The 144,179-nt window shown below is 45.4% G+C and overlaps 1 protein-coding gene across 1 annotated transcript; it reads left to right on the forward strand.

Moving 5' to 3' along the window:
• Positions 1-19,173: 19,173 nt before the first annotated feature.
• On the forward strand, positions 19,174-87,469 carry SLC6A1 (solute carrier family 6 member 1). Its single transcript, XM_050979214.1, has 15 exons — positions 19,174-19,268; positions 64,911-65,324; positions 68,093-68,224; positions 69,656-69,756; positions 71,146-71,255; positions 71,367-71,499; positions 73,044-73,178; positions 73,299-73,402; positions 73,742-73,866; positions 75,944-76,056; positions 78,391-78,522; positions 79,501-79,603; positions 81,004-81,104; positions 82,534-82,701; positions 85,015-87,469. The coding sequence occupies exons 2-15, from the start codon at positions 65,090-65,092 to the stop codon at positions 85,117-85,119; spliced, it is 1,797 nt and encodes a 598-aa protein (XP_050835171.1). The 5' UTR covers positions 19,174-19,268; positions 64,911-65,089; the 3' UTR covers positions 85,120-87,469.
• The last annotated feature ends 56,710 nt before the right edge of the window (positions 87,470-144,179 follow it).

Genomic DNA, 144,179 nt, shown 5'->3' on the forward strand with positions numbered 1-144,179 from the left:
ATCTAGCCTTTTAAGATAGCTCTGAAAAATTCCAATTTGGATTTCAGCATTTGTTTTGTTGCAGTAGAAAATGATTTCACGTTTCTCCCCAAACCTAAACCGGGGTATCTTCACCAGTTCTGGAAGAAGGCAGCATTACAAATTCTATTTCTTGAGCCTGTTTTTTGTTCTCTAATGTCACTGCTCTGCGTTTTCCCAGGGGATGCTGACTGGGAATGAACAAGAATCATCACTCCCAAAACTCAGAGCAATCAGAACATCATCCTCCCAAATATCTGAGTGCTCCTGGGCACTTCTCCTGAGCTCCAGGGATGCTGTCAGGGTGCCAGGGCAGCTTCCAGAGCACCTGTGGAGATGTGAGGCACGAGGCACCACGAGCACCACGTGGCCATTTGTTCTGGTTTGAGAGCAAAGCCAGCGAGACACTCCAAGTCAGAAACACAATTTATTAGGAAAAGGGAAAAGAAAACCAAAACACATGCTGCAGCCCCACGTTTCTCTCCACAGAGAATACCAAGGCACAATTCCTCCCAAGAATATTCTTACCATTGGCTGTGCCTGTGTCTGTGCCAAAGCAGAATGCAATGTGGGGATTGTTTACCCACAGGGATGGGGTTTTGTTCCTTGGCCCATCAGGGCCAGGTGTTTGTGTGTGTGTCAGGACTGAGGATTACAATCACGAGATTCTGGGCAGTGTGTGCAGGGCTGAGTGCTTGGCAGATTCAGTTTAGATGTAATATATTTGTATCTATAATTATTATAATATAATTATACCTATAAGTATATTAATATATTTAATATAGAATAATACAGTATAATAAAGTAATTAATTAGCCCTCTGATAAGATGGAGTCAGATGCATCATTTTCTCTCCCCTCGTTGGGGGTGCCCTGCGAATTCTATATACCTGCAATAATAGAAAAGAAAACCCACTGACAATGTCAGAACACAACCTGACACCTTGGGTGGGGGTGACACCCTTGGTCAGGGGGTTGCCAGCAGTCCAGTGGGATTGGTGGCTGCAGCCCTCCTGGAGTGGCAGATGTGGTTTTGGTGGAGCAGGGATCCTGCAGAAAGGGTGGAGTCTTCCTCTGAAGATCCAGTGGGAAAGACAGTGGAAAATTCCTCTGGGAACCCAGTGGAGTGATCTGTCCCAACCCCCAGACTATATCCAGGTGGGGATGCTTAGCTCCTCCCTCCTGGGTGGAGCATCCCACCATGGCTGATATGGTTCTGTGAGTCCCTGAAACAGAGATGGCTGCTGGAGGGAGTTATCTCTGAGTCATGGCAAAGGCATTGCTGGGCCCACTAACAGCAGATAAGGAATAACAATGCCCCTCCTGGTTTCAGCAGCTCTTGAGGGTGGGAATAGGGCACATTTTTATATGGTAAACTAGGACACCTTTCCGTCATCAGAACATCTCCATTGTGAAGCTGATGATTGCTGCTGTCCCCAGGGCCTGGCAGGACCCCAGAATTGCTCTTTGTTGTTAACTCTTGTGATTGTGCCTCTCCTTGTCCACATGGATTTTCTGACTGCAGTGATGCTGAATGTAAGCATTGCTGTGGTTTTGCTCACAGCCCCCAGATTAGCATTTCTTGGGTGTTTTCCCTTGTACTGTCCTTGCAGTCTGCTTTTCCAGCCATTTACTCGGTATAAAACAAACCTCACCTCATTTGTGCCACACTTCCAAGTGCTGAGATATCTGGAGAGGAACTCACAAACTCCTGACCTCCAGGAAAAAAACAAAAAAGGCAAAAAAAAAACCCTCTCAACCTTGACAATATATTTTTTTAAACTACCACGTTCTCACATTTGTTTTTCCACCACACGTGCACGTGTGAGTGCATTTGTGTGTGCAGCTGCTGAGGCCACCAAAGGGGAAACTGAAATATTTTTAACAGCTGAATATCTCCAGTTCCAAATCCCTTGACTGAAGGAAAACCAGTCCCAAGGATGGCAAAAGAGGTGAAGAAGAGCACCAGCATTGCAGGTGACACTGGTTTATGGTGTTATTTCTTAGCACACTCAGAGCTCTTGGATGGACCCAACCCCAGGACAATTTTCCTTAAGGGAAGAGCATTCAGCAGCTTTTGCTGCTAAAACTGGGTTATTTCTTTGATCAAATCAAAGTTCCATTATTGAAACTTGGAGATTCATCTTAATCTGGGGCGAGGCCAGGATACTTCCTACAAAACAATTATGGATGGAAATGAATTTTGAAAGCGCTTTGATTTTTGCTGTCCCGGATCCTGTTGGACACTGGGAGTAGTGCAGCACACAAAACCAGGAATGTTTGGCAGTCCTTGGTAGCCAGCCACCAGCAGGAATGTGGGCTGGCTACCAAGGACTGCTGGTATTTGCCAGCTGCACCTCACACTCACCTCCAGAGCTCACAGTTCCTGATACAAACATCACCAAAATCAAAGAGCTCCTCGCTGGCACCGCTCACAAATAAGATGATGATTTGCTGCCACTTCCTTATTCCCACCTCCTAAAAATGCTCCTCAGTGTGTGATGGATGATGTCTACCATCCATCACACACTGAGGAGCTGCCACCACCTCTGTCCTGGCTGAGATTTTCCACAGAAGGTGCTGGCAGGTAGGGAAGGGTTTCCTACTGCACAAACCCTCGTGTTCTCCTAATGACACCGTGGTAGGGCCAGGCCCAGGAGGAAAAAGGAGGCAGCTGCTGGTTCCCTCTGCCAAAAGCAGCAAACTCAGCCCAGGACTGGGAGCTTGGTCTCTGAGCTTTCCCAGCAGAGCTCCAGGGCAGCAGCACTGCAGCCACTCGCACTTGGGGTGACATTCCCTGGCTGATGTGCCACCTCTGAGGCCAGGGGACACTGAAATGAGCTGGGAAAAATCCTTGTCCAGGGCAGCACTGCCACAGAACCCTCCTGATCCTGCTTCCCACAGAAATCAGGCTCCCAGTCAGCCTCAGGAAAAGGGGAGGCTGGGTAACTTATCTCATTTTAGGGGAGGGTGAATGATATTTATTGTGTTCTGGGATGAGATTTCTGCACAGCTGGTGGTAGACCTCATCCATCACACACCGAGGAGCATTTTTAGGAGGTGGGAATAAACTGCTGCAGGCATTAACCAAGAGGAGCAGGTGCTTGACAACATTTAACCTTCTCAGAAGGCTCGTGCATTTGCCAGCCCATGTTTTATGGCTGCTGAAGGCAGAGACAAGCAGGAGAACGGGGGAAAGTCAGCAGAGGATTAAAATATCATCAAAAGAAGGTTTGAGAGGAGCCAAAATCATTCTGAGCTCCAAACATCACCGGACAGTAGGAGCCACAGTTGATATAAATTATATAAATATCATTTGTGCTCACTTTGAATCTTTTTTATGAAGCAAGAAGACATTTGCAGAAACAGCTGTGCTGCCTCCATTCCCTTCCCTCTCCTCCCAAGGAAATCATAAATCTTTTGAAGTTACAGCTTTGGGTTTCCGAGACTTTCGTGTGTTCCTGCCCACTGGTAAGGGTACAAATAATTACAGTGTGAGACAGAGCATGTTTATCTCTCTGAGGGATAGGATCAATCCCAAACTCCTTGACTTTCAAACCCAGAATCACATTGTTCATTTTTATCTCAGTCATCAGTCTTCAGACAATCCAGTCTCATGAGGATTTTATGCCAGCTCATAAAAAGTTGAAAACAGTTTGGAATCTCAAACACATTTTTGTGTTCGAGTTCTGTGTCCTTTCTCTTTACATGAACAGCTAATTAATGTTATCAGCTTTGGGTTTTTTCAACTTATCTCTTACCTACGGGACTTTTAGTTTAAGTGTTCTTATCAGAGCAAGGCAGAAATTATCTTCACACTGGCAATCTGTGGAGTGTGGTGAAAACATTTCTCTTTTCCTGCTAAAAACAAATTTTAATAAGGTGTGCTCTGATTTCCTCAAATAATTCCTACCAACCCCTTTGCATCTGAACTTTTGGGAGGTCCTTATTCAAACAGACATAAAACAAAGACTGCAAGCCCTTTTGGCTCTTTCTAAAAGGACATGGGATCCCTTTCCAAAAGATCCTGGTAATTTGGGTGCTCATTTTGAGAGACTCTCCAGGTTTCCAGAGCACTGCAGCTCAGCATTTCCCAGAGGGAAATCCTTTTCCCAGTTACTGAGGACAGGCACCTGAAATCACAAATTTCAGCAGCTTTGGCTTTTCTATCTCACCAACAAATTCAGTTTGCATTACAGCTACTGCCCCACTGATTCTTCTCTGCCAGGCATTGGAATAAATGCCTGTTAGGGATTGAAATTGGTTTATGGAATGGAGTAAGGAAAGAGTTTTAGGGGGAGCTCCATCGAGTGGGATTGAGCAAGTGGAGAGGCTGCTGAGTACATGGAGCATCCCCATCCTGTCCATGCCATGGAATTGCCAGGAGCTGGAGAAATCAGCTGCCAGGGCATTCCCTGGATGGCTTGGGAGCAGCCAGAGGGGCAGTGCATGGCTGAGAGTGCTGGAAATGAGACTCTGGAAACTGCTGGAACTCCCACCCCCAGGGCTCTGAAATCCCTGCTGAGTGACCCAAACCATCCCCACCATCCCTGCTGGATCCCCACAGGGCCAGCAACAACCTGCAGGGTGCAGCCCACCAACCTTCAGCATTGCAGGAACACGGTTTGGTGACTTCTAAATGACTTTAAAATTGTCAATGACAGCAGAGGAGGGGTCACAGCTGTGAGCAGGAGCTGCTGTGTGGGAAGGGAAAAAGGTGAAACAGGCCTGGGAAGAGCTGGCTGCTTTTATGTGTTTGTGGTGAAATTCAGGGCATTTTTTCATGGCTTCTCTGGTCTTTAGGACATTTCTTTCCCCACACACTCAGCTGCTGGGATTCCCCCATCAAATCTGTATTTTAAGTGTCTGATCAACTCTGGCTGTGGTGGGTTGTGGGAATGGGAAAACCAGAAACTTCCACAGACACTGAAGGGTTTGATCTGCAGCCTTGGGAGAAGCTTGGATTGATGTGAAAACACACTGCACAGATATTAAGCAGGGAAACCATAAACTTATGTTTCTATGTTTGTAAGAAAATGCCTTAAGTAAGTGAGCAGCTGTCCTGATGAGATAGTGAAGGGTTTGTAGTGTAGGGTGGGGCTGTATGGGTGAGCTGAGGGTTCAGAAGTTATAACAGAAGCATTTGTGTGCATGTGAGACAGAAGCCATTGGACAAAAGTATCCACAGTGCAGCAGAAGTGAGTGAAGGTGATGGGTTAGAAAGGCAAAATAAACCCTGAGGCAGCTGTGCATTGGGTTAGAAAGTTCTGCATTGCCTTGTAACAAAGAACCTGGGACTGCTCCTGAGCTGTGGCTGAATGCCTGCTCCTCTGAACTCTCACAGCCCCTGGGACTGATGTTTGTGTGAGCTATAAATTGTTTTTAGCTTGACAAACATCCCATCCCTTCGTTGTGGGCAGCAGCAGTGATAGTGGGTGAGGCTAAGGGAGCTGTTGGGGAGTTTTGTATATTGTGTTTTTACATCAATCCAAAATCACCCATAAAGCCCCACCCTACACTACAAACCCTTCACCATCTCATCAGGACAGCTGCTCACTTACTTAAGGCATTTTCTTACAACCATAGAAACATAAGTTTATGGTTTTTCTGCTTAATATCTGTGCATTGTGTTTTTACATCAATCCAAGCTTCTTCCAAGGCTGCAGACCAAACCCTTCAGTGTCTGTGGAAGTTTCTGGTTTTCCCATTCCCACAACCCACCACAGCCAGAGTTGGAGTTCAGACACTTAAAATACAGATTTGATGGGGGAATCCCAGCAGCTGAGTGTGTGGGGAAAGAAATGTCCTAAAGACCAGAGAAGCCATGAAAAAATGCCCTGAATTTCACCACAAACACATAAAAGCAGCCAGCTCTTCCCAGGCCTGTTTCACCTTTCTCCCTTCCCACACAGCAGCTCCTGCTCACAGCTGTGACCCCTCCTCTGCTGTCATTGACAATTTTAAAGTCATTTAGAAGTCACCAAACCGTGTTCCTGCAATGCTGAAGGTTGGTGGGCTGCACCCTGCAGGTTGTTGCTGGCCCTGTGGGGATCCAGCAGGGACAGCAAAGGGCAGAGAAAATGCTCCAAAACTTCTGGGTGGGTTTGGGAGAGTTTGGAGAGTGCTCAATCAGGTTTTCAGGTTTACAGCCTTTAGCAGGGCTTGCCCCTAGTAGTGCCCAGCCAGTTTGTGCTGTCACTCTGCTCATGCCCCATGGAGTCTGCCCAGGCACAGACACAGACATTTCTGTCTGCAGATTCCACCCAGGGGTGCTGCTGCCCCGGGACAGCTCCTGGTGTCACTCTGGGACAGTTCCTGACACATCTGTGCCACACTTGCTCCTTCCACACCTCCAGCTTCCCCTGTTAGCATGGGCAGTGATCAGATGGTGCTGGGGAATAAAAAAAATTCCTTTTCCAAACTGTTCCTGCTGTTTTTCCATCTCTGCCACGGGGCTGGAGCGTGTGGAGAGCAGGAAATTACAGGCTAAGGACCGGAGAGACTTTTAAAAATTGATTTTTATTTTTTTTTTCCCATCCATAGAAAAGCAGTGCTGGCTGTCAGTGTGTTTTTATCAGTAACTCCTGCTGGGTTATGTATTCCTGAGTGTGTGCACATGGGGTGCTTGTTTGGGGGTTTTGCAACACACAAAATTATTTTTTAATAACTTCATACAGACAGCAGAATGTGTGACTCTGTGCTAATGGGAGCATACAATCACTACCATCAGCAGAACACAACTCAGCAGAGAAATACAGAATAGTTGTTGATTCTCCCAGTGAAAATCAATTCTCTTGTAGCTGTTTAATTGCTTCTCCCCTCTCCCTCCTGTTCTTCCAGCTGAAATTGATTTCAGAGCTGCTTTTTCAAGGGGGCTCCCCTTTATCAGACACCCATGGCCAGCAGAAAAGAGATCATTAGAATGGTCATGAAATGTCCACAGAAATCCCATTTGTGGTTAGAGTTAGGTCCCAAAATAAGCTGGAACTGCAAACCCATTGTGGAGGTCTTTGCAAGGATACAGCTTGGAAAACTTCAGAGGAGGACAAAAACCACTGAGCCACATTTCTGCAAAAGCAGAGCGAGCGTCTCACCCTCTCCCCAGGAAATTAATCAGAGTGCAATCAAAATGTATTTCCAGCTGCTGGAGTTCACTTCCTCCCCTGGCAATGCTGCTCACATGAACCTCAAACTCAAAGTGGTGGTGGCTGAGCAGCCACTCTCAGAAGCTGCAGGAAGTGGCAGTGCCTGCTTTTATCCAGCCTTGTGTGCTCCTGCTTGCTGGGACTGCCTCAATCACACAGAAATCACACAGAAATCACACAGAAATCACAGAAAAATCACACGTGTGGGAGGGGAAAAAACACAGCACAAATCCCCCTTGGAGCTGATATTTACTCCAAATCAAGCAGCCACTTCCAGAGTGTCAGTGGGAATGATGCCTTAGCATTTTAAATTGTGTATTCTCCATCTCTTTGCACTCCTGCAGCTCTTTGGTGTGTAACTCCAAACCCCCCAGCCAGGGTCAGCTGCAGCTTTCCCATTCTGGGCAGACACAGCAATTCCTCTCCAGGCCTGGCAATCAAGGACACCTCACTGCCCCAGGGCCCAGAGATGGGAACAAAAGGGACTTGGGGGGAGCAAACCTGGGGTCAGTGACTTCATTCCCTGGAGCTGGAATTGGCAGATCAACCCCCAGTGTGCAAATGGACCAAACTTGTAAAAGTATAAAAACCTGGGAAACATTTTCCATTTTGGGTTTCACCTGCCCTAAATGCACCTGCAGGCCCTCCAATAAACAGAACTGCTTTTATTCCCTTAATTCTGCCTGGCCTCTGGTTTTAGGTAGCCCAAAAAGACATCAGGATCCACACAGTCCACACCTGGAATTGTGGCTTTGCTGTGGCTCTCCCACCCTGCAGGCTGGGATCAGGGCAGCAAGGTGAGGACCAGGTGGAGATGAAGATGGTTCTGGAGGTGAAACAGCAGCTGAGTGCCCAGAAAAGCAGGACAAGGAGCTCATCCCCTGCATCCCAGGTGTTTGGCCATTCCCAGGAAAGCTGAACTCCATCTTGCACATTTCTATTGGGAAGAGAAATCCCACAGCTCTGAACATTTCCCCCTCCACCTTTCCTTTTCTCTGGCTTTTATTGCTGAGCACGGTGCCCTAGGCCATGGAATATCCCCCTGGATCACTGGGATCAGCTGTCCTGGCTCTGCCCCCTCCCAGTTTCTCCTGCAGCCCCAGTTCCCTTCCTGCTGGGCTCAGAGGCAGAGCAGGCCCTGCTGTGCAGATATAAAAGTGCTGTTCACTGCTGATTGGAACATCCCTACGTGGTCAAACTTTGGCCACAAGCCCCAGAATGAGCCTCAGAGCAGGAACTGTGGAGAAAATGAAATCTGTGTCAGCCCAGAGCAGGACATGGGCAGCAATCACAGCTGCAGGGGGGACCCAGGGCAGGCAGAGTGGGGTGCAATGAGGCCAGAACATCGGGGCTTAATGCCCTTCCTCTGCTGAAAGGAAGAACAAAAATCACTTTTACTGTGTGTGAGAGACAACTGCTCACTCTGAAAATTGAAAGAGGTTTATTAAACCTTAACAAAAATACATCAAAGGACTGCATAAGGAAAAAGCTGCAGTGCTGGGAGCTGCCCCTCGTGGATTCCTCATGGCCAGTTCATCTCCAAGGTGGATGCTCAGGCTCTTGTAGCCCTGGGTTCATCAGGCAGCCCTGGCCCTCCCAGAGTCTGTCAGGCAGCTCCTCTGTGCCATTTATCAGTGCAGGCTGCTTTGTCACTGGACTGGAGCTCAGGTGTTGCCATGCCCAGCCCCTGAGCACCCCCTGAGCTTTTCCATCCCCACTGCCCCATGCAAGGGACACCTGAGCAGCTTCTTTGGACCTGTCCTGGACAGCCCAGGCTGTGTGATGGCAGCAATGCAGGGGGAAGGGAACTATGGGGGAACAGAGGGCATCTAAAGCACAATAACATAACTGTACATCACTAAAGCTTCTCCCAATATTCACACAGTGTTATGTTTTAATTGTGAGAGCAAATCATCTCATTATCCATCTGTAACACCCAGCACCAGGATCTGTTTGGCTTTCTCTGAAGCACAGCCCCTCCCAGGGCACTGCCCCCAGCATTCCAGTACCCCAGGGAACAGATCCCTGGTGCTTTCTGGTGTTTATTGCCTTGGGGAGAAAAGCCAAATCAATTCAGACACCAAGCCCACAGCACAGAGGGGATTTTAAAGGACTTGCTTCCTGTGAAAAATGCCCATCACTTGTTTTTTAACAGTTTAATAGTAATAAAATGGTTATAAAACTAGCAATATAATTAGAGTAATAAACATTTGGACAATAAGGATTTAGGACAATATGAGACAACAGAAACAAAGAGTTATGGATGGTCCTGGTACCTCTTTCTGGGCAGCACAAGCCCGAAGAAGGCCCCAGGTTAACAGAGGATTTACCCTCCCAAACAATAACCTGTTGCACATTCACACATCTCACACACGGTGCATAAATTCCATTCAAACACTGGATTCTGTCTGGGCAGTGCCAGCTTCTTCCTCTGAATCCTGACAGCACCTTCGAGGCAGGAAGAAGTTCCTTTCTTCTGATAATGGGGCAATAAATTCTCTTTCTCTGAAAGGTTTAGGTGTCCTGTGGCTGCTGTCTCACTGCCAGTCCTTCCTTTAAAAGAAGTATCTTACACAGCACAGTTTCTATTTTAACATTATTTATAACCTAAAACTGTATTTAACACGCTGCTTAAGAGAATTAATACAGCCCAAGTTTCTAACAGAACACATATAATATTCATTTGAATATTTGCAAAAAGCCACTCATAAAATACCCATTCTTCACACTGCCAAACTTTAGAGCACAGCACCATTGGAACAGGGGGCTGCTGGCAATCCAGAGCCTGCAGGTGACTTTAAAAGTTGTGGGTACATTCTGCTGGAGGAAAAACCACCCTAGAGAAGGAATAATAAAGAGAAACATCAAAATATTGGAAATATTGCACTGCTGAGCTAGAACTAATGAATTTGCCTGACTGTCCTGAGCAGACATTGCAAGCACAGCACTGAGTGCAGTCACAGTGCCAGCAGAAAACACAAAATGCTGGCAGGCTCCTAAAATGGCAATAAGTCCATTAAATGGCTCTGCACACAGAATCATTGTCAATATTTTAATCTTTGTGCTTTCAAACTGACTCAAAGGCTGACACGTGGGTGAGGGGATCCAGTTTCCAGAGGTGATGGCAGAACTTCCACTGGGGAAGGGTTTGTCCTGGGAATTCCAGCACAGAGCCTGAATTAAATCTCTGCTGGCTTTAATCTCTTTCCAACCAGATATGCTGGTGGGTTGGGTTGATAACTGAGGGTATTTTTAGCCCTTTTAGCATTCCTCTGGGTGTCTAGCATTGCTTTGAGTGTTGCTCAGCTCTGCACATCAACAAGTTCACACAGCACAGCTCCTGTGGGTTCTGGGCAAGAAGAGACTGGCACAGATTTGAGGACTCCCTTTCCCAAGGGCTGTCAAAGATTTGTGATGGGAGTGATCATTTTAAGTGGGGAGCTCATTAGGAGATAAGGGGGGATGACATTTCCTCAGTTCTTTGTAGAGAAGGATCCAAGTTTTGTTGGGCTGAACACCACAGACCTTCCTGAGAGTCCATTTATTGTCCTGGGTTCAGTTATCTGGCACTTTCCAGAGGTCTCCTCTGACCTGGTGGCAGAAATGTTCCTTCTCATTCCTCCTACGGACACAGCTGCCCCAAGCAGTGCCTCAGTCCCTCACATTTAACCCCTTGTCTCAGAAAAAACAGTCCCTGTGCTCAAATATGGACTTGGAGCTATGGCTTCTCTTCCAGCCAGCTGGTTTGAAACAGAAACTCTTCCATTTAAACTTTATAACCCTTTGCATCACCTGCCTTTCTCTATTAAAAAAAACCCAAAATGCACTGATGCTTTGAGAGAAGAACTCAGTTTGGTTTTGGTTTTGATTTTGGGGTGATCTCCAGCCCCCTGAGGTGTGAAATCTGGGGGCAGATTGGTCAGCCATGCTTTGGGCAAACATCACCTCCCCCTCCAAGGTGCACCACAAACTTGGACCCACAGAAGTGTTACAGGAGACAGGGGAACTTGGCTTTCAAGCTCCTGGACAGAGGGAATAAAATGTTGCTTTTTGCATCCTTAAACCTGTTCAAGAGCTGGTGGAGGGTGGATCTGGTGCTTCTGCAGGTCCTCCCAGGATTTTAATGCTTTACTTCCCATCTGGATGGGCAAGAAAGCAAAATTCATTCAGACCAGGAAAACAAACCTCATTCACTCCAAGAAATAGATATATATTTAAATATATTGTAATATATATGTATATATTATTTTTATATCTTTTATATATTTGATATATTTGATATATTTATATATTTTATATATTTTATATATTTTATATATTTTATATTTTTATATTTATATATTTATATATTTATATATTTATATATTTATATATTTATATATTTATATATTTCTAATTCTAGTTCTATTTATTTATATTTACATTTATAGTTATATTTCTATTTCTTATTTATCTGTAATTTTTCCTATAATTTATATTTCTATCCACAAAGTTGAGGTTTCTCCTCAGCAAATCACACTGCCTGAACACAGCTTGCTATCAGCTGCACAGCCAGGAGGAAATGCTGATGAGGTTCAATTAAGTGGCACAAAAGAACTCTCTGCATGGACTCGGAGCATTCCTGAGCCCATTTCCCAGGGATGAGATCCAATAAACCCTCAGAGGGCAATAATCAATGAATTGAGTACAAAGCCCTCTGGGTTCCTCCAGTTTGCAGGGTCTCAAACAGTTGGTTCAAAAAGATTTTGGGGAAATAATCTGCACAAGCCCAAGTCCTGGCACAAGCACCCTGCAATCAGTGAAATGTATATTTCAAATGATGTTTAAAAAATTATATTTTGTCTCTGTGGTCTCACTGATCCCTTTGTGCTGTTCCCTGATAACCTAAGAAGGAATTTAAAGGTAAAAAAAAAATCAGCCCTATGTGGAACTGTTCTCTTTTCCCATGGCTGTGAGGAGAGAGTTCTCCCTGTGCTGTGTCCATGAAGATTTTCTATTTTCCTGCTGTGAACAAATTTTATAGATTTTTTTTTTTAAGATTTTCTGCCCAGAATTCATGTGGCACTGGGGCCGTGGGACATGTGGCTGTGGCCACCTCTGTGGGACATCTTCCTAGACAGCAAGGTCCCCTGGCTTCCAAAAAGTGCCCAACACACTGCTCCAGCAGGAGGGGGGGAAAAAAGCCCCAAACACAGCTTGTCCCAAATGAATCTGCCATGGTTTGCAGGATGGAAATGATGTTAGCTGCACTTGGAGAATAATCTCCTGCCTACATCCACAAACTGCAGCTCCAGCCTGAATGCAAGGGGCTGCTTTGGAGCAGAGTGTGTTGGAGGAGGAAACGTTGAAAAGTTTTTTGGCCAACAGGAAAGGCTGGCCCTGGCAGCTGCTTTCCCAGGCATTGTCCCTGCTGGAGCTGGCTTTTGCCACTTCCTCAGCCACACAAGGCCCCTTTATCCCTTCTCTCCCTTGGCTCAGCTCTGTGAGGAGAGGTTCAAGTCTTTTGTGCCTGCTATACTTAGTGCCTCTCCTTGTGTGCAAGTTTTAGATCCCTTCCAGATGTTGTCCAAGTCCAACGACTGCTCTGGGCAGCCAAGGCAGATGTCAGCTATTCTTTAAAACACAACCCGAGCCAACTTTCTTCCTTTGAGATGTAAAAATACAACAAAGCCTCATGAATGCCTTTTAATGCTTTAGAAAAGCAGAAAGAAGTGCTGTAATAACCACTGGATTATTTCTCATCATCTGTCAAGGCCCAATCACAGCTCCAACACAGCCACCGTGGCTGGGCTCCAGCGCAGTCATCTCCAGGGAGCTGCTCCAAAAACCACAGTCAAAGTCAACCAGAAACTTTCTCCCTCTGAGTTTGGGGTGATTTTGGATCAGGCTTCAACCTGCCCAAGCTTGCAGAGGCTGCCTTTGTTCCTCCCAAAGCCAAAATAAACACAGAGGGTGCTGCTGGTGGAGGTGTTAGCTGCAGAGAGAGATCTCCACAGCTCTGCTGGGGAGCTTGGGCAACCAGCTCTAGAAACAGCTCAGCTCTTCCCTAAACTTTTCAGCTCTTTCTTTCTTTTCTTCCAGTTGTCTCCTCTGGCTGAGTCCCTTTCTGCATCCCCACCTCAACAGGTCCAGTCCTTGCTGTATCCCAGCCCTAACAGGTCAGGTGATGGCAAAAACCTTCACAGGAGGGATGAGGAGCACCCAGCCAAGTGTAACAGCTGAAATACTGAAATATTGAATTACTACTGAAATATTGAAATACTACTGAAATTATACTGAAATATTGAAATAATACTGAAATATTGAAACATTGAAGCACTGAAATAATATTGAAATATTGAAATACTGAAATATTGAAATAATGAAATACTGAAATAATACTGAAATACTGAATACTGAAATTATACTGAAATACTGAAATAATACTGAAATACTACTGAAATAATACTCAACTGCTGAAATACTGAAATAATACTGAAATAATACTGAAATAGTGAAATATTGGAATACTGAAATAATACTGAAATACTGAAATTATTCTGAAATATTGAAATACTGAAATACTACTGAAAAAGTACTGAAATAATACTGAAATACAAAATATTGAAATACTGAAATAATACTGAAATACTGTAATACTGAAATATTGAAATGCTGAAATAATACTCAAATACTGAAATATTGAAATACTGAAATAATACTGAAATACTGAAATAATAATAGTGAAATACTGAAATATTGGAATACTGAAATAATACTCAACTACTGAAATATTGAAATACTGAAATATTGAAATACTGAAATAATAATGAAATACTGAAATATTGGACTGAAATATTACTCAACTACTGAAATATTGAAATACTGAAGTACTGAAATAATACTGAAATATTGGAATACTGAAATAATACTGAAATAATGATGAAATACTGAAATATTGGAATACTAAAATAATACTGAAATAAAACTGAAATACTGAAATAATACTGAAATATTGAAATATTGGAATACTGAAATATTGGAATACTGAAATAATAATGAAATAATAATGAAATATTGAAATAATACTGAAATAACGATGAAATACTGAAATATTGGAATACTAAAATAATACTGAAATAATACTGAAATACTGAAATAATACTGAAATATTGGAATATTGAAATATTGGAATACTGAAATATTGGAATACTGAAATAATACTGAAATAATATGAAATACTGAAATATTGGAATACTGAAATAATACTGAAATAATGATGAAATACTGAAATATTGGAATACTGAAATAATACTGAAATAATGATGAATACTGAAATATTGGAATACTGAAATAATACTGAAATAATGATGAAATACTGAAATATTGGAATACTGAAATATTGGAATACCAAAATAATACTGAAATAATACTGAAATACTGAAATAATACTGAAATATTGGAATATTGAAATATTGGAATACTGAAATAATACTGAAATAATGATGAAATACTGAAATATTGAAATACTGAAATAATACTGAAATAATGATGAAATACTGAAATATTTGTATACTGAAATAATGATGAAATAATGATGAAATACTGAAATATTGGAATACTGAAATAATACTGAAATAATGATGAAATACTGAAATATTGGAATACTGAAATATTGGAATACTAAAATAATACTGAAATAATACTGAAATACTGAAATAATACTGAAATATTGGAATACTGAAATATTGGAATACTGAAATAATACTGAAAATACTGAATACTGAAATATTGGAATACTGAAATAATACTGAAATATTGAAATACTGAAATAATACTGAAATATTGGAATACTGAAATAATACTGAACTACTCCCACATCAGAGCCACCTGTCCCGAAGCAGCAGAAAGATTCCATTGCTGCCTGACCCCGTGAGCAGGGAGCTGTGGATAGTGACACACATTCCTGCTGCCTTTCATCAACAGGTAATTAGGAGCAAATTACAATCCTAACAGCAAATTTCACCCCAAAGGCTCCTGGTGAGAAGTTGGCCAAATGCTGTGCTTAATTACAAGTTCAGAGGGGGGTGGGTGTTCTTCAGCCCCACGAGAGAACTGTGCACCTGCAGGAGGACTGGAGCAGAAGGAAGGTTGGGAAGGTTGGCCCTGTTCTCCTGCCCACACCTCTCTGGGCATGGAGAGGGGCATGGGATGAAGGCTCTCTGGAAAGCTCAGTGGGAATATTTGGGAATTGTTTCTCAGCTGGAAACTGTGTGAGTGGAATGCTGTACAGGCAGGGCCTGGCAGGAAGATGCTGAGCAGGACTTTGGGGCTCTCTGGAACCCCTCCCAACCTTCCCTACAAGCAGCTCCCTGCTCAGCCACAGGGTCACACCTGCAGGGGGACATCTCTGCCCCAAGCCTGGCTGGCCATGACCCCACCGACCTCAGACCACAAGGACCACCAGCCTTGACAATCTAGCACATTATCAGCAATTAAGGCTCATTGAACCTGGTCCCTTATTCAGGGCATGATCTTTATCTGCTCTGAGTAAATTCCTGCCTGACCTCCAGACATCAAAAGCAGCGAAAAGCACAAGCAAGGATCAGCCCACCCTGAGCACGAGGCTGTGTTTTCCTTTTGGCAGGAAAAGCAGCCACCTTTTGGGATGAGAGATGACACTCTGGAGTTGTTTAAGCAGTTGACAAATGGAATGATCAAAGCACCAGTCTGTTCATGTGTCACCTAGAACAGCATCAGGAGCACAGCCCGGGAGCTGGGGGGTTCAGCAGCGTGGAAACTGGAATGAAAGCAGCAAACACAGACCAGAACAATCCTCACACCTGCCAGAAGCAGGGCTGAGCTGCTTCGTGCTTGTCACTGCCACTGCTTCAGCTCTTCCTTCAGGCCTGCAGGGAGCAGCTTCCAGTTTGCACCCATTTCCCAGCTGAAATATGTGTGAGGTTTCACCCTCAGACCCTCAGCATTCCCTTGGATTGCTGAGGCAGTGCCTGGGTCACTTTTCCTGCCAGGACTCTCCAGGTGACACTGCATTCCTGCTCCTGTGGGCAGCCCTGTCCCAGTGGGATCTGAGGTATCTTCACTGAGCTGACAGCAGGATGCTCCAGACTTCTCCCTCTCTGCTTAGCACCTGCAGCCAGCCCAAAATGTCCCTGAGGGGAGCCAGCCCACAGAGCCTGGCCTGCCCCCTTCCAACAGATCCCCTGAGCTTTGTGCTTCTGAGCCACCAGCTTGCCCACACAGCAGGAGAAGGCTGGCACATTCATAAATAATCTGGGGGAAACTCGGGGGAAACCAGAGCTTTCCTCCTTCCCAGGAGCTGCTGGCAGCAGGAGCTGCTTTTGGGTATTTTTAAGGAACTCTGCAGCACACAAAGGAATTTAAATCAGGATGCTCAGGGGACAGACAGGGTTTCACCTGTAGGTACCAAGAGCAGCACAAGCCTGTGCTGAAATCCATGCCTTGATCTCGTGGCTGTTTGTTAAAGGGAGCTTGGACACTTCTCTGGCCCTCTAAGCCCCCAGATCTCTGAGTGAGGATGGAAGAGCTGCTCTCAAGTCCCTGAACTGCACTGTGACACCCAACTCCAAACAGACCCTTCCAGTGGACCGTGGCACAGCTCTCCTCCCAGGTGAGGCTCAGAGGGAGATGATGGCACCGCCTCCAAAGCACAGCACAGCCTTCTCCTTTCCACATTCCCCCTGGCACCACCTGGGGCTGGGTCCCCTTGTCCTGTCCCTTGTTACTTGGGAACAAAGACTGGCTTCCATCTCCCTTGATTCAGGAAGTTGTAGAGAGAGGTAAGATCTCCCCTGACCCTCCTTTTCTCCAGGCTAAACCACCCCAGCTCCCTCAGCTCCTTTCCTCAGACTCGTTCTCTAACATCAGAAGGACAGGATTATTTTAGATTTCCAAATGTCTCCTGGATCAGACCAAACTGAATTCAGGAGGGCTTGAAGCTGAAATGCAGGTCACGGCACTGGCCAGGACAATTTGGGACCCACTGCAGTAGGGTTTGGGGGGTTTGGTCTGCACCTTGGTGGCTCTTAGTGTCATTTAATCCCTCACTTCCCTCACAGAACTGATTCTCTTCATGTCAATTTATTCTGCCAAGCTGGAGCTTTCCAGCAGAAATACATCTAGGCTCAAGCACCAACAATGAGAGAAGTGGTGCCACCCATGGCTGCCCGTGCCAGGGCAGGTGGTCTTGACCTTTCCCAGTGGTTCTGACCTTTCCCAGTGGTTTTGCCCTATCCACAGCAAGCAGTCCCAGAGGCAGAAGGCAGCCAGCCCCAGTGCAGTGCCACCAGAGCTGGTGGCATGTCCAAGGCCAGAGAGAGGCATCTCCTGCTCCACATCCAGCCCCAAGGGAGAAGGAGGGGTCAAACTGTGCTGCTCTGAGAGCAGCTCTGAATATATGCTGGGTTTTTAAAGAGCTGTGCCAATCAGCACCCATGCTAAACCAAAATGCAAGGACAATGGCACCATGATGAAGACAAGGACTAATCAAGTGCTAATCAGGAGCAAAATCTATAACCCTGATAAGAGTTACTCATTGCTACTGTGAAAATCAGCTCAAATATCATTAGCTGTTACCTTTCCACATGGGCAAAGAAAATTCCTGATTATTGTGGTGGACTACAGGGCAATCCAATTATTATTCTCAGCATAAATACTCTTGGTAATTAATGGGCAACAGAGTTCAACTCTGCTGATGTGTTTTCTCCACTAAAATTTGGGAGCAGGTCATTGAAGATTTTGAGTAATCTGGCAACCTCTGCACAATTAGCTGGGTTTGGAAATGCTAATTAGCCCTTTTTAAGCCCCGATCATTATGTCCTAATAAACATCAGTGTTTGTGTTCCTTTTCCTGATGCTGATTATCATGTGTTAAACCCTGGTTCACATCTCATCCTTAAATTCACACTGAGCAATGTGGACATTGAGAAAATAAATATCTGGAATGGGTTCATGATGCATTGGTGAGGAAAATAAAAGTAAAATACCCCTTCAGGCCCATTTGGGATGGAAAGGAGGAGGCCAGACCTCTGGACTCAACACGTGTGTGACAGTGCAGTTCACATGGCTGGTTTTGTTCCTGATTTGGTGCATTTTAACACAAAAATTGTGAGTGTTACCTGACTGTCCAAGCTGTGTTCTCATGCTGTGAGGCACAGGACAAGACAAGGTTGATTCCATCATGTGATGGTTGCTAGAGTCCTGCTGCAAGAGAAACCATCAGGGAACACTCTCCAGCAGGTGTTCCCTGGGGTCTGTGCCCTGGGCTGCTGGCCCTGCCTGTGACATTCCCGCTCAGCTCCACGTCTCCCCTCCCTGCTCTTCACCTTCCCTGGGTGCCTGGGCTGGGGCTGCCCTTGGGGAGGCTCAGGTGACCCCACCTGGCTCTGTCTGATCCTACTGAGGGAGCACCAAACTGAGCAGGACCCCAGAAATGAGACCATTCTGGCCACTGTTTTGAGGAGGGTTAGGTGTAAAACACAGTTCCAGGCATTCCTGTTTGAAATAAATCCCACACTGGTGACCCAGACCGGGTCAGAGAACTCTCAGCCTCCAGCAGCTCCCCAGACTGGCCATTCCCAACTTCTCTGGTCAACTTTGGTTCCGCGGGGCCGGGGGAGAGACAGCCGAGGGCACCAGATCCCTGAGCTGGGTCTGCCCGGCACCATCCTCGAGCCTGCCCGGAGGAGGATGAGGGAAAAGGATGAGCTGGCCGCAGGTGCCACCTGGCCCTGCGACACAGGCTCAGCCTGCCACCAGCCCCGAGGGGACCCGCCGGTGCCGAGGGGGATCCATCAGCCCCGAGGGGGATCCACCAGCCCCGAGGGGGATCCACCAGCCCCGAGGGGACCCGCCGGTGCCGAGGGGCGGTCCGGGGGCGGGCGGGGGCGGTTCGGGCCCGGCCCCCAGCCCGTGCGGGGAGGGCGCGGCGGAGCGGCGGGCGCCGAGCTTTAAATGAACATTAATATCGCTCGGGGAGGGCAGCGCCGGTGGCTCGGGACGGGCGGCGGCGGCGGCAGCGGCACCTCCAGCTCCTCTTCCTCCTCCTGCTCCTCCTCCTCTTCCTCCTCCTCGGCCTCGGCGGCAGGTAGGCTGTGCGCTGTGACCGCGGGGTCCAGCGCGACCCCAACTCCGAGCCCCGCGCACCAGGGATGCTGCGGGATGCAGGGATGCTGCGGGATGCTGCGGGATGCAGGGATGCTGAGGGATGCAGGGATGATGCGGGATACAGGGATGCTGAGGGATGCGGGGATGCTGTCGGGGCGCAGAGGGGGACGCGGCAGCCCCCGGGGGATGGAGGCTGAGCCGTTGTCTCCTAGAAGGGCGGCGGAGCCCCGCGGGGAGCGGCGATGGCCGGCAGCTGCCGCCTGTTGCCGGCTGCAGGAGCTCGGGGAGGCTCCGAGCCGGCGCTCCGGGGCTCGGGCAGCCGTGCCGGGCTCCGCGGAGCCTCCGCCGCTCCCTGCGCGCTCCGTGCGGGCGGCAGAGCCGGCGCTGCGGGCTCCGGGGCTCCGCTGGCGCTCCCGGCAGCGCGGGGCTCTCGGAGCCGAGGAAAGCTGGAGCGGCCTCGCCCCTATAATAAAAGTTCTTTGCAGAAGGCGGAGTGGTTTATTTTCTTTCGTTTGCTCCTCAAAGGCGTCCCGATGCTCCGCTCGCCCGTGGCGGAGCGCGGCTGCGGGGACACGAAGTGTCAGCCCCAGCGCTCCGCTTCTGCCTTGTCGGTAATGGATTTAAAGCTTTAGTTAGAATTTCAGCGCATCGGAGAGCTTCGCTCGGTTGCTTTAGAACTCGTTTAAAACTGTATTTTCAGCGGAGACGGGTGAACTTTAAAGAAAATCAGGTCAGCCATAGATTCCGGGCATCAAACCCTTTCAGGTCCCAGAAATAGCCACTGAAGTAGCGTGACCAATTCTTTTTTCATGCACAAAGCTTTTTCCTTTTTATTTTGGTTGGAATTTCTGACGGATACCGGAGCTCATCAACTGGATCTTTTCAGCTTACTTTAATGAAATAAGCACGCTTTCTAAGCTCGCATTTTGATGCAATTATATTAGTCTCCCTTAACTACACGAGGTTTGAGTTTCTGATAGAGCTTGTAGTTCTTAAAATAATAAAGTCTGTTTAGCAGAAGGTTTTCCTTTGTGCATTTTTAGGGTTTAGATTTATGGGAAGGTGAGGGAGAAGATGACTGAGAGGGAACACGGATATGAGCTGGTATGGGGTAAAGAATACTCTTGGATATAAAGGGAAAAGGTTCAGAGGAGATGTTTTATTTCAAATATTCTGCCCTTGAAACAAGGCTGTTCGTAAGTTTTTGCATCTCTTACAAAGTCTCGAAGCCAGGGTTGACAAATATTTATCTGGCAGTAAGTGGGTCAGATGATAACATCTTCCACTGGATCTCTTACTTCTGTATTGGACAGCTTTGGTTGCTAAGTAGCTCTGAATTGCTAATCCCAAAGTCAATGATGTCATAATGACATCATCACATCCTTTCACCTGATTGATTCTCAGAAGAGAACAGTAATGAGATTTGATATACATGTCCCATCTCTTTAATATTCTTCCTCTGCTTCAGGGGATTTCCTGACCTGCCTGGCAAATTCCAATGAATCACACTGAGCTCTAGTAAAAAGACGTTTCTTTTGGAGACGAGGTGGAACATTAAAGGGACAGTGGCTGCTCCTGCTCCTTTCAAAAGCTGAGGAACTTGGCAGCTTGTGTTTCAAATGTGGAGTTCCGGATACGGAGGGCAGTGATTTAAACCTCGGACTTGCTAAATTGGCGTGCAGGTGTGAAAGTGGCTCGGGTTTCAGAGAGGATCAAGTCACTCGGTGTGTGCGAGTCGGAGCGCTGGAGGTGCTGCAGGGGGCACCGAGCAAACAGGAGCTGTTTCAGCTGCCAAAATAAATTGCAATTCTAATGGCAAATGCATGAAATCTGTCAGGAGTTGCCATGCTAAGAATGGTATTGAACGGTTCTGAAGACAGCTCAGAATTTATTTCTCTTTCTAATTAGGCAGCATAATTGGTGAGTTTGAAGGATTTTAAACAGCAACACTGCCATCACAGGGAACTCCTTGGAAGAGAGTTTTAAATCTTTAGAGAGTATGGAACGTGCACAGAATTGATGGGTTTGCTTTCTTCTGAGGTCAAAGGCACAACGGTGTCATTTGCTGATGATCAGCAGGGACTGCTGGCTGTCACAGCTGGTTTGCATCGTGTGTGTCCAGATGAGCGTGGTCTGTGTGAATTTTAGGTGTTTTCCTCCTCCATAGCTTTGTGATCATGAATTTCCCCACAGACAGCGAGTTTGAAAGATTCCAGACAGGGCAGTGTATCTTTCAGGCGTGCAAACCTTCCTTGGAGAAAGGGAAGCAATTTCCATTTGTTTGTGGAGCGTGTGGTTGTGTTTGGTGAAGGGAAAAGCTGAGCCCCTCTCGGAGCACTCAGAGGCTGCACAGCCCAGCCTCCCTTGATTGATGAATACCGTGGGCTGCTAAAACATATTGCAGAAGTAAACAATGATTTGTTGGTGAGGATGAGTTGGTGTTAATGTATTTACTGAAGGCACTGATTGCTGATTTTAGTCCTGCAGTGTTGGTGGCACTGTTAAGTCTCACAGAGTAGTAATTGAACATGAGGAGTGGGAACGAGTGGGAAGGTGATGGGGGAAGATGTTTTTGGCTGTGTGTTTGAATCTGTTCACCCTGTAAGTGCAATCCAAGCTCCAGATGCAGAAGGGAAATTTCTAAATAATCTGCAAGAGTTCTGCACTCCTCGTACTACACGCAGTGACAAATTTCCACAAGCTTTAGATTCTTTCTGGGATGACTCAACCACGAAACAAGTGATTTGGAAAAAAAATCTCATCTCTGAAGAGAATCCTTGGTGACAATTTCTTTTCAAGTTATCTTAGGATTTTCTACTTACCATGATCTCTTCTAACTCGTGCCTGCCTTGAACGTTGGAGAGGAGAAATGAGTTTGGACTTGGGGACAAATCTGTGCCTCGCAAGTGCACGTTGGAGGGTCAGCTGTGACATTTGCATGGCTGTGCCTGGGATGTGGTGCCACGTTTGGTTACATAAAGCAGAGCTGCTCAGAACCTCCCCCGAGCTGGCAGGGCAGGGGTGATGCTGCAGCATCCCTGAGCTCTCTGAGCAGGTGACAGAGGGGGACAGGGCCGTGCTGACAGCAGGACAGAGCTCACACACACATGGGCTCAGCTCCTGCAGAGCTCGGACCAGGCAGCTCAGCCTCTGCTTGTGCCAACAGCAATGAGAAATTCAACCTTTAGGTTTTCTAACCACAATCAACCTGCTTCAGAGCCTGACTGAGATGTTTGGTCCCCCTGCTTGCAGCCCTGTCAGGGTGAGCAGAGGCAGAGTTCCAGCCCCCCTCAGCTCTGTGTGAGGATAGCACCAGGCACCAAGTGGATTATTGGGTTTACTTTTCTGCTTCTCAAATGTAGATCTTTAAGGGGAAAATGATATCAATAACAGCTTCACCTGTGGGGGCCTTTATAAGGGCAAGACTGGCAGCTGGATATTTGAAATGTGTAGTGTGATGAGTGAGTTCATCTGCAGCTGGATATTTACTGATGGAGAAAAGTGACAGAACGTGGACAGGATTTATTCCTTATAAATCAGGAAGTAAAATAATTAATAATCCAAATAATCTGCAGCAATCCCAATCATCTGCAACAATCCCAGTGATCTGCAGCACTCCCATCCCAAGGATCTGCAGCAATCCCAAGGATCTGCACCAATCCCAATGACATTAAAAAAAACCCTAAAATGAATAAAATCACCCCAGATATGGTAGCTGTGAAAATTCTATTTAAGACTCAAATTAAGCAAAGGGAGGTATTAATTTTTCCAAAATTTCTTTTCTATTCAAAGCGGGTTCTGAAAGGATTCGTTGTCCAAAAATAGAAGTTATTTAAAAATTATTCCTAAGGTGTAAAATGTTGATCTGATTCCACTGTTGATCTTTATCTATAAATTATATTTTGAAAGGAAAGTGATGCTGAGAGCAAACTCGGTGCTGATTTCAGTCTGAAGTGCTCAGAGTAACCTTTGTGCAAATGGAATCTTTTCTGTGCAAAACAGCAATTATTGGAACGTCTCGCTAGAACGATGTTGCAATGAAAAGCACTCAGTGAGAAATCAGTACTTTTTACACCAGTTGTAATCAGGAGTTTATCAAGTGATGCCTGCCCAGCTGAGGTTCACTCTGCAGCGTTACAAAATTGTGCAACGAGACTAAAATCTAAGGTGGCAGAAAAAGCCATTTAGTGGGACATAAATGCATCACTTGATTTTCTTTTGAAAAATAGATGCTTTCATTTACCAATCAATGCATTCCTTTTAATGCAAACTACAAATTCCTAAGGAAATTATCCCTGTCTGAGCCTGAACTCTGCTTGTGCGAGGAATTATGGTTCTTTTCCCCCTGTCTTTCTGAAGTAAAGCAGGCCAAACTCAAAGTGCAAACTCTTTTCCCAGAGAGGTTTGCTCACCACTCCACAGCAGTGGGTGAAAAGTTTATGGAAATACTTCTCTGAAATATGATTTCTGTGATGCTCTGCAAGGCAAAGGGTGCCAACAACAATCCAGTTAGTGCTGAGTTTGTGATGTCCCCAGGGCGAGGTGAGAGATGAGAATTTGACTCCATGTTCTCAGAAGGCTGATTTATTATTTTATGATAATATATTATATAATATTAAAATAATGCTATGCTAAATCTATACTGAAGAAAGAGAGAGGAGACACCAGAAGGCTTAACAACAATGAATAATAAAAACTCATGACTGACTCCTCAGAGTCTGACACAGCTGGCTGTGATTGGTCATTAAGTTAAAACAATTCCCATGGAACCAATCAAACATTCACCTGTTGGTAAGCGATCTCCAGACCACATTCCAGAGCAGCAAACACAGGAGCAGCAATCAGATAAGAATTGTTTTATTCTTTTCTGAGGCCTCTCAGCCTCCCAGGAGAAAATCCTGGTGAAGGGAATTTTCAGAAAATATGACAGTGACGAAGTAGTTACTCAGAGTTCTGTGATAAAGCCCAGGGAAGCACTTTGCTGTTGGTTGCTTTGGTCTGGGATTTTCTTCCTGCCTGGAAAGCAGTGCAGACTCATCTGGAGACTCTCTTTTTTCCTGGGTGAGTGGAGACTCATCTAACAACTGCCACGGTGCCCAGAGAGAAAATCCTCATTTCTGCCAAGGTGATATTGCTGTGTACCCCTCCCTAATTCCAGCCCCTCTGCCTGCCCCTCCTCCTTTGCCCAGAGGAGCTGGGAGGAAAGGAGGCAGCTGGATAAAAACAGGGATCCCAGGAATGAAACACAGCCTCCTGTACAGCTGGATAAAAACAGGGATCCCAGGAATGAAGCACAGCCTCCTGTACAGCTGGATAAAAACAGGGATCCCAGGAATGAAACACAGCTGGATAAAAACAGGGATCCCAGGAATGAAACCCAGCCTCCAGTGGTGGCCACAGCCAGGGGGGCAGTGTTTGGTGCTCTCCTCCTCCTCGGCTGTTTGGAAAGGCCAAGGAGAGCCTGAGGAGGTGCTCAGGAGCTCACAGCAGCACAAATCCCCATCGCTGCACTGCTGCTGCCCAGCCTCGGCGCTGGAAATTTTGCATTCTGCATCTTTGTTGCCTTCTGTAAATGTTACAAATAGCAGGAAGGGATGGATAAAACGACACAGATGCTTTAATTATGATTTGATTACAGAGCAGCCAGAGGAGTCTATTCTGAGGAATGTGCAATTAGAGAAAATTCTGAGGACTATCTAACCTTCCAAAATTAAAATTAACTGGGATTATTTGAACGGGGTTTGAACATCTCTGAAAAAAGATATCATTCCTCAAGGATCCTGCTGCTCTTGTCTGCTGGATCCTCTCTGCCTTAGCAGATGGGCTTCAGGGTAACACAATGTCATCTTCCTCAGCTGCATGTGCTGCTCCCTTCACCTCCCAATCCCATTTTAGTCCCATTTTAGCATCCCTTGCTGGTCACTTACAGGAGGGTGACACAGAGCCTGGAAGGAAACAGCCACCCCTGGGTTGGAGCACGCAAAAAGGGAGAGCAGTTTAAGCATTCCTGGGTCATCAGCAGAGTTTCTCCATCCCACGAGCAGGAAAAATGGAGCCGTGCACGCTTGTGATGCACGTTCCAAAGGGAAAGTGTGCATGGAAAATTCCACGCCTTTTCCTTTGGCCAATTACTTAATGGAAGGAAGCTATATGATTAAATACGTTAAGCTTCTCTGTGGCCTTAAATGGTACAAATGGGCTGGATTTAATTCCATTGATTCGGCAGGGTGTCGAACATGAGCAGAATTCCAAACCTGTCCCAGGGCTGAGGAGCAGCGTGCCTGCAGCTCCAGGGTGAAACCACTGAAATCTCATGGCAGCTCCAACCTGCATGGGGATCGTGGACAGCTCTGCTGTCCTGAGCTGGGCTCAGCCAGTGCACAGGGCTGGGCAGCAGGGCACAGCCTGGCACATCCTGGGCTGGGGGCATCAGCAGGGCACGAGGCTCTGGGGTTGTGCCCTGCGCCCAACACCACCCCTGGCAGCAGCTGCAGACCTCCCACCTTGCTCTTGCTTCCCCTCAATGCTTGACCCAGTCAGGAGCCGGGGCTAAAAGGGCTTTTTTGGGTCCTCTTTTCTGCAGAGGCTTTCAGTGTGTATCACTTCTGCTTGGAGTGCAGTGTCAGCTCTCCAGCCCGGGGAGCAGGGCCTGCCTGCACCCCCCCTGCACCCTGCCTGGGCTGGCATGCTCGTTCTGGGGCTGGGGGGGAAGGAGGGTGGCTCCCAGCTCAGCCAGCCCTGCTCCTGCACACTTTGAACCCACGAGAAAGCAGGAAACGGGGCTTTGGTGCTGCCTGGGTGCTCCGGGAGGGATGGGGTGCTGAGAGGGGCAGAGCTGCTTCCCTCCATCCCCAGGGGGCATGGCTGACCTTGGGTTTGACCTTGCTCACCTCCAGAAGCCCCCAGAGCTGCCCTGACAGGGACTGTGGCTGTCAGAGATGCTGCTCAGGACGCTCAGAGAATCCCTGCTCTTCCCAACAGGGGCCGAGCAAATTTAGGCTCGGCTTAATTCAGCAGCCTGTCAGTCTCCTTTGTCACTTGTAAGGACATTTTCTGGCATAGTGCCTTATTTATTTATTTATTTCAGCATCTCTTTTTAGGAGCCTTCAAATCCTCCAACTTCAAAGCATTTGTGTGTGTTCCTACTGACCCATGTGCATTTCCCAGGGATAAACCCCAGGCTGGCAACTTAGGGATGATTTTTCAAGGGTCTCTGTAATAAATGAGGTTATTTATTTTCTGCCTGAAATTCCCTGGTTGGTGACTAAGAGGAACTTTGTATTAAGCTGTGCAGAGCATAATGAGGTTGCTGTAATGCTTTGATGTGGAAATGCTTAAATGCCCAAAAAAAAAAAAAAGGAAAAAAGGAATGGTGTTATTGATGGAGCTTGCTTAAGGCATCTAGGGACAGTTTATATCAAGCAAATATAGATTATACTATAAAGATTACAGATTTTGATAACAGCCCTTTAAAACTTTAATAGCAGACCTCATAAAAAGGTCAAAATCAAATTATTTTCCTGGTGCTTACAAGCTGAGCCCTTTTCCAAACTAAAGACCTGTGTGATATCAGTGATAGAGGCACTAACGCCACAAGAGATGTGCAGGGAGATTTGATTTCCTAACAGCTCTTCCAGAGCTGCTCCTGGTGAAGATCCTGCCTGGGCAGGCTGCTCAGTGTGGGGCAATAAAAGGCTGGGCTGGATCTGCAGCACGTGAGCCTCGCCTGATGAAGGTGGTTACATAAGAGTCCCTTCCCTCAGCTGCTGGAACTCGATTTCCCAGGCCACTTCTTGCTTTCCACGCTGCTGATAGATTAGAAAAACCAGACTTTGCTGCGTTTTCTTCTTCGCTTCTTGTGTCTGTTCTTGAGGCTGATTAGCACAAAGTAGCTCTGAGCCCTGGCTTGGGCACCAGAGATTCTGAGAGCCTCAAACCTCCCAAAGAATGGAGCAGGATGAAGGATGCTGGTTGCCATGGGAACAGTGCATGTGCCACACAAGATAATGGCAGTGCTGTGGTGCAGGGATCTGTGCTGAATATTGATTTGAGCTCTCCTGCATGCCTCGGGAGCGCTGGGCTTTGTGCCGGCTGTTCCACCTGGCCGGGCAGAGCAGCTCACCAGCTGGGCTGGGGCCAGGCAGAGCTTCCTCCTCTGAGCAGAGCTGGATTCCCATGGCATGGGAGAAGGAAGAGCAGGACTTCCTGGGGACAATTATCAGGGTCACAGCCTCTCCTTGTGGAGCTCCCGGGTGTTGAGCTGGAGTCAATGCAGAGTTGGAACTGAGGTGCTCCAGGGCAGTGCCCTGCCATAAAGTGACAATAAAACACCCCCGAAGCTGGACTTTCACCTGTGTAATGTTTCTTGTGATGGATGGCACCTGGACACCTGCACAGTGTCACAGTTCCCCTCTGTACCCATTCAGGGTAGCACTGAAAAGTTCATTTTTGTCCCAGCTCGTCAAGGACGAGTCTGATTAGTGGCAGAGCTGCAAAATTGGGGGATAAGGAACATCAACTCATTGGCAGCCAAACATCATCATCATCATCATCATCATCATCATCATCATCATCATCATCATCATCATATTATTATTATTATTATTATTATTATTATTATTATTATCATCATCATCATCATCATCATCATTATCATTATTATTATTATGGCAGTATTGGCCATTTCGCCAAGCTGGGGGGCAAGGTAAAAAATGAAGGGTTGAACTTGGGGGAAGGTAAAACATGAAGGTTTTAACTTTGGGAAAATTAAAACATGAAGGTTTTCATTTGGGGCAAGGTAAAACATGAAGTTTTTCATTTAGGGGAAGGTAAAACATGAGGGTTTTAACTTGAGGAAAGTAAAACATGAAGGTTTTCACTTGGGACAAGGTAAAACATGAAGTTTTTCATTTGGGGAAAGTGAAACATGAAGGTTTTCATTTAGGGCAAGGTAAAACATGAAGGTTTTTATTTGGGGCAAGGTAAAACATGAAGGTTTCAACTTGGAGGAATTCTCTGTGAGCAGGATCACACTTGGTCCTGTTTTTCAGGCAAGGTTGGGATTCTTGAATAAAAACGAACCAAGCAGGATTGGTTCTGCTGTAATTTTGCAGCCCAAAGTTCTGGCTCCTGGAATGACAAAGAAACTCCAATTATTGCTCCTCTAGCCCAGATCCTCAGTAACCAAAACCAGCCAAACTCCCTCAGTGCTTTCTGTGCTTGGCAAGAGGCAGCTGGGGCCACTGCTGCTCGGGAGGATCGTGCAGGTGAGGGGATGCAAATTAAACTCCTGTCCTCCTCATGTTTCCCCCTCCAGGAAGGGTGATGCCACAAACCCTGGTTTACCTTCAGCAGGATTGCTGGCACCTGGCCACCTCTTAGAGGAAGTGTTGTGTAATTATGGACCTCAGCAGGTTCTGGGAAATGATCTGAATTCTTTCATGGCTGCCTTGTGCTCTTTGGACCTCCTGGTGTTGTCTGGGTCAGACTTAAAAGTACTGGACCGCTAGGAAATGTGGATTTCTGTGGCAGCTCTAATGAGAGGCTGATCTTGAGGCAGAGATGGTGAACTTTAAGAATATCTGAGGTGTTATTTGTCAGAAATGTGTCTGGGAGGACAGATTTAGAAACTCGAGGCTGTTGTGCCCTCTGGGCACGATTTGCAGGTTCCTGTGACTTTGTTCTTCACACAGGTCATGTCCAATGTGGTGCTCAGAGAGCCACTCAGTTTATTCTCTCCTGCTGGTTTTGGCTTTAAATCCTGCCACCACATCCCAGCAGAACTCCCAGTTTTATTGCCAATTCCAAAACCTGAGCGTACGGGATCAGCTCCTCTGGATTTCTGGGGGTTTTGTACAGCCAGGATAAACTGAGGTGTCATTTAAGACATCTTTTCATAACCTGCCCTGTAATGTACCAAAAGTTATTTATCAGAGCACTAAACACTCTAGGGGACTTTGGTATGTTTAATTAAAGCCATTAAGGGTTTGTTTTTTTTTTGGTTGGTTGGGATTTTTGGGGTTTTTTTTTCTGTAGTGCTTTAATGTTTTCTGAGTTTATGTAATAATTTTGCAGGTGAAAATCTTGGTCTTTTTTAGAAACAAAATCTCTTTTGGATTTAGGGGGTGAACTAATTAATGGAGTTGGACATTAGGCATGGCTTTAGATATCAGCAAGACTCCTGCCTGAGTGAAGCCTCCCATGCCCTGTGACCCATCCCTCCAGGTGCAGCTGCTGTGCACAGCAGGATTGGGATTTCTGCCCGCTGCCAGGGATCAGCTTTGCCTGGAAATGCACAAATCCACTCCCCAGCACCATTTGTGTGTGGGTACTCCACGTTCCCCCCTCTCCTGCCCTCCCCTGGCCGTGGTTAGGATGATTTCTGGGGCCATGGAGTTCTTCAGATCAGGTCCAAGTGAACAGACTGAATGTCAGCTGGAGCTTCTGCTCTGGCCGGTGCTGTGCACCCAGCTGGGAGGGGTTTGTCACCATAACGAGGTGACAATGTCCCTCTGAGCCAGCCTGCAGCAGTGGCACAGCCTTCGAGTGTCACTCCTTGGCTCTTGGGCTGTCTGGGCTAGTCCTGGGCAAGCAGCATCTGGAAGAAAGCTCAGCTTTAAATACGGGGGTGAGCAGGAATGTCTACAACCACACACAGCAGCCTGGCTGCGTGTCTGGGGGGGGGTTTGTGGGGTTCTAAGGGGTTTTGTGGGGTTTTATGGGGTTTTGTGGGGTTTTATGGGGTTTTATGGTGGTGATGTCTGACAGCCTCTGCTCTGCACCCAGGAATTTCCCGTACCAAAATGGTGCTAAACTTGATAAACCAGGGGCTGTGTTTACACTGTGATATCTTCTCAGCTGCCACTTTTCTGACAAAGTAGACTTTGAGGGGATAAATCCCAAAGCCTCGTGAGAGGCAGATGGTGCTGTTCCATGGCAAACCACCCAAAATGCTCACCTGACCCCACCTGGCCCCTCAGGTGACCTCTCTTGGCTGAACTCCTCTGACCTGAGAGCCACTGCTAAATTGGGGAGCCACTGCACTAAAACTGGGATTATAAAGCAAATTACCTCCCTGCGGCTGCCCAAGCCTTAGGAGAGCAGAGGTGAGAAAAAATGTGGCTGCTGCCCCCTCCCCAAACCCACAGGAGCTCTGCTTGCTGGCTGGAGCACAGAACTGTCCCAATGACCAGCTGTGCTGTGGAGAGGGGAACAAGAAGGAATATTTCTGGGGAAAACAGCAGGGAAGGGAGCCAAGTGTGCACCTTGGAAAGGGTTTGAGTAAACCAAGAGGAGTTCACCCTGCTGGAGAATCTGCCCTGGCATCCTGGCCCCTGCCCTGAGGAGCACAGGGAGGGTTTTGCTGCATCCCAACCACCACCAAAGGGGGCTGGCTGTAGTTGATCACTCAGAATTCCCCCTTGAAGTGCTCCCAGCAGCCTTCCAGAGGAGGCAGCTTGGCATGGAGACGTGGTAGGATTCCATCCTCACGGCTGGCTGGAAGAGGGGATGGGTGGCTGTGAAGAATAGGTATTTTATGATTGGCTTTTTGCAAATATTAAAATGAATATTATATGTGTTGTGTTAGAAAGTTATACTGTATTAATTCTCTTAAGTAGTGTGTTAAATATAGTTTTAGGTTATAAAAAATGTTGAAATAGAAACTGTGCTGTGTAAGAGACTTTTTTTTAAGAAAGGACTGGCAGTGAGACAGCAGCCACAGGACACCTAAACCTTTCAGAGAAAGAGAATTTATTGCTTCTTTATCAGAAGAAAGGAACTTCTTCCTGCCTCGAAGGTGCTGTCAGGATTCAGAGGAAGAAGCTGGCACTGCCCAGACAGAATCCAGTGTTTGAATGGAATTTATGCACCGTGTATGAGATGTGTGAATGTGCAACAGGTTATTGTTTGGGAGGGTAAATCCTCTGTTAACCTGGGGCCTTTTTCAGACTTATTTTGCCCAGAAAGAGGTACCAGGACCATCCATAACTCTTTGTTTCTGTTGTCTCATATTGTCCTAAATCCCAACTCTCCAAATGTTTATTACTCTAATTATATTGCTCTTTTTATAACCCTTTTACTACTATTCAACCTTTAAAATTTCAGGAACAAGTGATGGGTGTTTTTCCCAGTGGCTGTGCCTGCCAGCCACGGGCAGGGCTGTGGGGCAGCTTGTCCTCCCACACTGGCATTCAGGCACCCCGAGGGTCTCAATCTCCCCGAGAGCCAGGACGGTTCTGCTTCTGCACAACGAGAGTTTCCAAGGAGGCTCTGGAGTGACAAAGCTGTTGCCAGGGGTCTCCAAGGCACTTGGCAGGTTTATAGAGTGATGATCAACTGCTGGGGTGGTCCCAGTGGAAATTGGGTTTGATGGAAGTAATAAAGAAGTGCAGGTGCTCAAGGACATCGTTGGGGAGCAATCCGGAGAGGCCGTGGGACATCTGGATCTGCCTCCGTGTGATTCCTCCCCCAGGAGGGAGCTGAGCTGTGACTGCTGGGATTTATTAGAGCTTCAGACATTTCCATACTGAAAATGGAGCTGCAGCACGAGAGCCTGCTCCTGCCTTTATGCAGATTCCATAAAAATACAAGGCTAGCTGATGGAGGAAATATCTTGGGGACAGGGATGGTTTAAATGAAAATTCCCCAAGAATGTCTTTTATTTTACAGGAGCTTGTATATCTTAGCCAAAGTGGACAAATATGCACCTGGAAAATGCTTACATGGGCCTTTAAATAGATCCCAAAATTTCCTGGATCATTTTTTTTAAAGTCTATTTAAAAAAAAAAACCACGCACGCTATTATGTTCAGCTCACATCTGTGCCAGCTCTGACAGTGGTAGAAAGGCAACCCCATTTAGTTTCTTTTGTTCTTTGTCTAAGAACTTGCTGCCTTGTCTTCTGAGCAACACAAAAGCTGTTTTATTTCAAGGAACACACGCTTGCTGAGCAAACCCCTCCAGAGATTGTTTTTGCCTGTCATGACACCGCTACATTTTCATTTGGCCGCTATTTCTGAACTTGTAGAAAACCTCACAGAGCTGCATGGCAAGAACAGAGCTGCTCGTGTTGGGATTTGCTTCAAGAGCTTAAAAAAAGGATTGCTGAGAGGTGCCTGAGGCATGGCAGGTAAATATGTGAGTAGCAGGTGGTTAAACTCCAGGTGTGTTGTGGCCACAGGTGAATTATTTTCATTTGTGGAGGTGCTGATGTCAGAGGTGAGATGGAGGGGCAGGGCAATAATCTGCCTTTTTACAGATGTGGTATGGAATTCTTTGTATTCTGACTCCCTCCAAAGCTTGTGCAGCTTCATTTTAATCCCCAGAGCCTATTGTGAGGATTAACATCATGTCAAAATTAGCTGCTTCCTCCATCCATGCAGACAATCTGAAAACCACACTGGTGAGGACAAACAGAGAGTGGAGCAAGCAGAATAAAAGTGGGCAGGTTCTGGGCAGGTTCTGGGCAGGTTCTGGGCAGGTTCTGGGCAGGTTCTGGGCAGGTTCCGGGCAGGTTCCGAGCAGGTTCTGGGCAGGTTCTGGGCAGGTTCTGGGCAGGTTTCTGGGCAGGTTCTGGGCAGGTTTCTGGGCAGGTTTCTGGGCAGGTTCTGGCCAGGTTCTTGGCAGGTTCAGGGCAGGTTCTGGGCAGGTTTCTGGGCAGGTTCTGGGCAGGTTCAGGGCAGGTTCTGGGCAGGTTTTTGGCAGTTTCTGGGCAGGTTCTGGGCAGGTTTCTGGGCAGGTTTCTGGGCAGGTTCTGGGCAGGTTCTTGGCCGGTTCAGGGCAGTTCGGGCAGGTTTATGGAGGTTCGGGCAGGTTCTGGGCAGGTTTCTGGGCAGGTTTCTGGGCAGGTTCTTGGCAGGTTCTGGGCAGGTTCTGGGCAGGTTTCTGGGCAGGTTTCTGGGCAGGTTCTGGGCAGGTTCAGGGCAGGTTTCTGGGGCAGGTTTCTGGGCAGGTTCTGGGCAGGTTCAGGGCAGGTTCTGGGCAGGTTCTGGGCAGGTTCTGGGCAGGTTTCTGGGCAGGTTCAGGGCAGGTTTCTGGGCAGGTTCTGGGCAGGTTTCTCCCTGGCGGTGACCAAGGTGTGCAGACTGAGGGAAGATTGCTGTAAGTGCCCAGAGGTGTGTCAGTGGCACTTCCCTCAGGGACAGGAGCACACAGAAATCATTAACTCAGCCCAGGACTGGCCCCAGTGAGGGAGCTCAGGATCATCCTCCATGGGAAGCAGATGGGAACCATCAAGGCCACCCTCTCTGCCTGCCCTGGCTGCTCACAGGGGGCTCTTGACAGCAGCAGCAGTGCAGAAATATTTGCTGCTGGCTCCTGAAGGAGCAGTTGCTCCTTCTTGCATCCTTTGGGATGAAAGAATGGCCAAGGAGCCAAAGCTGGGCCATTTTTTGCCCTCATCCACCATTTCATTCCACTTGCTCTGGTAACTTTTGGTAACAAGAAGTTCTGCTGCACTTACTCCATCCCTCCCCAGCAGGGGCAGGGTTTGGGAGCTGGGTCCAAGAGAAGAGTTTGCAGCTGAAGAGTTGGAAGAGCAGCAGGGAACAACCTCAGTTTGGGACACCTCAGCCTGCTCAGTGCTTGCTTCTGGATTAGGAGCATAAACAAGGGAAAAAAAGAAATTGTGCAGAATGCTTCAACCACCTGAAAAACCCCAAACAAAGCAGGCCAAGAGCAAAACCCCCAAGAATTGCTGTTGAAGAAGCAGCTCTGGGACACGAGAGATTTCTCTGCTCAGCACCTGGCCCGTGGGGCAGCCTGCCTTGTGTGTGAAAGCAAAAGAAGAGTCTGTGTGCAGCTCCTTCTGCCAGCAGGGCTGGATTCATGCACTCCTGCAGAGCAGGGCTGCTGCAGGGACATTTCCAGGGGTGCCATCCGTTCTGCTGGGCTGGTGTTAGCCATGATTTTCTGGGATGGCTTCTGTGGGAAGCCAGGCTGTGGATCTGCCACATCCCCTTGGCTTTGCTGCTGCCTTGGGCTGGTTAGGATCACACTGCTTGGTCTGTTTATTGTTATTTTAAAGGCTTTTGCTGTGTTTGTGCATGAATTGATGGCAAGGGGTTGTTCTAATCCCTGTCCTGTGCTGGGATGTTTGTTGCACAGCAGTTTTATTTCTCCTGCCTTCGAGATGGAGGCTTTGCACACAGTTGCTGGAAAGGAGAGGAAGTTCTTGGAGTGGAATTTGGGCAGCTGGAGGAGAGGGAGAACTGGGGTCTTTGCAGAAAGCCATAGCTGCACTGGCCTGGGTACCCTTCCAGCAGTGGACAATGCAGTTCTGTGCTTTTGGATGGTGATGGGGAGCAGAAAATGTGGACTGGGTGGCAGCTGGGCTGCTGTGACTTTTTGTGTGGGAGGGTCCTTATTTTCCTCAGGAAGGCAGAATTGGTCATTGTTCTCTCTGGAGGATGGGAATCAGAAAAGAATGCTGCTTCCATTTATTCTCCTTGCAGTTTTAATTCAGTCCCAGCTACTTAATGTCATCACTGCTCCCACAAAATGCTTCCAGTTCTGGAACAGCAAATTTAAATAACCTCCACCCGATTTAAACCAAAGCTCTGTGTTTTGTTTGTGCAATGGTGGCATCTCCCTTAAAAGCAGAGTGGAATTCCATCCCTGGGATCTGAAATACCCAGGATGGATTGAGTGTGAGGGTGCCTGAAGTGCCCTGCAGGTGAATGCCTCCAGCAGCAGCAGCAGCAGCAGGGTTTGTTTGCAGGAGCTGTGTTAGCAGGAGCAGGAGTTCTCCGTGCCATGCAGCAGCCAGGATTCACAGCTTTCCTGCGAGCTCTGACACTCCAGCAATCAAGAGTTCCTTTGTTTACAGGAGAGGAGGGGGGAGGCACCCTCCAGGCTGTTGTTCCTAGCTCCTGACATGTGCTAGAACACGAGCAGCAGCGTGCCTGGGCTCCTGGGACCTCAGACTGGCACCTTCCCAGGGAGGGGCATCTTCAAGGGGAGCTGGGAGCTGGCACTTTGTCATCAGCCCTGCACGGAGCTGCTGAAAGCACTGGGGGTGCACCACAAAAACGGGGTGCTGGGAGAGTCACACACAGGGCTGGGGCTCAGGAGCTGGCTTACACAAGGTGCAGAGCTGGCCTGTGGGGAGCACTCCCAGAAACGGGAATTTCTTGGCACTCCCAGAAATGGGAATTTATTGGCACTCCCAGAAATGGGAATTTCTTGGCACTCCCAGAAATGGGAATTTCTTGGCACTCCCAGAAATGGGAATTTCTTGGCACTCCCAGAAATGGGAATTTCTTGGCAATCCCAGAAATGGGAATTTCTTGGCACTCCCAGAAACGGGAATTTCTTGGCACTCCCAGAAATGGGAATTTCGTGGCACTCACAGAAACGGGAATTTCTTGGCACTCCCAGAAATGGGAATTTCTTGGCACTCCCAGAAATGGGAATTTCTTGGCACTCCCAGAAATGGGAATTTCTTGGCAATCCCATAAATGGGAATTTCTTGGCAATCCCAGAAATGGGAATTTCTTGGCACTCCCAGAAATGGTGAATTTCTTGGCATCGAAACTCCCAGAAATGGGAATTTCTTGTCACTCCCATAAATGGGAATTTCTTGGTACTCCCAGAAATGGGAATTTCTTGGCACTCCCAGAAATGGGAATTTCTTGGCAATCCCAGAAATTGGGGAATTTCTTGGCAATCCCAGAAATGGGAATTTCTTGGTAATCCCAGAAACGGGAATTTCTTGTCACTCCCATAAATGGGAATTTCTTGGCACTCCCAGAAATGGGAATTTCTTGGCATGCTCAAAAATGGAAATTTCTTCAAGCTCTGGTCCTGTGGGTCTTAAAAATGGTGTTGCCATCTGTGGTTGTGTTTGGCAGCTGTAACCCCTCTCCTGCCCCCATCCACGTCTTTCCCTCCCTAGTCTGGGCTGACCATTAGACCAAAACATAATCAAACCTGGTATTTCCGACCCAAACTAGGCATTAATCAGCCAGCATAGGGTTTTTTAATTTTTCTGAGGATCTAAGGAAGACAGACACCTCCATCCCACTGAAATGCACGCGTGTGTACTTCTGAAACATTCTCTTTAATATAATCCAGTGGTGATCTTTGATCAGCACATTCTGAATTACATATAAGTATTTCCTAGGTGATATTCCCATTGTCCATACCATGTTTTAAAACAATAATGCTCCCACTGGTTTTTTTGTATTTAATTTTACCACTTGATACCCACCAGTGCTTCCCGAGCTCAAGAGAACCCAACTTGGCTTCCTCACTGAGGCAGGCAGTGAATTGCTGGGAATTTTGCACAAGTTCTCTCATCCTGAACAAACCTGAAGAAACAGAATGCTATCAAAATGTGCAAATACCATTGGCCCTGCTGAAGGGTCACAAGGTTTTGCCTCCTTAAGCCACGTGCCAGCTTTGCCCTGAGTGTTGTTATCCCTTCAGGGTTTTTGGGAGATTTTGGTTCTTGTGTTGGTAACCAAACAGAAAGGCCCTGTGGTTTGAAGATGGCAATGATGGGAGTGCAAAACTGGAGATATCTGAACGCAGCCTCTGCTGGTGGGAGGCACTTCAGCCAATGTTTACACCAGGAAGAAACAGCATTTGGAGCCTATTTGCTCTATTGATAAAGGAATAAATAAATAAGTAAAGGCAGGAGCATTTATTCTGCCTTCCCTGATGGAAAGCTTCATCCACAGCAGCTGCCTCCAAGGGTCTGGCTACCCCCAGGGTCTCTGGGCCACCTTTAGAGGGGATGGACATCTCCAAAACTCACGATGCACCTGACAGAAAATTTGGGAAGAGCCTCTGGAGGCTCACACAGGAGCGCTGTGGGTTTGGCTGCATTTGGCTGGCTCGTGGACAAATGGCAATAAATCAATAAATTCTGCACATCCCTCACTTTCCCCGTTCCCTGCAGGCACACAAATGTTTGTAGCTACAGGGCAATGAAGATTTCTCTCCTTACTGTAATAACTTTATACCGTGGGGTGCTGTTTGTTTGTTTAGGTTAAAATCCTCTCCCTTTGGTGAAATTCCATTTTCCTTCAAAGCAGCACGGGCTCCCAGGGGAGGCTGAGGATCTTCACAGCTTCCCAGAGCCCCCGTGAGCACCATCCCTGCAGTCTGGCAGGGTATCTGGAGCAGCTCCACTGCTGCTTTAGACTGGCTTAGAGCTCACTCACAGGGGAGAACTCCAATCCATCTGTGCCGTGCTGATAACAACTGAGATCTTCTGTGCAGAAATCCAACTTGTTCTGTTATTTTAGTGCCCTCAGAGGGTGTGGAGTTAACTCTAATGTGCATTATTCTTGAGGAGTCCCATTTGCCTGGTTAATTCGTGGAAGATGGAGCTCCAGAGGAGCTGGGATGTGTTGTTCCAGCTCAGTATGTGCAATACAGAAAGATTTCTGTGCTTCTGCAGAGCCAAGGAATTGCTTATTGTCTAATAGGCAGAAACAGATTTTGATTTTGACTTCTTTGGGCAAAATGCCTTTTGGAAAGGAGGTGATTAGTAAAGAGAGAAGAAATGTGGATTCATATAAAAGATAGTGTTATTATTTCAATCCAGGTTTTGTCCTGCTGGGCTCCAGTAAAAAAAATTAAAGAACTTTGTGCCTTGGTATGAACAGGTGCAGCAATTGCTTTTGAAATGAGTCCAAGGCAGTAACATTAAGTGCTCATTTTACACCTCAGTGAGTGCTGTGCAAAGAGCAGAACTTCCCAGCAGCAGAAGCAGATAGAATCCCATTGATAGCTTTGGCACTGGGCCTGCTCACTTAGAGCAGAGCAGGGGTATCTGCTCATGCCTCAGCAAACAAACCCATCCTTTATATAGGTCAGGACTTGCTTGGTGTGAAAAATGCCTGGTTTATGATTGGCTGTTTGCAAATATTCAAATGAACCTTATATGTGTTCTGTTAGAAACTTATGCTGTATTAATTCTCTTAAGCAGCGTGTTAAATACAGTTTTAGGTTATAAATAATATTAAAATAGAAACTCTGCTGTGTAAGATACTTTTTATAAAGAAAGGACTGGCAGTGAGACAGCAGCCACAGGACACCTAAACCTTTCAGAGAAAAAGAATTTATTGCCCCGTTATCAGAAGAAAGGAACTTCTTCCTGCCTCGAAGGTGCTGTCAGGGTTCAGAGGAAGAAGCTGGCACTGCCCAGACAGAATCCAGTGTTTGAATGGAATTTATGCACGGTGTATGAGATGTGTGAATGTGCAACAGGTTATTGTTTGGGAGGGTAAATCCTCTGTTAACCTGGGGCCTTCTTTGGGCTTGTGCTGCCCAGAAAGAGGTACCAGGACCATCCATAACTCTTTGTTTCTGTTGTCTCATATTGTCCTAAATCCTAATTGTCCAAATGTTTATTACTCTAATTATATTACTATTTTATAACCCTTTTATTACTATCAAACTTTAAACTTTTAAAAACAAGCGATTGGCATTTTTCACATTTTGGGACAGTCCTCAGCCTTTTGAACACTTCCCTTCCCCAGGTGAATGCTGCATTCCCAAAAAGAGCCTCAGTTCCCCCAGCTCCTGCTCCTGGGGCTGCAGGAGCCCCTGGGCCTCCCCCTGGCTGGGGCCTCTGAGAGCCCCAACAATGGCAGCAGGATTTGGCTTCCAGTCCTTCAGAACTTCCCTCCTATGAAAAATGCCCATAGCTTCTTTTTGAAATTTTAAAAGTCTAATAGTAATAAAATGGTTATAAAAAGAGCAGTATAATTAGAGTAATGATAATTTGGAGAATTGGGATTTAGGACAGTATGAGACAACAGAAACAAAGAGTTATGGATGGTCCTGGTACCTCTTTCTGGGCAAAATAAGTCTGAAAAAGGCCCCAGGTTAACAGAGGATTTACCCTCCCAAACAATAACCTGTTGCACATTCACACATCTCATACACGGTGCATAAATTCCATTCAAACACTGGATTCTGTCTGGGCAGTGCCAGCTTCTTCCTCTGAATCCTGAAGGCACCTTCGAGGCAGGAAGAAGTTCCTTTCTTCTGATAACGGGGCAATAAATTCTCTTTCTCTGAAAGGTTTAGGTGTCCTGTGGCTGCTGTCTCACTGCCAGTCCTTTCTTTAAAAAAAGTATCCTACACAGCAGAGTTTCTGTTTTAACATTATTTATAACCTAAAACTAGATTTAACACACTGCTTGAGAAAATTAATACAGCACAAGTTTCTAACAGAACACATATAATATTCATTTGAATATTTGCAAAAAGCCACTCATAAACCAGGCATTTTTCACACCTCCCGAGGGGAGAGGGAAGGGCTCCCAGCCCAGAGGGGTGAATGCACTCCTGGGACCAGAGCCTGAGGAACTTTCAGCTCCTTTAGAAAGCAGGCAGCTCTGTGAGAGCACAGTGTTCCCAGCTTGAAATCCTGGGACAAAAGGGGCAGGGAACCTTCCAGAGCCCAGGGCTGCTGTGGGGAAACAGCTCTGCTGCTGCTCAGGAGCTGGACAAGCCCCTGGGGAACATCCTGGAACAATCATTTGGAAAAGGAGTCAGTGCAGGGCTCTGGGAGCTCTCTGTTGATGGGGCAGAGAGGTGGTTTGGTGTCCTGTGAATGAGGAGCTGCCTTGGGATTCTCTGTGGCAGGTAAGGAACGCATAAATTATAGCTAATATAGCTAAAATATCTAATATATCTCATATTCTGCCTGCTCCCTTCTTCCTTCTCTTCCCAAGCAAGATCCAGGGGTAGTGGAGGGAGTGGAAGGGGATTTTCTCCTCTGCCCCCCATTCCTGTAGCTCTCCTCCAGGAGCTCTGCATGAGCAGGGCAGTGCTGCTCAGTGGTCTTGCATGAGGCTCAGCATATTTTTTTTTCAGAAATGTTGGTGCTGAATGTGATCTTCTCAGTTTTATTTTAAAAATTCATGGAAGTAAGATCGTGTTTTGAGTATTTCTCTCAGTGTTCCCAGTCACTGGACCCAGAAAAGTTCAGTGCTCACTGGGGCTCTCCCAGCTGCTGTCAAACTTTGAACCTGTTGGGAACATCTCAGCTTTTTTTTATGTTTTGCCTTTTTTTAGTGAAGCAAACAAGAAGACATTTCCAATAATGGAACCATCTCCTCCCTGGCAGGTTTCTCATGGAAGCATGGCTCAAAGTTTTCCTCCTGCTATTCAGCTGTGTTAAACTTCTGGGGTGTTACCTTGAATCTCACCACTTTAAAGCAAAACTTATCCATGTCAGTATAAAGAGAAATAAAAAAAAAAATAAAGCCACAGAACTACATTTAAAGAGGGAAAGCACGTAATTCTCATCAAGTGTTGATTAAAGCCTTGAATAAAACACATTTTTCCTGTGCCAGCAGTGCTGTAGATTGTTAATAAAAAGGAAAGGAAAGCTCAGCTGTGTTCTCCAGGAGCTCGAGGAGGCAGCAGTTAATTCTTCCCATTAGGAAGGTGACATTCCCAGATAGATGGCCTAGAAAATTGTTTCCAGGGAGTGAGAAAAATTAGTTCAGGAGGGTTACTGAGCATCCAGCTCTCTGCTCTGCAAGGACTTGCTGGGTACCTGGCAGCACATGGCACTGTGACAAGTGTGCAGCCTGGGGGTGGTGACAGAATGGGAGGTGCTCCAGACACCTCTTCTCTTTCCCATTCTGGCTGAGCTGGCAGAGCTGGGCTACAAAATTCCCACTTTTGGGGCTTTTTGTGGACGTTGATAAGCTGGGCAAGGATATTCCCTGGGTGTGCAATAAATGTGGTGCCTCTAAGAATGCTGGGCTTGGGTTTCTGGGTTTTTGAAGTGATAGCATGTTGTGCTCATTTTCAAATTGCATGAATTAAAGGAACCCTGAGACGTTGGATAGAAAGACATTTGGCATTTGTGGGGATTTCTGTAGCAGTTTCCATGTGTGGAGGGGTTTTTTTTTCCTTACCTAGAAAAAGCTGGTTTGCAATTGGCTTTTTGCAAAACAAAATATTTTTTTTGTTCCCAAATACAACAATGCACCTCACAAAACCGGTGCAAGGGGAAATAAACCTGAATTCATTATTCCTAAACACATCTTGCTCCCCTTTGGATCTGTTTGTCAGCACTTGGCACTGTGGGACTCTCCCTTCAGCCAAGGCTTGGAAAGTTTTAAATGGGAAGCAACTGAGCACTCCCAAGCTGCTGCTGTAGGGAGAGAGGGAAATGAGGTTTCGTGTGCCATTTGTATTCCCCCGGGTTTCTGACCAGCATTTCAAACACAAAGTGAGGAAGAGATTTCCTCCTGTGGTTCTACTGAGCCCAGGCTATTGTGAAGGGGTTGTGGGAGCTGAAAAAGAGCATAAAAAATACCTGTAAGGACAGATCCATGAGGGAGAAAAAAAAAATAAAATAAGGCTTATAATTGTGGTGCTCGTGATGAAGTTTGTTCTTTGATTTAACAGCTCCCTGGAACCTGGGACTGACTCCCAGCCACTTCTGGGGTGGAATTCATCAGCTGTTTGTTAGGAAAGAGCTACCACAGGCCCACAGAATGCAATTACAAAGCTGGCTCTGTGCCAGGACTGTGGATTTATTTTCCAGAACGTGCCAAGGCATCTTTCACAGTCACAGATCATGACTCCCACCTTTGGGATGGGACACCAGGCTGGCTTTATTGGGGAAATGTGGCTGCAGAAATCATTTGCCCGCTGTATAAATAGCATCTGCGTGTGGTTGTGTTCCTCAGGAGAGGAAGGGGAGCCAGCTGAGCTGCCAAGCAGCACAGATAAACTGTGTGTGGAAAAAAGAAGCTCTGGTTGCAGGAGGACAGAGGTAATTGGGACCAGATGTGGTTCCAAGGTTGTCCTCAACTGAGCAGCCATGGGTTACAGTGCAAACAGCTGGAACTGCTCCACGCTCATCCCTGGGCTGTTGTGGGTGTCAGGGATGGCCTTGAGCTCTTTGGGGCTGTGCAGATCCAAACTCCTGGCTGTTCCCTCAGCAGGAGGCAGGGGCTGAGCTGCAGAGGGGAGAGCTGGGCTGGGGAGCAGCAGGGGCCAAACAGAGCCTTGGGGATTGGCTGGGTGAGATCTGGGAGTGATGGGAAAAGCACTGGGAAAACACTGCTCCAGGGTCTCTGCAAAGGGAATAGGGTGGGATGGGACTAGGGGCAGAAATGGGGAATGCCAGAGGAGGCACAGGAGTGTGGGGGGCAGTGAGGGGCTGCTCAGCTCTGTGAGAACACCTTTGTTCCAGAAAGTTCCCGGAGAATGTTTTCAGCAGGAAGCAGGGAATGTTCAAACACGAGCAAGTTTTCAGATTATTCTATGTGAATTTGACCTCTGGCTTTCTGAAGGCCGATGGAGCAGGACTCTGCAAGGCCCAGGAGGCACATTAGCAGTGAGCAGCATCCAAATGTCATTTCAGACACTAAATACAGCAACCCCCTCTCCTCCTAGATCCCATCTGTCTTTGTTCTGTCTGTCTGGCTAATTTATTGGAGTCTTGTCTTGTGACAGTTTATTTATCCTCCTCACAGACCTCTTGCATGCGGCCAAGATTTCCAGTTTGGCGAGGGAAGGAACGCTGCTCAGTGCAATTCCCCATTTGTCTGGGAGATAAGCTACCAAAACCTCCCTGTGCTCCCCTGGAGCAGTGTGGGGGGAGCCCAGACCAGTTCTTGACCCTGTGCTTTGTCATTAAAACCCACAAATCCCCCGTGATTTGTGATCATTTCCTGATGAGAACACTGAGAGGCTGCTGGAGCAGTGTTGTTAACCCTGCTCCTCTCCTGGTAAAATGTTGCTCTGTGGTGGTGATTGCACACGTGGTGCAAATTCACTTCTGCTCCTTTTCCTTTTTTTTGTTGTTGCTGTTGTCCCATCGCTGCTTCTTGTGCCTTTTTCCTGCTTGGCTTCATAAAATGAGATTCACAAGGGGCTGGAATGATCCTTGGAGAGCACAGCCAGGGTTTGGGTGCTGCATGATCCACTTGGGAAAAACCTCAACAGACGCTGCTCCTCTTTGTCTGGAGATCTTCCCAAATCCAGCAGGACACAGGGGCAAGGCAGCACCTTTAGGGCAGAACTAAGTGGGGAATAATTATACTCAGGAAATTCCTAATCCAAGGGATTTCCTCCACCTCCAAACACGAGCTCTTAGTCCAGCCCAAAGCCACCTCCCAGCACAGGGAGGGTGTCCCTGGAGGTGCCTCTGCCTCCCAGTGTGGCTCCTGCTCCCCTTTTGCCATCACTTCAGTCCCCAACAGCAGGGGATGAAGAATTGCCATGCCAGCTGTCCCAGGGAGCAGCTGATCCTTGACATGCAAGCAGGGCAGAAGAGGAGCAGCACAGTGAATATTTCTGCCCAACATCCAGGAGGAATGATGCACCTGACTCCATCTTATCAGAAGGCTAATTAACTACTTTATTGCACTTATTATTCTATATTACATTACATCACCTCTGCACTGACTCTGCCCAGCACTGCACTGCCCAGAACTTTGTGACAGTCCTGACACACACCTGGATTTAATTGGTCAGTGAATCACAACACTCACACCAGAATCCAATTATTAGAACCCAATCTAATAATCTAATTATTATTATCTAATTCCCTTCAGGTAAGCAATCTTCCACAGTGCATTCCACTGGTGAACAGCACAAATAAATGAGATAAGAACTGGTTTTTTCCTTTCTCTGGGGTTCAGAGAATGTGAATCCCAGGAATATTCTTGGGAAGTGACACCTTGGCTTCCATGGATTCAATTGGCCAATGAATCACAACACTGACACCAGAATCTCATTATTAATTCCCTTCAGATAAACAGATAAATGAGATTAAATTGTTTTCCCTTTCTCTGAGGCTCAGAGAATGTGAATCCCAGAAATTCCATGGGAAGCTGTGCCTTGCTTTTCTCTGTGAGGGGAAATGTGCTGACAGGGCAGAGTTTGAGCAAAGCCTGTTCTGGAGACTTCCATCAGCACCCCTGAGCTGAGAGCCCCATTCCTGCCCAGGCTGCAGGACCACGACTGGCTCTGGGAGCCTTTCCGTGCTGCTGTCCCCTCCCTGAGCTGCTCCTGTGCCTTTGCCAGGCTGGCACAGGGGCTCTCTGACCTCTCACACAGGTGCAGTTTGCTCTGCCTGGCAGTGCCCTTTGCATGGTAAATAATGAACATTTCCCAGGATGAACTTTGCAGAAGGTGGGTGGAGGTGGATTTTTCATTGAGATGAGGAGTGTGTGTGGTTTTGGGGTTTTTTTTTCCCCCCCTTCTCTGCTTTTCCAGAGCACTGTGCTGCCTGACTGGAAGATATAATGGCTGTATGAATTGCTGTTTAATCAGGGATGCTAATTAAGTCTTAGCTCTCCAATGCTTTCATGGGAGAGCTGTGCATGATTTGCAGTGCCTGGAATTGCAATTGCAGGCAATTAAGCTTCTCTTGGCTCTGTGGAACCTGAAAGTGCAATTTTCTGAGGAAAACTCAGGGCTCGGAGAGATCCTGTCACCTTTCACACTCCTCTTGGACTGAGGGTAGGAGATGCTTGGAAAAGGAAATATTCTAAAGCAGCCAGGCAATGAAACAGTGCAATCATTTCAGATTTTAGGCAGCCTTTTTTTGAGTGTATAATTACAGTAGTACATCCACTTTTATGGCACACTTAATATAATTGAAGGTTAAATATAAAGCTCATTTGGAAAAAGAAATTTCACTTGTTTTTTCACTTGGTAATTTTTCATCCTGAAATCAAGCAGCTCTGTTTGTGAGTGAGAACTGGCTGGGATTTTGGGGGCTTGAAGGGCTCTAGTCCCCCAAAAATTGTATTTTGGTAGCTGAGATCAGTGATACAGTGTGGTGGTCACCTTAATTTTTTATCCCCTGGGAGCTGCTTTTCAGTGAGCATGTCAAAGCCTGGCATTCAAAAATGTGCCATTTCTGCATGGCAAAAGGGCCAGAAGGGAGAAGAGAAAGAAAGAAAAATATTAATATCTCCCTTGCCTGATCAGAATGCTTCTTGGGAAAGCAGTCAGCCCTTAGGAGAAGAGAAATTCAGAGAGATTTCAGATACTTGAGGCCTGAGGAAGAGAGCACAGGGTGGACTTTTAGATTAAAGTGTGGTCCAAAATCCCACTCCTGAGATTAGAGGGGTGGTTTAGAGAGTCCCCTCTCTGCTGTGGCAGCCACCTCTCAGCAGGGCAGCTGGGACTGGAAGGGTGAGCAGGGGAGCAGTGATGTCCTGCCCAGCATCTCCCTGAGCAAAGCCTGCTCTGTGCCTGCTCCCTGCAGGCTGGCCAGGTTCCCTTCCCCTGCCTCAGCACGTCCCTGCTCTGCTCTGGCATTCCCAGCTGGCTGCCCCATCCCAGCACTGAATTATTTCTCACCACAGCCCTGGGATGGTGAACTGGCAAATATCCATGGAGGGAGCACATCCCACAGGCTGTGGGAATGCAAATGGGGCTGAAATTCCCTGGGCAAACAGATCCACAAATGGGGCTGAAATTCCCTGTACCAACACATCCCACAGGCTGTGGCCACAGAAATGGGGCTGAAATTCCTTGGGCCAAGAGATCCCACAAGTGTGGCCACAGAAATGGGGCTGAAATTCCATGTACCAATAGATCCCACAGGTGTGGTCACAGAAATGGGGCTGAAATTCCTTGGGCCAAGAGATCCCACAGGTGTGGTCACAGAAATGGGACTGAAATTCCATGTACCAATAGATCCCACAGGTATGGCCACAGAAACAAGGCTGAAATTCCCTGGGCCAACAGATCCACAAATGGGGCTGAAATTCCCTGGGCCAAGAGATTCCAGAGGCTGTGGCCACAGCAATGGGGCTGAAATTCCCTGTGCCATTGTAGCCAAGCAAATCCCCCAGCTCAGCAAGTCCCTGGAAGTGCTCCAGTGGGTAATTTGATGAGCTTGTTCCACAGGGCTGAGTGTGGCAGCTGAGCTGGCATTTTCTGAGCCCTTTGAACTGCCTGGCTGCTGGAATGCTCTGCTTGGTGCTGATCCTGTGGGACCTGGGATCTGCCCACCAGCACCCTGGGGCTTCTCTGTGAAGGATTTCAGGTGGCACCATCCTGCCTTCAGTGAGCCCTGAAGTATTTTCCATCAAATATGTAAAATAAAATGTAAAAAAAGCAGAAATGGTGGTTGGTAATAAAGGGAGGCTCTTTTTGCTTTGCATTTGGAACCTGTATTGGAAATGTAGAAAAGCAGAAATGGTGGTTGGTAATTAATGGGGGCTCTTTTTTCCTTGCATTTGAAGCCTGCATTGGAGCTGAGATCCTTCCAGGTTTATTCTCTGCCAAGCTGTTCTGTGCACTGCTTTGATTTGTAGTTTATTTCCAGCCTGCCCCTCCTGACCAAACCCCTCAGGTGAAGAGGGAAATTGTTCATGGCACAGACAGTCAGAGCTCAGGTGCTAAATCTTCCCCAGGGCTCTGGGTACCCAATTGCTGCTGAGGTGCTCATTCCAAAAGGTGGGAACTGGTGGGATGAATCCTTTGGACTCTGAGCTTGAGAGGGGAGGAGGACAGACCCTGTGTCAGCTGCTCTTTTGAAGTCCAGGTAACCTTTGGAAACTTGGATGTTCCCCTCCAGAAGAGCTCAGGGTGGGGAGAGGCTGCCCTTGGAGGTGATTGCAGCCTCCTGATCCTCCAGAGCCTCTTGGGTGGGGAAAAATTTGTGGAAATGTGGAAAACTTGGTGCTCTGGAGTCTGAGACTGAATTCCTGGAGCAGAAACACGCTCAGGCTGTAACTGCTTTGGTTGCATGAAGGTGGTTTTGTTTCCTCTGAGGATGCATTCCCCACCCCAGCTGCTGTTTCAGAATGTGAGTGCTGGACCAGGCTCCCATTCCAGCTCAGCCAGTTCCTGTTAGATGGCTGTGGCCATTTCACCTTCCTCTTTTTCCTGCCTTTGCTGTAAACCAGACAAGTGTTCCTCCCCTGATTTCTGCCCTCTGCAAGCTGCTGTGTGTCCCACCCTGGCAGGAAGGAATTGCTGCTGCTGAGAGAACTCAGGGGCACCGTGCAAGATCAATGCTCCCTGATTTGTCCCAGGGTGAAAACACATGTTTTTCTAAGATCTGCTGCCTGGATTTACCTGGAAATCCACTCCTGCCTGGAAAGGCTGTCTGGGCAGTCCTGAGGTGCTGATGGAAGTGGAATGCTTCAAATCCAAGGAGCCCCTGGGCTGGGATGAAGTGAAATCCATGGAGGGAAAAGCATGGAGTAGAACATGGGCTACAGCATGGCAGCAAAGCAGCAGTGGCTAATCCATCCTAAATATCACTGGGTGCCTGCTGATAAATAACATGCCTCATCTATTATCCAAGAGCAGCTGAGAAGACACATTTTCCTGACTGTCCAAAACAAATCCCCGTTTTCAGGCTGTTTTCTCAACTAAATTAATTTATTATTGCATCTGTGATGGCCTGAGGGCTCTCTTCTCCCCTGGAGAAACTCTGGCACAACGATCTCATTTGGGCTGGCTGAGATTAGGGGTCATTTGCAGCACCTGAGTGGCAGGGCTGTGCTCCCTGGGGGATCTGTACATTCCTTTTTCCCAGTGAGGATCCCCCCTGCCAGCCCAGGGTCACAGGCAGATTTTGCAGGTGGGTAAAGGCAGGATTTCCAGGTGTGCTTCAGGAAATTGAATTCTTGCTGATTATCAGCTACAGATGTGGCCCAAAGCAATGCCAACAGAGAGAGCTGAGCTGCTGATGGCTCACTTTGGGGTTTTTGTTCATTTTCATACATATGTCCTTTACTCTGAGTTGGAATTTAGAGAGCTGGGGGAGTTTTAAAGAGAAGCACTGAGCAATGTCATTTCTTGGGTGAATCTGAAGCACTGGTTGAGAAGGAGGGGGATTATTGCTGCTCCTGTAGTGCTGCCTTAACCCAAAAGCCAGTCCAGCTGGAGTTCTTGCAGAAGCCCAGCAGTGGGGAAGGCTTGAATCTGGTTTTATTGCTGCTAATTTCATTAATAATGGAGCTGCTGTCCAGGAAGAGGCTGAATTCCTGGAGCAGAAACGTGCTCAGGCTGTAAATGCCTCAGTGGCAAGGTGGTTTTGTTTACTCTGAGAATGCATTCCCCACCATGGCCGCTCTCTCAGATGTCTCAGTGTTGGTTTTAGACGTGCTCACAGTCATTAGTTTGCAAATGAGGATTGAATTAGCAAATTAGATTCCTTCACCCTCGGCAAGTGCCACAAACCTTGCAATTGGAAGGCTGTGAAAGTCTGAGGGGGAGAAAAAGCAGTTCCCAAAAAAAAAAAAAATAAAGGGGAGGCAAAAATCCACCAAAAAACCAAATTATTTGCTGCAGCAAACAAGGTTTTATCTGATGTAGCTAAATGCATACATGAGTGGGCTTTTATTTTTTTTTTTTCTATAGAGTCAAATGAGATTAAAGTGGTCTCAGCATGAATGTTCAAATCCTCGAGTGTGGATCTGGAAGAATGTTTCCTGATATGGTCTGTCAGGGCAGGCAGATGAAAATAAAGCTGTCAGTCCTGCAGCTAGCTGCAGACTCATCCATTTTGAGAGCAAGGCAAGCATTGTGTGCACTCTTAGCCGACATGAAAACACATTTTTCCTCCTTGAACTTCTTGCTGATGAACTGTGTACAACTCTGGAAAAAAGGCAAGCTTAACCTCATCTCCTCCAGGAGGGAAAAAAAAATATACATAACTCCCATGTGTCACATTTTTGCTCAAGTGGTTTATTATTCAAACAAATGGTGTGGGGGAAAATCCCTCCCTCCTTGAGGAAGGTGTTTGTGAAAAACATGCCCTAGAGATCAGGAAATGTGGTTTGTCGTGGCTGGGAGTGAATAATTCAATTTCTGCCTTAGAATGAGCAGCTGTCCCCTGGGAGCAGAGATGATCCATGGGCTCAGGTGAGGATCCAGCTCCCCAGGAACCTCTGCTCTGCTCAGAGCTCCCCTGGCCCTGAACTGACCCAGGTGCCCTGTTCTGCCTGGGACCTGCTTCTCTCCTCCTCCTCCTGCTGCTGCTCTGGGCTCCTGACCCCTTATCCCAGGGAATTCATTCTGTTCCAGCCTGACTCCAGAGCTCCAGGGCTTCTCCTGCAGCGCAGAGCAAGGGGGAGATTGTCCCAGACGCTGTCCCAGGTTGCAGAATTACCCTTTGCTGCTGTCCTGAGCTCCCCTGGGAGCCCTGGTGGTGCCTTATCTCTGTGTGTGATGGGAGCAGCAGGCTCTGAGCCCTGGCAGGAGCCAGCCCTGGGTGCTCTGTGGCTCCCTGACCCTTCCAGCTGGCAGCTCTGAGCTGCTGCGTGGCTGGCTGCTGGTAAGTTTGCTGAAAATTAAATAAAAAACCTCACAAATCGATTCCTTCACGAGGCAGGAAATTGTAGCTCCGTGTTTACACTGCAGCCTGCAAAGTGGGTGTTTTGTTTTGTGTTTGAAATGACTGACCTGCTGTCAGAGGCAGGTATTTGTAATGGTCCCCAGCAAGGGGAGCTGTTGGTGGAAACTCAAGGCATGCCTGAGGAGATTGTTCAGTAGATTAATTTTGACCAAAGCTTTGAAGCTTCTTTGCAGCTAGAAAGCTCCAGACAGGTAAAACCAAAATTCTGCTGATGGTTTTCAATGCATGTCCTCCACGCTGGAAATCTTTGTAGGATACTTCAATATATTCAACATTTAAACCATCAGTGCAGTCAGGTGAAAACCACCCGGGTGCCCTTTTAACCTTATAAATTAAATAGAAATAAATATATAAAATATATAAAAATAGATATAAAATAATAAATAAATAAATTTATTTAAATAAAATTTATATCAAATAAAATTTACAGCAAAATTTTTTTAAGTAAATAAAATTTATATCAAATATAAATAAATAAATAAAATATATGACTGCTCTGGAGCAAAGGACCCCCTCCAGGAAGGGATCCCAAGTCCCCTCACCCCGGGCTGGACATTGCAGAGAGCTGCAGGGAAATGAGGGCAGGGGCTGCAGCCAGACCTCGGTGCCACCTGCCACAGGGCCAGTGGAGCCCCCGAGCCCAGCAGAGCCTTCCTGCCACGTGAGAATTCAGGTTTGCATCTCCCAAAGGCCCATTAGTTCCAGGAAGCTGATCTCAGTGCTGCTGAGCTGCTGTTCCGGGAATTAGGGCTGGGATTCAGGGCTCCAAAGCCCCCCCAAAGGCGTTTGTGCTGCCTGCAGAGCCGTGCCAAGGTCTCAGAACAGAGCCTGACCCCAGTGCCTGTCCGGAGAGGGGCTGGAAATCCTCCTGGACAGCCGTGAAGCCTTGCCCTGCTGGCATTGCCCTGCTGGCATTGCCCTGCTGGCATTGCCCTGCAATTGAGCCATCAGCCCCAACCAGCAAGGACTGCTTTTCATCCACTGACCCCTTGCAAAATGCTTCCATTTCCATTCAGCTTTTTACTCTTTTAGTGCTTTTACACTTCCTTTTTTTTTTTTTTTTTTTTTTTTTGTCAACTGAAAAAAAAAAAACCCAAATTATTCTATTTATCTCCTGCCCTCAGAGTGAGTGCCCTGATTGTTTGTCCTTATCACTTCAAGGCAGAGAGTTTTGTAGACTTGCAAAGCACCTCAATATTGCAGCTTCAAATTCCTGATTTGACAGGAGGGGTGGGGGGGGAAAAAAGAATTTCTTGTTTCCGTTTAAACTGCTTTTAGTTCAGGCTGCAATCCCATTAAAACCTGAAGGTTTGGATTGAAGTTTGAGGATCAAAGAAAGCAGAACAGATAGAAAACGTGGCTTTAGCTTGGAGCTATATCTGAAAAGGGTAACCTCAGATTCAGGGCTTCTCTTCTCTCTGCTTCACTCCCTCCAAAATGGTCTGGTTTTTGCAATTTCTCCTGCCAGCAGCCTTAACTGCATGAACATGTGCATGTGCCTGCAGCCTTTTTTTGTTTGCTTTGCTCTGTATGAAAACTGCATGTAAGAGTCACAAATGGGAAGACTTTTCTTATTCAGAAAACAGAGCTGCCTCAAAGAAGGCACCAGCTAAAAGACAGAGGAAGCCCCAGAATTAGAATCCTTTGGATGAGCAGGGCTGGCAGCTGCTGTTGCCAGTGAGGAGAGGCTTTGTGAACCAGGAAACAGCATCTGCCAGAGCCGCCTCCTCCCCACCAGGCTGGGGCAAGTGCAGGCCTTGAGCTGGGCTAAAATTCCACCAGGAGTTTTGTGGGAGCTGGGGGCAGAAAATATAAATTCCAACAAAGTGATAGAAACTGAAAGAAGCTCGACTTGCACAAAGGTGGCACAGCCAGCCCCTAAAGAAGGGCAATAACTGGGCTCTGTCTGTCAGAATGTGTCTCCAGCCCTCCCTGTGATGCTGGAGCTCCCTGGGTCCTGCCTGGTGGGTGGCTCTGGGAGCTGCAGACAGCTTCCCCCTCTGGATGTCACCCAAAGGGACTTGCCCAGTCACACAGACAAAATCTGAGCTCAGACATGCCAAGATGTCACCCCCTGAACAATAACTCGGCCCTGGCACTTTCAGGCAGCGTTTCCAGCTTTAAGAGAAACTCAAAGATCCCCAGAATCTGAAGCACTCACTGGAGGTGGCAGGAGGAGCACGAGGGAGAACATCCAGAAGAAAAATGTTGCATTTTTGTGGCCCAAATTCTGTTGGTTTTATCGATGATTTTGAAGCTCTGCTTGAGTTTGAAGTGATCTTCAAAGCTCTAATTTTTCTTCAGCATCGCTCTACAGAAATTATTTTTCTTCTCCTTGTGTCTTCATTCTTAAGCTTAAGAAATTAAGCTTCATTCTTAAGCATCATTCTTAAACTTCATTCTTAAGCTCAAGACAGTGAAACTTGGGTAATATTTTTAAATCTAATGAGGAGATTGTCAGAATTGTTAAAACTTTATTTCCCTCTCTCCACCTCACCCCCACAATGGTGAAGGTGCCCCTTTCCAAGCATCAAGAGCCAGCAGCCTTTTCAGACTAGAGACCCATTTTAAGACAGTGTCTGGTCTAAATTTGGCCTGACTGGGCACTGGGGGCCATGTGGGAAACCAGAGGCTGAGGAACACCAAGCATTTGGTGCAAATCTGGCTGTTTGGGTCAGACTCTGTGGATTTTGTCCTTGGAATCTTGGTGGAAGAATTCAGTGCTGCCTTGGCTGCTGCTCCCCATCAACACTGGGCTCTTGTGTGTGAGGAGGGGGCTGACACAAAGCAGGAGCCATGCACAGGCTGCTGATCAATAGGCAGGGCTTCCTTTAAATAGGAGAAATTCAGGCTGCAGCGATGCTCCTTCTGCTGCACTCTGACATGTGCTTCCACCTGCTCTCACCCAAAACAATAACACTAAAAAAAATGGCACAGCAGCAGATGGGAGCTGCCTCCAGCCCCCAGACAAACCAAAACCCCAGAGGCCTGAGCAGCACCCGCAGAAGGCAGGCAGAGTGGATGTGGCACCTCCAGAAAATTTGGGCAGTGTGTTGGTTCTCCCAGGCTCCCAAAGCCACGCTGAACCCTGGTGCTCTCGGGATTCTGTGCCTGTGTTGACTCCTGAAGTGTCAAAAGTCTCTTTTTTTTCCCAGCCCCATGACCCAAGAAGAACTCAAGATCCACTGGTTCTGCTTCTCAGGGTTGTTTATTTGCTGTTATCCATCCCATTCCTTCTCTGCCCTGCTGAGCTCTGCCCAGCAGGTCAGGCTGTGGCACAGCCCCTGCCCTTGGGGTGCTATTGGCTTTTTATACTAAGAACTGCCTGTGCTTTATTTACAATCATTTCCCAATCCCTGTCACCTGTGTCAGACAGTCTGTCTGTGCTCTAAACCAACCCAGAGCTGCCACCAGCACAGCAGGAGATGGAGGACAAGGAGAAGAAGAAGAAGGACAGGACATGCCCAGATTCCTCCACCTTGCCTCTTGAACCCCATTCTAAATCCCCAAAATTCTGCTTTTTCATCCTGTGACAAATTCACTGTCATTCTACTCAAACTCTTGTGGCTTGTAACTCCTCACACAGAGTTGGGAATTGTTTCCATGGGCTGAAATCAAAGGCACAGGTGGTTTTAACTCTGTGCCAAGGTCTCTGAGCCCCCTGCCAGGGTCTCAAATCACCCATGGCAGCCAGAGGGATGTGCTGAGTTCTGACATGGTGCAGAGAGCCCAGGGCTGGCTCTGGCAGGTTTAGGCAATGGCAGAGCAGATGCAGGGCAGTAGCACCACCTTCTCCATCTCCTTTCCCTCCTGGAACACTGCCTGCCAGCAAATCGGGCTCTGGCCTGCCAGGGCATTCTCTTCTTTGGGAGGAGAAACGGCACAGAGCTTAGAGACTGGTAAATATTAAATGACAAACACCACCCCCATCACTGTCACAATTTCTGAGAAATCCCTCCACCAGGGTTCCTTCTTCTGGCAAGACGAGAAGCCTCAGCTTCTCCCTGTTTTACTGCCCTGGAATGTGGCCTGGAAATTGTTTATCCAAACATGGGAATTGTTCTTAATTAATGACCAATCACCATCAGCTGTGCTGGACTCCCAGGAGTCAGTCAGGAGATTTCATTACCATTCTTGTTTATCCTGCTAATGTATCCTTCTTTTTCTTTAGTATAGTTTTAGTATAGCAGAAGATATGAGAATGGTAAGGTAGATAGTAGAATGGAGGGATAGACGAGTAAGTATAATAGATAGATATAGAGAAGAGTAATGTAATAGAATATAGAGATCAGAACTATAAGAGCAAGATAAGAGTATATAAGATCATAGAATAAATAGAATATAATGATAGATATAATATAATATAGATATCAATGAAATCATACTGACAATATAATATACATAATCTATATATTATATACCCTATAATATAATATATAATGTCATGTAATATAATATAATAAATGTACTAATATAATGTAATATCTAATATAATATAATATAATTATATACTAATTATATATACTGCAATATAATATAATATATAATTATCATGTAATGTGATCTAATATAATATACTATACATACTAATATACTTAAGTAATATAATCTATAACTATAATATCATATAATATAATCATATAATATAATATACTATAATATACTCTATAATAATTAGCTTTCTGAGAACACGGAGTCAGATTCTCACCTCTCACCTCATCCCGGGGACCTCACAAACACCACAACCCCCAATTACTTACACTGAGTTTATTTTTATTTTTTATTTCCCCAGAGACTGTGACCCCTGGAGCTTTTATGTGCTTTTATTTGCCTGTATTGGCCCCCACGAGGCACAAAGTCTTTCATACCTAGTCATTAGTTCATGCTGGAGAAGAAAAGAGCCCGTGAGGAGAGCGTAGCAGCGTGGTTATTGAAGGTTCAGGGACTGCACTGGCACGCAAAGAAACTCTGCTCTGAATTCTGCTCCAGCCTCCTGCCTGGCCACATGGCTCTGCCCTTCTGAGCACTGGCTGCTCCCTTTTTCTGGGCTGGCTTCCTGCACTGGTGTGTCTCCAAGGCCGGGCTTTGTGCAGCCCCCTGGCCCCAGGAGCTGGGTGTCCCCAAGGCAGGGAGGCAGAGCTGCCCAACTCCTGCCCACAGACTCCAAAAAGGCCCAAAAAAGAGGTGCAGAACAGCAGGAGAAAGGGGTGGCTGGGCTCCCCAGCACCCTCATCTCCTGCCGGGTAAGGGGATGGGAGAAGGGGAGCAAATCTTGTCATTGGTGGTACCTGTGGGTGAGAACCTTTAATTTCTGCAGTAAATCCACTTTTCCACTGAGTTTGGCTTTGTTTCTGCAGCCAGCACCGACCAGCAGTGTTGGGCTATCTCCTGGGTGTCAGCAGAGGGATAAAGGGACCTGCTGGAGCATCAGCCCCACTGCTGACTGGCACCAGCTGTGTCCTTGTTTGAGCCTCTCCCTGATCCCCAGATGCTGCACTTTCCAGTTTTGTCCTTTTCTGAGCCTCTGTGTTGCATTTTCTACCCTGCAAACCAGCGTGGGCTCTCAGGGAAGGCCTTGGGGTCTGCACAACAACAACTAACACCACCCAGGGCTAAAGGATCACCCCCAATCCATGTCAAGAACAAGGAGCAAACCCATTTCGTGCAGCAGTGATTTGTGTTTTCACCCTGCTCCATTGGACTTCAGAGGGATGGGAGTACAACCAGGAGTCCAGAGAAATATGGGAATGCTGTCCTTGCTTCCCTAAAGCACATCCCATTTACTGTGTGGGAGCTAGAAGTGAAAAAGTGTGGGAGCTAGAAGTGAAAATCTAGTGCTTGCACTAGATGGTGATTATTCCATTTTACTCTACTTACTTTTATTGCATTTATTTCTATTTATTTTTTTATTTATTTCGTTTGATCCGTCTAGAAGCTAAAAATAGAAATGGTGGCAAAGACAGCAGTGCAAGCAGCAAAGGAAACACCATTCCAGCAGGTGGGAAGCCCAAAATGTTGTGGTGGGTAAATATGAAGTAGCAGGAGCAGATGGTGCTAACGTGGGCTGAGGAGAAACAACACTCCAAACAGTTTGTGACCACCCCCAGCCTTGCTGGAGCTGCTGGGATTGATCAGGAATTGGTGCTGATCACTGTAAAATCGGTGTGAGGGACTGGTCATCAGTTAGCTTTGGTTTAATTCCATGAGGAGTGGGAAAATTATTTCATAATTTTGGTTTGATTCCATGAGGAGTGGGAAAATTATTCCATAATTTTGGTTTGATTCCATGAGGAGTGGGAAAATTATTCCATAATTTTGGTTTGATTCCATGATGAGTGGAAAAACCTGCTCCTTCCAACACCTATCATCTATTTTAAACAAAAAACCTTACCACAAATCTTACCCATGCTGGCAGGGAAATATTTGAGATTTTGCAGTGGGCCTGGGAGTCTTCCCAGGGTTGTCAGGATCATTTTGCACTCGTGGTTTGAGTGTGTTTTGCTGCCTCCTGCCCCTGATGTCAACCAAAAGAACAGAATCCGTTGTCTTTCAGAAATAACCTTGCCATGGGCTATGTGGCCAGCACTTCCTGTGGTTTTTGCACCTTGCACTCCTTTTTTGTTTCCCTTTTCTTTAATTTTACTGTGGGTTTTTTCTTTAATTTTGCAGCATTTTTTCCAGACTGATTGCAGAATCCCTTTTAATTGCACAGCTACACATTTTCTAGTAAATTCTTTCACATGAAACTCGGGGTTTTTTGAGGATTAAGTGATTCATATTTATTTTAGTCTCTAACCAGGCTGTGTCCTTGCTAGCAGCACTGTGTGAGAGACAAGCTCTCTATACAGGTTACACCTTTACATCTTCACATTAAGAGGGGGTTTTGTGCCAGGAGAGCTACAGAAAATGATAAATCTCATCCCTGACTGGAGTTGGGCAGTAAATATCTGTTCTTTGGGCTCTCAGGTGCCTCCTCAGGAATCTCTGCATGACACAGAAATCTGCACAGTTCTGGCCAAGTTTTGTGGCTTTTGGGGTTTCATCTTTATTTTATCCTTGCATGGGAAGATTGGATAACAGTTTTTCCTTCCTGGGGGTGGTGGGGCTCTTTCCAAGGCACAGTTCAATGGGATTTCCTTGGATTCCTGTGGCAGTTTGTGCATCCCACGAGAGACAGACCAGTGCTATGGGAAGGCTGCCACCCTTCAGGGAGAGGCAGGAGGGGCTATTTTTAGGAAACTGTTGTCTTTCTTTCCCTCACATGCAGGCTCTGCTGGGTGCCCAGAGAGGAAATTTGTTTCCTTAGGGCTGGTGGAACTGGGAGCAAGCAGAGGAGCTTTCATGGACTGAAGCCTGAAGGAAATTGTGTGGCAGGGAGGGACCTGGGGGTGCTGGGGACACGGCTGGACAGGGCTGGACACGAGCCCAGGGGTGCCCAGGGGTGCCCAGGGGTGCCCAGGTGGGCAAGAGGCCAGTGTTGGGCTGTGCCAGCCCTGGGGTGGCAGCAGGAGCAGGGCAGGGATTGTCCCCTGAGCTGGCCCTGCTGAGGCACCACCCCAAACCCTGGGGTCAGTTTGGGGCCCCTCACAAGAGGGACCTGGAGGGGTCCAGGGCAGGGAATGGAGCTGGTTTAAATGAAAATATTTGCTGGATACAGCTTGGTTCTGCCAGCCTGCTAGGACTAGGATGACTTGCATGATCCCACAAAACAAAAACCAGTGAATAATCTGGAACCTGAGCTTGCAGAAGCAGCAGGCAGCAGAACAGGTTAGAACTGATATTGGAATGGCAAACCTTGTCCAGGTTGTTCCAAAACCTCCTTTCTGGGCTGTGACATCTCAGACTGGAGCCTTTCCTGCTTTAGTGTGTCCTGCCTGGAGAAGGGTTTCATCCCCCTGTGGGTGTTTTGACCATTTAAGAATGAATTGAGGTGGGCTCCTTCCTGCAGGGCTTGGGGCCCAGATGTGCACAGGGATCTGGTTCTGAGCTCTGCTGCCTTTGCTGTCAGCACAGCTGGATTCAAAAGCCGTGCCAGAAGAGAGAGGGTTTTCCCAGGTTTACCTCTGCAGTTCTGGTTATTTCACAAATGTGTTCTCATTGGGGTTTGGTAAGGGGATGTTTTGCAGGTGACTTTGAAACCAGTGAGCTGGGATTTCCAGAAGTGGGCACTGGATCCCTGCTCTCCAGAAGTTTCAGGCCCCCAGAATGGACAATTCTGCTGTTCCCAACGCTGACATCCATACAGACGTGTCAAAAATCAGTTCTCACATCCTGCTTTGGGCACCACAGTCTGGAGGCTGCATCTGATGCTTTTCCCTCCAGTGCCCCACTGCCTGGCCCCATCCTGAGCAGGAATGCTTGCACAGCTGGTCCTGCACAAACAGAGATTTCCCTGCCTTTTGCTGCCACATGAGAGACCCTGGGAGAGGGGACAGCAATCTTGCTGTGCGCTTCCATCAGCTCAGCTCCCCCAGCCCACTCTGGCACAGCCCAGGAGAGAGAAAACTGCTTTTGTGCAGTGGCCCTGCCTTTGTGGCAGTTTCCCTGGCAGTGCCCAGGCCCTTGGCTGCTATGTGAGCTTGGCTCCCCCAGGCCATTCCTGCCCAGCTGGGATGCAGCCCCTGCTGCAGAGGGCTCGCAGCATTTGGCTCGGCAGCCCTAGTAACTGAAGTCAAGGAAGCTCTTTTGTGCCCTGAGGAATGTGGTGGGAAGCTGCTGTGCCCTTCCCAGCACACTCAGGGCTGGCCTGAAGGGATGGGGGAGCAAAGACAGAGCTGTCTCATGGATTTCTCCATCTCCTCCCCACAGAGGCGGCGAGGGCTGTACCTGCTCTGCTGCCTGACTGCTGCAGTTTGCACTTCCTCCTGCCCAGGCCAGCCCGTGGAGCTTACATAAGTGTCTTTCTGTCCCATTCCATGTCAGAGCCGTTTGAAATTGAAATCCCAGGGCTGTGGGATAGTGCCTAATGTGATTAGAGAGCGTGCACCCAGGGTCTTTGCTGCTGCACTGCCAGTTCTTCCAGGTTTTGGTAAGCCAGGAAGCACTGCAGTGTATGGAGAGTGTGCATTGGAGGGGAGGCTCCTCTTCTGCTCTGGTCATTTGTTGGCATTACTTCTTAGGCCTGGGAAAAGTTACTTCTCATAGTGTGGAAAAACCCCTGCTTTCCAAAGGGTGGCACTGAAGTATTTGTTCATTGTCTGGAGCTGCTGTGCTGCGTGCCCATAAATGCACCAATGTCCATGCACCATGCCAATGCCAGTGGCAGCTGGAAGGGTGGCACCAGCAGTGCCAGGGCAGCACAGAAGCAAAATCAATCCCCACCTGCATCCTCTAAAAGGAGCCTCTGCTGAGGCTCTGGGTCTGCTGCTGCCAAGGTTTGGGGTACCTGTGGTGTGTGCAGTGGTGGTGTCGTGGCACAAAGCCCAGCACATCCCCAGGTGGTTGTTTGAACCCCTGTTTTCAATATCCTTTAACATAAAAAGCCCCAGGCTGCCTGCCAGCCACCCCTCAGCCTTGACACAGATGTGCTGGGCTGTCTTGGGAAGTGCTGAAACAGGTCTGGGCTCCTTCCTCCAGGAGGTTCCTGAAGATTTCCTGACTGACCCTCTGGCTTGTCTTTGTCACAGAGGCTTGCACTGGGCTGAGTTTCTCTGTGCACTCAGCAGAGGCTTTAAAGCCCAGCAGAGCCCTGCAGAGCCTGGGAGGGCTGGGGCAGCAGGACAGGCTCCATGCTCAGCACTCACCTGCAGGGCCTGTTTGGAGATCTCAGGGGCTCAATCCCTGCTCCTCTCACCCTGCTCCTCTCACCCTGTTCCTCTCAATCCCTGTCCCCTCAATCCCTGTTCCTCTCTCCCTGTCCCTCTCTGTCCCTGTTCCCTTCAATCCCTGTCCCTCTAATCCCTGTTCCTCTCATCCTGTTCTTCCACCCCTGTCCCTCTCACTCTGTCCCTCTCAATCCCTGTTCCTGCAAATCCTGTCCCTCTCAATCCCTGTTTTTATCAATCCCTCTCCTCTCAATCCCTGTTCCTGCAATCCCTGTTCCTCTCATCCTGTTCTTCCAACCCCTGTTCCTCAATCCCTGTCCTCTCAATCCCTGTCCCCTCAATCCCAGTCCCCTCAATCCCTGTTCCCTCAATCCCTGTCCCCTCCATCCCTGTCCTTCCAATCCCTGTCCCCTCAATCCCAGTCCCTCTCAATCCCAGTCCCTCTCAATCCCTGTCCCTCCAATCCCTGTCCCCTCAATCCCTGTCCCTCCTGACTTTGTTGTCCCATTCTGACTCAGACCAGATCCCTGGGAGCCAGAATTCCTCCCTCATGATGAACCAAACAAGAGATGTACGTGCAGATCTCTCCATGCAGGGTTGAGTTATTGGAGGGAGATTTTATTTTATTTTATTTGGTTTGGGGTTTTTTTCCACTCATCCTCAACATTCAGCCTCTTCCAATAGTTGGAAACTCAGCTGATGACAAAGCCCAGCCCAAACACAAACTGCAGCAGCAAGAACAAATCGAATCCAGTGCAGGACTCTTTGTCAAGTCCCAGGACACCCTGGTGGGGTTTTTTTCCCTCCAGGCTGTGTTGGAGCCACGATCAGTTCTGGCTGTCGAGCAGCAGATGGAGCTGCCAAACTGCACATCTGGGGCTGCCCCCTGCAGCTGGCTGCAGCCACCCCCGCACGGCCCCGCAGAGGGCAGCTCCCAGTTTCGGGGTGCTCTCCCAGGAGGAGCCCCCTTTTGCCACCACCACCATCCCAGTTTCCCCCTGCAGCAGGGAATGCCTGGCCTGGAATGCTGGGCACAGCTGGGAGTGCTGGGGTTGGGCCCAGGGGGTTGGACAGGGGATGTGGGATGTGGGGGATATCTGCACACAGGGCTTGTGAGGGCGCAGGCAGAGATGGATTTTCCCTCTCTGAGTCCCACCCTGAGGTGGAACAGACAGGAAGGAAGGTTACAAACACCATCCTTGTTCTCTCCTCACCCCAACCACACCTACAGCTGATTCTCTCCAGCTTCCAACCAAAAACTTCCCTTTAATACTTGCACATGGCTTTATAATCACGCAGCGATCAGAAATGACAATTCCAAGAAAATTGCCTTTACATATTTTTTTTTATGTTTCTTTTACCACAACTTTCAGTTAGAACCTCAATCCTCCCTTCCAAAAATGTCTAAATAAAACTATTGTCGATCTCTGCCTGACCTTGTGCCCGGTGCTGCCAACACCAGGTGCAGCTTCTTCACCCTGGCCAGCGTTTCGTGTGCCGCAGCCCTGGTTTGAGCCCTGGGCTGAAAAAAGGAGTTACCAAGAGAAAACAGACAACAAATGGGTCATGGATGGGTCACAGAAGACATGGAAAGCTTTATTTCAGTGGGTTGTTTCCAGCTCTTTCCAGAGCTGTGGAAGCCTGCAGGAGCCACAAGCACTTCAGAGTTGACTAAAACACCCCAAGTCATTTTTCATAATCCATATTTTCCTTGATTATTGCTTTGTTTAGATTTTGCAAGTGTACCTAGCAACAGCAGTGATGTTTTAAAAGGTCCCCAAATGGCTGGAAACAGAAATGAGGAGTGGCCATTGCAGGCTGCCATCTGACTGTGCTGACAATTTCAGCTTTGTCAGACATTTGTCTTGCATTAACTGCTAATTATAACCACGTGTAAAACTTGGCATCATTACCAGGAATAAATCCCATTGATTGATCTGGTTTATTGTTTAATTCCTGTGGGAGCATTTCAGGGAGAGGTGTTTTAGATAAGAGAACTTTCTAAATTCACTACAAATCCACTGTTAATGGTGGCAGCTGCTGTTTCTTGAGTTACTTTTTAAAATTCTTTCTGTAGATCCTTAAGAGATCTCTAGGGACAAAATATAACCAGAGAGATTGTTTTGGTTAATAGCCAGCATTCTAAATTTAGCATTAATTCACCATTAAACACGGCAGCTGCTATGACTTGGTTGGAATTTCTTGAATTCTTTTTTTGTGTAGACTCATAAGAGATCTGTAGGGAAAAAGGATAATAAGTGGTCTTGGAGATTGTTTTGGATCAATACTGAACTTTCCAAATTCACTGGTAACCCATTATTAAAGAAGGCAGCTGCTATTAGTTGAAATTTGTTTTAAATTCTTTCTGCAGACTCATAGGAGATCTATAGGAAAAATGCTACTCAGTGGGTCTTGGAGGTTGTTTTGGTTAATAGTGAGCACTCTAAATTCAGTATTAATCCACCATTAATGATGGCAACTGCCATTAGTTGAAATTGTTGTTACACTCTTTCTGTAGACCTGTAAGTGATCTAGAGGGACAAAATGTAATCAGTGCACCTTGGAGATTGTTGTGGATTAAAAGTGAACTTTTAATATTTACTGTTTAATTTACCATTAAAGGTGGCAAGTGCTACTTCTTAATTTTTTTTTTTAATTCTTTCTGTAGACCCATAAGAAATTCATAGGGACAAATATAAGAAATGGGCCTTGGATATTGTTTTGGATTAATAGTAAACGTTCTAAATTTGGTTTTAATCCACTGTAAAAGGTGGCAATTGCTATTTCTTGATTTTTTAAAAATTCATTTCTCTGTAGACTCATAGAAGATCAATAGAAAAAAATATAATAAATGGGTCTTGGAGATTGTTTTGGCTAATAGTGAACACTCTAAATCCACTATGAATGGCGCCAACTGCTATTCCTTGATTATTTTTTTTAAATCTTTCTGTAGACTCATAGGAGATCTATTGGAAAAATTATAATCAGTGGGTCTTAGAGATTGTTTTGGATTGATATTGAATGTTCTAAACACACTATTAATCCACTATTAAGGGTGGCAACTGCTGTTTCTTGATTTATTTTTTAAATTCTTTCTTCAAATTCATCAGAGATTGATAAGGACAGAGTATAATAAGTGGGTCTTGGGAGTTGTTTTGGTTGATATGAACTCTCAAAACCCACCATTAATTGTGGCAACTTCCATGCCTTGATTTATATTTTTTTAATTCATTTTGTAGATTTGTAAGAGATCTATAGGGATGAAATGTAATCTGTGAGTCTCAGAGAATTGTTTGGTAAATAGTGAACATTTTAAATTCACTTTTATCCACTCTTAAATGTGGTAACTGCTGTTTCTTGGGGTTTTTTTTATTCTCTCTTTAGACTTGCAAGTGATCTGTAGGGACAAAAATATAATAAGTGGGTCTTGGAGATTGTTTTGGATTAATAGAAAATGTTCTAAATTCAGTTTTAATCCACTATTTATGGTGCCAACTGCTATTTCCTGATTTTTTAAAAATTCTTTTCTCTGTAGAATCATAAGAGATCTGTAGGAAAAAATACAATAAATGGGTCTTGGGGATTGTTTTGGCTAATAGTGAACACTCTAAATCCACTATGAATGGTGCCAACTGCTATTCCTTGATTATTTCTTTAATTCTTTCTGTAGACTCATAGGAGATCTATTGGAAAAATTATAATCAGTGGGTCTTGGAGATTGTTTTGGATTGATATTGAATGTTCTAAACACGCTATTAATCCACTATTAAGGGTGGCAACTGCTGTTTCTTGATTTATTTTTTAAATTCTTTCTGCAAACTCGTAGGAGATTGATAGGGACAGAGTATAATAAGTGGGTCTTGGGAGTTGTTTTGGTTGATATGAACTCTCAAAACCCACTATTAATGGTGGCAACTTCCATGCCTTGATTTTATTTATTTTTTTTTTATTAATTCTGTAGACTTGTAAGAGATCTGTAGGGATGAAATGTAATCAGTGGGTCTCAGAGATTTTTTTGGAAAATAGTAGACATTCTAAATTCAGTATTAACCTGCTATTCAAGGTGGCAACTGCTATTTCTTGGGGGTTTTTGAAAATTCTTTTTTTTATAGACTTGTAAGTGATCTACAGGGACAAAATATAATAAAAGGGTCTCAGGGATCATTTTGGATTAATTGTGAATGTTCTAAATTCGCTATTAATCCACTATTAAAAGTGGCAACTGCTATTTCTTGGGGTTTGGGTTTTTTAAATTCTTTTTACTGTAGACTCATAAGAGATCTAGAAGGACAAAATACAATCCATGGGTCTTGGAGACTGTTTTGGTAACATCACAGCAAACGTTCTAAATTCAGTATTCCCACTATTAAAGGTGGCAACTGCTATTCCTTGGGGTTTTTTTAAGTTCATTTTTCTGTCGATTGCAAATTCTTTTTTCTGTAGATGACACACGGGCGATCCATAGGGAAAAGTTCCAACCAGTGGATCTTGGGGCTTGTTTAGTAGGGATTCTCCCTTGCTTGGTGCAGCCCCAAACCCTAGAGCAGAGCCCAGTTCTCCCACGAGCTCATGGGCGTGTGCTGAGTGTGCCCATGACCGTGAGCTGAGTGTGCCCATGGCCGTGAGCTGAGTGTGCCCTTGGCCTGTGTGCTGAGTGTGCCCCTGGCCATGTGCTGAGTGTGCCCGTGTGCTGAGTGTGCCCTTGGCCGTATGCTGAGTGTACCTGTGTGCTGAGTGTGCCCGTGATCTGAGTGTGCCCTTGGCTGTGTGCTGAGTGTGCCCGTGTGCTGAGTGTGCCCGTGGCCGTGTGCTGAGTGTGCCCCTGCCTGCGTGCTGAGTGTGCCCCTGCCTGCGTGCTGAGTGTGCCCCTGCCTGCGTGCTGAGTGTGCCTGTATGCTGAGTGTGCCCCTGCCCGCGTGCTGAGTGTGCCCCTGGCCGCGTGCTGAGTGTGCCCCTGCCCGCATGCTGAGTGTGCCCTTGCCTCTGTGCTGAGTGTGCCCGTGTGCTGAGTGTGCCCGTGGCCATGTGCTGAGTGTGCCCATGAGCTGAGTGTGCCCTTGGCCATGTGCTGAGTGTGCCCATGTGCTGAGTGTGCCCTTGGCCGTGAGCTGAGTGTGCCCGTGTGCTGAGTGTGCCCGTGGCCATGTGCTGAGTGTGCCCATGAGCTGAGTGTGCCCGTGGCCATGTGCTGAGTGTGCCCATGAGCTGAGTGTGCCCGTGCCCGTGTGCTGAGTGTGCCCGTGAGCTGAGTGTGCCTGTGGCCATGTGCTGAGTGTGCCCGTTTGCTGAGTGTGCCCGTGGCCATGTGCTGAGTGTGCCCCTGGCCGTGAGCTGAGTGTGCCCGTGTGCTGAGTGTGCCCTTGGCCGTGAGCTGAGTGTGCCCGTGGCAATGTGCTGAGTGATCCCGTGGCCATGTGCTGAGTGTGCCCATGAGCTGAGTGTGCCCACAGCCATGTACTGAGTGTGCCTGTGTGCTGGGTGTGCCTGTGAGCTGAGCGTGCCCACAGCCATGAGCTGAGTGTGCCCGTGTCGCGCAGGTGTCTCCGGGGCGCTCTGAGGCTCCACGCAGTGGCTCCGCGGGCCGGCCCTGCGCTCGCCGTCGCTCCCGGGTGGATCGGGCGGATCGCCACGAGCCGCAAAGCTGCTGTCCACGTGGACCGGTGCTGACATCTCCCGCCCCGCCGCCGCCAGAGCCTCGCCTGCCAAGCCCCGAGACATGGCCACCAACGGCACCAAAGTGGCGGACGGACAGATCTCCACCGAGGTCGACGCCTCCATCACCAACGACAAGCCCAAAACCTTGGTAGTAAAAGTGCAGAAGAAGAAGACGGACCTTCCAGACCGAGACACCTGGAAAGGGAAATTTGACTTTCTTATGTCCTGTGTAGGTTATGCCATTGGCTTAGGGAATGTCTGGAGATTTCCGTACCTGTGCGGCAAGAACGGCGGAGGTACGTTGGGTTGGGCGGGTTTGTGGGGCAGGAGTCACCAGCAAATCAACACCTGGTTTGGAGAGATCTTTCACACATTCATTTGGTTTGGTTGGGGATTTTTGTTGGTTTTTTGGGGGAGTTGCAGGATTTCTTTGAGATTTTTGAGTTTGGTTTTTTTTTTGGTTGGTTGGTTTGGTTTATTGGGAGAGGTTGGGGTTGGTTTTGTCTTTTTGTTCGTTTGCTAGGGAGTTTTAGGTTTTTGTTTTGTTTTGGGTCTTTTGTGGTTGTTGTTGTTGTTTTGGCTTTATGTTTGATTGTTTGCTGTGGGGTCTTTTGGGGTCTTTTGGTTTTTGTTTGGGATTTTTTGGGTTTTGTTGTTGTTTTGGTTTGATTTTTTGGTTTGTGGAGTAGGGATCACCAGCAAATCAAAACCTGTGTTGGAGAGATTTTTCATGCATTCAGTTGGTTTGGATGGGGATTTTTTGTTGGTTTTTGGGGTGGTTGTGGGATTTTTTTCAGAATTTTTTGAAGTTTATTTTTTGGTTGGTTGGTTTGGTGTTTTGGTTGGGATTGGGGTTGTTTTTTTCGGCTTTTTGTTTGTTTGCTGGGGTGATTTTGGTGTTTTTTTGGTTTTTTGTTTTGTTTCGGGTTTTTTTGTGGTTTTTGTTGTTTGGTTTTATGTTTGATTGTTTGCTGTGGGGACTTTTCTGGGTTTTGTTGTTGTTTTGGTTTGATTTCTTGGTTTGTGGGGGAGGAGTCACCAGCAAATTACCAGCAAATCAACACCTCTGTTGGAAAGATCTTTCATACATTCAATTGGTTTGGTTGGGGATTTTTTGTTGGTTTTTTTTAGGGAGTTGCAGGATTTTTATGAGAATTTTTTGAGTTTTGGTTTTTTTTATGGTTGGTTGGTTTGGTTTATTGGGTGAGGTTTGGGTTGGTTTTGTCTTTTTGTTTGTTTGTTTGCTGGGGTGGTTTAGGGTTTTTTTGTTTTGTTTTGGGTCTTTTGTGGTTGTTGTTGTTGTTGTTTTGGCTTTATGTTTGATTGTTTGCTGTGGGGATTTTTGGGGTTTTTTTGGGTTTTGTTTTGGATTTTTTTTGGTTTGTTGTTTTGTTTTGATTTTTTGGTTTGTGGGGTATGAGTCACCAGCAAAGCACTAGCAAATCAAAACCTGGTTTGGAGAGATTTTTCACACATTCAGTTGGTTTGGTTGGGGATTTTTTGTTGGTTTTTGGGAGAATTGCAGGATTTTTCTGAGAATTTTTTGAGTTTTGGTTTTTTTTTTTTGGTTGGTTGGTTTGGTTTATTGGGTGAGGTTGGGGTTGGTTTTGTCTTTTTGTTTGTTTGTTTGCTGGGGTGATTTTGGTGGTTTTTTGGGTTTTTTTGTTTTGTTTTGGGTCTTTTGTGGTTATTGTTGGCTTTTTCTTTTATGTTTGATTGTTTGCTGTGGGGTATTTTGGGGTTTTTTGGTTTTTGTTTTGGATTCGTTTTGGTTTGCTGTTCTTTTTGGTTTGTGGGGGAGGAGTCACCAGCAAATCACCAGCAAATCAAAACCTGGTTTGGAGAGATGTTTCATACATTCAGTTGGTTTGGTTGGGGAATTTTTGCTGGTTTCTTGGGGGGGGGGTTGCAGGATTTCTTTGAGATGTTTTTTGGATTTTTTTTTTGTTTTTCTGGGTTTTTGGTTTGGTTTTTTGGATGGGATTGGGGTTGGTTTTTTTGTCTTTTTGTTTGTTTGTTTGCTGGGGTGTTTTAGGTGGTTTTTTTGGTTTTTTGTTTTGTTTTGGGTCTTTTGTGGTTATTGTTGGCTTTTTCTTTTATGTTTGATTGTTTGCTGTGGGGTCTTTTGGGGTTCTTGGGTTTTGTTTTGTTTTGGATTTTTTTTCTTAGTCGTTGTTTTGGTTTGGTTTTTTGGTTTTTTGTTTGTTTCTTTGCTGGGGGGATGGGGTTTTTGGGGGGTTCTGGAGGTTTTATTGTTGCTTTGGTTTATGGGTTTTTTTTTGTTTTTTGTTTCGTTTTGGGTTTTGGTTTTTTTTCTTGTTGTTTTGGTTTGGTTTTTGGTTTTTTTAGCTTTGGTTTTTTGGCTTTTTGGTTGTTTGCTGTGGTGTTTTGGAGCTGGGGTTTTTTGTTGTTGTTCTTGTTTGGTTTTATGTTTTGTTTTATTTTGAAGGTTCTGTTGTTGGTGTTTTGCCTTGGTGTTTTGGGTTTTTTTGGGTTTTCTTGCTTTCCACTTTTCTGGGAGGTTCAGAGCCGTTTTGGAGTGTGAAGCTCTGCATTCAGCTCTGCCCTGAAGTTTATTCTAACTCCAAGCTGTCAGTGGCACTTAAAAGACCATAAAATATCAGAGCAGAACTAAAGCACGTTGCCCTCCTCCCAACCCTGCAGATCCCTCTCTTTTGGGCTGAGTTTTGAGAGGATTTCATGGGGTTTGTAGCTGACTCTGAGCTCCCATAAAAGGCTGGACAGCAGCCAGGGCTGGTTAAAGCCTTTGTGCTCTCCGTGAGAGGTGAGGGCAGCAAAGCCCACAGGCTCCTGGATTTCAGCTTTCTACTTCAGCAGAAAGCATTTAAACCATGGGGAGTTCTGGTTTTCCCTTTATTGTCACCTCTGGAGGTGCTGGTTCAGGAGTGCACGTGTGATTTCCACTAACGTTTTTGAGAAGTTACATCTGAGAGGAAAAAAAAAAACCCCTGTGGTTTTCTCTTCATACATAACAGGGATGGAAACTGGAAATCCACTTGTGTTCTTCCCCACTTTAACAGGCTTGTTAAAAATTTCTTTTCAGGTGCATTCCTGATCCCCTATTTCCTTACTTTAATTTTTGCTGGAGTGCCACTGTTCCTTTTGGAGTGTTCCCTTGGTCAGTATACATCTATAGGAGGCCTTGGAGTGTGGAAGCTTGCTCCAATGTTCAAAGGTACAGTATGGATCCCAATTCTTCCTCATTTGGTTCCAAACTGCAGAAGTTTCCCAAATTTCCAGGGCAAGGATGTTTCTTGGTGCCTTTCATTTATATTTAAACCATGATTTTTGCAGAGAAGACGCTGATTTTCTGAGGTGTCACTGATGATTTTGAAACGTGCTGGGCTATATTTTTTATTCTCCACTAAAAATAGCAAGATTCAGGCATTAGAATTGCAACAAACTTATTTTTGAACTTCAAAAACTCTTGGGGTTTTCTGTAGAAATGCATAAAGGCTGTTAAAAATGGCATATCCAGCAGTAGCTGTCTGAGCAGGTCTGGATGTGTTCACAGCAATTTGGTAAACTTTGGTGGATTTTTCTGAGCTCACAGAGACTGGCATCACCTCTTTTTTAAACTGAAATTCAGAAGCCAGACACTTTTGGCAATTTCATGCTGAACTCCTTAAGAAAAACTCACTCCACACTTTGAGTTTAATAGCCAGAACCCCAGGGTTTTCACCTTGACCCTTCTAATCCCAAGGGTGATGTTCACCCTTCTAATCCCAAATCCTCTGGCACTTCCCAGCTCCCGAGCTGAGCTGTGGCCCAGCAGAGCTGCAGGTGGTGCTGTGAATTACTGACACAGTGGGACTGACAGCACAGGGTGAGCTGCAGGTTTGCTGAGGCTGGATCCTGCTCTGGGAGATTTAGCACTGGGAAAAGGCAGAGGGATGAAATTGTCTCTCACAGAGAGGTGGCTTTGCTCGACGCGCTGCTGTTGGTAGGGGCTGGGACAGCCTGGCTTTGCAATATCCTGAGTATTGTCAGCACTTCCTCCAGCTCAGGGACAGGGAACAGCTGTCCTGGATGGCTCAGAACCCCCCTGGATTGTCCATGTGGAGCAGAAGACACACTGGTGATGGAGCCCTGGCACGTCTTTGTCTTTCCACTGAGTGCCTTGGAACACATTCTCCTGTGTGTGCATCTGCCACCAGCTCCTGGGGGGATGCTCTGCCAGAGAATGAGCTGATTTAGCTCCTTCTCCTGGGAGCAAAGCCTGCCAGGGAGCTCTCAGCAGAGAGAGCTCATGGATGGCAGTGAGCTCAAGGATGGCAGTGAGCTCAAGGATGGCAGTGAGCTGATGGAGGGCAGTGAGCTCATGGAGGGCAGTGAGCTGATGGAGGGCAGTGAGCTCAAGGAGGGCAGTGAGCTCATGGATGGCAGTGAGCTCAAGGAGGGCAGTGAGCTCAAGGAGGGCAGTGAGCTCAAGGTTGGCAGTGAGCTGATGGATGGCTGAGCCCTCACCCAAATCACCACCTTTGTGTCGAGGCACCACTGAAATTCTCCCTCCTACAACACATCCCAGTGGTGCCTGCCCCGTGTGATCTGTTTGCTCCTCACTTGGAAGTGCCCTTGGTTTTATTTCTCTTTGTTTTTCTTACAGGTGTGGGGCTGGCTGCTGCAGTCCTGTCCTTTTGGCTAAATATTTACTACATTGTGATTATTTCCTGGGCCATATACTACCTGTATAACTCCTTTACCACCGTAAGTGTGTGTCAGAGGGGATGGGGAATTGTTTCTTGGATGTCAAGCCAAGTAAAATGTGGATACACCACTAGACTGCTTCAGTGTGGGCGTGTGAGGTTAGCACAGCACGCACAGAAATCTGTAGGATAATCCATTCTTACTGAAAAAATAACCAATTTTGTGAAAATCCCTTTTATTTTATTTTTTTTTTCTCCACAAGAAATTCAGAGCAGAAAACTGAGCTTACAGGTCAGTCACTCCCCCAAGGAAAATTCTACTGAACAATTAATAATTTTGGTTCTTCAGTAGCAGCCACACAAACACAAATTCTTTGGGAAATATTATCATTGCAAGGTGGTTTTAAGATGGAGGGATTTATCAAAGAAACCCCCATGGAATGGAAGGTCTGTGATGTGATTAGCTCTGAACTTCCATTCATTGTTGTTATTTTTGCTTTGTTTTCTTTCCTGTTTACTTTATTTTTAGCTGCCTTTTTTTCCCCCCCTCAAGGGTGATTCATCAGCTGAGTAAGTCCTGTCTGATTTGTGGGGTTTGGCCATCTGAGGAAGCATTCTTACATAAGTTGCATATAATTAATGCATCATTGTTCAATTGTCTCTTCTATAAATTTTGCTCATGCTTGCTTGTTCTTGGCTTTAAAGAATTTTGCCTTGACCAAATTTGCATTAATTACTGTCTGGGAGTGACACAACCATTTCTGCTTTGTTTTCCTCAGAATTGTTATTGATGTGAAAGGTCAGGCAGAGTCTGGAAGTGTTTCTTGAGGCCCATGTTAAATGAATATTGACCTCTAATTCCCTTGAAGCCTCTTCTCCTTGTGTATAAAGCACGGCAGTTCTGTGAGAGGATTTCCCAACAATTGCCACCAAAAAGGTCTATAAATTGTCTGTAAATGAGGCTCATTCTAATGGATACCATGAGAAACAGGTTCTGCTCCTCAGGACTTCTGAAAGATGGGATGGACACGTGCAGAACATGCACGTAACAGATGGAGATTTCACCTTTCTCCAATTACCCCCTGACCCGAGGGGAAAATGAAACTCTGATCAATAACCATCCCAATTTTGTTCTCTCTTGTGCAGCAAGAGGTACCAGGACCTCCAGGAGGTCCTTTCTGCTGTTTCAGCATACTCTCATGGTGAGTGTGTTGAATCCAGAGCGTTTTGGCTGCTGTGTTAAGGAAAAGAGGGAATATTTCCACACCTGCCTCCCCCAACTGATGGGAATTGAAATCACTCTCACCCCAGGGAGATCAATGCCTGCAGAGCTCCAGGTGCTTTAGTTCTGCACTCAGCCATCAGTCCTAGCGGAGAAAGAGAAACTTGAGGTAATCCTTAAGATTAAGAAGTGCTGGACTGCAGGTTTTTGGTGCTCTCCCTTCTCCAGACTCTTCCTTGGAAACACTGTGAGAACCCCTGGAACACCGACCGCTGCTTCTCCAACTACACCTTAGCAAACACCACCAACATGACGAGCGCCGTGGTGGAGTTCTGGGAGTAAGCTCAGCTTTTCCTCTCTCCTTCCCATGCATGTCCAAGGATCACCTTCCTGCCCTTCCCGTTTCACCTTCTGAATCCTTTGCCAAATGTTGTGTTGGCTCCTTGCAGACGCAACATGCACCAAATGACCGACGGCTTGGAAAAGCCCGGGCAAATCCGATGGCCCCTGGCAATCACCCTGGCCATCGCCTGGATTCTGGTGTATTTTTGTATCTGGAAGGGGGTAGGCTGGACTGGAAAGGTAAGATCCAAAAGTGAATGCCCCTCAATTAAAAATGCCCGTTTTGCTCAAATATTCTGAGAGTTCTTGAGGTAAGAGGTGCCAGGGGTAGTTTGGCAGTCAGAGCTCTGTGAAGGATTGGTGTTTTCCTGGATTGATGCAGCCCTATGTTTTAGGAAGAGCTGGCTCCTCTCTAGCTAGGTCAGACCACAGCCTTAGATGCTTCACTTACAGGCCTCTTGGCTTGGACAGGTATAAAATCACCCAAAAATATTCTCACTTCTTCCTGGGATGAATATTCCAGCTGGTTTGGATAGCAGCAGAGTGAGGATGAAGGGGTTTGGTTCCAGCAAAAACTGTGCAATAAATGCAAAATTCTTGCTGGAACCAAACCACTCCATCCTCACTCCATTGCTATCCAAACCAGCTGGAATGTTCAGAAGAACTGTGCAATAAATGCAAAATTCTTGCTGGAACCAAACCTCTTCATCATCACTCTATTGCTATCCAAACCAGCTGGAATGTTCAGAAGAACTGTGCAATAAATGCAAAATTCTTGCTGGAACCAAACCTCTTCATCATCACTCTATTGCTATCCAAACCAGCTGGAATGTTCAGAAGAACTGTGCAATAAATGCAAAATTCTTGCTGGACTTGGATATGTAAGGAAGTGTTGGGAAGAGCTGCTCCCACCTTCCCTCATGGGAGTGAGAAACATTTGAGGTCCTTTCACAGGATTTCACCCTGTGCTTCTTGAGGTTCTGCTGGCTGTGAGTGGAAATCAGGATTTGCTAATCAATTAAAGGAAATTACATTCTTGAGAGACCTTTCTGAATGAAAGGGCAGCAACATCTGACGATGGCTCTTGCCTTTCCCTGTCGGAAAAAATCCCAGGGAAGTGAAAAGCCACAGCAATGGAGCTTGGTGTTGGGTTAGAAGGCCTCAGGTCTGGTGCAGGGGGCTGGGATTTCTTCACACTGGGGGAACAGATTGTTAGTTTTTGGCAGGAGGTGATAACTGTGACCCACCTCGAGCTGTGTGTTGGACAGGGCCCAGCTGAGCTCAGAGCAAACCATTTTCTTTCTCCTGTCTCCCAAGCACAAAGAGGTCAAAAAGAGGGCAAAAAGAGGGCAAAAAGAGGGCTGAGTCTGGCTCCAGGAAGGGTTTCTAATAGGACCTCTGAAAAGGCAAGAAACTAGGAGCCTGTAATACAGAGGAGGAGGGAGTAGGAAAAATGAACTGCCAGATGTTTTCTGAGCAGGATCCTGGTGCCATGATCCTTGGGCTTTTGGGACTTCCTTGTGTTAAATACCAAAAAAAAAAAAAAAAAAAGTGTGAAAACATCCTAGTCCACTCTGTTCTCTTTTCAGAAAAATAGGCAACAGCCACCTGCCTTTAGAGCTGGAGTTTAGGGAATTTTGCTGTAGGCACTTCCCAAGCCTTTTCCTTGAAAAATGCCTCAATTTTAAGAGCCATCCTCAGTTTCTGCTAGAGTATTTTCAGGGAGCAAATGCTTTTGATCATCCTTCCTTGCACGCTTACTCTGCCTTGTTTCTCCCCATCAGGTGGTGTATTTCTCTGCTACCTATCCCTATGTTATGCTGCTGATCTTGTTCTTCCGTGGTGTAACACTGCCTGGAGCAAAGGAAGGCATTTTATTCTACATAACTCCCAACTTCAGCAAGCTTTCAGACTCTGAGGTAAATTCTGCATGCTGATAAACCAAAGGTTCACTCCTCACTGTTCCCCTTTCAGACTTATGAGCAGCTCCTCAAGTGCAAAAAGAGATTTTTTTAAAAAAAATTGTTTTCTGCAATCAGGTTTGGTTGGATGCTGCCACACAGATTTTCTTCTCCTACGGTTTGGGTCTTGGGTCACTGATTGCCCTTGGGAGTTACAACCCTTTCCACAATAATGTTTACAGGTAAGCAGATGACTGCACATATTGCAGTGGCACTGGCCTGTCTCAGCTGGAGCTGGGCTCTGTCTCTGTGCACAGATAATTGAAATAAAGTTGAGTGTGGGATATTAGCTGTCCTGTCTGGCTGGGGGTGAGGTGGGCAACTGCTTTTACACCAGTGGGAGAGACTGCCCCAGCATGGAATGGAACCCAGACTGGGAAACCCTAAACTGTGAAATCCTAAATCATCGAGATCTCTCCACAGGACAAAAAAATAAATAAATAAATCAATAAATAAAAGCAACCCAAAAAGGATGAACATTTGCTTTCCCTGCTGCTTAAAGCCCCTTCCCTTTGTTTCAGGGACTCCATCATAGTGTGCTGCATAAACTCATGCACGAGCATGTTTGCTGGCTTTGTCATCTTCTCCATTGTGGGATTCATGGCCAATGTCACAAAGAGGCCAATTGCAGATGTTGCAGCATCAGGTACCCGAAATCTTTTCCTCTAAGCTGTGCATCAGGGGTTTGTTTTGGTTTTCTTTGCTTGTAGGTTTGTTCCTGCAGCTGCTCAAAATCCCTCCTCCCAGCTTCTCAGCTCCCTGTCCCCTCCGTCTCCCAGAAGGAAAGGCAGAAGGAAAAGTGCTGTCCCAACCCACTCCAGGCAGAGCAGGAGGAATTCTGGTCATTTTGGGGTGGTTTTTAAACTCATATTTCCCAGTTCAGTTGGGTTTTAATTCCTTTTCCCATGTCTGGAGGTGAAGCCCTTGGAGGCAGATCCATTTCCCCCTGTTCACACCTCCACCTGTTTCACCTGACTCTGCACCATGAAAGACATTTTACTGGGGGCAGGGAGCTGGGGAGCTGTCCATGGGAGGGTTCTGTTCTTCCTTGCAGTTTCTTGTGTGTCTTCCAGCTGAAAAAGCTTAAAGCAGCAGAGCAGATGGCTGCCCTGACCCAGCTGGTGCACCAGACACTCACTTAGCAGCTCTGGCCACAGGGAGGGATCTCATAACTCAGAGCTTGGCTGGAGCTCACTGGTGGGCAAAATCTGGGTGACTGCATTAGCAAACACAACCCACTGAAATATCTCCTTGGCCAGGAAAGGAGAGAGCTTAAGCCCTGAAAATAATCTTCAATACATTACACATACAAAGTGATGAGGTGCAAAATGATGATGGCAGGCACTGTTATTAAAAGCTGCTCTGGAAAGGCAGTGGGGTGTGAAATAAGCTTTTTGGATTTATGTCTTTGATACAGAAGGAGTTATATAAAGGCTACACCTGCCAGCACCACAATATTTTTACATCACATTAAGTACATTTGATAACAGACCTCTGAAAGATGCCCATGGCCACTAAGTGCAAAGGATATTTAAAATTTTGACCCTTTAATTAAGGCTTCAATTTCTCCTAGTAAGCTCAGGGGCTGGTGCCAGATTTTACCACCGTGAGAGGTTGTTTTGCCATCTTTTACACAGCCTTGTAAAACAAATGGTATCATTAAAAGGCATAGCTGCATTTCTGTGGAATGCCAAACAGAGTAAAATTAACATATTTATCTGAAGTTTATTTTGCTTTTAGCCCTGCTATTTGGAACTGCCTTCCAGTCATATCTGCTTTTGTCAGTAATTAATTGCTTCAAAACCCTCATTAGACTTTGGCAATCCAGGTGTTCATGCCACCCTTGCTCCACTGGTTTGGGGGCTGGGACCAAGCCCTTGTCACTGACAGACATTTAATAAAAGCTGAAAAATCAGAGGCACTCCTTAGGTGAAGCTTTATTTCTGTGTTTATTGAATTTGCTGGTTTTTCCTCTGACCCTGATGTCCAGCTATGCCATGAGATCAAAAAAACCCCTTTTAAACAGGGGTTTAAAACAGGGGTTTAAATAGGGGTTTAACACTCTGCCCCCAATCTGCAGTTAGCAAGAAGAAAAATTAAAACTTTGGTGGTCCACAATGCCAGAGTTTGTTCAAATGTGTATTTAGAGGGAGTGAGTGGAAGGGAGCAGCAAATGGCAGTACTGGAAATGCTGGGAAGTGTCTCCACCACTGCTGAGCTGTCTCTGCTTCTCTTCTGAAGGGTCAAAGCAGGAGAGGGCAGCTGCCAAAAGCTGCCTGGGGGTGCCTGAAGGAGTGACCCCAGCCAGGGACAGCCTTCCTGCCTGGGCTGTACCAGGGCTCTCAGAGCAGCAGCAGAGCCCACCCAGTATCCTGCCTGGTTGGCTCTGGGGGGCTTTGGGGGGCATTTTTGGCATTTTGGTTTTGGCTGGTTCACTTTCAAACCCAGGTGCCTGCAGTGCCCTGGGGGTCAGGGAGCAGTGAACACTGAGATCTCTGCTCACCCAGCACTGAGATCTCTGCTCACCCCAGCACTGAACACTGAGATCTCTGCTCACCCAGCACTGAGATCTCTGCTCACCCAGCACTGAGATCTCTGCTCACCCAGCACTGAGATCTCTGCTCACCCCAGCAATGAACACTGAGATCTCTGCTCACCCCAGCAGGGGCAGAGGGTGCCATCCCCAGCCCTGCACTGATGTGTGTCTCCTGTCTCTCCCCCAGGCCCTGGACTGGCATTTCTGGCTTACCCAGAGGCAGTGACACAGCTGCCCATCTCCCCTTTGTGGGCAATCCTCTTCTTCTCCATGCTGCTCATGCTTGGCATTGACAGTCAGGTAAAACTGGGCTGGAAACAAATAAAAACACAGATTTTTCTGCCACTGGGCGGAACCAGGTCGGATATTTTTATTTGTATTTTATTTATTTCTATTAGGATTATTTATTTTATCATTTAGGATTCATTTAATAATTTAAGATTATTTGTTTTATAATTTAGGGTTTAAATAGTAATTCAGGATTATTTATTTTATGTTAGCATTATTTTATATTATGATTCTTTATATATTTAGCTTTTTTGTTTTTCATATATTTGGAATCCTGCAGTTCTTCAATGTATGACTCTAAATTCAGAGTGTCAGCTGCTGCTTTGCTATTTTGCTCAGACAGAGCACCACAGCAGGGCTCTACCTGTGCTCTCCACTGCCAGCTGGATGTGGGGCAGGATGGTCCCTGGAATAATCCAACAAAGAATGGGAGGCACTCAGGAAAGACTGAGTAAAAAACCTGATGCCTGAACACCTTTGCTCTTTCATGAACTGTTGGAAGCACGTGAAAAATGGGCAGAAAATGTATTCTGCAGGCAAAAAGGAGCTTACCTGTAAAATATTCCCTGTTAAATCACAATGTTAAATATACCTGTGCCATGTTCAGCTGTGTGGAGACACTGGGATATGTTTGACAAGATCTGGATGCCACAGGAATTTCTGCAGGGTGGCTCCAGAGCTCACCACTGGAGCAAAACCACACAGCACACATTTCATTTCAAGCTCTGGAGTTGATTCAGGGGGCAGTGGGGTGGTTGCTGAGGATATTCTGGGTTTTGATGTGTTCTGAAATCCCTTCCCAAGGGAAAGGATCACCAATTTATTGGTTCAGGCTGTGCCTAAGCTCTGGGTGATATCTGACAACTGGGAATGAAGGAGGAGGCTCAGCCCTGGGGTTTGCAAATCCAAGATATTCTCTGTCTAGATTAAACTGTTAAATAATTAACACATAGCATCATTAGAAAAGTTGACTGTGACACAAATGAAAATGCACAGAGCATGAGACAAAGCCCTTTAGAAATAACAATGCCCAACAAAACCTCTTGTTAATCAGGGCTAATTTTAACACAGAGAACAGCCCCAGTGGCAGCGCTCAGGAGAGCACCCTGCCCTCTTTTACAAGGAACACATGGAGGATTTGGTCAGGAAGTCCCCCCTGGCTGCTGAACCCTTGGGTGATTTTTAGGAGCCCATTCCTGGGCAGATGTGTTGATTTACCTGCACTCAGCTGCAGCTGGCAAAGCAGCAGCTCCCAGTCCCTAGCACAGCCCTCCCAGCACCTAAAGGAATGTGGGATTTACTGGAATATGGACCAGGAGAGAAAATCCATCCTTTTCTACAAATCCAAGCTGACTCCAGCCTGGAAACACAAAAAGACCGAGAGGGAATTTTATCCTGGGAGATGAAAGAAAGTTGAACATTTACACTTTTTATTTCTTTGTTTTTCAGTGAGCTTCAGGCTTGACATTAAAACCCACTGCTCAATCTGGGGGGGGGGGAAACTGCTGTGAAAAATTGGGTCAAAAATATTCTTGAAAGCATTTGTCTCTAGGCAACTAACAGCTGAGGAAGGTGGTCTAATATTATTAAAAGGAATATGTATCTACAGGCTGTCATGCTCTCTGCATTTTCTGTCTGTCACTGAAACATTTCATCCACTGTAATTTACAGGGGCTGTAACCATTGCTTGAATTCTATTTTCTCTGCTGAAAATTAATACAACTTCACTTACCTTCTGGTTTTCACATTTCAGCCACCATAATGATAACATTTATCTGAATATAGGCACAGAGAAGGATTCTGGAATGGGGCCATTTGGAGGGCACAGCCTCAACAAAAAACAAAAATGTTTTCTGGGGACACAGAGGATTTTTGATTTATTACATATGAGAATTATGTGAGAATCTTTAACCTTCTGTGTGAAGAGCCAGTCTGGTTAGACTTTGTGTGTTGGCTCTCTGGTGTGTGAGTAAATCACATAAAAAAGAAGTTTATTTTGTAGCACCGAGGGACCAAAGCCCTCGACGGAAGGTTTATCATCTTTATTACAAAAAAAGAGCAGTTCCTGTTCACAGAGCGAAAGCAGCAGTGCATAGCTTAGAATTCTGAGTGCTCCTCGAGCTGGAAATCTCTTTGCACAGATCTCTTTAGACAGAACCAGGGATATTCAGGAGCAGAGCTTCCGCTGCAGCCGAGCGAATTTTCCCTTCTCGCTGGACGGCTGCAGCCTCAGGCCAGCCAAGGCTCCAACCCCAAACTGCTCCCCAAAACCCCGTGCTGGGCTCTGGGGTGTGTTCCGTGTCCAGCTGGGCTCTGGAGTGTGTCCTGTGTCCCCTCTCCCTGCAGTTCTGCACCGTGGAAGGTTTCATCACTGCCCTGGTGGACGAGTTCCCCAAGCTGCTGCGCAACCGCCGCGAGCTCTTCATCGCCGTGGTGTGCATCGTGTCCTACGTGATAGGGCTGTCCAACATCACTCAGGTACTGCTGCCCTGGGCTGCTCTGCCCTGCTCCTCCATCCTCCCTCCCCAGCCCAGCCAGGCATCTCTGCCAGCCCCTGCACTGGCAGTGACTGACGCTTGGGTTTGGCTGGTTTAAGAGGAGAACGCCCTTAAGATTTTAGCTTTGATATTTTTATTTGTGTTTTATTCATTTTTATTGGTTTTAGGGTTTTTTTTTTTTTTTTTTTGCTTTTTTTTATGTAGCTGTTGTATTTTCCATCTCCTTGCACTCCTGCAGCTCTTTGGTGTGTAACTCCAAACCCCACAGCCAGGGTCAGCTGCAGCTTTCCCATTCTGGGCAGACACAGCAATTCCTCTCCAGGCCTGGCAATCAAGGACACCTCACTGCCCCAGGGCCCAGAGATGGGAACAAAAGGGACTTGGGGGGAGCAAACCTGGGGTCAGTGACTTCATTCCCTGGAGCTGGAATTGGCAGATCAACCCCCAGTGTGCAAATGGACCAAACTTATAAAAGTATAAAAACCTGGGAAACATTTTCCATTTTGGGTGTAGCCCCTGGGGGATTTCACCTGCCCTAAATGTACCTGCAGGCCCTCCAATAAATAGAATTGATTTTTATTCCCTTAATTATTCCCTCTGGTTTTAGGTAAGTCCCAACAAGGCCCTACCTGGGTGTCCCCTGCAGGGCTCAGGGGACAGCAAAATGCACATCCCCAGATTCCTACAGTCCTAAAAGTGGCAGCTGGAGATGTTGGCTTTGCAAATGTTTGAGGCAAATGATTAAATTACGATTAAAATATCAAATAAAGAGCAAACAGCAAAATTAAACTTTTAAGTTTAAACAGCAGCAATCTTAATTTTGTCAGGATTGACCTCAAGCCTCGAAAAAATTTGACCTGTTTAATTCACACTAATAAGCCCCTATCTGTTAGTTTGTACCTTACATTTTGAAGCTGGAGGCCTTGCTCTATTTTTAATTCTTTCTTCTCCATTCCAGGGTGGAATCTATGTGTTTAAGCTTTTTGACTACTACTCTGCCAGTGGAATGAGTCTCTTGTTCCTTGTATTCTTTGAGTGCATCTCGATATCCTGGTGCTATGGTAAGCAGCCTGCTTTGATCTTTCCCTGAGCTTCACACACCCTGAGGATCATTCATCCCCTGACCCCTGGCTGAGGTGCACGTGCTGGGGGTGGAACTGAACGTGGCTTTGTTTTTCTGTGGATATAATTCAAAGTTGGCCTGTGGAAGGGGCTGCTGCCTTTCAAACACCCCACCTGGAGGCCTGGGGGCCATGAAGAGTTTCAGGAATATTAAAAGGGTGATATATAAAAGGGAAATTCCATCTCCTTTCCTGCCCCACTCCCTTGGGAAGCCTGGCTCTGCAGAGCTGTTGGGTACATAATCTCCTCAGGGCTCTTGGGATTTGCAATATTTCATTTTTCCCCGAAATTCTCCCACTCCAGGGTCCTGCAGTGAGCCAGGCTCCCTGGTCAGTCAGGGAATAATCACCCTGAAACATCCAGAAGCCTGGACTGGCAGCCTGTGGCTCTAAGCACTAATGGGTCTGTGGGACATTGCCACAGGGCATTTTTCACCCCAGAGCTGTGCCAGCTCCTCCAAGGAGCTGCTCCCATCATCACTGAGGCACTCCAGCTGCTCCAGGGCTTCCTGCTGGATTTCAGTGGGCCTGAGAGGATGGAACAGCATTCAACAGGGGAGAGGCACTGCTGGAGAACCCAGCACATGGAAAGGGACCCCAAAACTCCTCCAGAAATCACAGAATATTCTGAGCTGGGAGGGACCCCACAAGGAGCTGGGGTGGCCACACTTGGAATGATCAGCTCCAGGCTGGAGGAATCAGAGCCAGGAGCTGGGGGCAGACACAGCTTGGGGGGCTGTGTCTGCCCCCCAAGCTGTGTCTGGAGCTGAAATCAGAGGGGCTCTCCTGCTGCTCCCCAGCCTGTGGCTCTCCTGCTGCTCCCCAGCCTGTGTTTTATTCATTTTTATTCATAAAAATGAATAAAACACAGGCTGGGGAGCAGCAGGAGAGCCCCTCTGATTTCAGCTCCACGCCTGCCCAGGCATGGTGGGCACTGCATCAGAGCTGGGTAATGCTGGGATGGGTTTGGGGGTTATACTTGTAAAATGCACCCCAAATTTCTCATCCCAATATAACCTAGAGCTGAAATCAATCAGTCAAGGGTGTTTCTTGCATCTGACCTTCTCCATGTGCAGCTCCCTCATTTGGCATGGGAATTAGTTTGCTGGTCTCTATTTAATTAATTCTGATGTGGAAGAGTGAGAACAGGTGATTTTTTGGTGCTTTTGAGCTTGTACTTTTTTTTTTGGCCATCCAGACAGAGGAAAAGTTATCCTGAGATCTTTTTAGAGCTTCCAAATATAATCATATTTTATGACTATGTCTCTCAGAACCACTGAGCTTCCCATCCACTCCCCTACCTGACATGTTTCTGTGCTGTTTCTTATTTCTGTACCCAGGTGTTAATAGATTTTATGACAACATCCAAGAGATGGTGGGATACAGACCCTGCATCTGGTGGAAACTCTGCTGGTCCTTTTTCACTCCTATCATTGTGGCAGTAAGGAACAAACTTTTATTTTGTTTTTGTTTTTTTTTTTTAATTTTAATTTTAATTTTTATTTTGTAAATGAGTGGCCTGGGTGCTGCAGCCTTGTGGTTTCCAGCCCCACAGGTTCATATTAGCCCTGCCTCACTCCTGGTTTAAGGATTTGAGCAATCCCATTGAAGGCAATAAGCAAAAAGCAGTGTCATTCCAGGAAAACTGGAAAGACAGTTTTCTTCCCTAAAAAGAGAAGCCAAAATATTTATTTCTCAAGAGGTGGATTGGCAGAGTTAGAAAACTGTAAGGAATAAATTTTGACCTTTTTTTTTTTTTTTTGGTGCTCTTAAATAGAAATTAGCAATCGAAAATCTAAATTTTCCCCATGCCCAAAAATGCCAACATTCTGTAAACTGAACTCCTCCACAAGCACCTCTGGTGACAGAGCAGGGTTCTAAACTCTTGTTCTTCCCTCGTGGCATTCTGAGTGATTAATTCATATTAATCATTTTGTACCCCATTGCTGGGGGTTTTCTGGCAAACTCTGCAAGGAACCTGTGCTGGAAACCACAGAACAGCCTTCTCCTGGTTCTAAACTTCACCCAGTTAATCCCTTCCAGCACCTTGTGAAGTAGTAATGAAATAAATGTAAACTTGCACAGGCACTGAGCCCAGATGCAATGTAACAAACCCACCCAGCAGCCACAATGACACAGGAGCCAGCATTTAACCAGAGAAGGCAAATGAGGAGCACTAAAAAGAGACAGAAATGTCTTTGCTCCTGTTGTGAGTTCCTCGAGTCATCCCAGAGCAGGGCAGATTGCATTTCTGTAAAAGACATAAAGGCAAGGGAGGTACATTTTATGTCAGTGGCACAGGAGGAGGATGCCCAGCATTTCCAGGCTGGCCAGCTTTGCCCAGCCCTCAGCAGAAGGTGCTGCCCAGCCCAGCTCAGAGCAGGGGTAACAATCTGCCTCTGCACCCTCCTCTGGGAATCTGCCCTGCACAAGGGCCCAGCCTGGGGGCAGAACCAGCCTCCCCCTCTCCTGATTCACTTTGGCAGGTTTTCCTGGCTGCTTCAGCCATTTGAGACAGGCCAGGATAGGAGATTTTCCTGGGAATAGCCCCTGGAATTCTGTGTCTGCAGGGCATCCTTGGAGAACACTCCAAAAGCAGGGTGGCTGCTCGATGGCACCGTGTACATGTCCACAGCTATTCCCAGGATCCCTATTTTCCCCAGCAGCCCCTTCCCCCTGGCTCTGTGCAGCTCATCCAAGGAATTCCCTGCTGCCAGCAGCACACCTGGATTGCCTGAGGTGCAGGTTTGTGTGTGAAAACACACAGCTTTGAGGTGAAACACTCGATTTGGCAGGGGAGCTCCAGAAAAACTCCTGAAGCCAGGACAGGGTGGGAAGCTGACCCCAAACCCTCCCTTCTGCTTTTGCAGGGAGTGTTCATCTTCAGTGCTGTGCAGATGACCCCCCTGACCATGGGCAGCTACGTCTTCCCAAAGTGGGGCCAGGGGGTGGGCTGGTTCATGGCCCTGTCCTCTATGGTGCTGATCCCTGGCTACATGGCATACATGTTCCTCACCCTGAAAGGCTCCCTAAAACAGGTAAGCCTGTCCCAACCCCCTTGGTGTTGCCTTTGGGGGGGCCAGGTGAAGGGAGGAGTGATGAATCTGCATGTTCTTAAAAGGATTTGTTATTTTAAGGTATTATATATTAAGATATACTATTTTGAGATACTGTATTATAATATAGAATTCTATACTAAACTGTACTAAAGAATAAAGAAAGGATACTGACAGAAGTTAAAAAATAATAATGAAAACTCGTGACTCTCTCCAGAGTCTGACACAGCCTGGCCCTGATTGGTCATTAAGTCAAAACAACTCACATGAACCCAATGGAACAATCCCCTGTGGGTGAACAATCTCCAAACACATTCCACATCAGCACAGCACAGCAGAAGTAAATGAGATAAGAATTGTTTTCCTTTTTTATTGAGGCTTCTCAGCTTCCCAGGAGAAGAATCCTGGGCCAAGGGATTTTACCTGTGCAATCAAAGATTGCTGGGCACTTCTTTCCTGTCATCTATTTCCCCCTTTCCAGTTTGTTTTTTTTTTTTTGGTTTTTTTTTTTTTTTGCTTTGAGCCAAAAAAAGCCATCAAAGTGCCAGCCAAAAGACAAGAGAGTGTCTGAGCCATCTGCTGCTGAGCACAATTCCCCACGTTCCACAGGGTCCTTATCTCTGCTCTGGCAGCTGCAGACTCTTGGCATTCCAGCTCCTCACACCTAGAAAACAGAGGAGAGGCTGGCAAAGGATGGAAATGTGCCCTGATTCGTGTGAGACACGGGGCAGGGGATGCTCTGGGGAGCTGGAATCAAAATCAGGGGCTGAGCTACCAAACCCTGGGAGTGAGAGTCTGCTGAGTGAGCCTGCTCTGCATGTCCCTGATGGCCCCCGAGGCTCCATCTCCTGCATTCCACTGCCCTGCTCTGCTGCAGCTGGGAGGGAGGGCAGGGAGCACCTGGGGAGCCCTTCCCCTGAGCCTTTATTCGAGGGCTTTCTGCCAGCAGGCACTTTGTGAGGAGCACTGGGGCTTTCTTCTTATTGCTCTCAGCCTCTCCCTGACTGCTCCTTTTTTAAAGGAGGCAACACTTCTCATGGAAGAGAGTCAGGGGGTGTTTTTAGACAGTTTTCATCTCAGTCAGTTTCTGTTTCAGAGGGTTCTGAGGTCCTCAGAGCTGTGCTGGGAAATACTGACCCCAGTATTGCCCCACACACCGTTCAGGAGCCACCTGCCATCACCACACCTCATTTTTTCAGCCCGGGTGGATCCTCAGTTTTCCCTCTCTGTACATCCCAGCCAGCTCTCCAGCCCAAGTGCTGAAACACTCTGTGACTGTGGCAAGCAAAGACTGTCAGAAGGAATTTGTCAGAACTTCTGGAATATTCTAAAATCAGCTGACAGAGCCATCTTTGCAAAGGGCTGGATGATCTTAAGCAGAATTGACGAGTGATGCCTCGTGAAATGCTCAGATCTTGATCCAAATATTTGTCTTCAGCAAATTTTGAAGGACTCAGTGAGGCTTCAAAGAAGTCTGCACAAAAAAATCTGGGGTTTGATTTTTTTTTTTTGGTTCCCTCCCTGCCTGTTCTTAGCTCCTACATTTTGAAAAGATTTCCCTTGGTCTCATGAAAGCTTTTAGGTGCAAGAGGAGAACTGTGCCCTAAAACACAGCTGCTCTTTGGGCAGGGTCGTGTGAGACCACAGTAAAAGTTCCTCATCTCAGCCTTGTTGTGGATCAAGGGCTCATTTTTGAAAGCACTGACAAATCATTAGCATTAAGTGATGGGGGGGCTTGCACCAGTGAGAGGCTCTGAGGAGCCAAGCTGGGATTTCTTTGGAGATATAAGAGAGATTTCTTTGGAGATAGAAGAGAGATTTCTTTTTTGAGATACATTCTCTGCCATGAGCTGGGCAGAGAAGCTGAAGGAACAGAGAGGACAAAAGGACGAGGAAAGACAGAATAGGAATAAAACTCTCTAAAACTCTCTAAATCAGTGGTTTATCCCTGGAGGAACTCTCAGTTCTCCTGGGGAGATGCCCATCACTCTGGTGCCCAGCTCTGCAGCCCCTGTGCTGGGCCCTGGGCTGGCAGCAGAGCCTCTCCTCATTCCTTTTCCCCAGGAAAGCTCCTTGCAGGCACCCAGCATTTGACACAGGGTTCTTCAGCTCCTCCTGGCACCTTCAGGACAGAGCTGGAATGCTGTTTAGTGGAAGTGGCTGGCTGCTGGTCCCTGGCAAGAGAGGTGGCTGTAAAGAATTGTCTATAAGTATTTAGGGAAAATTAAAAAAAAGGAGAGTAAGGTTAGAAAGAGTTTTTTGGCTGCCTGACATTTACTGTTGTCCTTTGAACAGCGCATCCAAGTGATGATTCAGCCAAGTGAAGACATCACCCACCCTGAGAACGGGCCAGACCAGGCCCAACAGAGCAACTCTGCCAACAAAGAAGCCTACATCTAAACTCCTCTCTCCTCCAAGTACCGCTCCTCCTCCTCCAGAAAAACAAAAAATACGGTTGAATATGACCACAAATTCACATCTGAGAATATAATTACCTACCTCTAGTGGCAAAAAAAAATAAAAAATAAGTATTAAAAAAAAAAAAAGAGGGAAAAAAAAAAAGCACCAAGGTCATCTCCACTCCGAGGGAATCGCCATGGGTTCGATCCAGCCGCCCGAGCTCAGATGTTTGACAGTGATTTTGTGTTCTCCAGCAATCCACAGACTGTTAATGTTTTTATCCTTTCACAATGGTAGTTGCATACCTTGGAATTTGTAAATTGATGTGCCAAGACCTTTTTAATCTACCTTTTAGCACGACTATTTGAAGTTTTGTGCTGCTGATTTTTAGTAGTTGATCACTATTTCTTACCGCTGAATCCCAAGACTGTTATTTCTGACTTTGCAGGAGTAAAATTAAGTTTGGAGTTTGTTTTGTACAAAAAAGAGAACAGAGTATTTTGTAAACAAGTGATTTCCAGTGCAAAAGTCTGCCCTTAAAATTCGTTCCAGCTGAGGCCATTTGAGGGGGGAAGAGGCTCTTCCTTCACCTAACAGCAGGCACAGCCTTTATAAACATTCCTAGTGCAAAAATTGAGTTGTTTGTGGCAGAGCAGCCCAGGCCAAACACACTGGCTGTGCTCAGCCTTTCAGGGTGACTTTCAAACAAGGTGATAAATTTCCTTAAAAGTACATATCTCGCTTCTTATAAAAAGAAGATATCCGTGTGAATCAACGTTAGAGGCATAAATAGGCCTTTTAACTTTTTTAGCCAAGTAATAGCCAAGAGCTCTTAGAGATTCCCAGGAGTAAAATACAAAGTATTTGCCATTCAAGCTCAGACTCCCTGGGCTTTTATCATGCTGTTATCACTCTGCTCTTACTGCATTGCCACCACAATAGAAACCAAACCAACGGCTTAAGGATCCAGCGCAGGGCTGGACTGACCCTGCTCCAGAGCTTCCCCAGCTCCCACCCCCAAACCCCCAACCTGGTCAGCACCTTGAGAGCAGTGGGATTTCCATTTCCAGGGGCTGGGTGGTGCTGAGGGCACGAGGAGAGCTCTTTGGTTCCCTGCAATGCCACTCTGGGCTCCGCCCTGCGTTTGCCACCTGGCCAGAGAGCCCGGCCAGCCCCTGGAAGTTCTCCCTGTGTGGGGAATGATTTCTCATTTGGCAGCTATAAGATAAGACAGGCAAGGAGGCTTTTTAATTTTATTTTTATTTTTTCCTTTTTTTTTTTTTTTTTTTGGGGAGGGTGAGGTTTGATTGTAAATGACTGTGACAGAACTGTGCAATGAAAAACGTGCTTTTCAGCAAACTTTTTTTTGTGCACCGTACAATGTTAGATAGCACAATTTATGTAGAACTACTGCGTGGAGAAAAAACAAACAAAACAAAACAAAAAAAAAACAAACCATGTTACCTGTGAATGTTGGGTTTTTTCGTTGTTCTCGTCTGAAGGTGACAAACATGTTCTTCTTGCAATAAGGTATTATTCTCAGAATGTCAAGCACATTATGTAGAAATAATATATATATATAACACACATGTATTTCAAGCTACATCCTAAACTCTCAGAGTGTGTCGGGTAGGTTCTAAACTGTTTCACACCTAGGTCAAATGTAAAACACTACGAGATCTAAGCTCCATCCTGAGCGGCCATAGCTGAGATGCGAACGTCCTGTAAGTCTTTGGGATTTAGAGGAACCCCTACATCCTACACAGACATCACACGTGATACACCATCCTTGTGAATTTCATTAGACTAAGGATTAAAAACTCCGACCTTCTCTTTATTGTTTAATGTAACCGAGTCCCATGTTGTTCTAAGAGAAATGCAGTATTTAATGTTTGATTGTAAACAATTATGACAGATGTTTGACAGACCTGCTCTTTAGCAAAAAGCTGTACAAACGTTATCACATAGCACAAACTAGTGTTGTAGAACTACTGTGTGTAAACTGTGAATAGCTGTATCTTTTTTGTAGTACTTGCCCTGAAAAAGAAAGATTATTGTATGATCATATATGCTTTTTGCAATAAGGAAATATCCAACACCAAGCAAATCTATCTCTATATAAAAAATATATATGTAATATATACATATTCAAAAATATATACAGAGCCTGTTTAAAAGAGTACAGTATTATTTAGTAAATTGCAACCTGTTCTATGGACCAAATGTAAAATATTTATAAATTAAGATGCATTTTAAATGTCTATAAACGGTGTCATAATTAAAGCACGATTGTTATGTAAGTTTCCAAGAGTTTAGAGGAAAAAGAATAAAGGTTATATTATACATTAAATTCAGAATTTTGCAGTCTTTCATTGGACAAACCCAACCTGTGCTATTCTCAAGTTCCAAAAGTGTCATTGATATAAAAATATCCTTTAAATACCAAAACGCTGTATCCCACTTGTGATGTGTATAATTAATCCATGCTATTCCCACAGTGTAATTAGCACGTGCACACATTACACAGGGAGCTTAAGAGGTGACAGTTGATAGCCCTTCCTGGCATCCTGCTGCTTTCATTCTCCTGTGGAAGATGGCAGAGCCAGCTCCGGGAGAAGGGAACAAAAATGGATTTTGGAACGTTTTCGACGGTTCCTCGCGTGCACTCCTGCTGCTGCTGCTGCTGCTGCTGCCAAAACCTCCCTGGTTTCGGAGCCATCCCAGTGCTGGATACTCCCCAGGCAGATGATCCATGGCTCCCCAAGCTCCGTCCTCCTGCCTTGGCTGCCCAGGAGAAGATGTGGAGGAGAAGATGCGGAGGAGAAGACGCGGAGGAGAAGATGCGGAGGAGAAGTCGAGGCGCAGCTGCACCGCCGCTCCTGGGCTCGGGATTTAATTATCTGCCTACAAAACTGGAGCAGGGCTTCATGCTGAGGAAGAGCCCGAGCAATCAGAGGACCTGATTCGAATGGAAAAGGCTCCCCAGAGAGGCGTCGGGAATCGCAGCCTCCAAGCACCACGCGCTGACCTTCGGGAGGAGCGCGCACGGCGAGGCCGCGGCCGGCAGGGGAGGTCCCAGACTGTTCTGGAAAAAGGGTGGCAGCAATTTTGGCAACACAGAGGGAATACAGAGGGAAATGGAAAAAGAAGGGGCCGAGGGCTGTTGCTGCTGGCTGGGGGTGGTGGGAGGGCAGGGGGGCAGCAGGGGCTGAGGAGCAGGGAGCTACATGGAGGGTGTTGCGTTAGCGCTGTGATATTTCCATGTTCTCCTGGAGGAATTTGCTCTTGCCGTGCTGCAGAAATCCCAACAGCGATTCAACAAGAAAAATGCAAATAAGGTCACATCTCCCCTACAGGACTGCAGGATGCCCTGGGAGAAATCCATGTCCTTGCTCGTCAAGAGTATTAGTTCAGCTACATGTGCTTTTATTCCAAAATAACACTGTGTTGCTTTTGGGGGTTTTTTGTTTGCTTTAAGGCTGATTATTTCTGTTTTGTTCTGCTCAGGCCATGGCAGCATTACAATTAGCTATTAGAACTGCTCAGCCCCCGCTGCTGGCTGGTTCTCGGGGACTGGAGCCCAAAGGCAGGGTGATCCCATGGCACAGGGCAGCAGCTCCTGCTGCCAACACCCCTCTGCGGGCACTGCCCAGCAGGCAGCAGCAAAAAGGGGCTGCACTAAAGCATTTGGACATCCACCTCTTGGGCCCTTTCCCTCCAGGATGGATTGGCTCCACTCCCGGGAAGAGGAGCCCAGGAGATGTTGCACAGCACGGACAGACACCCACGGATGGACACGGCGAGGGAGTAGCAGCACCAAATCCTCACTCCCAGCCCCTGAAGGGATCAGCTCAGAGCTGCAGCAGCTGCCAGCCCCTGTTTGACTCTGCCAAAGCACCACAATTACCAATTTCACTGCTCAGGAAGGAAAGCACCAGCCTTTACATCCCAAGGGCTCTTTCTACTCCCCCCTCGCTCTCCTTTCCCAGTTTCTTGCCCTGCTGGGGGTGTTTAAATGAACCAAATACAAATAAGGTGGGAAGAGGGGATTTACCCAATCATTTTTCTGCAATCTAATCGACTACCTCTCTTCTTCCTTTGAAGTTAAAAAAGTTAAAAAAAAATTTAAAAATATTAAAGCACAAATGGGGTGAAGTGGAACAAAATATTCATCCCTCCACAGAGCTTGGTACTCCAGCAGCTGGTCCAAGTATTGCCCCTTCTCACTCCTGCCTCTACAGCCTGAGGCCAGTCAATAATTACATCACTCTTTCCTGCTGACAGTTGATGGAGAATGGGCAAATTTCCTCTGTTTTCACAGAAATCCTGTTAACTTTTAGTGCTGTACCGTTGTGGTTTGTTCCTCCTTCTGACCACACGTTGCACCAACACTTTCATTCAGGATTTGTCATTATTTTTTAAATGTATGGATTGGTGGGAGAGAATTTTTAGCCTATTTACAAAAGCCTGAAGTGCCAGGACACAGGGAATGGCTTCACACTGGCAGAGGGCAGAGTTAGGTGGTATTTTGGGAAGGAATTCCAGCCCTGGCACAGGGTGCCCCGGGAAGCTGGGGCTGCCCCTGGATCCCTGGCAGTGCCCAAGGCCAGGATGGGACAGTGGAAAGTGTCCCTGCCCGTGGGATGAGATTCAAGGTCCTTTCCAACCCAACCCATCCTGTGACTCCACAATTCCATGATTTTGCAGCTTCAGATCTGATCACTTTCCCCCCCAGGTTTGAGAACGGTCTCACATTCAGCTCAGTGGCAAATCCTGAGTGATTCCTTTGGACTCTCAGGCAGGCTGAAGCAATCCTGTGAGTTATTTGTGAGTCAGAAGTACATGCTGGTGCTAAATGTGTCCAACAGTGCCTAAGAGAAGGACAGGATGGATCAGGCATTGTCACCAGGACAAAAATTAATGTGTTCTGCCAGCTATGGTGCTTTAGTCAGGCTGCAAGAGCTGCTTGCTGTGCCTTTGGGGATCAGCAGCTGAGAGGTGGCTGCAAACAAAGGATCAGAGGGTAGAAAATAGCCAAAATGTCCATGTTCACTTGGAGGGAGTCTGGAGTTTCCCCTGCACTTCACCAAACTGGGAACCCACTTGGTGCTGGAAGGGGAATAAAAGGGAAGGGAAGGAGTCGCTGCCTTACCCCCTCACATTGTGCACTGCCTGTTCCTTTAACTATTCCAAAGCAACCTGGGAACGTCTGGCAATGTTTAACATACCAAAAGAAGCCTTGCAGGCTTGGTTTAGTCTAGGACAAGGTTTCCCAGGCCCCACTGGCACTAGCATTTACACCTTGTGCAGACACAGAGCTGCCCGTGGAGGGAAAGGCACCAAAAAGGGACTCCAGCTCCTCCTCCCTGGTAAAACCCCAGGTAAAACCCCTGGTAAAACCAGACCCCAACAACAGCAGCTGCCCCAGCCCTGGCTGTGCCTGAGGAGCTGCTGATTCCCAAAAGCCAGGGCTGATTCCCAAAAGCCAGGGCTGATTCCCAAAAATCAGCTGCAGCTCCTGCAGCCAGGGCTCCAAGCCCTGGGCAGGTCCCACAGGGCTTCTCCAAAACTCCACAGGGAAAATCTCAGTCCCTGCACACTGCAGGGCTGGAGCAGGAAGCCACTGAACATCACCTGGTGGATGGAAAGCTGGTTGGTCCTGCAGGAGTGGCACCAGCTCCCCTGGGATGGCTGAGGAGTGCTTTGGTGGGGAGTGAAATAAAAAATCTCTCTGTGAATACAAGTCAGGTTGTGTTAGGGAAATCTTTCTAGGCCATTTCAGTTCACTGCACTGCACTGCAAACCCTGCACTGAATGAATGACCAAAACAATTAATCAAAACACTGGGGAGGAACACCAGCTCACACCGCAGGCAGCAGACTTTGCCCAAAAGTGACAGAGCTCAGCTCTTTTTAACCTGCTCTCTCCCAGCTGTCCCACAGCAGCAGCACGTGATCTTTCCTGCTGATTTTCCTCAGATCCAGCCTCCCTCTGAGGGGTTGAGGGTGACCTTTCCCAGCCTGGTTCCTCCTCTTTTAGCACCCTGTGTGGTGGCAGGACTGGCCTGTCAGCACTGCCTCAACCCTACAAACTGGGTGTGCACTGGAAACCACTCTGGCTCACTCCTGAGGGGCAAGGAGCTCCAGCTCACATCCCCCTGCAGGCACTGAGCTCCCAGCAGCTGCTCCAGCCACCCACCAGGTCCTCCAGCCCCGCTGGGATGAGGAAATGCAAGCTGGGAATGCCCCAGAGCAGGGGTGTTTGTTCTTGCCCAGCTCAGCCATCACTGTGATAACTTCTTGTGGAGGAATTCCTCCTGATGGCCCAGCTGGCACAACCTGAGGTCACTCCCTCTCCTCCTGGAGCTCACCTGGTTGTCCCCTCCTGTCAGGAGCTGTGCAGAGCCAGCTCTGAAGGGCCCCCTGAGCCTCCTCTGCTCCAGGCTGAGCCCCTTCCCAGCTCCCTCAGCCCCTGACAGGACCTGCTCTCTTTTCACGCTATTTTATGGGGCTGCTGTGGGGTTTTGAGTGGAAAAAACCCCATGGATTTGAATGTTTGTAGTTAAATAACAAAATACCAGCTTAAAAGCCAATGGCACAACAAAACAAGTCTGGAGAACATCAAGGAACCAATCCACTGCCTTTTGCTGGTGGAGAAGGGGAATTGTGCTGGGCTCCATCACTCCAAGCCATCCCAGTGTCAGCAGGAAACATTGTGTGTGTCACTTTTAAGCTCCTCACTTTCACAGAAAACTTGTCCAAAAATGCTCAGAGAAGTTTTTTTCTTTGTTCTTTATGTGCTCTGTGTTACTTACCCTTCAATATTTAATGAACTCTTGTGGGTTTGGCTCATCTTTTCCCTTTGTAAGCCACACTCCTCTCCAGGGTTTTCTGGCTTGTTTTGTGCTTTCACATTCAGCTCTGATCTTTCTTTATCTCATGAACCTTGATTTTCAAGATTATGCAACTGGGACTCGTGGATGAGGGGTTATTTTTATTTACTGCTGGCTTTTCAGGAAACATTTCACTCCAAACTCTCCGAGATCAGTCACTGCTGTAGGAGCAGCCTCATTAGCAGCTTTCATTAGCCCAAAAATGCAAATAAGAGAGCAGCACCACTGTGGTGGTGTCCACAGGGGTCCCAGGATGAGGGAATAGAGCAGAAAGGTGACTCCATGTTCAGAAGGCTGATTTATTATTTTATTATATATAATATATTAAAACTATACTAAAAGAACAGAAGGAAGGATTTCATCAGAAGGAAGCTGAGAATAGAAAAGGAATGAATGACAAAGGTTTGTCTGTGACTGAGACAGTCTGGACAGCTGGGCTGGGATTGGCCATTAATGAGAAACAACCACAGAGACCAATCCCAGATCCACCCATTCCATTCCATTCCATTCCATTCCATCCCACAGCAGCAGAGAATCATTGTTTGCAGTTTGTTCCTGAGGCCTCTCAGTTTCTCAGGAGGGAAAATCCTAAGGAAAGGATTTTTCACAAAACATGTCTGTGACACACCACCACACTGCTGTCCAAGTGAGAAATCCCCATTTTTCCCAAGGAGCACTCCCTGCTCCAACCTTTTCATTGTCTCTTTTTTGAGCATTTTACCCCTCCTGCAAAGGCCACTTTTCCCTCTCCACCCCTGCCCAGATTTCCCCTGGCAAAGCAGGGGGATCAGGAACATCCCATTCCCGTTCCCATCCCCCTGGGTGATCCCAGCTGCCAGGATCCATGCCAGGGCACGTGTGCCAGCATCTCCTGGGGCCAGCAGCCAGCACAGGGAGGCAGGAGCAGGCCATGGTCCATTAGGCAGGAGAGTTTGGGAGTGTGAAGCTCAGTGGGCTGTCAGAACGATGTTCCTGCAGCAGCCCGGTGTTCTGTCAGGGCCTGAGCCTTCAAAGCAGCCAGGGACATTCCTTTAGGAATGATGGGGGCCGGGGGGGGGGGCAAAAAAGGAGGGAAATTCACCTCCCTTGAAGTCCCTGGTGAGCCCATGTGCTGGGGTGGCCAGTGGTTCCTCTCCTGCATCCCAGGGATGGGCAGCATGGACAGGGAGGACAACATTCCCATTAGAGTCACCAAATTCACACCTCCTGGCCAGACACTGCCCTCACTGTGCCCTGGGAATGTCCTGATGGGTTTTAAAGGGTGCCTAATTGCAGGTTGTATGATTACATCAGAGCTCAACCAGTTGGGATTTACCTTCACCATGGCTTTGACAACTTGTCGTTGGCTTTATCTGCTCAAGCATTATTTCCTTTCCTATTTCCTTATATTTCCTTATATATTTCCTTATTTCCTCATTTCCTTATTTCCCACTGCCCCTGGAGCAGCCCAGGGGTCTTGGCTAAGCCAAGCTCTCCTTCCTTCAACCTTCACAAACACAAAGCCACGAGCAGGGCTCGGCTTTCCAGGGCTTGGCTTTCCAGGGCTCGGCTTTCCAGGGCTCGGCTTTCCAGGGCTTGGCTTTCCAAGGCTTGGCTTTCCAGGGCTTGGCTTTTCAGGGCTTGGTTTCACCTGGGCTTTGGAGGCAGGGCTAGAGGTTCCCTCAGCAGGCTCTGTCCATGTGTGAATAACAAATCCAAATGCAGGAACATTTTGTTCCAAATTCTCTGCCGTGGCTGGGGGAGCTCCCAGGCTGGGTGAGGACAGGCTCAGGTGACATCCCCACCAACTGCATCCCAATCCCAAGGAAACAGAAGCCTCAGCACAGAAAGTGCTCAGCAGCTTTTAAACATGAACCCCACCAGGTCCAGCTCCCAGTTCTGCTTTTCACAGGGACCTTCCCCAGAACTGTGGATCCTGCTGTTTCAGACAATAAGTCATCTTCACACACATCCCTCCACGAAATCCTGTTAAATCCACAGGGTTTATGCCACCTGGATGTGGCAAATGCTCAGCATTACTGCACACCTCCCACGCTCAGGGAATGTCCTTCCCAGAGACACCCTGGTGGCTGTGGTGACTCAAATTAGCTCCTCTCGCCTTCCATCACTCTAAAGGAGCATCAAGTTTTTCTGCAAAAGCAGCTACCTACCCTCTCAAACTGCCTAGGAGGCTTTAGCAAAAAGGCACTGATGCCTTAGGATTTTAGTTTGTGTATTTTCCATCTCTTTGCACTCCTGCAGCTCTTTGGTGTGTAACTCCAAACCCCACAGCCAGGGTCAGCTGCAGCTTTCCCATTCTGGGCAGACACAGCAATTCCTCTCCAGGCCTGGCAATCAAGGACACCTCACTGCCCCAGGGCCCAGAGATGGGAACAAAAGGGACTTGGGGGGAGCAAACCTGGGGTCAGTGACTTCATTCCCTGGAGCTGGAATTGGCAGATCAACCCCCAGTGTGCAAATGGACCAAACTTATAAAAGTATAAAAACCTGGGAAACATTTTCCATTTTGGGTGTAACCCCTGGGGGATTTCATCTGCCCAAAATGCACCTGCAGGCCCTCCAATAAACAGAACTGCTTTTTATTCCCTTAATTCTGCCTGGCCCCTGGTTTCAGGCTTCTAGATTTCTAATCAAAACTGGAGGATTTCCTTTTAATTTTGCCTGTGTGCAGTTGGAAAAATGCCTGAAAATTGCCCCAGAAAAGGCATCAGCACCAACACCTGGCCCTAAATCCAGCAATAATTGTGACTCTGCAGCCTGATTGTTTTACACACAACAGGCAAAACGAAACTGCTTTAGGACCTGCTGGGCTGATTGGTAACCTGGAGGCACCTGCTGGACTTAAGGGGCTGCAATGAGCTGATTTAAGAGTAATTTCAGCATTTCCTAATGAGACAGATCTTTGTGGTTCTATTTCCTCAGGCTCTCCAGACCCACATCTGCCCCGGCAGGAAAAGCAGCAATGCCAAAAGCTCGTGGAGAAGCGTGGATGTGTTTATGGGATGAGGTTCTAAACTCCTTTCCCACCATGGTGGAAAAGTTTGGGTCTGGCTTTTAAAAAAAGGGAACAGAGGAGTGACCTGTTTTCCTTCTCCCAGGGCTGAGCACATCCCCCAGGGCAGCTGGATGGAAATTGTAATTATGGCAGAGCTAAGAATGGCAGCGTTTCTGATTAAAAATGAAAGCCAGTTTGGGGCAGAAGAATGGGTGTTAGATCACTTTGTACTTCTCACTAATTGTTACATCCTGAACGGCTGGTTTTATTTTTCAGAGGAGTCAAAACTACAAAGATTTCCTTATGCAAATATTTCCCAGCACTTTAGAGATTAATTGGAACAAAAAATATTTTGAATAAATTATTGCAGACGACATACTTTTTGAAAGATTTATTCACAGCTAAAAAGAACCTTTACTTTCTTTTCCCTTGAAGAATCACAGATAAACACGCTTCTGATACACATGTCCTCATTTCAAAGTTAAAAATTACTTCCAAAAAATCAAATTGTTCAGGTATTTATTAGGATGGGCTGCCCTGGGAGGTGGTGGAGTCACCATTCCTGAAAATGTAAAAAACTTTAGCAGATGTGGCACTTTACATCCTGGTGCTGCTGGTTTGAAGGTGCTTGGAGCTCTTTTTCAACCTCGGTGATGTTCTGATTTTCCTCTCTGCTTACTAATGAGGAGAATTAGGAGTGAGTTAATTAAAAAAGGGTATTTTTCATTCCAAGAACTTTCTAACAGAACACCACATCCTTCTGTGCTAGAGGGAAGGGGGAAAATGCAGCTACAGAGCACAGAGAGGAGGCAGGGCTGAATTTAGGGGCTCATAAAAAAAACCCTGGAAAATTTCACCTGTGCTAGAGAGGGAGCAGGAATTCCAGTGGGAAATCCCCCCTCCCAGGGGAAGGCTGTTTTCTGTGCTAAATGCAGAGGATCAAGGGTGTTTTCTGTGCTACAAATGCAGAGGATCTGCTGTGTGGGCAGGTGGTGACAGCAAAATCCAAACACAGGGCAGCACCAGCTCTTCCAAAGCCTCCTGAGAACCAGAAAATCAGGGGAGGAGGAGGGAAATCTGTTCCAGGATCCTCCTGGCTGGTGACAACTCTGAGAAAATTCATCTTAAAAAAAAAATTCTATAGAGATATATAGAGATATATAGATAGATATAGATATAGATGATATAGATATAGATAGATATAGATATAGTTAGATATATACATATATAGTATAAATATATACATACACATATACAAATTTTAATATATATAATTTATAAAATATCTATATTTTATATATCATTTATATATATAAATTCCTACAAATATATATACACAATTATATATATAACATATTGTATATATATTATATATATATGTAATTTGTATAAATACATATAGACAAAGTGCTATAAATACACACACACATATATATAATTTATCTATCTATCGATATAATTTATATAATATCTATATTTTCTATATCATTTGTATATATATATAAAAATTCCTACAAATATATATTTATACAATTATATATATAACATATTGTATATTTTATATATATATGTAATTTGTATATATACATCTACAAAATTGCTATAAATACACACACATATATATAATTTATATAATATCTATAGATATAATTTATATAATATCTATATTTAATATATCATTTGTATATATATAAAATTCCTACAAATATATATTTATACAATTATATATATAACATATTGTATATTTTATATGTATATGTAATTTGTATATATACATATACACAAAGTGCTACAAATACACACATATATATAATTTATATAACATCTATCTATATAATTTATATAATATCTATATTTTATATATAGTTTGTATATATATATATAAAATCCTACAAAAATATATTTATACAATTATATGTATATATATTTATACAATATATAGATATATATTATTTATATTATATGTATATGTAATTTGTATATATGTATATCTACATATACACAAATCCCTATAAATACACACACACACATACATAGATATATAAATATAAATATACTCATTCCTGTAAACAGCCTTTTCCTTGAGAGCAGGCAATGTGGTTTGGGGTTCTTTGGGTTGATGTGTGAAGAATTCAAGATTCCCTTGGATGTTTTCTCCATCCACCTTCCCATGTGCAGATTTCTCTTCCCACGTGCAGATTTCTCTTCCCACCTGCAGATTTCTCTTCCCATGTGCAGATTTCTCTTCCCACGTGCAGATTTCTCTCCCCACCTGCAGATTTCTCTTCCCACCTGCAGATTTCTCTTCCCTCGTGCAGATTTTTCACAGGGTTCCCCTCTAACAATTTCAGTTTTGGGCATCTTTGGGAGTCTGGAATTCCTTGTGAGAAAACCCACACTGATGGATGTTGGCCAGGTGGTGACACCCCTAAAAATATCTGTACAAATCAGGGGGGTGTGCAGGCAAACTCTGTGCCCAAAAAAACCCTGACTCAAGGGGAAATTGGGAAAACACACTGGAAGTTTTTCTGTGTAAACCAGGATGTTTTTTGGCATTTTCAGTGTCAGTAACAAGCCATCAGTTTGATGCAGGGTTTGCAGAACCTCGGGGCTGCTCAGCCTGAACTCCTCCTGACCTGCCCACAGCTCTGTTTGACTTGGTTCAGCTGTGACAGCAATTTCTCTGAAGGACCAGTTAGCTATGGATAATCTGGATTTCTCTGAAGGACCAGTTAGCTATGGATAATCTGGATTGGTTTTGTTGTCTGGGTGTGCTACAAACATGGTTTTGTAGCCACAGCAGCAATTCTGTGTGAAAGGGGTTTTTAATGAGTGCAGTGAAAGATAAAATGTAGAGGAACATGGGTCTGGTGCAGCAGGGAGAGCTGGAGCCACAGGAGGAGGGATGGTAAAATTTGGGGCACAAGAGACCTCCAAGGCAATAAACAGCTCATCAATAGTGAGAAATGCAGACCTAGAGAGGGACAAAACAAAAAACCAAACAAAATTTATTTAAAGATTTACTTATTATAGATTTATATAATATTGATATTATATTACATTATATTATATTACATTATATTATATTACATTACATTATATTACATTCCATTACATTATATTAAATTACATTACATCACATTACATTATATTATATTTAATATTTTAATATTAAATATAAATATTTATAATTTCATATAATATTTATATCATATTTTATAATAGTTTTATTTTATATATATATATATATTCTTTATTTATAAAGAATTTATTTATTATACCTGGTATATTCAGATTAATTGTGGAGCTGCAGTTCAGGGAAGAAGGAAAATAAAAATGTAAAAGCTTGTTAGCAAATATGAAAAATGACCACAAACGAATCCTAGAGTAAAACAGAAGAAATCATCACCTCCAGCGAGGCTGCTGCTGACCCTTGAGGGAGATCACTGGGGTTTCAAGGGTACCAAGAGCACACTCTGGGCTGGATATTCAAGGTAAAAATATCATTTACCTGTAAATAGGATTTACAGTGCAGCAGCTCCATCAATGTCCAGTTGCAGACCAAGGCCAGCGCTCCAGAGGTGCTGAATTCCCTGGGTGTCTTGGTTTGGAAGGAATGGTGTCTGCTAGGGAAGGCAGGAGCCTCTCTTGAAATGGAAAATGTAAAACCTCTTCCTCCAAATTATTGTAATTTTTAAATTAAGGGGCTCTCGTGCAATGATATAGGAATATATAGGAATATATAGGAATATATTGGAATATATAGGAATAACAGTTTTTTAGAAGGAAAATTAAAATGCAGAGATACAAAACCCACTGCCGGAGTCAGAACAGGCCCTGTCTCCTGTGTGTCAGGGTGGTGGCACAGTCCCATCCCAGGGTGGCTCAGGGTGGTGGCACAGTCCCATCCCAGGGGGCTCAGTGTGGTGGCACAGTCCCATCCCAGGGGGGCTCAGGGTGCTGGCACAGTCCCATCCCAGGGTGGCTCAGGGTGGTGGCACAGTCCCATCCCAGGGGGCTCAGTGTGGTGGCACAGTCCCATCCCAGGGGGGCTCAGGGTGCTGGCACAGTCCCATCCCAGGGGGCTCAGGGTGGTGGCACAGTCCCATCCCAGGGGGGCTCAGGGTGGTGGCACAGTCCCATCCCAGGGGGCTCAGGGTGGTGGCACAGTCCCATCCCAGGGGGGCTCAGGGTGGTGGCACAGTCCCATCCCAGGGGGCTCAGGTGGTGGCACAGTCCCATCCCAGGGGGGCTCAGCCCTCCTGCAGTGCCAGCTGTGGCTCTGCTGGAGCAGGGATCCTGCACAAGGGGGGAGTTTTCCTCTGCAGCTCCAGGGCTGCTGGAGATGGGCCTGCTCTCCCTCTGGGAATGCAGGGCAGCAGAAAGCTGCTCCTCTGGGAATGCAGGGGCCAAAGGCTGCTGGGCTGTTCCCAGGGCAGATTGGATCCAGGTAGGAATGCTTGGCTCCTCCCCTGGGCAGAGCATCTCCCATGGGATGGTGGAATTTAATCAACCCTGCAGGGACACTCCCTGGCCATGGACAGAAGATAATTAATAATTAATGGCCCATGAACAGAAGATAATTAATAACTAATGGCCCATAGACAGAAGAGATTTCCTGGAGGGAGGATGGGTTTGTGGAGGAGATAAAGAAAACTGCCCCACCTGGTTTAACAGGTGGCAGTAGAATTATGTATAATTCCCACCCCCAGCACTGCACCCTAAGACCCTGGGGAATTCTGTCTGGGACTCCCTCCCCAGCTCCCACCAAAGCTTGGTCACCCCACCACGTCCCTGCCTGGAAAATCCCTTTCCTCAAAATGCAGCTAGCACAGGAGCAGAATATTCCTGCCTAATGAAAAATGAAGGGTGCCTGGAGCTTCTTATTTCAAAATGCATCATGGCTCTAAGCAGGGTTAAAGTTCAGAATTATTCTGAGGGGTAAGAATTTAGGGAAATGTCATTTTTTTCCCCCACATATTCTGCAGAAGCTGAGAGAATCCATTTCCCACAAAGTGTCTTCAACTGGCCCCTGCAGCAGCACAATTGCCTCCATTAGTCTGTCTCAGAGCCTTCTTGTTTTGCCTACCAATCAAGATAATCACCCTGTCATGTGAGCTTTGCAGCTGGGACAAATTGGAGGTCTTGGGAAGCAGCTGGAGATGAAAGCCAAACCCCACAAAAGCTTCCTTGGAGTGTGTGCCTCCATCACTTCTGTCCTGGAGCTGAAAACAAGTCCAGAAGATGAAGAATTTCCCTTTTCTCCTGATTTCTCCTTGCTACAGGCAGTTGCACTCATCCCAAGCTCTTCAGGGGAGCAGAGAATTGTGCTTTGACCATCAGACATTTTCTGGGATATTTGATATTCCCTCTGTCAGTCCTGACCCAGCTCCCCCAGCCCTTTCTGCATTGCTGAGAGCAGAACCTGCTGAGGTAGGTCCTGGAATCAGCTCCAGCAGCACCTCTGGGCTTTGGGATCTGAGACATTTAAAGGCATTTCCCACAAGATTTTTGCTGCAGCTTTTCTCAGGTACATGAGATGAAAGCCACAATCTGTGTGGAGAACAGAAAACTCCATTTCCTCTCACAGAAAACACCATTTTTTCTGTTCAACAGTATTTCTGTAGTGGCAATGGCCTCACCACCCCCTGACACTGCTGGAGTGATAAATTCCATTCGTTTCCCTCTATCTGTCATAAATCTTGGCTTGAAATTCACAGTCATGCACAGAGAGGCACAGATGGCTTGGAAATGTTCATGAACTCTCTGAAAATCTGAAGAATTTCAATTCCTAATAAAACACAAAGGGAAGTCTAAGACTCCTCTGGTTCCCTTGGGCCAATCCCTGTAACTTGCAGAAATTTCCTGGGGAAAATCTCCGTTTCTCAAGGGCACAGAAGAGAAACCACGTGACTCTTCAGACTTTGTCCAAATTCTGTTGTTTTTAAACTTAACACTCATTTGTTTCACAGATATTTCTCTGTGATTGGAAATGTTTGCCCAGGACAAAGAGCATTTCCATTGCAGCCAGTGAAATAAAATTCCTGGGATTTAACTTCCCAAAGCTTCATCTGGCACCTGCAGCTCAGGTCCCAGGGCCTGTTTGAAAGGACTCTTCCCTTTCCCCACATCAGGCAAGCTGTGCTGCTTTATCCAGGGCGGCAAAAGTGGGAAAAATAATTTCATTTCTGCTCAGGTTGCTGCTCTGCCGAGCCCCAACACCAGGATTCTGCCTCGCTCCCATCTGTGGGCTTGCTCCTGGTGAGGAAACTCCACAGAGTTCAGCACAAATTCAGGTTTCCTCCTCAACAGAATTTGTCTGGATGATGAAAGGAAAATTATTTGGTTGTTTCACAGAAGGTCAGCGGAACTGAGACCATGGAGACAAACTCTGAATAGCACAACGTTCTAAATTTAAGTGAAATTTCCTATAATGTTCCCTGAGAGCTCCAGGAGAAGATGGATCCTGCCCATCTAACTCTGGGGATGATAAATTCCAGGATGCTGGGATCAGGCAGCCACACGAGGAGTTTATAAAACCTTCTGATCTTCAGCTTGTGCTCAAATCTTTGCTTTTAAACCAAATTGTTCTGTTTTTCCTGGCAACCCCTTTGTTTTGGGTAAAAACCTTAATATGGCAATGTGACATGTATTTAAAATAAACAAATGGCAGATTTAATTAATCCAAGATGGGTTTATGAATGGAGCAAATCACCCTTTTTAACTCTCATTATTTGATCAGCCAACCTAATCTCAAAGAACTCTTGCAGCTTCTTACTGCATCTCCTTTCATCTTTCTCTTTTTTTATTATTTTTAATCACAAGCCTTTTGTGTTTTATAACCTCTTCTGCTAAGAAAATCATAAATACTTTGAAGAGTAATTTCAAATACTTCCTTCCAATCTTTTCTCCCCCCATTCCCATTTTGCTGCTGATCTCCCCTTTCACGTCTCAGCAAAATCCAAAACCCAGCGACAGGAATTTTTGTTGTCACGAAAGAATATTTTTCAGAAAGCCTTGCAGAGGAAAAACCAAAGTGTTCTTCACCTTCCAAGCCTTGTGGCATGGAGCTGACATCACACACACGAGGTTCTTGGCTCAGACGAGCCTCCAAGCAATCCAGCAAAGATTGAGGACACACCAAGGTCAAAAGAAAGGGGAAAAAAAATAAAATAAAATATTACCAGAGAGGCTCGCTCTGTTAAAGTATTTAACTGCAGACAAAGAATCCCAAAACCTGCAGAAAAATGAGATATATCTGGATAGACTCGGATTCAGGATGCCCTCTGAGAAGAAATGTTGGTGTTTAATTATTTCAGCTGCAGAAGGCAGTTCAGATAAAGCAGAGTGTGACATCACTCAGCTAAACCTTTTAATGATATCAGCTTACACTTTAACAACAACTATATTGAACAGATCACACTGGGGATTAAGGTGATTTACTGGAGTTATTTCTGAAAACACACTGGTTGAGTTTCAATCTGGATTGTTTAGATGTAAATCTGGCAGGAACAAACCACCTTAACAAGCAAGGTTTGCAACAGGAGGGGTTAGTGAAACTGGATGTGAGTGCCAGCTTTTAGATGGGCCAGAGTTAATGGCTCTGTGCCCTCCTGCAGGTGCTGCTGCCTGGTTTTGTGCTGGGATAACAGGATTGGAACAGGAACCTCTCACGTGGCAAAGAGGAACACTCAGGTAAAGCCCTCCAGGAGTGGCAGCTGGGGAAAATCAGCCTTTGTTCTGTTTGATCCCTCAGGGTTTTAGCTTTTTTTTTTTAGCTGTACTATAACTCTAAACTCCATACAGAGAGCTGGTTAACTGGCTTCACATTTTGGCCAGATAAAATTATTGATTACACACAGGTACTGCCACACTGATAAATTGGGCATGTGTCACCGACATGTTTTATGAAAAATCCTTTTTTTAAGATTTTTCCCTCTTGAGAAGCTGAGAGGCCTCAAGAACAAATGTAAACAATTCTTACCTGCTGCTGTGGAATGCACTATGGAGAATCTGTGATTGGTCTCATCTGGTTGTTTCCAATTAAGGGCCAATCACAGATCACCTGTGCAGACTGTCTCAGTCACAGACAAACCTTTGTTATTCATTCCTTTTCTATTCTTAGCCAGCCTTCTGATGAAATCCTTTCTTCTATTCTTTTAGTATAGTTTTAATATATTATATATCATAAAATAATCAATCAAGCTTTCTGATACATGGAGTCAACTTTCTCATCTCTTCCCTCATCCTGGGACCCTTGTGGACAATACCACAGGCACGTTCTAAGATGTACAACAATTCCTCTCTGGGCCTGGAACTCAAGGACACCTCACTGCCTCAGGGCCCAAAAAGTATAAATAAAAGTGAGTTTTGGGGGGAGCAAAGAGGGGGTGAATGCCTTCATTGCCTGCAGCTGGAATTGGAGCATTAAGCCCTGCTCTGTGACTGCCCAAACTGATCCCTGTGTGACAAACTCGTGCCCATCACCCACCTCGGGTGCAGCCTCTGGGGGCTGTGGCTGCCCCAGCTGGGCCTGCTGAAGGCTTGAAACAATCCCCCCTTTATTCTCCTAATCCTGCCTCTGCTCTGGGGGCCCTCCAAGGCATCACACCCTGCAGACAAATCCCTGCTTCCCAAAACTCCAACCCTGCCTGTGCTCAGGGCTCCAAGGCAGGCAGTGAACCCAAAGTGCCAACCCAGACTCTGGGCACTTCCTGAACATCTCTTTGGTCTCCTCCTAAATCCTTAAATCACAATAAAATTCCAGGTAAGAACTCCACACCATTGTGTTTTCCCCTTGGCAATTCCCAAATCAAATGGTTCCCATCAGTGAGAATTCCCTGGTTCCCAAAATCAGGAAAAAGGAAAAGCTGTGTGAGCAGAGGAGGAAATGTCTTGGTGAGGGGCTGCCCTGGTGCTCTCCCTGGAAGGGAAGGCTTTGGAGTGGAAGGAGCTCCTCATCTCCCACCCTTCTCCTGTCCAGTCCAAAGCAGAGCTCAGGCTGCCTCAGAACAATCTGAGTTTAGAGTGCAGCTCAGGATCCTCCTAATCCTCCTTCCCCTGCAGCTCCTGGACATTGTCTGCAGAGCTGGAAGTCCAGATCCCTCCCTCCTCCACACACAAAAACACAATCCAGGCAGATCCAGCTCTTGTCTTCTCAGGATGTGGGGTTTTGTACAAAATTATATCTTTTGAAACATTTTGGTGTGGATTTTGCCCTATTTTGGGGTGATCCACGCAAACACAGGCACGGGCCTCTCTGTTGAGAGCCCTTCCAAGCTTCTCACAAAAGGCAGCACAGGGTTTTCCACATGTGAGGACAAATTCCAGCCCAGGGAGGAGCTGGAGCTGCTGGAGAGAGCCCAGAGGAGGCTCCAGGATGGGCAGGGGATGGAGCAGCTCTGCTGAGAGGAGAGGCTGGCACAGCTGGCATTGCTCACCTGCACAGGAGAAGCTCTGGGGTGATGGAATTGTGGCCTTGCAGGGCCTGGAGGGGCTGCAGGAAAGATGGAGAGATGTGGGAAACGGATTTGTAGAAAATTCTGTAAATTTGATAAATGTTTATAAGGTGTGAATTTGTATGTAAACTTTGAGAAAAGAAATGTTGATTTGGAAATGTTATAGAATAGGAGAGATATTGTTGGAGCTGGAAACAAGACATCCAACAGAGAGACTTTGGGCAAGGACCAGGAAAAGTGGGAATAACTTGAGACTGACAGAGATTAGGGTTAGATGGGATATGGGGAGAAATTCCTCCCTGGCAGGGTGGACAGGCCCTGGCACAGGTGCCCAGAGCAGCTGTGGCTGCCCCTGGATCCCTGGCAGTGCCCAAGGCCAGGCTGGGCAGGGCTGGGAGCACCCTGGGACAGTGGAAGATGTCCCTGCCATGGCAGGGATGGCACTGGATGAGCTTTGAGGTCCTTTCCAACCAAACCATCCTGTGACTCCATGAAAGTTACCTGCAGCTCATCTTTGCAATTGCAGGACTATTCCAGACTGACTAGAAAAAGGGAAATATTTATTCTGACGTTTCCTAGCAGGCAAAGAAGAAGTGGCAGAAGAAGAAGTGCCAGGGGCTGGGGAAGGGTTTGAGCTCAGCATTAGGTCATCCTGCTAATTGTTAATCTGCTCAGTGCTCCCTGCCAGGCTGTCAGCACCGAGTGTCCTGCATGCAAATAAAGATTCTGGGCAGCCTCCTCTCCCACCTCCTGTTCCAGCTGGTGCAGGAGAGCACCTGAATTTCAGCTCCTGCATTCCAAAAAGGACATGGATTTCAAACTGCTGTGCTTCATGGACTCACTGCCCACAGAGCCTGCTGGTAAAAATCCATGTTACAGCTGTTCCTGCAGGGATGTTCTGTGCAAGGCCAGCTTCCATCTACTGTTTCTGCTTACACTTGTAGAATGAAAGTTGCAGTAAGGGGAATTTTATGCCCCGAGTGTGGTTTGGATGGTCTCAGCTGTGATTCTACAGTTGAAGTTATCTGATAATAAAGAGCCTGGAACAGATACTTTGCCTGGCTTTCCTCCTGAAATCCCTGAGGGCTGAGCCAGAATGTCTCTGTGCCCCCAGAGTCTGGCAGGGTGGCACAGCACCCCCCCCCCTCCTTTTGGCCCCTGACACAAACCAGAAGAGGAGGCTGAAGAGAATTCCATGAAAGCCAGACCCCCTGTCCTGACCCTTCAAATGGGAGTTGTTAACCAGGTGCAGCTCCTCTAACACCTGAGTGCATCCTCCCACTCCTTGGTGGCAGGGATCTGCTCCCCTTGTCACCCCAAGTCAGTCCAGAGTCAACTTAACCCTTTCCATTCCAGCAACCAGAATTTCCTCCAGTGCATTCTCACGTTTTATTCACCCTTGGAACCCTAAATTTTTATGATTTCCAGATGCCCAGCCTCCTTTATCACAACAATTCATCAGCTGGGTGCATCCTGCTTAGAGAGAGAGAAAGAGAGAGGAGTGACTTGTTTGGGGAAAGAAATGCAGAAGGAAAGAGCTTCAGCAAAAGATTTCCTGGCTCAATCCTAAAAGGAGCAATAAGGGCAATAATTTATTCCCTCCCCCTTCCCTTCCCCCTGCACAGGTTGCTCCCCTCCAGTTGCCAGGCAACATTCCTGTCTCACATGCTGTGCATCCCAAAAAAAAAAAAAAGGAAAAAAAAAAAAAGAAAAGATCCTGCAGGGGCAAAATTATCCTGACAAGTCAGGAGTGTAAACTTTTTGCTGAGCTCCCTCCCCTCTCTGCCGTGCTCAGAGCCTTTCACAGCACATTAAATCTCCTCTCTGCCCTCTCCAGAGCTGCACAGACCTCAGGAAACCGGAGCAGAGCCAGGGTGGGCTCAGAAAAACCCCCAGCCAGCAGAGAGGTCCCAAAGCAGATCCCTTCCTGCTGCTGCTGCAGCAAACCCTGCTAATCCAGGCCAGGTTACAGACACACAGCTTTGTGTGTTCTGCAGCAATGGCAAATCCATTCTCTTTACTCTTCTTATTATCAAAGGCTTTAAAATTTGACCATAAAGCAGAACTCCTCCAGGCTGCAATTTCTTCCTAATGCGAGGCCATAGTGCTGCCTGAACTCTCTCTCTCCCCCCTGTTATCCACCCACACAGACTATGAACATCTTCAAGAAATAATAAAAAACACAATTCACTTCAGCTATTCAGCAAATTCAAAGTTAACCTCTTTATGTGTTCCTCCATTCCTGTGTAATCCAATTATTCGAGGGGAATCTCACAGGACTAGACTGGGGGAAAAATACAAGTTTACAACTTCATATGAAGAGATGTGTTTGTTTAGAAAAAAGACCAACTGCACTGCTCTGCTTCCCTTTAGCAATGCTTATTCCCAGTTTCTGGGTCTTCCTAAAATCACCACTGTGCCAAGCTTCCTTTAAAAGTACCACAAAATGCAAAATAATTCTGTGCTTTGCTCCACAGCAGTGCTGATCCCTTCAGCAGAACCCTTTTCTTCTCTCAGACCCCAGTTTGGAGACAAGCTGGAGCATTTGAGCCTCAGTTTACCATCACATGGAGTCCTTTGCTTCCCTCCTTTATTCAAATTGTTGAGCAGGGAGGTGGACTCTGGCTGCTCCAGCAGCTCCATTTCCATCAGACAACACATGCTTGCCATCCAAACTATCTGTGAAACAGTCAGATTCTGTGGCAGGTTTTTGCCAAAACAAAAAAAAAAAAAAAAAAAAAAAGAGAGAAAAAAAGGATGCAAAACAACCAAATATTTCATTTCAGAATGAAACCAACAGAGCATCTTCAGAAGCAAAGACCCAAAGACAATTTTATTGAATTCAAGCTGCAGTTTTCTAAGGAAATGGTGAGATTTTCAAATCTTCTGGAATTTCAGACAGTCATGGCTGAATGAAATGTTGGGTTTTGGCTCTGAATCACTTCCTGGAAAGGAGCAGGAGAGGGCAGAGCAGTGGAGGTGCCACTGCCCCAGTGGTTTCAGCCGGGGTGTCTGTGACACCACAAGGACCAGAGGAAATCACTGCTGTGCATTCAGGGCAGAACACTGCCCCACACTCTGAGCCCTTCCCTGCCTTGGCCATGGCACATTTCTACCCTTCCTACAATGAGCAAATCTCTCCAACCCCAAAGCCAGAGCTGTGAAGGGACAGGTGTCCCTGTAGTGGTCCCCAATTCACCCTTCTCCTCTGTACATGCACCAGCAGGGAGCTGGTTGGGGTTGAAGGTGTCAGGGGTTCACCTCTCCCAACATCACTTGGCCTCACAGGGTCCTTTTCAGCCCCAAATCCCCCAAACCCCAGCCCCAAGCCCAGGGATCTTCCCTGGATTTCCACTCCATGAGAGCTTCAGCAATCTGTGCTTGCTTTGGCCCATCCATCACCAAGGCCTGGGTGAGAGGACAGCTCTGTGCCTTGTGCCACGGTGGCATTGTCACACCCCAGCAGGGTAAACACCAGCCTGTACTGAAGCACAGCCCTGAAAGCACAAATCCCAGCAGGGGATGCTGTGCAGAGACCCCCCAGCTGGGGCTGGGTCAGCACCTCCCGTTCTGAACAGCCAACAACGGGGGCAACAAGCAGGGACAGAGTCAGGCTGCTCTGCCCACAGCCAGAGAAAAGGAATAAACTCTGTACCTAGAAAAGGAATAAACACTGTACCTAGAAAAGGAATAAACACTGTACCTAGAAAAGGAATAAACTCTGTACCTAGAAAAGGAAGATATTCTGTACCTAGAAAAGGAATAAATTCTGTACCTAGAAAAGGAATAAATTCTGTTCCTATAAAATGGAGATATTCTGTACCTAGAAAATGATTATATTCTGTACCTAGAAAAGGAATATATTCTCTACCTAGAAAATGAATATATTCTGTACCTAGAAAATGAATATTCTGTACCCAGAAAATTAATATATTCTGTACCTAGAAAAGGAATATATTCTGTACCTAGAAAATGATTATATTCTGTACCTAGAAAATGAATATATTCTGCCCATAGAAAAGGAAGATATTCTGTCCATAGAAAAGGAAGATATTCTGTACCTATAAAATGAAGATATTCTGTACCTATAAAAGGAATATATTCTGCCCATAGAAAAGGAATATATTCTGTCCATAGAAAATTAATATATTCTGTACCTATAAAATGAATGTATTCTGTACCTATAAAAGGAATATATTCTGCCCATGTATAATGAAGATATTCTGCCCATGTATAATGAAGATATTCTGCCCATGTATAATGAAGATTTTCTGTTCTCAGCTGTGCCCAGTGGGCTCAGCCTGCAGGCCCAGAGAAAGATTTCATTCTGCAGTGGTTATTCTTCTTCCACAGAGCACTGCTGTGCCTCACCTGGAGGGGAACAAATCTCACAGGCTCCATGTCCTTCATGGGGGAAAAAGCCCGTTTTGTATTCACAGAACTCCTTTTTGTGCAGTTTTACAGAGCCTGTGTGGGACTCCATTGGTCAGTAGTTGTGGATTTACACGAGAGGCATTTAGGGAAGTGATGCAGAGCTTCTAGAAAACTGAACATGCTTTTGGGAAAAACACATGGGAAAGAAGAAAGAAACTTAAGAACTATTCTTTTTCTCTTCTGATTAGTAAAGAAGTTACATGCCTCAAGAATTTATTCTAATTCTTATCACCCTTTCTTTTAGTTACTATTAATAAATTGTCTTTTATACCCTTTTAGATTATGAGCCTATTAAAAGAATTACTGTTAATAAATTTTTCTTTATACCCTTTTAAAGTTTTACACCTACTTTGCCTTTCCCCCAACCCTCTCTCACAACAAGAATAAAGCAGATCAGTAATTAACCTACACCAAACCCACCACACTCTCTAATACATTAACCAAAAACATCTCAAAATTCGTAAAATCTCAAATTAACAAACCAAAACCCCTACACAAAATTTGTGTTTCTACTCAGTTTCAAACTAAAACCACCACACTGGAGAGTGAAAATTCCTACACCAGTGAGAATTCCTACAAATTCTTCTCCACAAATCCCTTCTGCATACAGATGTGCATGACCACACACACAAACACATTTCAAAAGGCCTCTCACAAACACTCCTGTCATTTATTGGTAAATATTGTGTGGAACAGCCACACAAAAACTCAAAAATATTCTAAAGGTTTTATTCTAATTCTTATTATCCTTTCTTTTAATTACTCTTAATAAATTTTTCTTTATACCCTTTCAAGTTTTACACCTACTTGACCTTTCCCCAACCCTCTCTCCCAACAAGAATCAAGCACATCAGTAATTAAACAACACCAAACCCACCTCACTCTTTAACACATTAACCAAAAAATATCAAAATTAGTAAAATCCCAAATTAACAAACGAAAACCAACACACAAAATTCGTGTTTCCACCCAGTTTCAAACTGAAACCACCACAGGAGCTTTCCTGCCAATTCCTTTATTGGCTATTACCAAGTTGTTCTGCATTGATTGCTCACTCAGACTCTCAGTGTGTAGTGCAGGGACAGTTGTGTGGGAGAGAGTTTTCATTTTTCTCTCTGATGGTGTAAAAACAGTTTATACAGGTACAATTTTTTTTTAATCACTTTTTCCACCCAGGAATAGATTGCTGTGTTACCAAACTGCTCCCACCAGGATTGCTTTCACACGGGGACTTGCCAAGTGCTGCCTTGACCAGGCCAGCCCCTGATTCCAGGGGAGCAGGCTCGAGTTTGTGAAGCCTTGCTTTCTGGTTTTTCTCTTTTTTTTCCCCCTATCTTTATGATTTTTCTACCTTATTGCAACACTCCTGCTTGCTCAGCGAGAGGGGAACATAAATCTCACTCAAGAAGAGGACCAGGCAGTCAGTTCTGAGGGTTAAAATTGATGTTTGCAGGGGGAAAAATGTCTTTTCCCAGCCACACAGGAGTGCAGTGCACTGTGAAGCCTTAAATTAAAGGCTCTTAAAATGATTAAAATGCTCTTTCAAAGCCTCCAAAGGGTTCCAGTGATGAAGAAATGAGACCTCCAGAGCTGATTTAAGGAGATTAGAGTATGAGGGGCTTTAGGTGGGGTGAACTGAGAAATACACACAAAGCAGATTTGGAGGGGGTGAAAGGATTTTCTTCCACCTGCCACCCCTCCCAGCAGAGCAAGAAGTTGATATCTGTCTGAGCTGTGCTCTCACATCAAATCTGAGGCCTCTGTTCCTCACACAGACCTCTCACCAGCTGTCAGAGGGTCAGTGCTCTTCAGAAGTGCTCAAAATACTGGCTTGTTTTTAATATTTGTTTTCAGTTATTAATTTAATATCAAAGGGGCCATAAAAAAGTCACATTCCATTGATGCAACCTACCTCAGGATGTGTTCAGCCCTTAAAAAAATGGATATTTTACTATTCCCTCCAAGTTCAGCTCCATTGCTGCACCCAGCTGGCAGGTCTGACCCCACAGCAGCTCCCAGGCACCAGGAATTAGTCCCAGGGGAGATTATTCCAGCATTTTCTTCCTTTTTTAATGCCTTTTGCTGTAAATATTTGAAGTTACAGAATATCCCCTATGGCCAGAGCATTTTCCAAGGTGAGCCCAGCCGTTCTCTAGGACTGCCACTTACAAAAGTCTCTTCTTATCTCAGATGCTGTATGGCTCCTGGTTTTGTTTGGTATTGACCTGAAAAATATTTAGATAATGAATTCCCAGCCTAAATATTGTGTGTTTTCATTCCCTGAGTTGTTCAGCTGGTCAATTAAAGCCCCCCTGTGTACAGGTCTGCTTCTCTTGGTGGGGTGTTCCAAACTTGAACAACCTGAAATGATCCAAAGTGGGTGAAATCAGTTGTTTTTTAGGGCTGTTATTCATCCAAAATGGAACAAACCATAACTGATCACCAGCAGCAATTATGCCTTAATATGCAAATCAGAGGGCTGTGAATGGAAATCCAACCAGCCCTTTTATGCACAGACATATCCACCGAGTTTTTTAATTGTTAATTATTTCATTTGTCAGTAAATGCCGTGAATGCCTCTTTTGACACTTTCCATGTTCTCCTGTGAGCTCCACACCAGTTTTTCCTCAGCTTATCCCCATCCAGTTTCTCCCTCTGATTCTCCCAGATGAGGATTTTATGTGTGTAATAGATTTAATAAAAAAATCCAAGAAGTTGTGGGGTTTATATTTAGATAAATTATATATTTAATATTTAGACAGCAACTGGAAAGCAAGAATTGGCTAACACAAAAAAAAAAAAAAGGACTCCTATGTCAATCTGCATTAATTTGGAGCTGGATTCAAAGATTTCTGTTGTCAAACGTGCTCCACACATTGTCAGGTTCAAGCAATTGATGTGTTTAGAGTTGGAAAAGCAAACATGGGAGTGAGGTGCTGAGGAGACCCATTCTCCAGGGAGCTAAAACCCAGAGCCAGCCTTTTTTTTGTATTTTTGGTGTCTAAACATGGCCTGGTTTGAACCCTTCAAGGCTGCCAGAGCAGGGCTGTGCAGTTTCACACCAGCCCAAGGAGACATGAAGGAAGTGGCATGTGCCACTTTGAGGGGACACTCTGGGACAGCAAGGGCTGGGTGCTCAGCAGACAGGAGGAGCAGCCTGGCAGCTCCAGCAAAGCCAGACTTGACAAAATCCATTCCTTCTGACCTCGTTGTTCTGCCCTGCTCTGCCACTGACACTTCTCCAGCCACTGCAAGAGAAAAAAACCCCAGAAACCAACAAAAACTGCCTCTGCTGCTCTGCAAGGACATTTCTTGCTGAGGTGGCAGCTGCACCAACAGGTGAAAACGAGCTTTTGCTGCTGCAGTGAGGCTCTGGTTTCACTTGGCACAAAATCTCTTGCAAATCAAGCAAATGTGACACAACCACGGTCCCTGGTGTTTGGCCATGTCCACAAACTCCAGGCACAGCTGTTCTGGTGGCCACACAGGGCTCCAGTGCCCCAGCAGGGAAAAATAAAACACATCCTCCACCTCTTCCTCCACCTCTTCCTCCACCTTCTCTTCCTCCACAGTTTCTCCTCCACATTCTCTTCCTCCTAAGCCTTATTTGAATTTTTCTTCCTCCACCTCTTCCACACATTCCTCCACCTCTTCCTCCACATTCTCTTCCTCCACATTCTCTTCCTCCACATTTTCTCCTCCACATTCTCTTCCTCCTAAGCCTTAATTGAATTTTTCTTCCATCCAGGGACAGTCCCACCTGGCAGAAGCAATAATTCTGATCATCATCTTCACTACAGAAACTGGGGTGGTTCATGATGCTCCAGGGCACACAAACTCTGCTTTTTCCTGTCCCACTGCTTTCACTTCAGGCAGTGCTGCTGTGCAGACAGTTGCCATGACTGTGGGGACAGGACATGGTGGAAGGCTCTGAAACCCCCAGCTCGGGTTTCAGGAAGGATTTTTGGGCTCCCAGAGGGTTCTTGCAGCATCCCAGGCTTCAGGAGAATCTGTGGCACCTGATAGAACCTGACACTGATGTGTACACGTGGCTTTCAAAGCAGCTGCTGTCCCCAAAATGACACACCAAATGCAAGCTTTAGGCAGATGGTTTGAAAAGCCAGGATAGATTTATTGCTAAGTATTGAATTTATTAATGTATTTCTATTTCAAATAAATGCATTTTAAATATCAGCTCTTGTCTGGATTCTTCTGGTTTGTATGTTACCTTGTCTTTGAACTCTCTTCTGCACTGCTCTGCTTAGCTCAGTGCTGGGAGTTGACCTTTTATTGCAATGAGAAACAAGGCCTTGGGCAAGGCAAGTACAAAATAAATGGACCAAAAGTGAAATCTGATGGATTGCTCGAGTTATAACATCAAACTGCTAATGCAAACGTTGTTCCTCATAAATCACTTCACTTCCCTGAACTTCCTCTGTGTGAGAGCAGCCTTCACCTCTCAGAGCACAATATTCACTGATGATTAACACATATTAAATATCATTCCAACCTGCCCCTTTTTAAGGGCTGGTTTAATCCTTCCAGAGGAGCTGGGAAAGTGTGAAGTTCTCATCTTCAAATAGATCCATGTCCTTCTTCTGTGACCCCAGCAAACAACCTTGGCACAACATGGCACTGCTGTGAGAGCCTTGCTGCAGCTGCAGAGACAGCAGTGCTGCAGCAGGCTGCTAACTGGGCAGTTCCTCTCTAAAGAAAATATAAAATATTTGAAGTGATTTTACCAGTGGATTTCTTTCTGAGCCAGTGAATAAAAGGCACCCTGGTGATCAATTTCTATTGCAGGGTTGTGCCAGATCAGATGTTTGGGCTTTATTTCATTCTTTAGGTTGATTCCCAAAGCTGGTGGGGCTGGCAGGAGAGAGGACTGTGGCAGTGCCCAAAGAGGACATCCAGCTCCTTCCTGCACTGATCCTGAAGCTGTGGGAGCAGGGGAAGGTCCTGTTGACAGATTTACACCAGCCACCTCCTCCTCCTCCACTGCAGTGAGCCTCCAGGTGTGTGCTGAGAGAACACTCTGCACTCATGACATGGAAATAATAAATTGGGCTCCATCTTTTATGCTCTTCCTAGTTTAGGGATGAAGGAAAGGATTTATTTCTCTGTTTTACAGAGGGTACCAAGCAGCTCCCTGCAGACAGTCCAGACTTTAAGAGGGTGTTCATCCTCCGGGTCAGATCCTGCAAAAGCCATTGTAGTCATGCTGCAAAGGGAGCCTCAGACAGGAATCTCCAGAAAGTTTCTTTCTCCACAGGGCTCTCTGCTCAGTTCCCTTTGCAGGGATGGATTTTGAATCTCCTCAGAGGATCAGAGCAGCTCCCAGCAGGATTTCCCAGCTGGGAAAGCTCCAGTGCAAGGATCAGCTCTGTAACATATCCAGCACTGCATCTCCTTCCTCTCAGGCCAGAGAGGCTTCCATAATTGTAAAACTTTCATAATTAAATCCACTCCATGTGTCTGTGAGAGTTCAGGCATTACTACCCCTGGTTTCTGCCTGGGTCCTGCACTTTCCCTCTGCTGCCACAGAGAATTGTGCTCACACAGCCCAGACTGCTCTGAACAGCTTTGGCTGACCCATATCATTATATCAATAAATAAATGGTTGGGATCTGGCACAAGCAGCTGGGCTTTTCCTGGCAGCAGGGCTATGGGGAAACAGGCTGGGTCCTTTCAGGGCCACTGCAATAGTCACAGTTTGTACCAAGGCCAGCCCCTCACCTTCCACTGCTTCTTATCCTTCTGGAGAGGTCCCTCAGCCTTCCCCCAGTGACATCTGTTTCTGCACTGGAGCAGCACCTGCTTTGGTCCCATCCTCAGCCCTAAACACGGCCCCAGAGCCCTGAGAATCCTCATTTACACCACACAGCACTGGCTGAAACTGTGCAGGGGAATTGCAGCTGTGCAAGGGAACTGAAACTGCAAAGGAATTGAAATTGTGCAAAGGAATTTAAATTGTGCAAGGGAATTGAAACTGTGAAAGGGAACTGAAACTGTGCAAGGGAACTGAAATTGTGCAAGGGAATTGCAGCTGTGCAAGGGAATTGAAACTGTGCAAGGGAACTGAAACTGTGCAAGGGAATTGAAACCTTGGAAGGGAATGAAACTGTGCAAGGGAACTGAAACTGCAAGAGAATTGAAACTGTGCAAAGGAATTGAAACTGTGCAAGGGAATTGAAACTGTGCAAGGGAATTGAAATCTTGGAAGGGAATGAAACTGTGCAAGGGAATTAAAGCTGTGCAAGGGAATTGCAGTTGTGCAATGGAATTGCAAGTGTGCAAGGGAACTGCAACTGTGCAAGGGAATGAAACTGCAAGGAACTGAAACTGTGCAAGGGAACTGAAACTGTGCAAGGGAACTGCAGCTGTGCAAGGGAATGAAACTGCAAGGGAACTGAAGCTGTGCAAGGCAATGGAAACTGTGCAAGGGAACTGCAGCCTCAGCACTGTTCTTCCTCTGTATTTCCTCTGAACCACGAAGCCATTAATGACCTCATTAACCTAATCTTTCCTTAGTGTCCAGATTAGGTTTTTGGCAGCCCATGTTTGATTCACCTGCCCAAGTGACCTCTCTTTCCAGCACTCAGCTTCGTGCTTGTCACCCTGTTCTCACCTCGTGGGGTGAGCACTGAGAAGAGAAAGTGGGAAACCACTGTTGAAATTCTAATGAAGTGGTTGAAAACAAAATTGGATCCATTTTGTCCTGGTCACCAGTCAAACAAATTTCCCTAATTATATTTGAATTAGTTTGTCTTTCTTTTCCTCTCCACAAACAAAGAGGCACACAAATAAAACTGAAATGTGATCCCAGGTAGGAATAGACAAATTTTTAAGGGGTTGAACTGACAAAACAAACCAGCAAAATACATTGAAAAGCTTGGGAATCAGTCTGGGGAAATAACTCGAATAACTGAATGCTTGCTTACAGGTACAAATCACTAAAGCATAAAATAACTGATTTACAGCAGCTTTGAATTATTGGCTGCTGCCAGAATGGCTGTTTAGGTAAATTTAAAGAACTCAAAGTTATTCTCAGTCAATCAGTGTTCCTTGATGTGGGAAACCAAAGTGCAAAGCTCACCAGTAGTTAAATAAATAACGATTGGGTTTGGTTTATACACAGCAGCTCCTCAAAATCACACTGTTAATATGTGATCCCCTTTTGTAGAAAGCTCATAAAGCTGACACAATAAAGTTGTTTAATCGATGTTGATTTAAGGGAATCAAGGATTTTAGGGAGAAAAAAACCCACATTTTTGTTCAGGCTTTGCCCAGGAGTCAGGATAAAGAAAAAGGCTCATTTTGGACATGTAAAGCCTTCTTTGGGACTGGAATGAAAGAAGATTTTAAAGTTAAGGAGGAACCTCATAACAGCCAAAAAAATTAGCTCCTAATTAAAAAAAAAATCCATTTTCTACTAAAATGCAGAAGTGGAAGTGCTCGTGGTGCAGCTACTCAGTGAGGGTTGGGGTTATTCACTGGCCTCTCTTAGGTCTCCAAACAAAAATTAAACCCCAGATGGTTCCTCAAGAACCAGCAAAGACAATTTCTCCTCTAAAAATGCTTATAAAGATAGAAAAAAAAAAATTAAATCTCCTCATTTAAGCTAATTCCTTTGGGAATTCCTCCAGGGCTGAAGGTTCTGCTGTCCAGTCCCAGCCATGCCCTCCAAACCCAAAGGGTTTTTCTTCCATCAGTGTTATTTAATAGACAAATTCCTTCAATCAGCTCCTTAGACATGCTCTCCCAATTTCCACCTCATCCCAGCCGTGTCTCAGGCTATTTCCATCTCTTTTCTGGATAGCTTTGGACTCTGTCAACCCCTGGCATCTACAATACATTTATCTCCTGTAATATTGGACATTTTCCTGCAGCAATTACTTTCAGAGGCATTTCAGTGTCTGCCTGCATCTGTGGTGAATTCTGGGTTTATTAAGGTGGAAATCCAAGCGAGCTGCTGTCAGGGAACAGCAAAGTTCAGCCTGCCCTTACAGTGCAGAATTTCAATGGCCACACTCAGCTAATTCCATGCTTTATTCCTGACTTAATTAATCCTGATAATTGGTTGTCCTCCTGTGCTGCTTTACCTTGGAAAGTGCTGTTACAGGTGAGCTTTTGGAGCTCTGAAATGATTGTTTCCCCCCCCCACAAATTGTTATAATTATGATTTTTCAGTATTAAATAATATTGCTGCTCACTGGATATTGTTTTAGCTTGTGTTAAAAATCTGCTTTCCATCAATTCCTCAGGTGAGTCATGAAAATGTGGAATTCATTCACCTCCATAGTGCCAAAGGTGAGGGAATGCACCTGGTGCTTCCTCCCAGCCTGAAACCTGAGTTACCTGGGACAGCTTCTCACCCATCCCTGATGGAAAACAGCTTCCATGTCAGAACCACACCAATCAAAATATCCTGGGATTTACAGCAGCAGGCATTGGCAGAGCTCCTGAATGGCTGCTGAGCTCGTGGCAGGGCTCCTCCTGCCATTCCTGCTTTGCCTCTGCTTCTCAAAAAGATAAAAAAGGGAAAAAAAGGGGGGAAAAGTTCCCCAAACATTCTGGACTGACCCCCCCAAGGTGTTTGAGTCCCTCAGTTTCACCTCACTGCCTTTTTCCTTCCCAAGAAAAGCTTTCTGTGCCATCTGCCACCAGCTCCCAGATTTTGCCATTTTTCATGGCGTAAATTCCTGGGTTTTCACTAACTTAAATGGCAAGGGACCACAAAATATCACCTGGTCATAATTACCAATCAGGCAAAAAAACAGTCGATTTTTTAGATTTTATATTATAGTAAATACTTTAGATTTCTTTCCAAAAGTATCCAAAGAATTAAATGGTATCCAATGATTTGTGAGACCAAATGAGCACCATGCAAAGATTATTTTACAGCTGCCTCACTGGATTAAAATCCCCTTCTCCAATAAGAGGAATTTAACTTCATTTAATCAATTAAATTATTAATTTATCATTTATTTTCACCTGGAAATGAATCACCTTCCATTCTTACATGGACATATATTTCAGAGGAAGCTTTGCTCATAACCTGTTTAAAGTACACTGTTGTCAATTTAACTCAATTAATTCAAAACCTTGTAAGCTGCAGATAAAATAAAAACAAATAAATAAGCAAAAAAAGCAGAGTGTGTAGACAAACCCTTGAGGATCTCATACTCCAGGGGAATCTCAGGAGAGGGGTTTGGGATTTGGCTCCTCTGCAAGGACACACAGTGAGGATCAGTGCCACCAAGCCGCGTCAGTGCTGACTGGCAGCACTGGATATTGACATTTCTCTGTGCTCTTGCTCTGGAATCAATGCACACATTTCAGTGTTTTCATGTCTCCAGCAAGGTGATGTCCAAATGCTTTGCATGGACAAATTACCAGCACCCACAGCTTTAGGCTCCCAGGACTTTTGGGTCCCTTGAATTTTCCTTTCCTCTGCTGCTCAGTTCTACTCCACCACCAGAGGAAAATCACTTTTTTCTTCACTGTTTCACCTCTTTCTTGGAAAATGGTGGAGCATACTTAAGAAAATATAAATTTAATTTTAAATTTGAATTTAACCTGTGCACATTGGCTTTTACTTTATTTTAGTAGCAAAGTCCTGATTCAGTTGGGCAGCAGAGGTGCTGTGATTTTTCAGATATTTTTGCAAATACACAGAAAGACTTCAGGAATTCCAGACACAGCTTTGTTCTCTGTGCAGCATCTTTTATACCATTAATTGTACAGACTGGACTTAACACTGGCTGTGAAGAAACACAATTAAAATCACTCCTGGGATAATACAAATGAGTGCTTGTCAGCACACAAAGCATGATGCATTGAGGGAGAGAGACAATAATTAGAATTAATCTAAGAATGCAGAATATGTGAAAGGAGCAAACCATCTGCTTGAAACAAAGATGGAACAATGAGAACCTTCTGAGAAGGAGGGATATTCAGAAGGCTAAAAAGAAGGGTTATATTGCCCATCTAGATTTTACCACCACCCCAGCAGAGGCTGTTGTAACCTGGGAACCAAATATTACATTGTGGCTGACTGATGAACCCTGGTTGGCTTTGATAAGGAGAAGTGTGACTGCAGCACGTTTCTTGGGGGAAAATGGGAAACTGTCAGTCAGCCAAAGAGCCAGTTTTAACAATCTGTGGCTGAATGAGCTGGGGAGTGATGCAGCAGCCCTGCCTCAGTGCCCTCAGTGGGGTCAAGAGAAGGAAACCACGGTGAGTACAAAGCACGTGGATGAGTTTTCTTGGTTCCTGTGATGCCTTGTTCAGGCTGCCCTGGAGCAGAGGCTGGACAGAGCTAAAGAATAAAGCAGGGATTGATTCCAAGGATCTCCTCCATGGATCCACCTTGGGCAGCACCAGAGCCCAGCCAGGGCTGCACCCAAGATGACCCAAAATGGCCCCAAAATGAACACGGGGTCTCTCCCTGGGATCAGCTCTGCTCCATTCCCACCTTGCAGTTCATTGTCCCAGCCCAGCTTTAGCCCAGCCAGTCCCAGCCTTGTTTTTCTCTCTCCAGCCCACGGGGTTTGTGCTCCTGGGCTGAGATTGGGATCATTTGTCCTTGGTGTCCAGCTGGAGCAGGAATTGTTTTGTCTCCCTGCTCTGTGCACAGCTCACCATCCCCTGATGTGAAGCTCAGACCCACCCACTAAAGCAGCACAGAATGTGAAAAATACAAAAACTAAAACCTGTGGCACCACCAAGTTGGATCAAAAAGCAAATTCCCATTGGAAAGGAATGTTTGTTTGTACCAGAAATGCCTGCAGAGTGCAGCTGTGCAAAGATTCACCTTTATAACAGGGAGCCTCTGCCTCAAGACAGAGCAAGAGCAAACCCAACCCAACATTCAACATGGACACTTCTCCCAAACAACTGCACTTTGAGGTGTTCACACATAAAAAATTCAACTGGCATTGCTCCTGAGGGTGTGACAAGAGGGGCTGCAGGCTCCAGGGGCTGAGCTGGAGGAGGCAGGTGAAGTTTGGAGGGTTAGGGATGGCTGCTCACCAGTCCTGAGGGTGGTGAGGACATAAAAAACACCTGATCACACTGGTGCTTCCATCCCTGTGCACCCTCCAGAGCTAACAGTCCCCTCCTGCTTTATTAGATTGATATCTGGGCAGAAAAAAATGCTGCCTGTCATGTTTTTTCAGGGCTAGACAGCCCTCACTCCACATGCTTGAAATTAGCACATCAAGGCAGGGAAAATTAATTAGCAATTTGGAGCTTCAGCTGGGAAAGGCAGCTTGACCTCAGCTGGTTGTTCTGAAGAGGTCAGTTTCATGTGACCGTGGTCACACAGACCTCAGCCACTGTGGGAGGAGATCCCTGGCATTCTCCTGGGCTTGGCAGTGCTAATTCAAACCCCAAAACACACCAGGAAAAGTGCATCCTGCTCATTGGGCCCCCACTTCCACAGGTTATACTCACCCACTTCCACTCTGTGCTCCTTGCCTATCAAACAAGAATAATTCCCCACTGGTGAATCGTAAAGTTTAATTAACATTTATGAACTACTGCCTAATGTTCATGTGGAATCAAACAGAAAGGACTAATAATGGAGAGAATATACAATTCAAAACAAAGCTGGATGCAAAATGTAGGGCATGCAGTCATGAATCTCATTTTCCGCTTATGCCTGGCACAATTTAAAGGACATTTTTAGCCTGCTCTCTGTGGAGGAGGACAAATACTATGCAGCTTTAAATAAATATGTGTTTTTAAAAGAGGTGTCTGTGGGACCAGCTGGGATGTTTTCCAAGGAGGATAGAGTGGGCTTCTCTATTCCTTCTTATCACTTTATTTCTCCAGTTTCTCTTTCCATAATGCTTTATTTTGTTTCTTTTCCCCACAGTCTGTGCTGGTATGTCAGCCCACCAAGCTCTGCCCAAGCCCACCCCGTTCCAAAAGGCTGGATTTGATGAGCTGGACAATTCCTGCATGTGAGAAACCCAGAGCAGCACAAAGCCCCGTGCCCAGGTCTGGAACATGAACCCATCAGGACAGATCCCAAACACAGAACAACAGGAACCAAATGTGGGATCCAAGCTGCTGCCTGCTGCTTGGCCACACTCCCCTGATGTCACCCAAACGGTGACCTCAGCCTCAGAGACCTGCATGGGGACCATCTGATCTGGCAGCAAACAAAACCCCACGGCTCCGTTTCACACCGGCTCCGACGGCTCCGTGGGCAAGGAGCTTGTTTGCCTCCTGAGAAACTCTGAATGTGCCTGGTAATTGGAGCAATCATCTGCTGAAACTGGGAAATTCTGACCTCACAGATGGAAAGGGAGCTGGCCACAACCCAGTGGGCTTTGCAGGGCTGATATCAGAGCTCTGTTGGGAGCAAGGTGGCCAAGGAGTTGTTCTCTCCCTTAGACATTCTCTCCCTTGGCCATTCTCTGCTTTTCTCATGCAACACTTAGCTCTCAATATTCTATATTCTTACCCTTTTCATTTTCTATATTCTTACCCTTTTCATATTCTATATTCTTAACCTTTTCATATTCTATATTTTGAACCTTTTCATATTCTACGTTTTTACCCTTTACATTTATGAACATATTAAGTTGCAGAGTGCCAACACTCTGCAACATATTAAGTTGCAGAGTGCCACTTCTTTTCTTTCCAGAGGATGTCATAGTCTGTTTCCTTCATTAAACAGCAAAACTGAAAAAACCTTTCAGATATAAAATCCAGCCTAAGTTGCTTAATGAGACAAAAAAGCTTAAATATTTCATATCAGATACACGTTCCAATTAAACAAATTACATTAAATTTTGTCTTTTCTCTCTTTATCAGGAAAGAACTTATTTCATTCAACATCAACTTCTTATGTAGTGTGAAAAAAGGAAGAAGGAGGCCACATTTCATCCTTTCCTGCAGACCTTTGAGTGTGGAAAACACTTGATGAGGCTGGAAACAAATTCTGCTCGAGGCACCCATCCAAGAAGAGTGTTCTTGTCATTAGGCTCAAGAAATTCCTGGGTGCTGCTGAACAGATTGAACACAATAAGGAATGGAAGAGGAAATGAGGAGAAAATCTTCTCCACCTCTGGGTTTTCCCAATCAAACCCCAGCTTGCTTCTGAATATCCTTCAGTGTGTTAAAACCTGAAGATCTGTCCTCTTCACAACAACCTGCTCCCACTCATAAATAAACAAAAAGACAATTCTTGGTTCCCTGAACACTAAAAATTAGGCCAGAGCCAGTGTCCCTCTCTAATTCTAAACTTCTGCAGCCAAAAGGATTAAAGCCAAAAAAAAAAAAGCCCTTCCATCATTTTTTAACAAATCCTGCTGCTCATACAGGCATTAGCATACCTGAACTTACACTTGGAACATAAACAATCCCTTCTGGTCTTGGATGCTCTCCTAGTTTTCCAGCCTATGTAAAATCCAGCATTAAACTCATCTGATAAATGCTTCCTCAAATATTTGTGTCCTGGGTTTTCTCACTGGCCCAGCACAAATCTTTCTTTGTATATTTTTCAGCTATTCCAAAGCTGTCAAATACAAATCTGTCCCCAGTCAAGCACGTGGCAGAAGTCAACTGTTCAGTGGCCATAAAACATATAAAGGAAAAACTGGAGCAGCTGCTCCCCAGCTGGAACACAGCTTCAGCAGGTATTAATGACAAAAATGGCAGTTTTGGGGTGGTGGTAGCTTGACTCTGCCAGATTGGAAAGGCTGACCTCAGGGTGGCAGCTTTGGGAAAAATGAGGCTGTCTGTGATGGTCTTGCAACAGGGAAAATAAACTCGATGGTTATTTCTAGCAGAATAACTGTGGGAATAAATTAATTTATGGGATTTTCATGGAGTCACAGGATGGTTTGGAAGGAACCTCAAAGATCATCGAGTTCCAAACCCCCAATAAAAAACCAACAAAACAAACCAAAGAAAATCTGTTGGTGGAAATCACAATTAGTACAGCCCTGCTGGGTTTCATACATATACATGAAAATTTAATAATCAATCCTGATAATGAATAGTAATGAATTTAATAATGAACTGAAAAATTATTTCACATTGGCTTGTGTAAAAACAAGTTCTGTGCACTGATTCCCCATCAATAATAGACACCATTCACAGCAGCCTGGTCCTTTGGTCAAACAGGAGCCCAGAGCTCCCACCAGCAGCAAGGCTTCTCTGTTTACTCCTTTAGAAAATTAAGTTTATTAAATCAAAGTCAGCCCTGAAACTCAGGTAGTGCCCACAATGTGTTTAGGTTATGCTGCATGAATTAAGAAACAGAGAACTTGGGGAAAACCAACCAAGTGATTCTGAATTTATTTACAGTGAGCTGCAGTGAGTGCCTGGATCTGCAGTTACTCATCCACTCAGGACAAAGAACCCCGTGTGCCTCTTCCCTCCAGGAGAGCCAGGCAAGGACCAGGCAAAAGGCCTCTGTTTTAACTTAGTAAGTTATGATTTTATAAGTCGTGTTAATATAAGTGTTGATTCTCAAGTCTTTAACAATGAGAGCTGGAAACTGCTAAGCTATTTTTTATGTGCTGTTCATCTGAATATAAAGGTTTATAAATCAGGGCTGTACTCCTCAGGACATCACAGAGAGGAACCCTGACACTGCCATGAAGGTCTGGCACATCTTTTTATAACTTCAGGAGTTCTGCCAAGCTCGGCTGGAATTTCCTTCCCTACCTTTCCCCATTCATTCCATCTAGATTCTGCCTGTAGCCAAAGCAGCCCTGCTGCTTTTACTCTCCCATCACTGAAGGTTTCCTGCTCTCACAGGTGTCCCCTGAGTATTGCAACAGGTGAAAGTGAGGAATCAGAGAGGGATTTATCCAAAATTCCTCTTTGCACTGCTGCTGAGCCCTGAAATGTGGGCAGCCTCTTGCCTCGCCAGCCAACTCCTAAATAACACAAGAACAAACTCTGGAGGATTGTACAGTCTCTGATCAAATTTAAAATAGATTGCTGGGATAAATACTGGAGGCAGTGATGGGACTTTAAATCATCAAACCATCAAAGCAATCTAAAAATAACCAACTGCAGCTTGCAGCCACTCCATATCAATTTATAGCTGAAATAATTGAGGGGTCCAATTATTTCCAGGTTGCACGTTTGATTTCCTGCTCTTCACACTGTTGTAGCTTTTGTGACATTTTAGAGCAGAAGAAAGGAACCCTGCCCATCTCTCCTGTACTTAAAGGAGCAGTAAAAGGAGAGCCTCTGGTGTTTAAACCTACAAGAGTCCTGGCTTGTTCTGTTGTAGCAGCTGGAGATTTTGGGAAATGAGGCAGGGAAGAGATTTTACTGAGATTTGCTGTTAACTGGGGATTTTGCTGCCATAGTGCAGTGGCCCAGCTTTGCAGGGAGAAGGGCTGGGCTTAGAACATGAGGCATTGCAGGGGTTTGAGCTCTGCTTCAGCAGCCCCAGCACTTGAGACGGGAGATGTGGCCAAAATACTTCCCCACAACTGAGAACACCCAGGCTCCTGTCCCATGGGGCTCTTCTGACTCCTACAGCACCACTGCATCACCAAACCGTAGAAAGAATGTGGTTAGCACTGAATAAACCTTAAACATGCACATGAATAAAATTAATATCATCAGCTCATGGCCTGTGTCCCTCAGACACTAAACCACCTGCACTAATCCCACTGAAAAAACCAAAAGCTCACCAGTTCTACAGAAGGTCCACAATTTCTAAATCTCTTTGTCCTCTATATTCCTTTTTAAGAGAGGAAGGAAATCCAAACAGCCACTCTGCAGGTCCAGCAAGGTGTTTTTTCACCCTACCCAAACCCACAGAGTTCATTAGAGGAAAGGAGATGCCACACAGACCCCACAAGATGGCAAGAAAGACTTGAGTGCAGCAGGTGGAATGTGATTCATTCCAGAGGTTTTGGATGCTCTCTGTGGAAAACAAAACATTCTCCTGATGCCTCAGGTTTTGGCTTTTCTATTTTCCCATTCTGTGCTGCTTTAGTGTGAGGGGCTGAGCTTCACATCAGGGGATGGTGAGCTGTGCACAGAGCAGGGAGACAAAACAATTCCTGCTCCAGCTGGGCACCAAGGACAAATGATCCCAATCTCAGCCCAGGAGCACAAACCCCGTGGGCTGGAGAGAGAAAAACAAGGGTGGGACTGCCTGGGCTAAAGCTGGGCTGGGACAATGAACTGCAAGGTGGGAATGGAGCAGAGCTGATCCCAGGGAGAGACCCCGTGTCCATTTTGGGGCCATTTTGGGTCATCTTGGGTGCAGCCCTGGCTGGGCTCTGGTGCTGCCCAAGGTGGATCCCTGGAGGAGATCCTTGGAATCAATCCTTTTAATTTATTCTTTAGCTCTGTCCAGCCTCTGCTCTAGCTCAGCCTGCACAAGGCATCACTACAGCACTGCTTTTTCTTCTCTTTGGGACCAGGGTCTTGTTTTCTGCACCCTTTGCTGATTGTGACAGTGATGCTCCCCTGCTCATTGTCTGCCACAGAGCAGAACCTGTTCCTCCCTGTGCCCTGCCCTTGAGCAGGGCTGGCAGCCACAGCCTCATCAGGGATTCAGCTGGAGAAATGCACATCTCCCTTATCACTGCTCTGGACAGCTGCTGATAAGGCATCTTGTTCCCCTTGTTGTCTGCTGCACAGCTCTTAATTTGGGATTATTTTTCCTCTGTACTACCAAATACCAAAAAAAAATGAACTTGCTGAGGTTTCAGTTGTGCCTCTTGGCACCATGTTGGCACATTTTATTGGGAGAGGATGACAGAAAATAGAGCTGAAACTTCAAACAAACAAAACCACATTCCTCCTTCCTTGCACTACCTTCTCATGCCAATATTTAGATCATTAGGGATCCTGTCTGATTCAGGAATCACAAATCACAGCTGAAATGAAGCTGACTTAAGCCCCAGCTAAAATGCTGCAGCCCTTTTCCCCAGACCTTGAAGTCAACCCTTTAGGATAAATGCTTTTCCAGACTTGGGCAATTCTGCACCAGTTCTACTTCTCCCAGCCAAGGCAGCAGCAAAGCCATCAGCTCTGAATTTTGTCTGAAGCCCAGCACAACCTATCTGTTGCAAGACTGAGCTGAGAACATTTCCCTGGAGAGGTATTCCCATCAGTGCCCTACACCTTCCCAGTTTATTACCATCACTGCAGCAGCTCTGCCCTGCCCGTTGCGTGCAGGGCTCAGGCTAATGGGATGTGTCACATTGCACAGCCGTGCTGCTGTGTGCTCAGAATCTGCACAAATAAACCTAAAGAGAGGCCCCGAATCAGGACACTGCTGCAGGGCCAGCCAGGATGTGTTTCAGGCCCACCACGCTGTCAGGGGCTGAAGGAACACCAAGGAGATGGCTCACGTTAACAGCACTGGACAAGGCATTTTCTGGCTGCTCCTTGAGCCATCCATCACAGGGCTGTTGTGTCAGGGCTAAATCAGAGCTGATCCTCTCAGGATTCTGAGCCCTCTGAGTTGTTGTCATCTCCAACGTGTGCTAATTGCACACAGGGCAGTGTCAGGGCTGGGGTTTATCTGTGCCAGAGGTGAGCGGGGATGAGCACAAACCCAGAGCACATTTGGAACAGGAGAGCTGTAAATACACACCAAAGTCACTTTGCCTTCAGCTGCACCTGCCTCCCTGGACTCCAAATATACCTCAATCTGATGAATCACTCCCAAAAGCTTTGCTGCAAGGGAAAACAATCTTCCAGGAACCTCAGACTCTGACATGAACTCCTAGAAATTACATCTTCAGGAACTCTCCTTCTGCGGGTGCTGCTGAGGGCATGCAGCTTTCATTAGCTCTGCCCCATAAGCAAGACAGGAATAGTCTTATTTCTTAAAAGAAAGAAAGAAGAAATAAGAATAAGAAATAGTATAGATAGATAGATAGATAGATAGATAGATAGATAGATAGATAGATAGATAGATAGATAGATAGATATAGATATATAGATATATAGATTAGATAGATAGATAGATATAGAGATAGATATAGAGATAGATATAGAGATACATAGATATATATAATCTTTTATATATAGTCTTTTATCTATAATAGAAAGAAATAAGAAATAATAAGAAATAAGAAATAGTCAAAATAAGAAATAAGAAATAAATGAGTAATAGTCTTCTTTCTTATAAGAAAGAACTGCTTTCTTTCTCTATGATCATGTTGTTCCAGCGAGCATAAAGACAGAAATATTTGTCATTTTCTTGGTTTTTTCTCTCTCATTCCACATTTGAGTATTTAAAAATTCAAGTCATTTTTAGTGCAGTGCTTAGATCTGTGTAAATAGCCCTGCTAATTATTCACTTTATCCAGGTCCAAGCAGAGCCCATTAACCCTGCAAAGGGAAGGAGCCTCTCAGTGCTCTGCCAAAGTGATAACCCATTTTAGGAGAGGCTGGCTAACGGGGAAGATAAACTTGAGGAAGTTAAATCTCAGACTGGACTGGGATTGCCTCATTCAAGATAGCACAAGTCATTTAAACAGCTTTAAGAGATGGCACAGATGTGCTGAATGTCTGCTTGTGTGGGGTCTGAGAACTGAAATAAAGAATAAACAGTGAGTGCTGGGTGACACTGTGGGGCCAGTGCAGAATCTTCTGGAACAGGATCAGCTCTGAGCCAAATGTTCACTGCCCAGATGGGGTCAGACAGGTTTGTGATGATCAAAGGACACTTCAGACCGAGGATATAAAACATGGAAAATGAACACATAGAGGAGAGCAAGGTTCTTCCAAGCAGCAGAAGCATAGATCTCCATCAGAAAAAAAGGAGACAAAGCAGCAGGCTACAAATATATTATCCAGAGCATGGTTTAGTGCAGTATGTAAAAGGAAGAGCTCTTTATTCATAACTATTAATTGGAAATGAAAATGAAGAAGAAAGTATCTGAAGGACAAAATTATTTTCAAGGCTAATCCTTACGGAAAGTCTTTTTCCTGTTCATTTTCTGGCCTGTAATTTGCTTTCCTCTACATCAACTCTTCCCCAAAAGCACTGTTTGTTTGGGAGGATCTAAGGTTTTAAAAGTTATATTTGTCTTTAAAAATATCAGAACTAGTAAGGCATCTTCAAAACTGTGACACATTTGGATATAGGGTTGGGGTTTTTTTAATATATTTAAATCACAAGAGCAGCATCAGGGCCCAGTGACCAACAGCAATCTCTGCCTCAGCCCTGGGGGGTCTCTCACCTGGAGAAGGCCAAGGTTTTTTGGGAAGGATATGAGGTTATAAAATTTATTTTTTACTTTAAAAAGATTAAGACTAGTTAGGTATCGTCAAAAGTTTGACACATTTGTATATAGTTTATATATATATATATATTTAAATCACAACAGCAGCTCCAGGGCCCAGTGACCAACAGCCATCTCTGCCTCAGCCCTGACGGCCTCACCTGGAAAAGGCCAAGGTTTTTTTGGGAGGTTTTAAAAGGTATATTTGATTTTAAAAAGATCCGAACTAGTAAGGCAGCTTCAAAAAGGCAACACATTTGGATATAGGGTAATTTTCATATTTAAATCACAACAGCAGCATCAGGGCCCAGTGACCAACAGCAGTCTTTGCCTCAGCACTGGGGGTCTCACCTGGAAAAGGCCAAGGTTTTTTGGAAGGATATGAGGTTTTAAAATTTATATTTGATTTTTAAAAGATCCAGGCTAGTTAGGTAGCTTCAAAAGTGTGACACATTTGGATATAGGTTTTGGGGTTTTTTCATATTTAAATCATAACAGCAGCAGCAGGGCCCAGTGACCAACAGCAATCTCTGCCTCAGCCCTGACGGCCTCACCTGGAGAAGGCCAAGGTTTTTTGGGAGGATATGAGGTTTTAAAAGTATATTTTACTTTAAAAAGATCAGAACTAGTTAGGCATCTTCACAAGTGTGACACATTTGGCTATAGGGGTTTTTTTTATATATTTAAATCACAACAGCAGCATCAGGGCCCAGTGACCAACAGCAATCTCTGCCTCAGCCCTGACAGCCTCACATGGAGAAGGCCAAGGTTTTTTGGGAGGATCTGAGGTTTTAAAAGTTATATTTGATTTTTAAAAGATCCAAGCTAGTTAGACTTCTTCAAAAGTGTGACACATTAGGATATAGGGGCTTTGTTTTCATATTTAAATCACAACAGCAGCACCAGGGCCCAGTGACCAACAGCAGTCTCTGCCTCAGCCCTGACAGCCTCACATGGACAAGGCCAAGGGGTGAACTTTTGTCAAACTAAATCATGATTCCAACCCATTTGAAAATGTGCCCTGTAAAAATCACTCTCCAGAAAGAACTTGTTCCTGGTGAGAAGTGCAGATTTGTTGGAGAAAATTGCTCTGTGGGGGGAATCATTTCCCAGCTTGGCAGGGCCAGGCTGGCAGAGCTGCTCGGTCCCTGGGAGCATTTCCTTGCCAGGAGTGATGTGTGCACTCAGGGAAACGAATGGGCTGAGAAAATATCATATTTAGGAAAAAAAACAAGTTTTTGTGGCTGGAAGCTGTGCAGCAATTTCCCAGCAAGTCTTCCCAAAGGAAAAGAGCAAAGTGGAAACCACTGCAGAGATTCCCCCCCTGCTTTGTTCAGTGCCAGCTCTTGGGTATGGATTTTTAAAGGTGCTTGCCTGGTTTTTGGGGTTTTTTAGAGCCACTCTAACAGGGCAGTGAAAGAAAGTGCAGTGAGGGTGTTGCTGCTGTTTGTTTTGAGGCATTTGGGGACTGCAGCTGGAAGCAGCAGTGAATGGGGCTGGAGGTGGTGATGGTGAGGGCTGGGGAGCAGGTCAGAGCAGGGCCTCCTTTTGTGCCAAACCAAAACCAAAACCAAACTGGGACATGCTGGTACCGAGCACTCCAGCATCTCTGCTCCCTCAGCACGTGTGGGAGCTGAGACCTGTGGAAAATCAGGTCCTTTTTCATCTTAAAATAAGGTTTTTTTGGTGTCCAGCACCATGGAGCAGGGATTTCTCTGTTCTGCTGGCAGCTACAAATACAGAATATCCATGAATTACAGGTGTTACTGACAGCACAGCTCCTAAATACTAACAAACTGTTCTAGAAGGACTTGGAACATGCTTCAAAATTATTATTGGGCCAACATTCACCCTTCTGCCTCTTCTCCTGTCTGCATGCCCCAGTTTTTGTATTAGTCCCCAAAGGGTGGCTCTGTACACAGTGAGTGCACCTACAGGAACTGCATTTTTCTGGAAGCAAGCCAGGCAGATATCATGCAGAAATGTGACGTTTCATATTTCTTATTTAACTGCCACTTTTAGCTCCAGTCCTCTCCAGACTGAAAGCTTTTCCAACCAGGCAGCAGCAACTTCTCCAGCCAAGCACTGCTCACCAATAGACTTGATTATCAAGAGATCATCAGACGCTCTTTGTGAAGCATTCATGCCCAAAAAACAGCTGAAATTGAGGCAAAATTCACTCAATTCAGCTGAAATGGAGGCAAAATTCACTCAATTCACTTCTGCTGCTGCTGCTGGGTCACCTTTGCCTTTGAGGAAAGGACTCCAGTGACACTTCACTGACACAGATCCATAAAGCCAAGCACAAGAAAGGGAGAGGAAAATGAAATATCATTACCTTTCTACCCATAGCCCTGCAAAGGGATTTGCAGCACCAAGAGGATGAAAAAATAAATCCCTAATGAAGCCAGAGCCTGTCAAAAGAGTGTCCTATCCCTGAAGCTCTCTGTGATCAGGAGCTGGGTGGTTCATGCCAAGTGGAAGAGTTTTCACAGGAGAGAAGAGCCAAGGAGCCTCTTTGGAAGGTGAGGAGATGCAGGTTGGCACCCCCTGAGACAGAGAGAGGAGCTCAGTCCTGGTCTCTCACATTATGGATGAGCCAAGAGTTAGATTAGTCCTAAAATTAAAATAAAATTTTAAAAAATTAGAGCTAGAGAGCTACTACTGAGTTTTGTAAATTATACTGAAATCCACCTTGTTCATATCCTTCTATGCTCCTCCTCAGATCTACATGGAAATGTTCATTTGAGAATTTCAGTTGAGGGGGATGAATTAAACAGACACTGAGCCCCCTTCTAGCAGAGGAGGAGATGCCCTCGAGGTCCAGTCTGTCCCTATGTGCCTCAAAGCCAGGTGTCCCCCATAATTCCTCAATAAAATAAGGAGTAAGAGGGAATTCACTGCTTTTTTAGAGATGATATCCAGTAAAAAGGAGCAGTAACTGCATTAACCTCCAGGCTGATGCTCCTGTGCTGACAGGGAGAGGAAATGGACTGAAAGGTTGAGATCCAAACCCTCCCATGGATTGGGGCAGAGAAAGCAGCAGCAAAGAAGAGCAACTCCAGTGCCAGGGCTCCAGAGGCACTTGTTCATTTTCCAGGAAAACAGCTTGGTTGGAACACTGAGTTCTGGTGTATTTATGTCTGGAATGAAGCAAGTTACCTTTGCTGACATTGGGGTATCAGTCAAAGCTCCCTCCCAAGCTGGGAGGATGAGTTTCACCAAAAGAACATCCCTGCTGGGGATGGGTTTCACCAAAAGAACAGCATTTCCAGCACTTCTGACTGCACAGTCACAGCACCAGCCTGCCCTGCAGATGGAAAGCTCACCCTAATCCATTACTCATTTTCCTGACCTTTTAATGAAAATATTAGGGCCTTATTTTCCAACACTTTCTTAAAAGTATGTTAAATACTTCTTATTTTTCATTAAGAATATTTTCCTTTACAAACAGGCTCTTACTTATTCTTAGACACCAATTTCCCAGCATGTCACACTAGACAGGACTGCCTTTTTATTCCAGTTTATTAAATAATCCCAGGCATTTCAAAGAGGCATTTCCTGCCTCTTCTTGCTTGATTCCAATTTTTACAGGTAATTCTGCGCTTGCTATGAGGCATTTTTTAGTTTGGTTTTAAATGGATAAATGGTTTTATCCATTTATGTTCTAAATGGATAATTTTGTGAATAAATCAGTGAAAAGTTTCCCAAACAGCTCAAATGACCACATCAGAGCTCAAATTTCACTGCTGACACTCTCTGGGAAAACATCCCTTCAATTCTTGGCTGCAGGAGGTCACTTTTTATTCTCAGTTCTCAGGATTAACTTGCAAAAGAAGCATCTGAGGTGAAAAAGCTCAAGATCATATCATTGATAACAATGACAATCCTGTTTTTCCTCCTTTTCTCATCTTCCCCTCATGCACTCTGCAGCCAAACAAACTTTCCCCCATTTCTGGAAGGAATGAGAAGGGATTTGCTTCTCCAGGCTGAGACACCCAGAATATGTTTCGACTGCTGGTCAAATTTACATTTCCTTGGGGAAAAAATTTAAAAAATCCAAAAAACCACCAAAAACCTAAAACAAAACAAAAAAAAACCCAAAAAAACAAAAAAACAAAAAAAAAAAAAAAACAAAAAAAAAATCCCCAGTATAGCTCAGGAATTTGCACAAGACTAATGAAGGAATTGAGCTCACTCCAGCTCTAGGAATTGAGGGGTCCATTTTTGATGCCCAAAGCCATTCCCAGCCCCACAGCTCTGCCCAGACTGAACCCAAAATTCCCTCCCATGGTGGAAACGTCACAGCATTCACTGCCAGTGACAGCCAAAGCAGAGCAAAGTGAATTTTCCTTAAGAGAGACAAGAGCCTGGTTCAGACAAACAGATTTAGACATCACTGTGATAGTTATGTTTTCTATCAGGCTCCATTAATTCCATCAATTTATGTCTTTTTACCCAAAATAACAACTTTCCCCAAATAATCCCCAAACCAATGCCCCCTAAAGATATCAGGGGAGGCAGGAACTGCTGGTGGAATCCAGTTTCAACTCAGGGTTATTCTAAGCTAAAGCAAAACTGAGTGGTTTCAGGTAAAGGATCACCTCATTAAGCTTTAATGCAGAACTGTTGAAAGCCAGTTATTAGGAAATTATTTCCTGCTGCTTTATTCTCTAGTAAAGTTCAATAATTAGAAATGTTGTAAATCTCCTTTGTTTTAATACTCTGGGTGTGATAAGGGCATAATGAATCTTCTTAAAGAGAGAACCAAGCAGGGGGAATTAAAAACCTTTCCCCAGAACAGGAAGGAGCTGCAGATATTTGAATTTATTGGTTTAGAACACAGCAGGATTGCCAAGAAAAACGTTCCCAAACATCTTCTGGTAAATAAATCATTTGTTCATTTATTCTCTGTAAGACACACACAGTTCAGGACCTGCCTGCCATCCAGTGCAGCAGAGATTAAATCCACCACCTCAAATCCACGTGGCAGCCAATAAATGGTGCAATTGATCCCTAATTTATGTTCTAGATTGAGTTTCTATTTATTTACAAGGACGGTTCTTCTGTGTATTGTCTCCTTGACACCTCTGTCAATAAATTCCCTGCTGATTAGCATTTTATGTGCCAGCAAATTCTGAAATCCAGAGGCTCTGGGGTTTTTATTCCCCTCCCGTGCTCTGAGCTGATGCACTCCAGGTGATCCTGTCTGCTTCACCAGGCAAAGCTCAGCTTGGAAAATGAGGGACATGGATTTTGGCAGGGCAGTGGGAGAAGCAGAACACACATTTCCCATGCTCTTGCATGACACATTAATATTTCTATTTTGTGCACCTTGATGAACAATCATTCTAATTTTTTTTTTTTTTCTTTTTTTAAGTGAGCAGGAGAGCTTGGGCATGAGGAAAGATGTGCTGGATATTCTAATCAGGCTACCATGGGGGGGAAAAAAACACAAATCTGAAAGAGCAGATCTCCTCCAGGCGATTTTGCAAGTTGAAAAACTCATTGCAATGTCAGTTCTTGAACAGTCAAAGCCTTTCAGCTCAGCATTAATCAGGATATATTTTAATCAAGGAGAAATAAGTAGCCAGGAAATAAATCTGAAAATGAAGCCATCACAGCAGATTTACAAGTAAAATTATTTCATGAAAATAAATTAATTTGTGTTGGGTGTCTTTCAGCCATCAGCTTGTGGGGGGGGTTTAGGCTTTTTTCTAAGTAAAGCAGCTTGGTAAACATAGACTGAATATTTTTATATTTCTGCTTCTGATCACTTAACTAATTAAAGGAAGACACGTTACTTTTTAATGTGCATAATTAACATGTATCATCTTTATTATCCTCAAGATCAGGGTGAAATTAAACTGCAGTGAGGTGAGAGAATGCATTGGGCTAAAACCCACTTTCAGGAGACACCAAGGACACACCACTACAGGAGGGTTCACCTCCTAGGGATGGGAAAAGTCTGTTTTAATGGGGAAATAATTCATTTGACACTGTACTTTTGTTAATAAAGAGAATTTTCTACTGCACACTCACACTCAGAGCAGAGGCTTTAGCAGGAAGGATTGAGAACAAGACCAGGTGAATTTTTCATTCTTACTCTGGAGCTGAAGGGTGACACCTTCCTTGGCCATCCTGGTTTCAGGAAATACAAAATTTCCAGGCTCAGGGTTCTAGAGAGTTCTTGGAATGTGCCAAAATACATCACTGAAATGTTCTGGTCAATACATGCAGCTCTACATGGGAGGGCTGGCAGGTTCAGGTGCCTCTCAAAATGCTCCCTTTGGAAATACTGAATGTGAATGAAAACAGTTCCACAACTTACAGTGAAACAGGAAAAGAAGAGAAAATTTTATGTTGTTAGATAATGCAGACCATTGGGAATTTGCTCCATACTTTCCATTAAAAAAAATTTATATATATATATATAGTGAGCTTTTAGTGATGAAGAAGAAGAAGGGAGAAAAAGAACTCCAGGGAGCAGAATAAATAAATTTAAGATTCAAAATAACTGAGGGGGAAGAGTTTATCTCTTCAATTCTCCAGGTGTCCTGTTCAAGCTGCCCACAGGAGAGCCAGCCATCACTGCTTTTGTTTGCAAATGGAAAACAAGCATTCCAACTGAGAGAAAAATAGGAACCAGCTCCCTCCAGCCCAGCCATTTTGAGAGTTATTTAAAATAAAAACTCATTTTTATACATGAATGCACACATGGCAGACATTGCTCCATCAGCAGGATTATTCCCTGGCATGTGCAATTAATATTCCCATTAATTCCCTCCTTTTCACAGGTGTTTCACAGGTAATATTTACACTTCCCTCCTTCCTAAGGCCCAATATGTCCAAACAGAAAATACACAAACATCTGTTCCAAGCAGCTCCTCTTTAGTTCATCCAATAATTTGTTCTGTATCTGATATATCCATATCCCCTTCCCCAGAGGATTAACCACCCTCTGAAGTGCAGAATCCACCATCCTTGTGCTCACCTCTGGCTCTCAGCTGAGCTGGCTCACAGATAGTCCCCTTCTGTTCAACATTACACACATCTATTTCTTTTCAGAAGTTGTTAGAGCTTTGCTAGAGTTGCTTCCTTGCTGTCACAAGTCCAATATTTCATTTATCTCCTCAAAATGAAGAACTAAATCTGGAAGATTAGGTCCTAACTCTGAATCCTCTGGAATTATTCCATACACTAGACCACCACAGAAGATCTAAAATATTCTGCTGCATTTTAATATCCATAACATTAGAGGACACATGGCAATTGTTGTTTTGGTGCATGTGTAAAATAACAGCACCAACATGCAAAAGAAGCAATCTTGCTGGTGGGAGGTGTGAAATCCTACAAATGTGGGTGAGTTTACCCAAATAAAAATGGGGTTTTGGTGCCTTTCAGTGGCTGCAAACACCGTACAACCATAATTCTTTCTCTTCCTGTTTATTTTGAATGCATGCATTATTCAGATATACCATTCATGTCAGCCCAATATTCAGGAAATCCCAAAGCATCACCACTTTCTTTTTCTGTCCCTCAAATCCAAGCACCTCCTTTTTAAATTTCTTTAATGCTTAAACCATCATCAGAGTTTTGCTCTCAGCTCAGACTGGACCTTATTGTGGAACAGAGAATTTTATTTCCAGAGAAGAGAGGGAACAGATAAGCATAAAAGGAGCTGTGTGTTAGTAAAGAGTCTTTGAGATTCAGCAGCTTCTCATGATTTTCTGAGCCAGAAACACTTAAAAAAAAGAGAAAAAAACATGAAGAGGAAGAGGAAATAAATTTGCTATAAATAAGTAGAAAGCACTGTTAACCAACACTCTCCACATTGTATAATTATATAAATCAAATACTAATTCTGTCATTGCTTGAAGTAAAATGCTGAAGGTTGCCATGAAGTTGTAATAAATGAAGTTATAATAAATGAAGTGAGAGAGCCACAGAAAGAACTGAAACAACCCTTGACCAGGGAAACTGGAAATGCAGTGCTCCTCATATATTGAAATATAAATTTCAATTAATCCTTCACTGCTGCCATGTAGATTTGAGGTTCAGTGCCATGTAAGAAACTCCCTCCAATTTCCAAGTAGAAATAGCAGCTGTGTCAGATTTTAATTTACTTTTTTTCAATATCTCTCCAAGTCTCGAGCCTGTCTCAGCTTTCAGCAGGGCTCCATATGGCTCCTACAACTGCCAAGCAAAATACACCCATCAAACCCACGAGAACTCTGCAGCCAAAATACTGCATCAAAATGATGAATTTTGGAAAAGGAGGAGTGCCTACAGAGCTTTGTTTGATATGCAGGACCAAAATAAAACCCTACAGAAAGTTTAGCAGGTGCTTAACCTGAAGATAAAAATGCTGGAAAATATTAAATATCTTCACTGAAGCAAGAGCAAGGAGGCAAAGCAGGGCTCAGCCTCCTGAGATTATGAAATTTAGATTGGAACTGCTCTTAACCCAGGAGCTAAAATCATTTTTCTTCTCTTTCAAAAGTTATTTTCAAAGGTCTCCAGCACCTTCTTTTCCTCTTTTAATTAAATAAAAATCCCATCTGCAACACAGCCACCAGCCTGGGTTCTGTGTGCTTTGGACAAGTCCAGCTCTTTGTCTGAAAATTTCAAATCCCCAAGGCACAAAACTATTAAGGAATCAGCAAACAGAAAAATTCATCCAGGAGGAAGGTGGAGCTTAAACCCTGAATTCCAGGAGTGCAGGACAGCAAGCACAACAGAGATCTCATTTCCTGCTGTCTGTGGGATCAGGAAGAAGTTTAAAGAGTCCAAGTGCCCAGTCCTGCATTTTGGCCACAATAACCCCCGCAATGCTCTGGGCTGGGGATGGTGTGGCTGGACAGTGCCCAGCACAAAGGGACCTGCTGGACAGCAGGCTGGACATGAGCCAGCAGTGTGCCCTGGTGGCCAAGAAGGCCAAGGGCATCCTGGCCTGGCTCAGGAATGGTGTGGCCAGCAGGAGCAGGGAGGTCATCCTTCCCCTGTGTTTGGCACTGGTGGGGTCACACCTTGATTGCTGTGCCCAGCTCTGGGCCCTCAGTTTGGGAAGGACCTTGGGACACTGCAGCACATCCAGAGGGGACAGCGAGGCTGGAGAGGGGCTGGGAACACAAACCCTGAGAGGATCCCCTGAGGGAGCTGGGGGTGCTCAGACTGGAGGAAAGGAGACTCAGGGGTGCCCCCATCACTCTGACAGCTCCTGAAAGGTGCCTGTGCTCAGCTGGGGCTGGGCTCTGTCTCCAGCAGCACTGACACACCCAGAGCTCACAGCCTCCAGCTGTGCCAAGGGAAATACAGGCTGGACAGCAGGGAAAAGTGATGGAAAGAGTGATAAAGTTCTGGAATGTTCTGCCCGGGGAGGTGGTGGAGTCCCCATCCCTGGGTGTGTTTAACAAAGCCTGGATGTGGCACTGGGTGCCAGGGGTGAGTTGAGCTGTTGGGGCTGGGTTGGACTCGATGGTCTTGAAGGTCTCTTCCAACCCAGTGATTCTGGGAATTCTGTGAATACACAACAGAAAATTCTCCACCTTCCCCATCTTCCTCTGGAATGTCCTGCTCCACCTGCACCTGGATCTCCACACCAGGAATTCTTGTCTTTGCCATAAAGGCTGAATCTTCCCTCAGGAGCTGGGAAGAAACAAAGCCCAGAGAGCAGAAGGAGCAATTAAATCCATCTGGGGAGAGTTTTCCTCCCCCTTTGTGCTCGCTGGGAAAACGCTGCTCGCATTTGGAAAGCTGTGAAACACTTGTCCCATTGCAAACGCCTTTTCTTTTGCCAAGTGAACTCTCAAAAATTAGATATCATTGTGGGAAGAGCTGCCTAATGAGCCAGTGGCATTTAGAATATTCAGATTTTTCATTCCTACCATCCAGCTTTCAAGCCCTGAGTGCCATGAATAGGCTGTAGAAAGGCATGGGGTGGTCACAGGGACAATGGACCTGGGCTACAGCTGTTCCTGCAGCTGCCAGAGCCCCACACGCTCAGAGCTGACAGTGATGGAGAGAGAAATTACCCTCTGTGGCAGCCCCATTGTCACACACAATGCTGCAGCTCTGGGAATTGCTGCTCCATGCAGCTCTTCCCAACAGGAGCTCTCCCTCCTCCCCAGAATATAAAACGATAATAGAATATTATATCTATTTATTCCACTGTTTATAATTTTTATATATATATATATAAAAATAGAATAATATATCTTTTACTATATTGTTATATTGGATTACTATATTACAATATTTCTATCTTGTTATATAATAATAATTTTAATATTTAATAAAATATCTATTAGTATATTTATTATTATCTTATATATATTATCTATTATCTAATATATATATAATATGATAGATATATTAGAATGTATTATATACATTAGAATGTATATAATATGATAGATATATTAGAATGTATATATTAGAATGTATATTATAATATATCATACAATAGATATAATAATATAATACTATATTGTGATTATATATAGTTTTTACAATATATTATTACTATAATTAAAATTAATAATTAATTATCATTAATACAATAATGAGTATATATAATTACTATAAAATTATCAATATTATATGTTAATTATATGTAGTATAGTATGTTAATTATATGTAATTCATATTCTATATCATTAATAATTTATTATTCTAATATCCTATAATGATATAATATAGGTCAATATAATTTCTATATTACATACATATTTCTCCCAAACTGCTTGGTGTGGTTTGAACACCACACCCAACAAGATCTGATCATGAATAACCAAAATGGGATAAATTACAACCACTTTTAGAGGTAAAGAGTTTATTTTGAGGGTGGCAAAACTTTTCTTACATCGCTGCAGTTTCACCTTACAAAGACTTTTTTTTAAGCTCATATTACACTTATCACGGAGTATTTTTGTAACAGATTCTTATATTCACACCAGGATTAAAAATATTAGTCAAGATTTCTTAATTTACACATAAAATAATTAAAATTTTGTTCCTACACCACCAGTCGAGCTCAGGAGCAGACTCAGAGTTCAGCCAAGCTGGCGACCATCAGGTGGCAGGTCATGGAAAGTTCAGGTCCTCTCAGAATGCTCCCTTCAGGCTTTTCCCTGTGCACAGTCACAGATCCTGCCTCTGGTATTTACACATCACCAGTTTCAGATGATTTTAGCATCAGAAAAAGCTCAGGATGTGGCTGGGATGGAAATCCTGGCCAGGGACACCACGCACAGAAATGTCCCAGATCAGTGGTGCTATTCCAAGGCCAGGCTGCTGCTTGGGGGTTTCTTCAGTCTGTTCTTCTTGACAAAAAATAAGGCAATTGAGCTTTTTCTTTAAAAATATTTCAGGGTTTTTCTCTCTCTTTGGAAACAGCGTTCAGATGAGGAAATTGTTTCCCTTACAAAAAAAAAATAAATCCACCAACCAATTAAAACCCAAAAAAAGCCACCAAACCTCACAACCAAAGAGAAGCATCAATCTTCCCCTTAAACACATTTTTTAATTAATCCAAAGTGGGAAGTGAAAGTTGACCAAACCATAATTTTTAATGATAAATGGCCTTTAAAAACTTTTGGGAAAGTGACTTACACCTGTCCTATTAATGTGGAGCAGGAAATCCAGCACTGCTGAGCATGGATGGACTGGCCAGAGCTTCTCTTTCTGGCTCAGAGTGAAGCCTGGTGCCTTCAGCACCCCCAAAAACAGCATCTCCCCAGGCCAGGGTACTGGAGAGCTCAAGCCAGGAAGGCAGATGTTCCCAAATCCTCTGGGGAAACATGCAGCTGGCAGAAAAGTCAATCAAAACCATCACAGAATAAATAGATATTAATGGAAAAATAGAATTAGCACGAGCAGCAGTTCAGCCTGGGGAAAGCTCTCTGATCCTTCTGTTTCTCCATGTCAAATGTATTTGTTAATGCTCTCTTCCCACACCTCATGCTTCCCAAATCCAAAATGCAGTTAGAGCTTAGAGAAATAAAAGAAAAGGGAAAAAAAATAAATCTTTGTGTCACCTGTACCCCAAGGAGGGGACCCAATCAGGCTGTGGCAATCTGACCCTAAAAATGGCATTTCACAGCCCTGGGGCAGCATCTAAACAGAATAAAATCCTGTGAGCACTTTGATCTGGACAAAGAGCAGCACATCAGAGGGAATCCCAAGGATAACACTGCTCTTATCTCCATTACACACCTTCTAGAACTGCAGAAGGATCTTCTCTTCCTGGCTCCATAATTATGGGATCTTGGAGCATCCTGCTGAAATCCCTTCAGAGGCTTCTCTCTGCCCTGTGAATCCAAGGGAATTTTAAATGCAAATGCAAATAAAATAAAACCAAATAAACCAGGAGACCCCCATAAATCTGTGCACTTTTACCAAGTGCCTTTGGGCTGGAAAGGATCCAGGTGTGTGTGGATGAACACCAGAAAATTTCCAAGAATAATATCTGTCAATCATTTGAATATTTCTTAAATAGAGCAGAAACCACAAATTCAGTGTCATTATCCTTCCTGCTATGTCAGTTTTTTCTGTCCTTTTGGTGTTCCCAACCCCTCTGATTTCAAACACAAATGTTCCCATGGTGTCATAGCTGAGAGCAAATAAAAATTTTAACACTTTCCCTTGCTTTTTTCCCAGTTCCCTGCTCCGTGTCTCAGGAGCTGTGCAAGAGCTGGAGAGGCAAATGGAAGCAGACACTTTTACAGTGGATCCTGTGCAGCCCCAATGGGGTTGGAAGTGAATTTATCTGTCCAAAACCTCCCTGACACTTCTACATTGGAGCAGATTATTGCATGGAAGGGAAAAGCCCCTGGCATAAAGGGAGAGTTCTGAAGGAGCTCTGAGTTCATCAAATATTATTCTCTGTGGGAGGAGTGTAAATTTCTATATGTAGGCAAAATTATACATTTCTCTCAATGGGAGTCAGACTGGAAATGGGCTGATTTGACTGGATATTCCACAGGAAATTGCACCTCAAACCTTCTTCCCACCAAATTCCAGGCAAGGAGCTTGCCATGGAAAACTGTCCTGCCTTCTGTAGTGTGCTCAGGGTGTGTGGAGGGGTGAACCTGGCCTTAGAACTGCACTGTCTGAGCTTCTGGGTGCTTCCAAGAGGAGTTACAAATCCTGAAAACCACATTTTTTCATCTACACTGCAGCATAGATCCCAAACCTGTTGGAGCATTTATTTCAAGAAAGGAATTCTGTGCTTGGCTAAAATAGGATTAGCCTTAAATTAACCAGAGAGCAGTGATTCAGGATAGTGATACAACCAAAGGGGAATGGGTATAAGCTAAAGGAGAGATTGCCATGAGAGGTGAGGAAGGAATTCTCCCTGGGAGGGTGCCCAGAGCAGCTGGGGCTGCCCCTGGATCCCTGGCAGTGCCCAAGGCCAGGCTGGGCAGGGCTGGGAGCCCCCTGGGATAATGCAAAGTGTCCTTGCCATGGCAGGGAGCTCTGGGGATAAATCCCACAGGCTCCATTTCCTTCATGGTGGAAAAGGCCATTCTTTATTCACAAAACTCCTTTTCATGCAGTTTTAAACACCTTGGGTGTGGTGTTTGTGAGGGTGCCCAGGACGAGGTGAAGAGAGGAGAATCTGACTCCGTGTTCTCAGAAGGCTGATTTATATTATATTATATTATATTATATTATATTATATTATATTATATTATATTATATTATATTCTATTATATTATATGATATTATATTATATTATATATATTATATATTCATTATATTATAGTTATATTATATTATATTACGTTATATTACATTATATGACATTACTCATACATTACATTACATTACAGTACATTACATTACATTACATATATTATGACATTATAGTACATTACATTACATTACATTACATTATATTATATATATTACATTCTATTCTATTATATTATATTATATATATTATATTATATTATATTATATTACATTACATTACATTATATTATATTATATTATATTACATTATATTTATTACATTATGTTATATTACATTATATCGTATTACATTATGTTATGTTACGTTACATTACATTACATTATATATTATTATGGTAAATTATTATATTTTATATTATATTATATTAGCATATTGTATTATTATATTATGGTATTATATTACATTACATTACATTATATTAATATGCTAAACCAAAACTATACTAAAGAAAGAGAAAGCAGACACCAGAAGGCTTAACAAGAATGAATGATAAAAACTGGAGACTGACCAGAGATTCTGACACAGCTGGCTGGGATTGGCCATTAATTAATAACAATTCCCATGGAACCAATCAAACATTCCCCTGTTGGTAATCAATGGCCAGGCCACATTCCAGAGCAGCAAACACAGGAGCAGCAATCAGATCATTCTTGTTCTCATTCCTCCCTGAGCTCTCTCCTCAGCTCCCAGGAGAAAATCCTGGGCAAAGAGGATTTTTCAGAAAATATCCTGGTGACACCCATGTGTTACTCTAATTAGTCAGTAGTTTCCTGCCAATTACTTTATTGGTTATTAACAAGTTGTTGTTCTGCATTGGTTGCTCACTCAAGCCCTTGGTGTGTGCATGCAGGGACAGTTGTGTGTGAGAGATAGTTTTCATTTTTCTGTCTGATGGTGTAAAAACAGTTTATTCCTGTTTTCCACCCAGGAATAGATTGCTGTGTTACCAAACTGCTCCCACCAGGATTGCTTTCACACGGGGACTTTGAAGAAATGACAGGCTAACAGAGCAGCTCTGATTTTATAAGGCTTTTTTTTTGTAATTCTTCTACCTTACTACAGCATGGGGTGGCACTGGCTGGGCTGTAATGTCCCTCCCAACCCAAACCAGCCTGGGGTTTGTGGTTTTAAAGCAGAACAGGGCTCTTGGTGCTTTCCCTGGGAGGGGCTGGTGCCCCACGAGTGGAGCCTGCTGCGATCCCACAGCATCCTGAGATGCCAGACCTGGGCCTGCTCAGGGCAGGATTCCAGGCAGGAATTCCGTCCTTGGGGGCCAGACTGCAGGGCTCCCATGTCACCTTTGGAAATAACCCAAATATATTTAATTACTGGTTGGAATTAGCAGGTTCAACTAAGACCAGTGGTAAAAAAATAATCATTTCATGAGAAAAATGTTAAAGTAAATGTGAGTTTCCTCTAAATATTCTCAGCCAGGTGGGTGCCTGCCCTTCTCACACTCCTCTCTTCCTTCATCTCCAGACTTCTCAAGTTTACCCTGCAAACAAGCCCTGCTCCAGACACAATCACAGAATTTCATTCTGTCTCCACTGCAATCCACTTTTTCCTTCCTCATTGGCCACTTGCAAATAAATTAAACCAAATGAATCCCCAAGCAACTGCTGACTTGGCCCAAAGCCCAATAATCCACACAAATTTTGGCTGATGGCAGAGCAGAGTTACAAAAAAAATGAGGTTTTTCTAAGATTCTGACATGGTTTTTATACAACTAAATAAGTCCAAAACCTCCAAGGGATTAGGTGTTTGCACACAATGTAATAGAGCTGTGGGATTCCTCTAAAGAGATTCGGTTTTAAAAAGCAAAAACAACAAAATAAAAACCCTCCAACAAATTTGTGGGAGAAGCCTTTCCAAAGAGGAGACCTCTGGATCTTTTTTACCAAACTCTTACATTACTCCCTGTTGAAGGTGCTAAATTAAATACTCCCTTTGACCCAGCCAATTAAACTTGCTCTGAGCTCCCCCATAAATTAAACATCCCCCATTTGAGCAGGAATAAACAGCTCTATTAACCTGCATTTGTTTCCCTCCAATTAATCCTGTCTGACAAACACCCCTTGGAACCTGGCCTGACACACCAGAGTGTTTCAGGGTTTGAAGCACCTGGGCAATTTGAAGCATAAATATTCATGGTGGCACAATTAACGTGTGCTAATTAGCAACCTGCTCCTCCCAGCCAGAGGCAGGATGGCAAAGGGGGCACTGGGATTTGTGTTTGCCACACTGCTGAGCTCACAGACAGCTGCACTAAGGCAAAATGGGAATTTT

Source organism: Serinus canaria, chromosome 12 (assembly GCF_022539315.1).
Source record: "Serinus canaria isolate serCan28SL12 chromosome 12, serCan2020, whole genome shotgun sequence".
NCBI lineage: Eukaryota > Metazoa > Chordata > Aves > Passeriformes > Fringillidae > Serinus > Serinus canaria.

What these genes read in the sequence shown, in the direction of transcription:
- SLC6A1 (XM_050979214.1), top strand. Translation starts at nt 65,090, where the DNA reads ATGGCCACCAACGGCACCAAAGTGGCGGACGGACAGATCTCCACCGAG. An exon ending in TGTATAACTCCTTTACCACC is followed by an intron (nt 69,757 to 71,145) that starts GTAAGTGTGTGT and finishes TCCCTTCTCCAG; the next exon opens with ACTCTTCCTTGGAAACACTG. An exon ending in GCAAGCTTTCAGACTCTGAG is followed by an intron (nt 73,179 to 73,298) that starts GTAAATTCTGCA and finishes TTCTGCAATCAG; the next exon opens with GTTTGGTTGGATGCTGCCAC.